This window comes from Idiotropiscis lumnitzeri, chromosome 4 (assembly GCF_059441095.1).
Source record: "Idiotropiscis lumnitzeri isolate Australia: NSW breed Sydney's pygmy pipehorse chromosome 4, RoL_Ilum_1.0, whole genome shotgun sequence".
Classification (NCBI taxonomy): Eukaryota; Metazoa; Chordata; class Actinopteri; order Syngnathiformes; family Syngnathidae; genus Idiotropiscis; species Idiotropiscis lumnitzeri.
Genome location: NC_142394.1, coordinates 31,770,727 through 31,907,564, shown reverse-complemented (window position 1 = coordinate 31,907,564; position 136,838 = coordinate 31,770,727). Strand labels below are relative to the sequence as shown.

The 136,838-nt window shown below is 47.4% G+C and overlaps 11 protein-coding genes across 32 annotated transcripts in view; 7 read left to right on the top strand and 4 right to left on the bottom strand.

Moving 5' to 3' along the window:
• Positions 1-2,888: 2,888 nt before the first annotated feature.
• On the top strand, positions 2,889-15,358 carry polr2a (RNA polymerase II subunit A). The gene is made up of 28 exons (XM_088293142.1): positions 2,889-3,206; positions 3,751-3,883; positions 3,962-4,098; positions 4,195-4,368; positions 4,477-4,758; positions 5,082-5,243; positions 5,326-5,546; positions 5,613-5,745; positions 5,833-5,957; positions 6,394-6,604; positions 6,676-6,885; positions 6,966-7,134; positions 7,212-7,306; positions 7,379-7,582; positions 7,666-7,888; positions 8,252-8,435; positions 8,497-8,668; positions 8,743-8,848; positions 8,971-9,176; positions 10,127-10,390; positions 10,731-10,938; positions 11,017-11,117; positions 11,189-11,476; positions 11,609-11,812; positions 11,872-12,058; positions 12,135-12,248; positions 12,579-12,728; positions 12,812-15,358. Exons 1-28 carry the CDS (start codon positions 3,120-3,122, stop codon positions 13,960-13,962), a joined length of 5,901 nt encoding a protein of 1,966 aa, XP_088149268.1. The 5' UTR covers positions 2,889-3,119; the 3' UTR covers positions 13,963-15,358.
• Positions 15,359-19,490: 4,132 nt separating this feature from the next.
• On the top strand, positions 19,491-26,039 carry LOC148339262 (uncharacterized). 3 transcript variants are annotated; one of them, XM_088293163.1, is made up of 10 exons: positions 19,491-19,614; positions 21,021-21,091; positions 21,178-21,338; positions 21,417-21,524; positions 21,808-21,942; positions 22,010-22,123; positions 22,471-22,599; positions 23,628-23,706; positions 23,790-23,816; positions 24,324-26,039. In XM_088293163.1, the coding sequence occupies exons 2-10, from the start codon at positions 21,064-21,066 to the stop codon at positions 24,845-24,847; spliced, it is 1,305 nt and encodes a 434-aa protein (XP_088149289.1). In that variant the 5' UTR covers positions 19,491-19,614; positions 21,021-21,063; the 3' UTR covers positions 24,848-26,039. The 3 variants fall into 3 exon arrangements, with proteins under 3 accessions (XP_088149289.1, XP_088149288.1, XP_088149287.1); XM_088293162.1 differs by lacking the exon at positions 19,491-19,614 and having other exon boundaries at positions 20,861-21,091; positions 21,420-21,524; XM_088293161.1 differs by lacking the exon at positions 19,491-19,614 and having other exon boundaries at positions 20,861-21,091.
• A 1,612-nt stretch (positions 26,040-27,651) lies between these two features.
• On the bottom strand, positions 27,652-49,595 carry focad (focadhesin). 7 transcript variants are annotated; one of them, XM_088293145.1, is made up of 45 exons: positions 48,039-48,110; positions 47,825-47,911; positions 47,688-47,746; positions 46,457-46,531; positions 46,174-46,328; positions 46,006-46,104; positions 44,109-44,210; positions 43,800-44,025; positions 43,368-43,577; positions 43,201-43,288; positions 42,892-43,085; positions 42,261-42,527; positions 40,753-40,857; positions 40,566-40,667; positions 40,358-40,485; positions 38,854-38,980; positions 38,232-38,366; positions 37,832-37,882; positions 37,666-37,749; positions 36,358-36,475; positions 36,078-36,266; positions 35,854-35,975; positions 35,691-35,783; positions 34,854-34,942; positions 34,746-34,787; positions 34,565-34,673; positions 34,384-34,500; positions 33,927-34,168; positions 33,701-33,790; positions 33,206-33,353; positions 32,492-32,611; positions 31,773-31,895; positions 31,632-31,709; positions 31,487-31,558; positions 31,037-31,139; positions 30,872-30,952; positions 30,402-30,530; positions 30,212-30,327; positions 29,878-30,126; positions 29,715-29,804; positions 29,248-29,425; positions 29,060-29,157; positions 28,307-28,558; positions 28,160-28,235; positions 27,652-28,057 (listed from the first exon to the last, which is right to left on the bottom strand). In XM_088293145.1, the coding sequence occupies exons 3-45, from the start codon at positions 47,739-47,741 to the stop codon at positions 27,984-27,986; spliced, it is 5,400 nt and encodes a 1,799-aa protein (XP_088149271.1). In that variant the 5' UTR covers positions 47,742-47,746; positions 47,825-47,911; positions 48,039-48,110; the 3' UTR covers positions 27,652-27,983. The 7 variants fall into 7 exon arrangements, 4 of the variants coding, with proteins under 4 accessions (XP_088149271.1, XP_088149270.1, XP_088149273.1 ...); XM_088293144.1 differs by lacking the exons at positions 47,825-47,911; positions 48,039-48,110 and adding an exon at positions 49,404-49,595; XR_015842814.1 differs by lacking the exons at positions 27,652-28,057; positions 28,160-28,235; positions 47,825-47,911; positions 48,039-48,110 and adding an exon at positions 49,404-49,595 and having other exon boundaries at positions 28,414-28,558; positions 29,243-29,425.
• A 381-nt stretch (positions 49,596-49,976) lies between these two features.
• Positions 49,977-61,962, top strand: mllt3 (MLLT3 super elongation complex subunit). 2 transcript variants are annotated; one of them, XM_088293159.1, is made up of 12 exons: positions 49,977-50,217; positions 50,942-51,122; positions 54,464-54,546; positions 54,620-54,763; positions 57,133-57,615; positions 59,345-59,426; positions 59,547-59,606; positions 60,223-60,361; positions 60,462-60,558; positions 61,006-61,074; positions 61,166-61,237; positions 61,425-61,962. In XM_088293159.1, the coding sequence occupies exons 1-12, from the start codon at positions 50,206-50,208 to the stop codon at positions 61,545-61,547; spliced, it is 1,545 nt and encodes a 514-aa protein (XP_088149285.1). In that variant the 5' UTR covers positions 49,977-50,205; the 3' UTR covers positions 61,548-61,962. The 2 variants fall into 2 exon arrangements, with proteins under 2 accessions (XP_088149285.1, XP_088149286.1); XM_088293160.1 differs by having other exon boundaries at positions 61,367-61,962.
• Positions 61,963-64,333: 2,371 nt separating this feature from the next.
• On the bottom strand, positions 64,334-66,123 carry LOC148339259 (histone H2A.Z). Its single transcript, XM_088293168.1, has 5 exons — positions 65,999-66,123; positions 65,616-65,693; positions 65,435-65,548; positions 64,742-64,871; positions 64,334-64,650 (listed from the first exon to the last, which is right to left on the bottom strand). Exons 1-5 carry the CDS (start codon positions 65,999-66,001, stop codon positions 64,589-64,591), a joined length of 387 nt encoding a protein of 128 aa, XP_088149294.1. The 5' UTR covers positions 66,002-66,123; the 3' UTR covers positions 64,334-64,588.
• A 2,985-nt stretch (positions 66,124-69,108) lies between these two features.
• On the top strand, positions 69,109-90,981 carry lrch4 (leucine-rich repeats and calponin homology (CH) domain containing 4). Of its 10 annotated transcripts, none has more exons than XR_015842820.1 (18): positions 69,109-69,524; positions 76,859-77,003; positions 77,592-77,724; positions 77,783-77,888; positions 77,952-78,198; positions 78,267-78,363; positions 78,471-78,576; positions 80,078-80,181; positions 80,250-80,302; positions 81,128-81,259; positions 82,139-82,180; positions 82,258-82,312; positions 82,397-82,466; positions 83,730-83,980; positions 84,049-84,186; positions 87,895-87,989; positions 88,058-88,135; positions 90,017-90,064. XR_015842820.1 is itself a non-coding variant. In XM_088293155.1 (18 exons), exons 1-18 carry the CDS (start codon positions 69,353-69,355, stop codon positions 88,618-88,620), a joined length of 2,040 nt encoding a protein of 679 aa, XP_088149281.1. In that variant the 5' UTR covers positions 69,109-69,352; the 3' UTR covers positions 88,621-89,011. The 10 variants fall into 10 exon arrangements, 6 of the variants coding, with proteins under 6 accessions (XP_088149281.1, XP_088149282.1, XP_088149279.1 ...); XM_088293155.1 differs by lacking the exons at positions 87,895-87,989; positions 90,017-90,064 and adding an exon at positions 88,435-89,011 and having other exon boundaries at positions 83,730-83,831; positions 83,907-83,980; XR_015842818.1 differs by having other exon boundaries at positions 87,895-88,135; positions 90,017-90,072.
• A 2,368-nt stretch (positions 90,982-93,349) lies between these two features.
• Positions 93,350-119,061, top strand: adam19a (ADAM metallopeptidase domain 19a). 4 transcript variants are annotated; one of them, XM_088293148.1, is made up of 23 exons: positions 93,350-93,628; positions 97,414-97,493; positions 102,973-103,049; positions 105,857-105,938; positions 106,922-106,998; positions 108,046-108,226; positions 109,173-109,238; positions 109,990-110,061; positions 110,122-110,288; positions 110,363-110,447; positions 110,552-110,694; positions 110,768-110,945; positions 111,655-111,744; positions 111,835-112,030; positions 113,125-113,233; positions 114,058-114,262; positions 114,793-114,870; positions 115,213-115,321; positions 115,845-115,986; positions 116,547-116,643; positions 116,723-116,935; positions 117,075-117,253; positions 118,197-119,061. In XM_088293148.1, exons 1-23 carry the CDS (start codon positions 93,523-93,525, stop codon positions 118,246-118,248), a joined length of 2,784 nt encoding a protein of 927 aa, XP_088149274.1. In that variant the 5' UTR covers positions 93,350-93,522; the 3' UTR covers positions 118,249-119,061. The 4 variants fall into 4 exon arrangements, with proteins under 4 accessions (XP_088149274.1, XP_088149275.1, XP_088149277.1 ...); XM_088293149.1 differs by having other exon boundaries at positions 118,146-119,061; XM_088293151.1 differs by lacking the exon at positions 93,350-93,628 and having other exon boundaries at positions 97,440-97,569.
• Positions 119,062-120,101: 1,040 nt separating this feature from the next.
• Positions 120,102-122,536, top strand: rwdd4 (RWD domain containing 4). Its single transcript, XM_088293167.1, has 8 exons — positions 120,102-120,321; positions 120,485-120,565; positions 121,228-121,337; positions 121,420-121,570; positions 121,647-121,755; positions 121,847-121,897; positions 121,995-122,026; positions 122,125-122,536. The coding sequence occupies exons 1-8, from the start codon at positions 120,298-120,300 to the stop codon at positions 122,155-122,157; spliced, it is 591 nt and encodes a 196-aa protein (XP_088149293.1). The 5' UTR covers positions 120,102-120,297; the 3' UTR covers positions 122,158-122,536.
• A 299-nt stretch (positions 122,537-122,835) lies between these two features.
• Positions 122,836-130,749, bottom strand: LOC148339255 (uncharacterized). Its single transcript, XM_088293515.1, has 5 exons — positions 130,649-130,749; positions 130,359-130,581; positions 124,822-126,312; positions 123,439-124,290; positions 122,836-123,384 (listed from the first exon to the last, which is right to left on the bottom strand). Exons 1-5 carry the CDS (start codon positions 130,747-130,749, stop codon positions 122,836-122,838), a joined length of 3,216 nt encoding a protein of 1,071 aa, XP_088149641.1.
• Positions 130,750-132,595: 1,846 nt separating this feature from the next.
• On the bottom strand, positions 132,596-134,171 carry ing2 (inhibitor of growth family, member 2). Its single transcript, XM_088293165.1, has 2 exons — positions 133,893-134,171; positions 132,596-133,428 (listed from the first exon to the last, which is right to left on the bottom strand). Exons 1-2 carry the CDS (start codon positions 134,164-134,166, stop codon positions 132,701-132,703), a joined length of 1,002 nt encoding a protein of 333 aa, XP_088149291.1. The 5' UTR covers positions 134,167-134,171; the 3' UTR covers positions 132,596-132,700.
• Positions 134,172-135,554: 1,383 nt separating this feature from the next.
• LOC148339253 (lysosome-associated membrane glycoprotein 1-like) overlaps positions 135,555-136,838 on the top strand; it is a 4,304-nt gene continuing 3,020 nt past the window's right edge. The window contains exons 1-2 of the mRNA XM_088293166.1: positions 135,555-135,794; positions 136,392-136,705. Coding sequence (XP_088149292.1) covers positions 135,752-135,794; positions 136,392-136,705 — 357 coding nt within the window. The 5' untranslated portion in view covers positions 135,555-135,751. The remainder of the gene's footprint in view (positions 135,795-136,391; positions 136,706-136,838) is intronic.

Sequence of the window (136,838 nt, the reverse complement as noted above, 5' to 3'; positions counted from 1 at the left end):
GGTAGAATCATAGTTAGGAAACTGGTGGGTTTTGTACCAAAGATGAAATAATAATGGTATGTGAAGGAAAAATGAGTAACCTTCATAGTAACACTAAGCCCATCATGAAAGCAAACCGGAAGTCAGGCTACAAACCCGTGTCGGAAATGATGACATGAAACAGTTATTGTCATGCACAAGTGCAAATGTAATTCGGGCAAACCGTGTCCGCTCGGCCTGCCCCTGCGCGACGATCTTGCACTGCTGCATCGCTGCAATGGAAAGAAAAAACATCCAATCTGAACTTTTCAAAACAATTGTTGCAAACATCCAGCTCCCAAAAGATTATGACAAACAAGTGATGCTGGGACAAGTGTCTTTATTAAAATTGAGGAACAACTGACAATTGAAGATTGCCAACGTTTATGCACACAAGAAGAGCTGAACTGTACTTTGTCTTTCTTATAACAGAATCGAGGCATTCACAAGCGCTTACAAAAATGTCAACATGGATTAAGCTCATTGAAACTCAATAAACGCAGAGTATATTTTAACGTTTCCAAAATTAGCCGTACACTATTTAAATTAGCTTTTTAAGAGAGCTGAATATGTGACTTGAAACAATGGTTTCAACCTGACATTCGCAACTGCAAACCATAACACTTCAAGTCCCCTTGCTTGCATGATTTCAAACCCAAATCTCAGACTCGAAACCCCAAACCAGGCTCGAACACTCACTGCTCTCTTCGAGACCCAAAATTGAATACTAACCTTTTCTTGACTTGTAATTTAAAAGCCTAGCCATGTCTTGAGACCTTAATTAATTCTATTTTAAATCCTTCAAGTTGAAAACGTACTTCAACCACCCACTTTGGAACGCAAAAACAATTCCGGAATAAATTCGGATTTGCGTGGAGCTGCTCGCATTGTTTAGGAAAGGTTTGAACAATGTCCAAGGAGGTCATTTTGAGTATTTACGAGCAGAAAGTAAAATAATAGAGTCAATATTTTGTCGTTACACACTTGGACATGTTGAGAATTTCAATTTTAACAGGCTAGAGGACCTACTTGCTTTCCTTTTGAGCATTTGTGTTTTTTGGGAGGCAAATGTGTTCCAATGTAAATGCTATTAAATGAGAACATTTATGCCAACCGCGCGTATTTAGCAATGCGTGGAAATTGAGAACAGGCACGCACGTCTAGGCAAGGCAGGCACATTTGCAACAATAGTCAACTAGCAAAATGGCTTCAGTCGTCGACAAGAATCCCGAACTCCTCAAAAACAGGCTCTCGCTAGTGCTTGTTCGACATATTCTTAAAACCTAAGTCAAACACGCCATTTGAATCCATGTCGTTTAAGTACACATCTTTCTAACCGGGGCATTAACGACGCCGTTATCGCCTGGGCTGCATTTTCCCTTCAGTCGGTCGTTTAAGTCCGCCATGTTGTAAACGCACCTAAACTAAGGCCCAGCTCTCGTCGAAGTCGCAAAATTGACAAACAAGAATATTATTAAATAGAAGACGTCGCCCTTTAACAACCTATGGCGACTTAAGTGAATCAAACGCGACGAGAAAAAAAAAGGAAAACCAGTCGAGGTAACAAAAGTAATGACGACAATTAAAAAAGGTGAAGCCGCGCGAAACTCAGTGACGAGGAAAGCCGAGCTCAAAACGTCACGATTAAAAACATTGCTGCGAGAAAACTAAAGTGATAAAAGAAAAGCTCAAATAGTATCGAAACATACACATACAATTTGAGGACGACGGCCAAAACGGAATTGCCTTGAGGCTAACCGTTTCTACAGCATTTCATCTAGCCATTTCAAATACAATACTTACATCTAGGCAACAATTCCAGTCATGCGATTAAAAGTTGAAGGTGAAAGCGATGAGAACAGTTACTGGCCAACAATTCGTTTCTTCACAGTTGAAAACACCTTTCAAAATGTAGGCCTGTGACCAAGTCTATTTTTTTTATTAAGTATAAAACAGATGAGTGCGGCCTTGAGTCTAATTAATAACGTGTGTAACATCTCAACCATAGCGGAGGAAGTCCATCCAAGTGACGACAATAAGCGAACATCGAAGGCTTCCCCGGATTTTCCTACTCGGCATGCCGCTTATCCAATGCGGCGTCGCGGCCTCCGCATTCAGGCGAGTCCGAGGCTTTCGATAAAGTCCCATGGATCCCAAAGTGGCGAAGATGGAAATCCCAAACGTCAACGTAGATGGAAAAAAAATGGAAACCAAATAGTCCCGTACACGTGTTTTGTTGTAACAATAAAGTGTGAGTGGACAAGAAGTGTCTGTTTAATCCCACTATTGACGGGCCTCACGCGTGAAGCTCCTTTCTTAGCGGCCAAGCTCACCCACAGCGATACCAAGCGGACAAACCACTTTTTTTCTTTTTTCTTGTTTGCTTCGAGGGAAGAAATCCACATCGGCTATCCTCGGCAAACATCGGAAACGGGGCGGGTTTTGTTGAAATTATTATAAGGAGGCCCAAATCTCGACCACGACTGGATAAAATGTCTTCCTACTTGACATTAACGAGAAAATGCACCAATCGGGTGCAGGTCATTTCCCATTTGCACATTCCAACGTTTGTCATACGCAGGCCTGCGTAATCGATTGAAAGGTGGCCAATAAGAATGTTTTTTAAGCATAGCAACGCCCGCCTTTTTTTGGGATTGGCTGGGAAACTAATCGCGCATGTTCATTGGCTTTAGGCGAGGCAGACTAATTTATTCAAAGGCTTGACTAATGTGACCAATGAACGTTCTTTTGCAGCCAGCAAAGTTCCGCCCACCGGAGTGTCAGTCCCTGTCTTGTTGACTGGTCGTCCCCGTAGCAGGCGCTCAGTCTATATAACGGCTCGCTGGGCGTTCAGTAGCTCAGAAGCGCTTAGAGCGCACCACAGTGCGTATCGGAAAAGGGGAAGGGACATGTTAGTCGTCTTTTAGCCCGGCTAAAAAGCACGTTGAGCGCCAAGTACAAAGACGACTGACAACAGAGGTTCCCTGGGATACTTTCCGGTCACCGTTGGTGGCCTGCTCGGGACCGCGGTGAATCCTTCGCGGCTGTTCCTGCTCACAAAGCGACGTGTCGAGGAAGGACGCGTCTTTTGAATAGACGGGATGCACGGACCGCCCTCCGGCGACAGCGCATGCCCCTTGCGCACGATCAAGAGAGTTCAGTTCGGCATCATCAGCCCAGATGAGCTTGTAGGTCTTGTGTCTGTCGGGGGGACGGGGTCATTTGTATTTCTGCATTGACAAATCATACACACGCCTTCCCCGATCTCGCGACTCATGTTGTACTTTGACATTTGTGGCAAAGGCTCGAGTTACAGTGAACAATGCTAGCCGTTAGCCTAGCCTAGCTCGCTGTTTCTAGGCTTAGGCTCCGGCTGACGAGCGAGAATGTTCGAGGAAGTTTCCAAACTTGAAGCACACCACTTGCAGTCATACTATTCATGTGATCTCTTGTTTTATCTTTTGCCAAGAATGAACGCAGTACCATTTTTTTGGGGCTTGTGGTCGCATTGAAATGAATGCATTAATACCAATAATGATGAATAAAAGTACATTGGAAAGAAGCCACTTATCAGTTTTTTTTTAAACCATCAAATTGATCCCAAACCAATTCATGCTCGATTACTACGTGACTAAGGTTGCACAATGAAGGATGGAGATTAAGCATTGCTTCCATGAATTCATTGTTGACTTGTGAAGATCTGGCAGTGATTCCACATGTTGTGTCTTTTAGAAACGAATGTCTGTAACAGAAGGGGGTATCAAATATCCTGAAACGACAGAAGGAGGTCGTCCGAAACTTGGTGGCCTTATGGACCCAAGGCAAGGAGTCATCGAGCGAAGTGGAAGATGTCAGACATGTGCAGGTACATTGTCATAATGGTGTCGTAACATATTTTGTGTGTACGAAACTTGGCTGACGTGGCTTTTGCGCTCCTTTCCAGGCAACATGACCGAATGCCCGGGACACTTTGGCCACATTGAACTGGCAAAGCCTGTTTTCCATGTCGGCTTTATTTCCAAGATAATGAAGGTTATGCGTTGCGTCTGCTTCTTTTGCTCCAAACTACTGGTGGATGCGGTAAGTATGCATCACCCCCCCCTTTTTTTTTTTTAATTATACTTGGGTAGGAATTTCTTTTCAATTTCAGGAACACAAAAATACTTTTACCCACAGAACAATCCAAAGATCAAAGACATCCTTGCCAAATCCAAAGGGCAACCCAGGAAGCGCTTGACGCACGTGTATGAGCTGTGCAAAGGCAAAAATATCTGCGAAGGAGGCGAGGAGATGGACAACAAATTTGGGATGGAGCAGCAGGACACAGAGGAGGACATCACTAAGGAGAAGGTATTTGACAGGTGGCAAAGTACTGACCCACTGCATATAAATGTATTAAAAAATGGTAAATGACCAAAGCGCTAATTGAAATGATAGAATCTTTGTTGCTCTTTGTAGGGACACGGTGGCTGCGGGCGCTACCAACCTCGCATCAGACGCTCTGGCCTGGAGCTGTATGCCGAGTGGAAGCATGTGAACGAGGACTCGCAGGAGAAGAAGATCCTGCTGAGCCCCGAGCGCGTGCACGAGATCTTCAAGCGCATCTCTGATGAGGAGGACATCATCTTGGGCATGGATCCCAAGTTTGCGCGACCCGAATGGATGATCGTCACGGTACTGCCCGTGCCTCCGTTGGCTGTCAGGCCTGCTGTCGTCATGCAGGGTTCCGCTCGGAACCAGGTGAGACTGCTCAAGTATATACTGCGAACCCTGGCAAAAAAAAAAGTTGAATTGCCTGGGCCATTTAAATCAGAAATATAAATTATAATGCAAGATATTGTAGCATTCTGCACAGTACTTCATGATCTCATAATGTTGAATTAAATTCTATTGCACTTGAGATTTAGGACAGATTTATCACTATCACTTATCTGAATTTTATACTGCCAAATATCAGAATCGACATCGCGTCAAAAGAGTCCATATTGGTTGCACTTTGATTGAGGTCACAGCGAAATTAGATTTCCACACCTGATATGACGTAAATGTCTTGTGTTGTGCAGGATGACCTGACGCACAAGTTGGCCGACATTGTCAAAATCAACAACCAGCTGAGGCGAAACGAGCAAAGTGGCGCAGCCGCTCACGTCATCGCAGAGGACGTCAAGTTGCTCCAGTTCCACGTCGCCACCATGGTGGACAATGAGCTGCCCGGCCTGCCCAGAGTACGTTTGCGCACCCTTCCAAAACCGTGCAATTTGGAATCTTAACCCTTTTCCCATTTTTGTCCACCACTAACCTCCTTAGGCAATGCAAAAGTCTGGTCGCCCTCTGAAATCCATCAAACAGCGTCTGAAGGGCAAGGAAGGCAGAGTCCGAGGCAACCTGATGGGCAAACGTGTCGACTTCTCAGCGCGAACCGTCATCACCCCGGATCCAAATCTCCAAATCGATCAAGTGGGTGTCCCGCGATCTATTGCTGCCAACATGACCTTCCCGGAAATTGTTACGCCCTTTAACAACGACAGGTAAGCGACCATTTTCCAGGTGGAATATTGTGGAGGAATAATGTCACTTTTTGTGCTTGTTGTTAGACTGCAAGAACTGGTGCGGCGAGGCAACAGCCAGTACCCCGGAGCCAAATACATCATCCGTGATAATGGAGACAGAATTGACCTGCGATTTCACCCCAAGCCAAGTGACCTTCATTTGCAGATTGGCTACAAAGTGAGATTCAAGTGATCTAGAATAGCTGGAGAACAATACGCTTCAACGGCATCACCGAAACTGACTTTGAAGGCCTTCTTCTCCTAGGTGGAGAGACACATGTGTGATGGCGACATCATCATCTTTAACAGACAGCCCACCTTGCATAAAATGTCCATGATGGGTCACAGGGTTCGAATTTTGCCCTGGTCCACATTTCGACTCAACCTAAGGTATCATTTAGCCACGGTCTGTTTTTTGGTTTTTTTTTTCTCTCAGGGCCGTTACAATACCGATTTATTAATGGTCAACGAGGGCGATAACCAATATTTGGAGTTAGATATTCAATTTCAGTAAAATGGAAAATATTGATGTGGGGGGGGGGGTACCAACCGCCAACTTTGTTGAAATGTCTTTAAGCATTTACATTTCTAACAAAAAGTTCAGGGTGCTATCAAGGTTTTCAGAAAAAGTGAAATGAAACCTTCGATCAGTAACTTTTGTTCAGTAAATAATTGTCCAAAAATGTCAAACCACTGAAATGTTCAACTTTCACTTATCTTTGTTTCAAATTGGACAGTGATGGCAGTGGCTGTCCTTTGCCAATCGGTGTCAAAATGGCGGAGGTGAAAGTTGCCTTAACGTCCCCTGGCCGTTGTCTCCCTTCAGTGTCACCACCCCCTACAATGCCGACTTTGACGGCGACGAGATGAACCTCCATCTTCCGCAGTCTCTCGAGACAAGAGCCGAGATTCAAGAGCTGGCCATGGTGCCGCGTATGATCGTCACGCCCCAGTCCAACAGGCCCGTCATGGGCATCGTGCAGGACACTCTTACGGCCGTGCGCAAATTCACCAAGAGGGACGTCTTCTTAGAGCGGGTGCGGCGTCGGCGTGGCAGACTTGTATTCGTTTGGGCTTTTCAGATAATCACGCTCCTCCTCAACCGCAGGGCGAAGTCATGAACCTCCTCATGTTCCTCTCCACCTGGGACGGGAAGGTGCCCCAGCCAGCCATCCTCAAGCCTCGACCGCTGTGGACCGGCAAGCAGATCTTCAGCCTGATCATCCCCGGACACATCAACGTCATCCGCACGCACAGCACCCACCCGGACGACGAAGACAGTGGTCCTTATAAACACATCTCACCCGGTGACACCAAGGTATTCAAAGTCATCGTTTGCAAGTCAAAGAGACGACAAAAACGTGCGAGCATCCTTATGTTTGAGTATTTCCCTCTCAGGTTATCGTGGAAAACGGCGAGTTGATAATGGGCATCCTGTGCAAGAAGTCTCTCGGAACGTCGGCTGGTTCCCTCGTCCACATTTCCTACCTGGAAATGGGGCACGACATCACCAGACTGTTCTACTCCAACATCCAGACTGTGGTCAACAACTGGCTGCTCATTGAAGGTAACGCTGCTGCACCTTCAAACCGGATCGGCTGGGTTGGTCTTCAACTCAAAATGTTTTTGTTTTTTTCTTCTCAGGTCATTCCATCGGTATTGGTGACTCCATTGCTGATGCCAAGACTTACCTCGACATCCAGAACACGATCAAGAAAGCCAAACAGGATGTAATAGAAGTAAGCGTGACGCCCTTTTCAGCCCTTCTTACGCATCGAGCAAATGTTTAATTGTTACGGTTCGCCCGCCAGGTCATCGAGAAGGCCCACAACAACGAGCTGGAGCCGACGCCCGGCAACACGCTGAGGCAGACCTTTGAGAACCAGGTCAATCGGATCCTCAATGACGCTCGTGATAAAACGGGCTCCTCTGCTCAGAAGTCGCTGTCTGAATACAATAACTTCAAATCCATGGTGGTGGCCGGATCCAAGGGCTCAAAGATTAACATCTCGCAGGTAGAGCGGTCCCCGCTGGCCCCGAGAGGTGAAAGGTGGAATGAACCCCGTCCCGTCAACTCGATGTGACCTTGCTCTCCCAGGTCATTGCTGTGGTCGGGCAGCAGAACGTGGAGGGTAAACGAATCCCGTTTGGCTTCAAACACCGCACACTGCCTCACTTCATCAAAGACGATTACGGCCCCGAGAGCAGAGGCTTTGTGGAGAACTCCTACCTGGCTGGCCTGACGCCCACGGAGTTCTTCTTCCACGCCATGGGAGGCCGAGAGGGTCTGATCGACACGGCCGTCAAGACGGCTGAGACTGGTAAGCCGGACCTAAATGTAGGAGTGCAACAAGATTTCTTTTAGCCATAAAGGAGGGAATGCTTAATAACTTGACTGCACACGCTCCAAAAGCATCCCAAACTTCACACGAACGAAAATAGTCCAACCTCACGGTTGGGCCACTGAGCCGCACCGGCGCCTACGGATAATAAATTGGAAATAGTTTATTGTAATAGAGATGAATGTATTTGCTTGTTTATTAGAAACACATCGGAAGAGGACTTTGAAAAAAATAACCGCTTAGAAAGTTGCAATTTTGAAGGGGAAAAAGGTGATTAAGTTTCCAAATTCGGCCCAACTGCAAAGTGCACAGAAGCTTCAAATATTTGCTGCACTCTTCCAGGTTACATCCAGCGGCGTCTGATCAAGTCCATGGAGTCGGTGATGGTCAAGTACGACGGCACGGTGCGAAACTCCATCAACCAAGTGGTGCAGCTGCGTTACGGCGAGGATGGCCTGGCGGGGGAGAACGTCGAGTTCCAAAATATGGCCACGCTCAAACCGTCAAACAAAGCCTTTGAAAAGAAGTACGACTGCCTGACTTCATTTCATGAGAGGACTCGTCAACGAAATGTCCCGTCTGTCTAGGTTCAAGTTTGACTGCACCAACGAGCGAGCGCTGAGGCGAACGCTGCAGGAGGACGTCGTAAAAGACGTGATGACCAACGCCCACGTGCAAGGCACACTGGAGAGGGAGTTTGAGAAGATGAAGGAGGACAGGGAGAACCTCCGAACGATTTTCCCCACTGGCGACAGCAAGGTGCGTCCCTTCTCGTGCCGCTGCATCTTGGACCACCTTCATCCTTTCGCCGCAATTCCCTTCCTGCCCTACAGGTGGTGCTGCCGTGCAACTTGGCGAGAATGATTTGGAACGCTCAGAAGATATTCCGTATCAACACTCGGACTCCGACCGACCTCAATCCAATTCGGGTTGTTGAAGGTTTGTTGGAAAATTGTTTTCTATTCACTAAACGTTGCTGATGACTTGTAGCAGTCGTTGCAGCGTGCCTGGACTTGGTTGAAAGTTGGAGGTTAAGATTAACTGGCAAGCGACTTGTTCAGGTGTTCGGGAGCTGAGCAAGAAGTTGGTGATCGTGAATGGCGAAGATCGGCTCAGCAGGCAGGCCCAAGAGAACGCCACGCTTCTCTTCAACATCCACCTGCGCTCCACACTCTGCTCCAAGCGCATGACTGAGGAGTTCCGTCTCACCACCGAGGCTTTCGACTGGCTGCTGGGAGAGATTGAGACCAAATTCAACCATTCGATAGTGAGTCAACATTGTGCGGGTTTTTTTTCATTATACTTTGTTCTTATTTAATTTTGAGTTTTCTTTTTTAAATTTTGTTAAATGAACATTTTTTTTGGGGGGGGGGGGGGGGGAGGGTGCTACGTTTTATTTGTTTTCTTTCTTCCCAAAATGCTTCATTTGTAGTTTAGTATTTACCGTCTTCTCTGGGTCACTCCGGAGTAAAAGTCGAACCAGCTCAAAAATGCATCATGAGGTAGAAAAAAACCCCAGACCTAAGTCGCATATTTTTTGCATGTAGTTTATTTGACAAAATACTAGAAAAAAACAGACATTCCATGTTGGAAGGCAAGTTCTAACATTTATAAAAGAATAAATAACCGGCTGAATAGGTATAGGATATGCCATCCATTATCCGCCGCTCATCCGAGGTCGCAGCTTGAGCTGGGCAGCCCAGACTTGCCCCTCCCCGGCCACGTCTTCTCGCTCTTCTGAAGGCACCCCGAGCTGTTCGCAGGTAAGCCAGCAGACATAGTCCTCGGCCTGCTGCCGCCCGGAACGCCTCACCGGGAGCCACCTCATCTGGCTCCTCGACTCAAAGTCCCTCCCGGATGGCCGAGCTTCTCGAAAGGAGAGCCCGGACACTCGTTTCGGCCGCTAGTAACCCAAATCTTGGTCTTTCGGTCACGACACGCAGCTCGTGACCAAAGGTGAGGGTAGGAACGTAAATCGAGAACTTTGCCTTTTGGCTCGGCTCCTTTTTCGCCACGACAGACCGGTGCCGACTCCGCAGGTGTCGCAATAATTGCAGTTTTTCTTATTTTGGAAATGCAAAATACATTTTCAGTTAGGACTTTTTTTTATTTTGTTAAAAAAATGATTTTAAAATTTTAGTTTACTATATTAACCTCGGCGTTGCGCAGTTTCTTTTTCCCGGGTCTCGTCATTCATCCCACGTGCCCTTCTTTCAGGCCCATCCAGGTGAAATGGTTGGTGCTCTGGCTGCTCAGTCTCTTGGAGAACCAGCCACCCAGATGACCTTGAACACCTTCCACTACGCCGGTGTGTCGGCAAAGAACGTGACACTCGGCGTACCTCGTCTGAAGGAGTTGATCAACATTTCCAAGAAGCCCAAAACGCCCTCGCTGACTGTATTCCTGCTGGGCCAGGCCGCGAGGGATGCCGAGAGAGCCAAAGATATCCTCTGTCGCCTGGAGCACACCACACTGAGAAAGGTGAACCGAATGTGTCGCTTACTTCAGTAATCTCCAACCACGGAGAGCCCTCTCTCTCTCTCTCGTCAATTGTTCCGTCTTTAATTCATATCTTTATTGCTGTTAGCGTTGAGGGAACCAAAGTGTTAATTTATTTATTCAATTTTTTCCCCAACTAATCGGCCGATTAATCGTTCATCAGAATTTTATTCTACTAAATATCGGAATCGGCGTACTCCTCAAAAATATCATTCAAGCCCCGCTATTCCCGACGTTGGCTCAACGTGAACTTGCTAGCGCCGTTATTCTCAATTCAATGTCTTCAGAACTAACCCCCCAAATAATAAACATTTTGTTTCAGGTGACTGCCAACACTGCCATCTACTACGATCCCAATCCGCAAAACACAGTGGTGGCCGAGGACCAGGAGTGGGTGAACGTCTACTACGAGATGCCGGATTTCGACGTTACGCGCATTTCCCCGTGGCTACTCCGCATCGAACTCGACCGCAAGCACATGACCGATCGCAAGTTGACCATGGAGCAGATCGCAGAAAAGATCAACGCAGGTGCGTTTGCGCATTACGCTGAGCTGTACGCTGGCGATGGCCGCGTGGTTTGAACACCGGCTGTGCACGCTCCCAAAGGTTTCGGAGACGACCTGAACTGCATCTTTAATGACGACAACGCAGAGAAGCTCGTGTTGCGGATCCGAATCATGAAGAGTGACGAGAACAAGTTCCAGGAAGTGAGAAAGAATCTCCTGAATGGCAACACTCGCGAGTCATAATGTTCACCTCGCACGACTTTCTTGGCTAGGATGAAGAAGTGGTGGACAAAATGGATGACGACGTCTTCCTGAGGTGCATCGAGTCCAACATGCTGACGGACATGACGCTCCAAGGCATCGAGCAGATCAGCAAGGTGTACATGCACCTGCCTCAGACGGACAACAAGAAGAAGATCATCATCACAGAGGACGGCGAGTTCAAGGCACTGCAGGAGTGGATCCTCGAGACGGACGGAGTCAGCCTCATGAGGGTCCTGAGCGAAAAGGACGTCGATCCCGTCAGGACCACGTCCAACGACATTGTGGAGATCTTCACGGTACGTGCGGCCCAGCGGTTTATCCAAGTCAAATGAAGAAAGCGACAGAGTGCAATGGAATGCAAGTCTAGTTCACCGTCCCCTGTAATGTTGGCATTTGTGGTTCCCATGTAACATGGCGCTCTGATGCAGGTGCTTGGAATTGAGGCCGTGCGGAAGGCTCTGGAGAGGGAGTTGTATCATGTGATCTCCTTCGACGGCTCCTACGTCAACTACCGTCACTTGGCCCTGCTGTGCGACACCATGACGTGCCGCGGTCACCTGATGGCCATCACGCGTCACGGTATCAACCGGCAGGACACGGGGCCACTCATGAAATGTTCCTTTGAGGAGACGGTGAGAGCGCTGCCTCGTCTTTCCTGCAAACTGAGCCCCATTAACACCCATCTCCGCAGGTGGATGTGTTGATGGAGGCGTCGTCCCACGGAGAAAGTGATCCGATGAAGGGCGTGTCTGAGAACATCATGCTGGGCCAGCTCGCTCCTGCTGGGACGGGCTGCTTTGACCTGCTCCTGGATGCGGAAAAGTGCAAGTACGGCATGGAAATCCCAACTAACATACCTGGCATTAGCGTCGCCGGACGTAAGTGGAGATGACTCGGAGAGGATTTCTTTTGTTTGGCATGGCAACATTTCTGATGACTCTGTTTTCTTTTTAGCCACCGGAATGTTCTTTGGCTCTGTGCCAAGTCCCATGAGTGGCCGCTCCCCTGCCATGACACCTTGGAACACCGGAGCAACGCCGGCCCATGGTGCCTGGTCGCCCAGTGTTGGTGAGTGGATGCCTCCACCAAATTTCACTTTTTTTTTTTTCCCTTTGGTTGTGATTTGCTCTTTTGTGCTCTTGCTGAAACGTTACGCCTACTTTTGATGTTAGGCAAGGCTGCAATCTTGTAACAGCTCGGCTGCCAAAGAACTATGTTGAAATCTGAGAGACTTGTATGGGAGTAGGGTTGATATAATATAATTGCAATTTTGGAGATTGCAATTTCATGCGCCTATTTTTTCTTTTTTCCTCTAAAAGTCCTCTTACCATTTTCCCCCCCCCCCCCAAATTACACTCCGCGATGACTATATTTTGTGACCTTCCATTTCTCCTCCAGGAAGCGGCATGACTCCTGGGGCAGCTGGTTTCTCCCCGAGTGCAGCGTCGGACGCCAGCGGCTTCTCGCCGGGTTATTCCCCGGCTTGGTCGCCCACTCCTGGGTCCCCTGGATCCCCCGGACCTGCCAGCCCTTACATCCCATCTCCAGGTTAGTCAAACTCTAGAATGTTGGCTCTGAAGTGAGCTGAGGAAAAGCGATTGAATAAACGGAATTATAACTTTCCTTTCCAGGTGGCGCCATGTCACCTAACTACTCGCCCACGTCACCCGCCTACGAGCCTCGCTCTCCAGGCGGCTACACCCCCCAGAGCCCAGGCTACTCACCAACGTCGCCTTCCTATTCCCCGACGTCGCCATCTTACTCCCCAACCAGCCCCAATTACAGCCCGACATCTCCCTCCTATTCTCCCACCTCGCCCAGTTACTCCCCCACGTCTCCTTCTTACTCGCCCACATCGCCTTCGTACTCCCCGACGTCCCCCTCATATTCGCCCACCTCGCCGTCTTACTCGCCGACGTCTCCCTCCTACTCTCCGACGTCGCCCAGCTACAGTCCCACATCGCCCAGCTACAGCCCGACATCGCCAAGCTACTCCCCCACCTCCCCCTCCTACTCCCCCACCTCCCCCTCCTACTCCCCCACCTCCCCATCGTACTCCCCGACCTCGCCGTCTTATTCTCCCACATCTCCCTCCTACTCGCCGACGAGCCCCAGCTACAGCCCCACGTCACCCAACTACACGCCCACTTCACCTAGCTACTCCCCCACATCCCCCTCCTACTCTCCCACGTCTCCTTCCTACTCCCCGACCTCCCCCAACTACACACCGACCAGCCCCAACTACTCCCCCACCTCCCCCTCGTACTCTCCGACCTCGCCATCTTACTCGCCCTCCAGTCCGCGTTACACCCCGCAGTCGCCCACCTATACACCCAGCTCGCCCTCATACAGCCCCAGCTCCCCTTCCTATTCGCCCACCTCACCTAAATACACCCCGACCTCCCCCTCGTACAGTCCCAGTTCGCCGGAGTACACCCCAACCTCGCCCAAATACTCCCCAACGTCACCCAAGTACTCCCCCACCTCGCCCAAGTACTCCCCAACATCCCCAACTTACTCTCCAACAACGCCTAAATACAGCCCCACTTCGCCCACCTACTCCCCCACCTCCCCAACTTACACGCCCACCAGCCCCAAATACTCCCCCACCTCACCGACGTATTCGCCGACATCGCCCAAGTACTCGCCGACGTCGCCCACATACTCGCCGACCAGTCCCAAAGGTTCCACATACAGCCCCACCTCGCCCGGATACAGCCCCACCTCGCCCACCTACAGCCCGGCCATCAGCCCAGACGACAGTGACGAGGAAAACAACTGAGGGGCTGCGGAGAAGAAGTGGTTGAGGGTGGGCGGTGCCTGCAAACCCCTCCCCTTTTTCACCATCTGACCGGTTTGCTTTCCCAAATACCGGAGTTAAAACTTTTATTTGAAAGATACAACTTTGCCTGAAAATTCTTGGGGGGGGGGGGGGGGTATCTGCCATTTTCAGTTTTATAAATGCCCTCCCATCAGGTGACGAGGAAAAGGAGAGCCGTTTTGTTTTCTTTTTTTAATCGTTGTAGTTCACTGCATTCAGCCTCTGAAATGTTGGGCATCAAGATATTCTGGAAAGGCCGACGTTTTGCCAAACAAGCATTGTAATTTGCTCCGGCAATGAATGGAGGTACGGTTCACCCTCCTACTGACAGCCCCCCCCAACCCCCCTTTTTATTTTTTTTTGTTTTGTTTTGGTTCTGGGCTTGTATGACACCAGACCGAGACTCTCTCACCGTTCATCATGCATCCTTCCCGCTTTATCCTCCACACGACAAAGACTGAATGATGTCTTAAATGGCCACCAGCACGCTCCCATCCTCTGGCATCTTGGAGAGCCTTGCATCAAAGACAAAAAAAAGAAAACACCAAACAAACAAAAAAACAGTTATTCCCTTAATGCGGGGATTTTTTTTTCTTTAATTTTGACATGATGAAGAAATGGGCGGTGCTCTGTGCATCACTAACATGGGGGCTGTTTAACATGTTAGGTTGAAATCGTTCCACACCTGGCGGGGTCGACTTAATGTTCGCCCTGTTTTTGTTCAAATCATTTTGACTCTTCCATTTATTTAAAGACAGAAGGTTTAACTACTATTCCGTGTGAATCCAATTTTTGTCTTTTTGCTTTTTTCGCCCGTTTGTTCATATGGACGAAGACACGTACACCGGAAGGAAGTCTCCAAAGTTGTGAGCCAACACGGTCGTCTTGATTAAGCTGCCGTGCGAGAAGTGGCTTCAATATGACTGTTTTTCCACATAAATGCTCTCATTCTTTTAACAAGTATGACTTCCTTACCGTTTGCGCTCTTCAGCCGCTGTTATTTTTCTTGGCTGAGTCTGGATTCTGTCTGCTGTGATAGTCCTGAAAAGAATAAATGTAAGCGCTGATTATTGTTGCTTTCCTACTCGCAAAAATTGGAGAGGATGCCTTTTCCTAATTAAGCAAGCTGTTTTTTGTTTTGTTTTTTTCACTTGGTAAACTTGTGCGTCCAAATAACTCACCTTGTCGGGGTCGCTGTCTGATGTGTTCACAGTTTGTACGAACAAGCGTCCGTGGGCAAGACAGTGCTTCATGCGGAGAAAAGAAAGAAGTAAATGTACCACGATAGAGAAATAATTTCACAATCTCATTGTATTGTTTTTTTGACATGGGGAAAAAAATAAACTTTTTACTACAACTGTGGATGTTTTTTTAGTCACAGCTGATTGATGCGGACATGTACAAAAAGGGCCATTCCATATTTGGGCTTCAAAATGTATATTTACTAAATATCTGGATGATAATAATATTTACTCATTAATTCATGCATACTAATTATCTAAAAAAATGCTATATAATTACTGTAAACTTGTATAATGATTCCGATTTACTGATGAATTAGGTTTCATTCATTTATATATACACTCGAGCTCGAAAGTTAAATGGCTGGACGTGCTGGATTTTGTTTGTAACATTAAGGCTAACCTACACGTGGACGGCTGGTTAGCACGATGGCCTCACGTGTAAGCGGTGCAGGGTTCAATTCCAGCTCCGTCTCCGGCCCGCCTGAGCAGCTGGGAATGACTACAGCATGCCTGCGACACTCTTGAGGAAAAGCGGAACACATAATAGATGGATGATTGTCACTTGGTTGCCATCATTTTTTTGTGTCCAATTGACTTCATATCACACCTTCTTGTTTTGGTGTGTTATGAAATCAGTTTACATTATACCGCAAAACAACAAGCACACATGTATTTGTACAACTTTGTTTACACAACAGCACCCTGGACGACACAATAGCCTCTCGGTGCACAGGTCGAGGGTTCGATCCCACCTCCCTGTGTGGAGTTTGCAAGTTCTCCCCGTGCCTACGTGGGTTTCTTCCGGGTACTCCGATTTCCTCCCACATTCCAAAAACATGCACAGCAGGTTGATTGAACACTGTAAATTGTCCCTAGGTGAGTGTGAGCGTCAATGCTCGTTTGTCTTTGTGTGGATGAAGACGGCTTGGATGGGGTCCAGCACGCCCACGATCCTCATGGGTCGTAGCGGTTCAGATAATGGATGGATGCATTTTCAACAGTTTTTCAAAAACATTTTTGGGTGTAAAATAGTAACAGTGAAAAGTCACACCCAATTGTAAATTCAACATTTTTTTCTTCTTGCACAGTTTGTTTCACACGTGTGACAACATTGATTGCCACAGCAAGGGAAAACGAACATGTTGCTTACCCGCCATCATTTTTTTTTTCTCTTTCAAACAACGCAGGCATGGCCAAACTACGGCCCAGGGGCCGCATGCTAGTTAAACTTTTTAAACACGTTGAATGTTTTAACCGAGTCTGCGGAACTTGAAAAAAATTTAAATGAATAACCCTTTATTTTCTAAATACTGTGGCGTGTCAAAGACATATTCTGTTGAAATGCTTTTGTTCACTTTCATTTAAAATGAAATGTTTTGTTTTTTTCTCCGATCAGGTGAGGTTACCAAAACACTCCATCCATCTGCTCCTGGTCCGGCCCCTCTGTCAAATTTTAGAACCCATTGTGGCCCGCCAATAAAAAAAGTTTGCCCACCCTTGATATAACGGGTGTCCGGAATCAAACCCTGCACGTCCGACCTGTGAGCCCATCGTGCTAAACATTAGTGTTCGGGTTAATTTATTACATGATATAAATGTGTAACATTAAACATACAATTCCATGTATGCACCTATGCCTTTAAAAAAAAAAAACTTAGCTAGTGCCTGCAACAGCTAAACCAAAGCAAAGTGAAAATGTCGTTGCATATTAACACCCGTGTTTAAGACGCCCCTTGATTTGGGATCCTTTTTGGGGGATATTCTTAATGGATTTTACGATACTAATTACTGTCCACGGTATAAAACATCACAAGCATCAAATGAGCATGAATCAAATTCTAAACAAGACTTGAAGATTTAATTGCAGAAGAGAATTTGCACACTCGTGTGGAGACCTTTGGGTCACTTTGTTGACTTTTTGGACAAAGCTTTGACAACTCCAGCCCAAGAAGAAGTTCTGAAGGCCTCCAATGTGAATGGGAGCTCTTTGGGCGAGGAAATATTCAGAAATACTCAAAGCAATGAGCATGGCAAGTTGTTGAAATGTTTTCCAGCCCAGTCAGGACTTGCGATACCGATGTCCTCGGTACCTCAAGACAGATTTTTCATTTGGCTGAAGATTTTTAGCCCTTGGAGAGCTGTGCCGCAGGTCGTCAACTGCACCCTAAAATAAGATCATTATGTGTTTTAGACTTTACACGGTTAAAGACGCTCCAAAAAGACAAATGGACAGCTATTCATGCATTTCAACTCACATCAAACTCTTTCAAGAGCTGATCAGCTCGTTCCAGAGGCACAAAATCAGCCACCGAATGACAATATCTTTGGTCATGTTGACAGACGGGTTGCTCAGAGCCTGAACAAAAAAACAGAAAGTAAGCAAACTAAAGAAAACAAATATTTTGTCTCAGACGAAGCAAACGACTGCAAGCAATGTGAGCCTGCTGTCGTGCACACCAAAAAATATATGTCATTCGACAAAAAAACAAAAAATATATATCATTCAAACATACAAACAAAACTTGTGTTTTGTTTTTCTCCTCTACCTTTCGCAGTCCACCAGTTGACCGCCTTGAGTGGTTGGGCACAATTAAATGGAGATTTAATCACCGCTGAGTTGAAATCAAAACAGTCGCTTCTCGGGACACTCGCGCCACACAAACAAATTGAAGAGGTTGGAGGGGTGTTTACTCTACTGAATATGAAATACATATATATATATACATACATATATATACACATATATATACATGTATATATATATATATATATATATATATATATACACATATATATACATGTATATATATATACATATATATATACATATACATATATATATACATATACATATATATATATATATATATATATATATATAAGGTTGGACAGTCACAAAAAAATTGGAATGCAAGGAGACATTGTTCTGAGGAAACAAAAGAAATATATTGTTCGAAGAAAGACATGAGGAGACGTCCTGATAATTTTATCAGAAAAAAGTAATAACGTGGCAAGAAAAGTGATCTTGTTCCAAAAAGTTGGAACGACACAGGAAGCAGTCATATTAACGCAAAAGAAAAATCGAGGTAAATATGGTAATGATGCGACGAGTCGGCTACTTCCAGAAAAGACGGAAATGTTGGAAGAAAAAATGGATTGAATGTGTCGGGGTTCGCCGGTAGGCGGGAAGGGGGTGGACCCAAAAGGCAAGGAAGCAGGGAATGGTGTAACGTAAAGGGAATTTATTGAGTGGCTCAAATAAGGACAAAACAACGTGGCTGGGTGCAAAATAACAAAAGAAAACTAAACGTGACTAAACTGCGGCAAACTGAAGGAAAAAACCAAAACACTGACATGACCGACACGGATCATGACAGAATGCTTCTTCTTTGTGTTGCACAAAGCCTACAAAACGCATAATGAGTTTGGAATGTTTTTCTATCCGATGTTTTAGCAAAGGCAAATTTTTAATCCATAGCGATCATATGTCAATTGCAATTCATATTGATTTGGAATTATCGTTTCTAGGGTCGGTTGCTACGTTACAAGTAAAAGTCTTCATGTTCGAAAAAGTCGGATTGTTCCAAGGAAAGGTCGTCATGTTAGCACAAAACATCATAGTGGTGTGAGGAAAGGTCGCATGGAATGTTACGAGAAAAAGTTGGAATGTTTGAAAAAGTCGCGTCATTCCCAACAGAAAAAGTGGACGCAAAATTGTCCAAAAAACATATTGCAATCTTATGCAAAAAGTTGCAAAAGGTCGGAATGTTACAAGCAAACATTTCCACTCAAAAATGCTTCATGTCGAAAAAGTGAGGAAAAAATACTCAGCTCTTTGTTGCTTGGCTTCAGGTGGAGATTCTGCCTCATGTTCAAGCAGTTTTTCAAGAACTGGAACTGAGCAAAGTGGAAAAGAAAAACAAAAAAACGCATTGACGGAAATGGTCAAAATACACAAAGTGGAAGTTTGTCATGTCACTTTTAGAAATAAAATGGCATTCTTTGATTGGTAAAATAAAAAAATACAAAATGAGAGTGAGTTTTTATTTCATATCTTTTACACACACACACACGCACGTGTGTATATTAGTATAGCCCAAGTCGAGCCACTGTAAATCTATGTTGTGCGTCACACTCAGTGATAGGCAAAACTTTATCACCGCTGCTGTAAAACATCATTCCTGACCGTGTGCGTGCGTGCGAGACGGTGGCAGGTGGCTTAAAGGTCGCCGAGGAAGTGTCGCCTTCCAATAAATACCGAGTCCAAAGTTCAGGTGACGTTCCATGAAAACGACGAGACGGGCAGTGGAAGTCAACTCCTCGTCCTCGCCAGCTGCTGCGCTTCCACTTCCACTTCGTCCGACGACAGGTTCGCCTCCTGATTTTCACCATATTCACATTTGAGCAACTCGCAGGCCTTGCTTGATTTTATTACGATTCCATTTTACGTCGAAACATTGTCTGTCATTTGAAAGAGTTTTCACCCTTTTTTAAAACTAACATCAGTTCCTGACATTGCTAAATCATTTCCATTCATGATATTTTCTAACTTTAAATTTCCATTTTGTTTGCAAAAAAAAACGAATTCAAAAAATCTCTGAGCTGAGCTGGTGAGCAACCTCGGGTGTAGTCGATCCTATTATTCAATGCAATTAATTGCAATTCTCACGAAGCAACTCGTTTACTAACCATTAAAAATTGTTTGCTATTTATTGATTCTTTCTCAAGTACTAACTGGTTCAGAGCTATTTGGGCTGATCCATGAAATCAATGCCAAGTAAGCTTTATTTTTGATCTGTTTATATATTTGATTTTTATTATTAATACGGCGTCCAGAAAAGTTGATGCCCAAATATCATTATTTAGTGATCAACTCTAGATTTGTTTGCTTTGTTGTTGAATTCTGACTTGTGTGTTATTAATTGAAGTTAACTTAAGTGATATTTTTGGGGCAAAATGTCGCAAGATTGTCAAACGCTTAAAAGACTGCCAGTCAAACTGTTTCGTACGTTAACAGCTTGAATTGAAATAGATTTTGTAAGTCAACTGCCTTACATTTTAATTCATGGTTCATTTGCCTTTATTAAGGCACAAGTGTAACTTTTAAGAAGAAAACACTTGTAGCAGATTAATTTGCTTTCTTGAGGGGAAAAAAAGAAAATCACAATTATGTTACGTTTCCAAGTTGAACAACTCAACTAGTTAGCCGACTAGCTTCGAAGTCACGTGATTATTAACTAGCTATATGGGTAAAATGAACATTTATTCTCTTTAAAGTACAAGTTGGCTATCTCACTGGCTCCATATTAGCTTGTTAGCTAATAAACCGACCAAAAGTTGTACATTTGTTCTTTCCAAAGTCCTAACTGTGGCGTTATGTTGTACGCGTAACGAAGAGCAGGCACAGTAACAAGTTTTTTATTTTTTATTTTTTATTTTTTTATTTTATTTATTTATTTTTTTTTTTGGCACAGTAACAAGTGCTAACACGGTGACCATTTAAGTTGACGTCTGCCAGCCACTCATTGCGCAAATCTGCATACGCGCGCGAACACACGCTCAGACACACGCACGCAAAGCATCATGGTTAATGTAGGCTGAACTATTCACTATTCGTGACCCTAACTCGCTGTCCAACCAGCTTCATGTGTAATTCGCTAGCTAGCTAAGCTACTAAGTGGCTCGTTAGCGAACCCAAATCGTGAAAGTTGTTTTCAAAATGTCTGTAAAGTCAAGTCAAGTAGAACTGAATGAAGGCGCTTGTGTACCAACTAGCGCTCGCCGTCCGTGTGGAGCGAGCCAGGAGACGCCAACTGAGATGAAGAGCATTTTGAAATCCGACAGAAGTAAGTTAAGATTCTTAGTTTTCGTTTTAGTTTTGAAAGGCACACTTGGCGATGCGCTGAGATGACCACTTTTTCGTCCTGTCCAGAAAAGGCGCAGAAGGCGCAAGATTACAGCTGCACGCCGAGCAGCTCCATCGGCGCCCTGCGATGGAACCTTCCCGAAGAGGACATCCAAGTCCACAATTCGGCCCCCAGCAGGACCAGCACCAGCACCAGCACCAGCGGGAAACTCACCAGACGCTCGCAGGTCAGCCAGTGGAAAAAGGCAACATTTGTTGCAAGCAAGTAGTCAGCGTCGTGATTTGGAGTTTTTTTTTTGCCGCAGCAGCAGCAGCTGCAGTCTCGCCAAAGCAGCTTGAAGGAGCTTCGCAGCCTGCAGGAGTGCGTTCACTTCATCCAGCACTGGAAGCAGCAAGTGGACCAGGTTTGCAAGGTGTGCACCAAATAGTTTTGGTGGCAATGCTGTAAAAAGTTGGACGAAAGTGTCCACACTGTAAAAAATACATGCAGCTTTTTATTCCAACAAAAGAGAGCTCATGTATAGATTGCACTTGCATTTTTTTCTTTCTTATTTCATTTTATTTTATTGCGATAGAATATATTTTCTAATCCCCCCCCCCCCACACACACACACCCTTTTTTTAAACAAAAAGTTGTTGTCCATCCCCAGCTCATATTGCAAACTGGGGCGCGATCTTTTGCTTGTGTTTTTTTAGCGCACCGGATCCGATCCAGATGCGGCATCGGCGTCCGGCAAGGCCGAGAAGTCCGACTCGCGGACCGAGCGCAGTCTGGAGGAGAGCCGCAAACTCATCTTGGAGTGGGCCAACGAACTGCGCCACGTGGACAAGGTCAGACCTGAAAGGCGACGTCTTGCAAAAAAAAACAACTCTCACAGGCTGACTTGGGCATCCTCAGCATATGGAGGAGAACATCTGTGAGACTGAAGAACCTGAGAAGGACTTGGATGCCAATGAGAATGCACAACTGAGGGTCATGGAGTGGGCGAAGGAGGTGCAGAAGGTCTCTGAGGTGAGAAAGAAAAAAAAGAAAAATACACAACTTAAAAGCGTCACATCGTTTTTAGCATAAAGCTCGTGATAAAATAATTGTTGCATATTAAAGCTAATTAGGAACTATATTGAAGTGAGTTGACTATATATATATATATATATATCATTTATTTTATGCCCTGTGACTGGCTGGCGACCAGCTGAGGGTGTCGTGCGCCATTCGCCCATAGTCGGCTGGGATAGGCTCCAGCACCCTCCCGCGACCCTGTACAGGATCAGCGGTGTGGATAATGACGTGAAATGACATAATTTATTGTATTTCTTTGTGCAAATAAATGTAGTTGAATTGTCTAATTGTGTTTTCAGATCTGCGGTGTGCAGAGCGACGAGCTGGGCAAAGTTTTGCGCCTGCTGGGCCTCAAAAAGAAGCGACTGGTCAGCCTTCTGCAACTGCTTGAGTTCATCACCTGGTCGCTCCTCAAAGAAGACAAGATGGTGAGCGCACATGCGAGGGCAAAAACGCTCACTTTGCGAAGATGCACTAAAGCAGTAAAAGGCGAGACTGGGTTCAGAGTCATCACGCAAGCTGATAAGGCGCGTCTTATATGGCGGCAAAAGTGCGTGCGAGCGAGCGAGCAATAAATGAGTCACTAAGCCACTCTGTTTATATTAGCGCAGATGCGTCGATAACCTACGACACGGTTGCCTTTTATTGCCGATCACTCACAATGCAGCTTGGGAACACCCACGGACGGGAAAACGTTTGTCATTTGATTTTTACAGCCAAGCGGGTGATGAAGCTACAAAATCGAGAAATATTAGAAAAATGTTCCTTGGATTGCGCAAGTTTGACACGCTAGAAAATCATCACTTGTGTCAGAAAGAACATATTTTTTGCCACAAATTTAGATATCAAAAGTAGTTGTGAATCTTCACACTGGAATTGCTCTCAAAAAGAAAAGTGGTGTTGAACATCCCGCACTAAAACAAGACTGTTCTTATTCTTTTGCTTTATTTCATCCATTCTCTGTACCTCATGAAGGTCGCAAGGGGGGGGGGGTAGAGTGGTCGTTTCTCAACCAAGAGGTTGCGGATTCCATCCCTGGCCATTGTGACCATGTCGAAATATCCTTGAGCGAGACACCGAACCCCCGGTTGCTCCTGATGGCACGTCATCAGGAGGTAGGTGAGGTCATCATGCGAAGCGCGGCGAATACCAAAGGTAGAAGAGCCATCAATCAAGTCCAAACGAAATCAAACGTGAATCCAATGAGCAATTTGAGGGGAAAAAGGGGCAAAAATTCATTGCGAGGAACGAAAGTGGTCAGAAAGTTGAGCGGGAAAATGGAAGTTTCGAGGCCAACAAAAGAAGGTCAAGGCCATCGCGTTCGATTTCCTCCTTTCACTTTGGTCGTTCTTTCAATGTTGCACTTTGAACTTTGTCATTATTGGTCTTACCGAGTTTCGTTGGCCCGGATTGTCGGGAACGAGGTTGACGAACGTGCTTGTATTGCATTTTTTAGGCGACGATCCCGCAGTTATGGTTGCCGGTAAAGCAGCGCACGTGGGAGGCGGGAACGTCGAGATACATCCCCAAGTCGGGTGGGTAACTTTTGGCTTCAAACGCACGACATCACGCGGACGACTCGCACGCATCAACGTGTGCCATCTTGTCTTGTTTGCAGTTTGGAGTTGGATCAGCGGCGCGCAAGGTGAGGCCAACGACGTTTGGCCAGCCAGCAAAAGTGGCCCAAACACGCACGCGCCAATATTTGTGAAAAGTTTGCGAGACCCCAGCGAGGTTATTGTCATTATTGAAAACCAAAACAAAATAACGACCACTACTACATGTTGATGAAATAACACAAAATGCTTTTGAAAATACAAAAAGAAACTTTTTTGGAGGGGGGGGGGACTTGCAAAACGAAGCGAAATACTAATTATAGCCAAAATAGTGGATATCTTTTCTCGGAGTCGAAATCTATTTGTTTTGTTATTGCTGCACAGATGGAAAGGGGGGAGGGGTCACGGCAGGAAAATCGCTCAGGATGATCCAATCATTTGCTGAAACAAGGCTTAAAAAACTGCTTTTTGTGCTTCGTTTCAAAACCACGTACGGCCACACGATGACGTCTTGGTTTGACTTTGATCGGAGCGGCGGATGGGCCCGGTGATCGGGATGTTCTGTTCTTTGACCAAGAGTTTGTCCTCCGTCACAGCTGATGTGATTCTGGACCCAAAGACCAACCACCCGTGGCTGAGCCTGTCCGAGGACCAGCGGCGAGTCCAGGAGGGCCTGTCGCAGGCCGACCTGCCGTACAGCTCACAGCGCTTCGACAGCTGGCCGTGCGTGCTGGGCTGGGAGGGCTACGGCCACGGCCGCCACTCCTGGGAGGTGGACATCGCCAACAACGGCTACTGGCGCGTGGGGCTCGCCGCCGTCAGCTCCCAACGTCACGGCCGCTTCGCCATGAGTCCCAAGACGGGCTACTGGTGCCTGTGGCGCGGGACCCACCAGTTCTACGCGTGCACCAAGCCCGAGACCGCGCTGCCCGCCGGCCTGGTGCCGCGGCGGATGGCCGTCTACTTAGACTACGAGGAGGGGCAGGTGTCCTTCTACAACGCCGAAAGCAAGACGCACATCTACACGTTCACGGCGAGTTTCAAGGGGAAGGTGTACCCGCTGTTTGCGCCGCTCGACGGTCGCACGCTCATGAGCGTCGTGCCGCCGCGCGGTGTCTGACACTGTCGGGAGAGCTTTTTCCACACGCTTGTCCTCGCTATCGCGACGGACATGACGCACCATCGCCACACAAAACCCCAAATGTAGGAAGTCAACTTGAATTTCTGCGAGCAAACGTTGGCATGTTACGAAAAAAGCCCAAAAAAGTTGTCGTCAATAACAAAGACTTATTTTGTCCCGCTAAAAAGTTGCAACGGTACAAAAATAAAGTTGTATTTTTACACCAAAAAGTAGGAAATTTACAAAAACAAAGAACTCGTCCAGATGGAAAAAAAAGTCAAGGAAAGTCTCGTTTTGGCAAGAGACACGAGGATAAGCGAAGAAGCCGTACTCCAGATAATGGATGGCTGGATGACATATTTTGTTGGGGTGAAGCGTCATCATTTTAGGGGAAGAGAGTTTGGGTTTTTTTTTCCCCAGGAAGAAAAGTTGGACATTTTCCAAGAACAAAGCCGCATCGTTTCATCATCGGAACTCAAATCAAATCATATTTTTCAGGAAAGCCACGTTATAATCGTTCAGAGATTTATTTTGCTGAGGCACAATATGACAACAAAGTCGTATTGTAAAGAAAATGTCAGTTGACTGAGAAGGAAGACGATTTTTTTTGTTGTATTTTTGCATCAAGCGGAATTAATTTTTTCGCCAGGATGAAAAGTCGTACTGTTGGAAAAAAGTTGTATTTTTTTTTCAAGGAAATGGGTAAGAATTTTGACAAAAAGGTAAAAAGTCCAAATCTTTTGACGTCACGTTTTTACACAATAGTCGAAGAATAAAACTCCTATTAAATTTTGATGTCTTTTACGAAAAGAGGTCATGAGAATTCTTCCAAATAATAACAATAACAGATGATCATTTATTAGCAATTATTTTGTTACGGCCCCCCGAGGGAACCCGGACCGCTGGTTGAAAACCGCTACTCTTAACTCATGCATGATCACCCCTTTGTGTGACGGCGGCACGCTACAATATTTTTAGATGAAAAAATTAGTTTTTGTGAGTGATGCCCTTTCAATTTATCTATGTATGCTGTCCATGAAATCATTTTTTTTCCTGTGAATGATTGTTGACATGACAAGCCTCAACATGCATGCATGCACTTTACAATGTACAGATTTGTGTGCGCTCGATCGTCATATTTGACTTTGTAGTCAAAAGAATTGTTTGAATAAAAATAAAGAATTGTGATGACTTTGAGGCACTTTTGAGATTTGCTGCTGGCTTGATTTAATTTCATTTTCGTCATAATAAATCATGACCAGGGGAGCAACTACTAACTATATATATATATATATATAATACATAATTTTTTATATGTAGCCGATAAATATTTTTTTTAGGGGGGGAGTAAAACACTTATTATTATTTCAACTTTTTATTGAACGTTTCAATTTACAGCAGGTGATTGGCTTAATGCGAAAACCCATAAATATGTACAATAACTAATAATGTCCAAAAACGAATTTAGCTAACTTCATTATTTGCTAGCCGATTGTGCCTCTTACTACACTGACACATCACAACTTACCGACGGTCTTTTAACCACTTTGAAAAGATGGTTTTCATGCCTGCATAAACGTTCTCCCTCTTTCTTTGTTGCTTCTCCATCGTTACTATTTTCAGACGTTTGAATTGTAAACACTGGCCGCTCTCGTCCTCCAGTGCGCGCGCACTCGCGTCCTCCAGTGCGCGCGCACTCGCGTCCTCCAGTGCGCGCGCACTGGACTCAGTCTTGGTCAGTGTGGTCGCGGCGCGCAGGAGGCGGGGCGCCGGTGACAGTCACGGAGCAGAGGGGCGTGTCTCTGCTAGTATTCGTGATTCGATCGAACTATTTCCGCACCCGTGAACAAACAGCTGTTTAATACATAAAATGGCCACTCCAAAATGATTTTCTTCCCATCGCTTTGGCGCCCCCGCTAGCGCCGTTTGCGCCACTGACCATGACATTTGTGGCTTGTTTTAAATTGAAAAAAATATGTTACAGATCGTTTTACTTGCACTTTGTGGGTTAATTGAACCAAACCAAAGAAAATAAAAGGTGTCAAATATGTTAGCTTTTTTTTGAAATTTTTGACTTAAATTATTTCAGAGATTAAAAATTATTTTAAACACGATGAACATTAAAACTAAAAAAAACAACCAAAACGTGTTTATTTGCACTTTTTTGGTCTAACTTTAACCCCCCCCCTACAAGTGAACACATTCAAATTTACAACAAAATAGCTAATTTGGACTTCAATATAATCACTGATCAAAACACCTCAAATAAAACATTTTAAATTGCGGGGTTTTTTTTGTCGTTATTCAATTCACAAATAATGCTGATCATCTTTTTCTTGTTTTGGCCCAATCAGGCTTTCTCATGCACACACATCACATTGAATATTCAGAAAGCCATCAGCCTGAGGGAATGCAGAACAAAAACAGCAGACTGAACTCAAAGCCAAAATTAGACAGGAAGGCCGCCATTTTGGCTCGACGCAGCCATTGCAGGACAAATTCCAGGCCTCGTACTCTACGATGCTCGGGGAAGGAAACAATCGTCGATCGTAACGGGACGCACAAAAAAGAAAAGAAAAAAGAACACATGGTCGTCGACAGCATTTAGCGTTGGCTGAGCTTTGCGTCAATGAGAATTTGTCGTGAAAAAAAGGAGAGCGAGGTCCCCAATCTCGCCATCTCGAGGATTGGTGATGGAGGTGTGTCATAAATCATGAATGAGTCAAATGTGAAAGGTAGAAAACAAAATCTGATTTTACGTGTCAGGGGTCACGATCTGCCAGGTGATGAGTCACCTGGCGCAAGAAACGAGGCCCGCGGGCAACTCGGCAACTTCTGCGCCCGCTTTTGCTCGTGGCGTCGCTCCCTCTCCTCGCGTTGGGTAAGACGTCGCTTGAGTCACAGTAGAAAGAACGGCGGGGCAAATAAAAGAAAAAATGTTTTTTTCAGGAGCTTGGCTCGCAGTGTGGCAGTCGGTCAAGGAGAGACGACATCAGCTGGAGAGGTGGGCCAAGAAGACCGAGCGGACGTGAGCACCCGCATCGCACCAAAGCCGCTTGAGCGGTCCTCCCAGAGGCGCCATCTTCATTTGGAGCGACAGACACGCGGGAGAAACGCTCCAACGGCTTGCAACACATCAGCAGCCGTACGCTCGGGTCCACACGGACTTCTTCTTGAACTCAGCGGAACCTCGCAAGGCCAACAGAGCCGCTGAAAGGATGAGAAAGACACATAAAGATGTCCTTTAGTCGTCCCACAATGGGGAAATCGCAATCGGAATCAAGTTCAAGTCCAATTGTTGCGTTTTGTCACCTCGAGCGGCGTCGACCGTTGTCGCTGACAGACTTCCTTCGGGTCCCTCCACAATGCTGAGAAGCCACTCGATGAACTGCCGCAGCGTAAACACAAACCGCGTCAAGCGCCAAAGGAAATTGTCCAGGCCGCGGTGGATTTGCTGACCTCGTGCGATTGGCCCTTCCACGGTTCTTTGAGAAGAAGCGGCGGCAAGCTGAGAGGCAGTCCCAGAAGGCATCGCGGCAGGGCGCCCTCCGTCTGCGACTCGGCGCCATACAGGGCGTGCGCGAGGGCGGCCGGCTTGGGGGCGGGGCTCCACGGGAACCAGCGCGCCCTGACGCCCAGCAGCAGCGGCACCGACGCGTCGCCCCAGGAAACGACGGCCGCGGCAAACACTTGGAACAGGAAGTCAGTGGACTGCACAGGACAAGATCGGCCATTTTATTTGGATCCAGTTATTGGTTAGAATACTCAGCAGAATGCAAGTCCGACTGCAGACGACGCAACAGATTGGCAGCTGCTCATGCGTCACACAAACACGGACGGCAAAACAAACCAGCAATCCTCCTGATTTCAACGAGTCTACGTCTCCAACAAGTGCTGTCAAAAAGATGGCATAGAGCTTCGGAGGACAATATTTTGAGGTTTGGTCAAATAAATCTTTGATTTCCATATGCTTTTGCAGTAGACTTTCAATTCGAGCTAGACGCACGAGAAGCCGGCATGTTTTTGGGAAACTCAAAGTCATCTGAAGGAATTTGGCAAAAAAAAAATTGGACACTTTTGATCTCTGTCACCATCTAGTGGTGGGGAGCCTAAAGCTCACTTTTTGTCAAATTTTGGCAGTAAACTGACATGGCGACAGCTCGTGACTTGAAAAATTGGTCGACACGTCAAATAGTGAGGCGTCCAACACACCCATTTGGTGTTCCCAGAAGTGACAACGGTGGCGCCGTAGGCGACGTTCCGGATGAGTCCCATCAACTCGAGCAGCCACTCCATTCGCTTGCCAGCGCCTGCAACACAAAATGGCATTCACGGCTCGCATTTGCTCTCGCTGCTTGGAAAAAAAAAACCCCCAAAGAATTCAATCAATTGTACTTCACATGTATTGACGCCGGCGGCCAGGCCGCACTGGAAGAACGTCTGCAGGAGGATCCAGCCCACCCGGCGGCTCGGCCAACCGCGGAGCACGCTAGCGATGACGTCGTTCAGAGCCAGCAGAGGAATCCTGCCTCGAGATGCCAGGTACGATAAGATAAAGCAAGTTTTCTCCATCTGGGTCTAAAAAGTCATTCGATTAGGTACGGCGCAGTCAACGCTTTCTTTGACTCCAAAGTCCACACGCATTTTGAACTATTTGGTTCTGCTTCCGATTATTTTGTCATTTCAAAGTCGCTCATGAGATGGCGGCACGAAAGAATCCTGCTTTTTGCACCGACACAAAGCAACAATTTAAAATGCGGGAAGATGTTTGAGGAAACATTGCCTGCCAAACAAAAACGGAAAAAGTAAAGAGCAGTTCCAGACGTTGGACAGCCAAAGCGCCTTCGCGTCTTTCAGAGCGTCGTACCTCCGTGACACCAGCGATGCGCTCGATCTCCGCATCAGACATCTCGGCCAAACATTCGGCCACTCCCACAAACAAATCCACGTCGCTATCCTAAAGAAGACGAGCGCCACTTCAATATTTGCAAAGTAGTTTTGAAAGTGACGAATGACGAGTGACTCGGGACCTTCATCTGGTTGGGCAGGAGAATGAATATCTTCTCGGTGGTGGAACACAGGACGGTCCGGCAGGCGGCGGGCGGGTCGGGCGCGGCCATGGCCTTCGCAAGGCCTCGCAGCAAGGCGAGCCGCTCCGGTCCCGAGTCCTGCCGGAAGGTCTGCGGGCCCAGAGTCTCCACGAAGAACCGGAGCTCATCCTCAGGGACGTGCTTCATCCACGACCAAAGGTTCTCATAGAGCAGGGCCCTCGTCCGGTGCTAAACGATCAACGCGAGGCCCAAAAAGCAAATTGGCCCACGTCCTTTTTTCAGCCCACGCACCAGAAGACCAATGCACACTTACGCTGAGACTGTGCACGAGAGGCGAGGACAGCCAGGAGCCCAGAAAGAGCGAAGCGCTTCGTGAATACTGAGCTTGAGCTGCAGCCAATGCCACGCACTGACACTGAACCGCCTCACCTGTCCACACAAGAACAAAAAAAACTGCCATGGAGAGGTCCGTTTCAAACGAGTGCCGTCAAGTCGGCGGTTACCGAAGCCGAGTCTCATCAGAGGGGACAGGATCGCACTCCAGTTGACGGGCGGGTACCGGGTCGCCGGTCCCACCGAGGCCAGAGGCGCCAGTGCGCTTTGGACCACACTTGCATGTGCAAACTCCGGACCTGCAAGGACACATTGCGATAATAAATTGACAATTAAAACAAAACAAATTTGATCATTTCATAATCAATCCAAGATTGGGGGGGGGAGGAGTGAAGGGCGATCGGACCGCACCGTTACTAAGAGCTTAAAAAAAAAAAAATAATCGCAATGAATTCATTCATTTGTGGGAAAAAAAACGAATATTATTCATACATCTGACATTCATTTGATAGCTGATTTTGGTGTGTTATTTTTTTTAATAAGAATTTCAAATGACTTGATATCAATTAATTATACATCGCACATCGTCTCGCGCTGAACATTCAACACATTTTATTCAATCATGTATTCCAAATCAAACCTTTCTTTCCCGCTTCCGTGAGCAAGTCCACCACGGCCCTGACCACACTTTTATCCGAGAGGTAACCGAAGTCCTGCGGCACTGCGCGGACGACAATGTGCGAAAGGGTTGGACGAGACTCTCGGCAACGTTGTCATGGCTCGCTCGCGGATGCCGAGTGCCTACCTGCGGCGTGGCTGTGACTGCTGAACTTGTGCGACAAATGCAAGTGGCCCAGCAGGCAGGCGCAGTTGGACTGCAAGCCAATCGCTCCGGAGAAGGTTACAATCTGACAAGCACCAAAGCACAAGATCAGCGCCTTCAAGGACGAGGTGGAAGGAGAACAAAAAAGGAAACAAGGCCAGTTTGAAAGGTTACAATGGAAGACGCACAATTAGGAAGGGGGGGGGGACGAAGGAAGGAAGGACCCTTGTGGAGGTGCTTTTGTTTTTGTTACATGTTAGAAGCATGTTGTTGATGCTTTGCAGATGATTTGTTCGTCTTTGTTGTAGCAGACGAATCCCAACGGAAATCTTTTTTTTAGATGCCATGAGTTTGAAAAGCTGCACAAATTCACGGCAGGTCTACTTTTGTGGAAGCGCGCAAAGTGCCTTTGCAGCATCAGTCGAACGTTACCTGCGAGATGGCCCGAATGACCTCGTTAAGCCGGCTCTGCTGATCGGACGAAAGCTCCAGTTGGCTCTTGAGCTGCAACGGCGAAACAAAAGACGCGCTGGAGCCTAAAACACCAAAAAAAATAGTCCAAGCGAAGGCGCTTCACCTCAATCAGGTAACTCTCGGATCCCACCAAAGCCACCAGACCGTTCACGGCAGCCAGGCGCTGCACGGTGGGACAACCCTGAAGACAAAAAACACAGACGGAGACACAAGTGCAAAAAAGGGAACACCGAAAATGCCGCACCTCGGCCAGCAAAATCTTGAGCCAGGCAGCCAGAAGGCGAGCTTGGAGATCGTCCGCTTTGCCGTGGCCGCACAAAGACAGGCCGTGGACCGCCAGGCCCAGAGCCATGGACAAGCCGGGAGTCTGAACAGGAGAAAAGCCAGACCGCCATCTCAAGGGGTTGCCATGGCGACACCTTCAGACGCCGGCCTCGACCGGCGGTACCGAAGGGCGGCAAAATGGGGTAGGATGGATGGAATAAGGAAGCGAGGGAGGAAGCTAAGATCATGTCATGAAGGAAGACACAAACGACGGAAGGCTGATGGAAGAAAGGATAGGAAAAATGGAAAGCAAACGAGGACGTATGAGAAGAGGGAAGGAACATTGTAGGAAGGAGAGAAGGCTACAGAAATAGACGTCGGCAAGAAAGGAAGAACGGATCGGTCGACGGACAGATGCGACATCCGAGCTTCACACACGTCAGCATCTCGCTCAGGGACACTTTGACTTGGTCGCCGGGGCTCAAAGCCACAACCTCTCGGTCGGGAAAAGACGACAGCGCTCAGGAATAATTGAAGAATGAGTCAAATGTTTCTTGCCAATCTAGGAGATATGAAAGGGAAGAAGGAAGGAGCGGAAGGAAATGAGGAAGCGTGAAAGGAAGGACGGCTGAAGCAAAGCAAGGAAGGAAAACGGGGAAGGACGTCAGACCGGAATGCAATCCAAACGTGCATCGTGACCTGCGGGTTCTCCTCGGTCAAGGTGCGCAGCCCAGCCACAACTTGGTCCGCCTCGTCGGCTCCGATGACGTTCCCGCCGAAGGCCGATGCGCCGATGCACGCCGCCGAATACGCCAAAACCTGCACGGAAGCATTTGAAGGCCACGTTCGTTCTCCGCTATAAACCATGTTGAGATGTCGGACGGCGGACCAGATTTTCTTCAAAGCTGTCCACACGTTATTTTACACGGCCTGGCCAAACTCCTCCCACACGCAAATTATTGCCTCGGTGACCACTAAGTCGGCATTCGGCCTGGCCATCTGCCACTCGCCAGTTGGCGATGTTGTCCAAACAAACTACAACAACTCATTCATGAAGCATCTCCAAGCTTCATTTTCCCATCGCTGCCGATAGGAGGCCTTCTTCAACTTCAAGACATCCTTCACCGCCGGTGTCCATCAGCAGCTTCGGGGGTTGCCGGCACCACAGGCGCCGACCGACTACCTTGCGGCCGCAGCTCCGGTTGGCTGCCGCAACAACGGCGGCACCGAACGAGGTTCGGTCGGGCTCCGTGTCCGACACCTCCAACCGGGGATGTTGGCAAAGTTCCGCTGACTTTGGCGTTAGATGAAAATTGTGCATACAACATAAATCGGACATTTTCCTGATCTGGATTTGTACTGGAGGTATGTTTCGCACTCTGTGCGCAATGATTCTGTTTTTCATTTTCCTACCTCCTGCATCACGCGCCGCTGTCCGCCGCTGTCCTGCAGGGCGCTCAGCAGTTTGTCCAGTATTTGGGCAACACGGTCGTGTTGCTGCGCCTGCCCGCCGTTGCAGAGAGCACAAAGCACCAGAGCCAGACCCAACAAGCAGCCCGTGCTGAGGAAGGCGCCAGAAGAGGGAGAAACAAGTAGAACACATCGTCCAGATGGAAGGAATCATTTGTTCTCGACAGGAACACAAAACGTCGAGTGAACTGCTGTCGTTTGGAGACATTGCTAAATGCGGACGTGTGTCATCCACATGACTTGACACAGAGTTATCATTTCCAGTCCGAACACAAGGGGTCTGAGGATTGATCCCTGAGGGACCCCGCATGTCACGGTCATTCGATCTGATTCGCAGCTTCCAATGGTCACAAAGTAACTCCTTTCTTCCAAGCAGGACCTGAACCATTTTGTAAATTAGTAGCGTCCCTTGTCAAGATCAACAGGCCGTGCACTAACTTGTATTCTGCATCGGTGTCGAAAGAGCAAGCTTCCAGAGACGAGAGAGCGTCGAAGAAAAGATCAGCGTCCTTCTGCGGAGAGACGTCACTAGAGACCAGGTGGGAAACGCGCCGTCACAAGTGTACGGTTTAGGTCATTCCGCAGGACGGGGGCGGCAAAAGGCAAAGTTTCACGAGGTGAATCCAAATCCACAATCATTTGGAACACAGAGTACACGCGCTACCTGAGACGCTGCCGATGTAAGCCAGAAAGCACCATGCCGAGAGCCAGGCCGGAGTGGAACTGAACGGCCCGGGAGTCGTCGGCGGCGGCGGGCGACCCGGGTAGGCCGCTACGGAGCGCGGTCAAGACCTGGTCCAGACTGTCTTGATGCCACAGAACCAGCACCGGCACCAGCAGGGACATGGCCAGGCTGGCGCAGGAGCGAGCGATCGCACTCGCAGTGTTCTCACCCGAATAAGAACGCTGAGGAAGAGTCAGACCACAAATGCGCAGCCGATATAAAAAGTCTGCACACCCCTGTTCAAAACAACAGGTTTTTGTGGTATAAAAAAAAAAGTGAGGCAAAAAGATAAATCCTTCCTGTTTTGAAAATATTTTAGAGAGGAGAATTCAAACTGAACAACTAAAAGAATGCGGTTGCAAAGGTGTGGCACAGCACTTCAAGCGGGTGGACGTACATGCGGGTACCATGGCAACACGTGTCCTTTGGCCTTGTAGCTGCTGCTGATGATGCTGAGCAAGGTGTCGAGCACCGTTGCCAACCAGACGCTCGTGGGCAAAAACTCCGCTCCAACCTGAAAGCAAGCAATCCACCCTTGAAGGGATTTTTGCCATGCAAACAGATGCGCGGCGTCTTACTTGAAGGCCGGCGTCGCGGTCGGCAGGCAGGTTGCGCTCATATTTGGCCAGGGCGGCAGCCAGCGCGCTCAGAGCCAGGATGGAGTTGCCCTGAACAACGGGACTCTCCCTGAATGCCACCAAGCACAAATGCACGTGAGCCTCTCACAACAAACACGGCTGCTTTCTTTCACTCACTCACTTTGTTGAACGTCTGATCGTGTCCGTCAAGTCATCTCTGGCCCTGAGAACAGCCAGAGATGATTTAGGGTTGAAATTTATCTCGCGTGAGAATCCATGCGAAGCTCACCACAGCCAGGCGCAATGTTGGTTGTACCGCACGTCTTCTTGGTCCTCTTGGTCTTTTGTGCGCTGCATTTCCAGCTCAGCACGTCGACCCTGAGCACAAAAGAGTCAATTGGATCTTCAAAGGCAACATTTTTAGACTCCGAATTGCTCGATTGTCATTGGACCGCAGGATTAGTGGCCGGGCCGATTATGGCGGCCGGTATTCGGCATGGGCCTCTTTAACTTTCGAGGCCGCTTTATTTTGGCTCTCTCTTTGCCGTGCTGGTGGCCTTGCCTGCAGAAGAAGATTGGCCTGCCCACCGCACCATCTGATTGGTTCCTTGTGCAGCCCATCACCAGTAAGCCGCCCGTTTGCTTTTCTCACTTCGAGTCACACGCAGTCCAGCGAGCGGAGAAAGGTAAAGAAAGAGACTTGGCCCAAATGGGAATAAATGTCAGCTGTGAGCCCTTTTATGTCATAAAAACATGGGTGGCAGTTCTGCTCGCCACAGTTTGAGGACTTGCCTTAAGGCTCAGGCGAATCGCACTCCATTGTCATTTTGCTTCCGGAGCGACATGGCTCCAGATTTAAGTCAAGTTGACGAGAACACAAGTGAGTGAGTGCCAGTGTAAGCCGCAAAAGCTCAAGTCAACTTTATTCATAGAGCACGTTAACGCGAGCGCTGCTCCAATGTTGTAGACGGCAGAGCACTTTTAAAACAAAGTTGTCGATTGTCTAAGATGGAGAAAAGCTTTAACATGTTGAAAATCACTCCCGTTGTTTGATAAATACGTGAGTCACGTTGGCAAGGTGCCACCGCATGGCATCAAACATTTCCGTGTAAAAAGGAGCTATCACCTCGAGGACCGCATGGAAAGTGCCATTCATGAATGTGCGCCAAGCACGAGGCAGGAGCAGCGCGCTGTGCCATTCGGACGGCTGAATGTTCACCTGCGGACGTCAGCCAAACGTGAGCAAAAAAAGCCAGATGGATGAACAAGAGGCAGACGGGCGCGAGTACTTCGTGAATGAGGGCCGTCATGGTTTGCTGGTGGCTGCGGCCGCGGCTGACGAGGAGGCGGAGCGCGGGTCGGCCCTCGCGATCCAACTGCTGCGGCAGCTCGTAGCAAAGCAACAGGGCAGCTGCAACACAGGAGAAAGAAGGACAAGTCGGATCTCCAATCTCGGAACGGGACGGATGGACGTCGTTTGCAGGTTTCGCTCGCGTCCTCGCTGAGAAGTCACCTGCGAGCCCTTGCTTGAGTCCCGGCTGCTTGTTCTTCTCGTAGGACTTCAGCACGAAGGCCGGAATCCCCGCCATCGTCTTGCCTTGGTCCGAACGGAGGCCGCCTCCACGGAGGGCGGAAAAATAAACGCCCCTCGGCATCTGGCTCATCTCCCGCTTGACCAGCGATGTCAGGAAAAGCTCCAGGGCTGCACAGTTTGGTCATTCCGCTCGACGGGCGCAACTTTGACAATGCTTGCTTTTTTAGACACACGGAAGCGACGCTGTCGTGTCACTCACCTGCTCGCGCAGACGAGGGTGTGAGAGTCAGCAACTTTACATACGATGAACCCGCGACCGAGAGGTCTTTCTCTTCCTCCTCGTCCTCATCCTCAGGTGGCCTCACAGCAGGCCTGGCCTACAAAAATTAGGAGACTTTTCGAGTTTGCCGACGTTGCGCTCTGCCCCCCATGGCCCCTCTGTCGTATGGTGTGCCACAAGGTTCTGTTTTGGGGCCCTTGCTATTTCCACTGTATTTGCTTCCCCTCGGTTCCATCCTTCAAAAACACGCGACTTCCTTCCACTGCTCTTGCGTCTGACAGTCAGATCGATGTCCCGCTGAGTAAAAAAGGCGCTTTCTCCTGAAGATTATTTTTGTCCTATCGAGAGGATTTCAAAACCGGAATGTCACTGCATTTCTTGAATTTCAACGAAAAGAAGACAGAAGTGATGGTGTTCGGTCCCAGTGGCCCTTCTACTTTCAACCCCGTTGACCTTTGCCCTCTGGCATCTTATCTGAAGCCAACAGTGATGCTTCCGATTTCAAACGAGCTTGGCAAATCGGTGCGGTTGTCCGATTCAGCTTCTTTCGTCGGAGGCGGCTGGCTAAAGTGAAGCCCGTTCTTTCGGAACGGTCATCCATGCCTTGGCTACTCCGATGAATGTCATGCGCTTGACTTTGGAGTCAGCCAGTCCTCCCTCAAGCGTCCGCAACGGCTCCAAAATTCTGCCGCTCGTCTTTTAACTGGCGCTCGGAAGACGAATCGCACCACCCCGATCTTGGCCTCTCTTCACTGGCTCCCAGTGCACTTTCGAGTTTGCCGCTTTAAGATACTTCTGTAGGTGTTGAAATTTTCTATGCACTCGCCCACTGCCTCAGGTCTGCGGACCAGACACGACTGGAGGTGCCGAGGAGGAAGGAGAGCCTCAAAGGGGATCGAGCCTTTTCTCTTGCCCGTCCTTCCCCCGTAACGACCTTCCATTAAATGTTAGCCCCGCCCCCTCTTAGTCCATTTTTAAAACCGGTTTGAAGGCGCATTTTTAATCTTTGTCTTTCGGACAACTTGACACTGTCGGCGCTTTTTGGCGTCTCCTGTGTTTGCATCATTAATTTGTATTTGAACTTTCACTGTCTTTGTTATTGAATTATTACTACTTTACGCAACCCTTGCGAGCAGAAGCGGTACAGAAAATGGATGTTTTACTCTGTGTAAGTCGCTTTTGTGACAGCTGCAACTGTTATGAATTGCGCTATACAAATAAAGTTGTGTGGTATAACTTTGGGTGTCAATTGGCAAGAAACAAATCAAAAGAACTTGACTGACTTACTGCCTCGGGGAGATGATTAATTGTGTGAACCTCTTCCGGGAATTCTGCCAAGGCCCGAAAAGCACAGCTGGCCACCTCTGGATCCTGTTGCAAAATCAAAAAAAAAAGTCAAAAAGGGGCAACGTGTCACAAGATCAGAATGTGCCGGTGCGTTTTCGACACTGACCTCGTCGACAGCATTACGCCAGAGAAAACAGACGGCTTCCTCCTTCAGTTTCTACCAAAAAAAAAATTTTTTTTTCAATATGAGAACGGCATATAGCGCCAAGGATACATTAAGCAGAAAGTAGTCCTGCTCTGGACAGTGGGGCTCAGTTTACTCACAGTTTGTCAGAATTTTTTTTTATTACAATATATTTTACGACCCCCCCCCAATGAAAATTGCAGGTTTACCTCAATTTGTTTCAAGAATTTTTAAGGTAAATAAAAAAAAAAAAAAGAAGAAAAGATTCCTGATTTATAATGGTGATTTTTCACCAGTTTTGTTTGGGATCAAGTAAATTAGCACTTGATTCTGAAATGCTTACAAAAAATGAATGAAACAAAAAAGAGGGACGACAAGGCACCTCATAGTCTTCGGATTTGACGGCGAGTTGAGGAAGCAGAGCCAGAAGCTGAGAAACGGCCTTGACCATCAATGGACGAGAGTCGCACCTCAACTCCGGTCCGAGACTTCTCCATGTCGACACGATGTCCACGACCTGCAAAAAACAAGTCAAAGTCAAAAACAGGCCACATCGGAACATCGGAAATGTGCATTCCTTCACGACACCGGATGCTAAAACGTGCGCTTTTCCAAGACTTGTTCAAAATATGGATAAGAACAATCCAATCCATGAACTGTGGCTATGACATAATGAAACGCAAAGTGCAGTGTTACCACATTCCCAGTCAGAACGTGCAAAAATGAAAACAGAGTCCGCCGCCCCTAACCAAGTGTGAATGCACAGGAACTGTGATCATTTGGGGCTGAAATTGTCCATTTGTTATGCAGGTGTGCATGCCAAGTTTCGTTTTTCCTTCCAAAAACATGTTGGAAAGGATTGCCGTGAATGTCAATGAGGAAAAGTGAGTTGACAGATTGGACCGAAATGAGCTCAAAAGTCACGTTGGGGTCGTCAAAACGATGATTTGGTTTGCAAACGTCTCGGCAGATGAAGGATGGCGAACTGGTGTTGGGTGGCCAACCTCAGCGCGGCACAGCTCGTGCAGTCCTTGCAGGGCGAGCGCCGCAAGCGTCACCTGGTCGCCTCGGCCGCATTGCTTCAAAGTCGACACGATGGCGGCCAACATGTCGCTTGCATGCTGGTAAGGCCTGCAAAGTGAAAAGAAGGCGTCGTTTCCTAATGGAATAGTTTGGGCTCACCTACACGAGTGAAACGCTCACATAAACACAATTGTCCCTTTTTTTTGTTGTTGTTTTTTTTTTTTTTGCTCACCTACTCTATTGAAACACTCTCGCGCACATTCCTGACATTTGCTTTGCTTATATAAACTACTGAAATGTTTTCACACTCACCACTAAAATACTCACAACCAAACTACTGAAAGGACATTTCTGTCCATTTAAATGCCCTACGGCGACCCTGGGGAACATGTTTTTTTGCATGGTTTTGGGACCGAAAAAGGCGAGTTTGAGCTCGTCAAAGCTGTTTGTGTCCCTCGTTCACGCAGTACTGGTTTAAAAAAAAAAAGTGTCGCCCTGTCACGCACGGAAGTGATATTTTTCGCCGCTCCTTAAATGCACCGCGCCAAGCTATCTTGCGCCGCAGCTGAACGGACTTTATTTGAACTATATGCAAGTCCGCGCACAGCAGAAGCAACAAGCGACGTGGCTGCAAATAAACGACTTCGTAAACAAGTAGCGTTCTAAACGAGGAGGCGAGCAACGCGGCGCGAAGCGCGCCAATCGCTAAAACGAATTGCTTCGATGTATGCTCGACTTTGAACAGAATTCTGACTCGAACCGCGAACAGCTATGAACAGAAATGCTATATTGCAACCGTTACGTATCGAAACCCACGTGAGTAATTTAGCAGACGCTCTCAAGCTGGAACACGGAAATGGATGACGTCATCACAACGAAGCGGTTCGACGTCAAACGTATTGTAAACATTAAAACTGTTGCTTTTTTTTTTATTTGTATAGAATTTTTGTTTAAAATCCCCCCGGCTCTTTTTGTCTTTTCTATATTATGTACGTATCAATAACTGTTTGGTTTGTTCATGTTAATAAAGTTAAAAAAACAATACAAAAACGCATAGTAAATATTTATCGTCTCATCAATATTTGCAACACAGTACTGAGTTTCGAGATCCTCACAATAGTCGTTCTCAAAATGATATTTTTTTTTTATCCATTTAGCTTTAAGGGATATTTTATTGACAATCTAACATTAATATACAAAGAACATGTACATTAGTACGAAATGTAAAAAAAAAAATGGTGGCGGGCGCGAATTGTTTTCTTCTTGGTGGGGGGGGCGTGCCAGGAAATAATTGAGAACCACTGCCCTACGGAAACACTCTCAGGCACATGCAACTAAAAACTCTTGTGAATTTGCTCTTCGTAAACGCACGCACACACACCTGAAATGTGAGCGTATTTCAGTGTGAAAGTGTTTGAGTAGCGTGTGAGCGGGCAAATCCTGAACGCCATTTGTGACGGGCGGCGCGCGTTTGAGTGACGACACCTCTCTCGACAGACGTCTCGGAGGCAGGCGGCTCGGGCCAGCGCCTGCTCCCACTGGGCCTCCCTCCCCACGAGCACTCGGTCGTCCGGCTGAGCCAGCAGACGCTGAAGCTCGGGGTAAACGCGGTCCTGGTGGGAGGGACGGCTTGGGTCACGACGGGCCAATAAACGCCGCCGGCGGAACCATTTGAAGCATGCCGTCGACGCACCTCTTTCTTCCAAAGCGCAGTCGTGAGCCGGATGGCGACCGCTTTGAGCTTGGGGTTGCTCGCCATCTTGCCGAGAGTCTGCAGGACCATGGGCACACACAGCTGCAACGCAAGCACAATTTCATTTTCGCCGCTCGACACTTTGCGTCTTTCTTATGTCAAACGATGCGCGTCTACTCGTCAGTGCCTTGTGGGTGCCGAGGCTCGGCAAGCAGTCGAGCAGCGCGTGAGTCAGGCTCGGATCTTTTTCTTTCCCCAGCTTGAACAGCAGCACCGGAAGAAGGGACGGGACCTGCGAGCCACAAATTGTCATGGCATCATTTGGAGAGCGACGTGGTGCATTCAACAGCGCAAAGCCAACAGTGAAATTCCTCTTGACACATTTTTGATCGCATTTTGCTGGCTGCATTTTCGTAGCGGCTCAACAGAGGTGGCAGGAAGTCACATCTGTGCAAGTTGCAAGTAAATCTCAAGTTGAAACCATCAAAACATGGAGCGGGAAAAAAACAAGCAAGTTCAGCCGAGTGGCCACCAAATTTCAAGCAAGTCGGAAGTCGTCCGAAAATCTTGCACAGTAAAGTGATCACATTTTTTTCATTCTCCGAAAAATTAGATTCTTTTTAAAAACATTTAAATCTTTCAAAATCAAGTCAACTTTGAAAATAAATTCTTTCCAAGAATGTCTGCTCTTTTTTTTCATCTTAACGCGAACGTGAGCGGCACGCAGTTTGTCACGGGCGCTTTTCTACGCTCGCTACTCGTCACGCTTCACACTATGACCTCATCGGCCGACAAGGTCGGGGATTGAAGCGACAACCTCTCGACGACCGCCCGGCTACCGACTGGCCCCAAAATGTGAGCTCAGCTTTTGTCACGACCAATCAAGTTAGATGTCATCGTTGCGTCGATGAGGGCTCTTGAGAAATTTGCGTGACTTTTGTTGATGGGCCGAGCTTACTTTTGCTTATTTGAGAATGCCTCGCTCAACTTGAGATTCGCGTCGCAGACTCTTGACGTCCAGGGCCTGAAGTAGTCGAGCAGGCCCAGAAAAAAAAAAAAAAAACATCACATTTTCTTCCACTGGACCTTGAAAGTCGACCTCCATTTTTCCTTACCATTTAAAGTGAGCCAATGTCTGATTTTGGCTTTCTTTGTTTCCACAAAATCTTTACTCAGGACGAGGTCACTTTTTTTTTTTGTGTGTTTGACAGAAGTGGGAAGGCCAAATTTTTCGTACTTGCAAACATGAGGCTGAGGGGAACAATCCAATTTGTCAACAAGCTTCTTCCACGATGCAGGTGGCACTGTGGGAGCAATTAGAAGAATCCTCTCGTTACCTCGTCTTATTTCACAACATTGTCTGGAGCGGGAACGACTCCCCTCGAAGTCCCAGCGGCTCAGAGGGAAGTCCGTCAGCAGCCGGAAGCCCACAGATGAATGCAACATTTTTTGGGGGTTCTTCATAAAACATGCGCATAAATGCCACATAAGTAGTCAAAGGTGAGCTACAAAGGCTGCAAGCCGACTTTGGCAACGATGCGCATTCCTTCAAAAACTGAAACAAATCAAGTGGCGCTGGAAGCGTTGCTGCCGAATGATGAATAATGTCAAATCATGTCGTTCAAGTCCAGGTCATGTTGCGTCTTCCCTACATTTTCGCCAACTAAGCAAGTCCCGAGTGCTAGAAGAACTCACCTGCTGCGGGTCGGCCGCCGCAATGGCGCGGACGGCATCCAAAGCCAAGCGGCAGACGTCATCCCGACCCGTGAGGAGGAGGTGGGTGACGATGAGCGAGAGGGAGCTCGGCAGGCGCCCGTTCCGGTGGCACGCCAGAGTCGAGGTGAGCGAGAGGAGCCAGTCGACGGCTGCCGACGGATGCCGCAGCGCTTGACGCAGCGTGGACACGGCGGCTCTCGGTTCGCCGAACCAAGGAGTGAGAAGAAGCGCGTCGGGTAGACCGCACTGACGACAACGAGAGGAGAGGCTCATCTTTAGTGCCGAAAGGTTTGACTCGAGACACGCCATTTTTTGACAACCACGCCAAGTGGGCTTTCTTGAAGTTGCTTAGCGCCACTGCCAGGTGACATTTACGGTCAAACGAAACGGCGTATCCAAACAAACCACATACATTTGCATTACAAAAGTTCGTCAGCTGAATGCAAAAACAATGAAAACTGCTGGCCCTAAATCCTTCAAAAATGAATGTTTCTTTCTCGAAAAACATTTTTGCCCGTCCTTTTTGCGGGGCCAGAACCGACGAATGACATTTGCGTTCATTTGAATGAGGAAATACGATTTGAGATACAAGTGATGCGATTCAGCGCACCTGTTGGGGTTCGGCAATGTGCCCGGTGACGCGGTGTAGCACGCGCTGAGCCAGCTTCTGGTTGAGGTCGTGCGTGCGTCGCTCCGCCAGCGGTTCGGCGAGGTCCGAACAGGACAAGAGCTGCAGCGCGGGAAGAACCAGGACGGGACTCAGCCAATGGGAAAGCTCAGGTTGCTCGGGCACCAGAGTTAGCACTTGATGGTGGACGCAAAGTTGACAAAAGCTACATATTAGATTATAAGGTGGGTGATTTTTTTTTCAGACTTTAAAAAACCCAAAACAAAACAAACAAAAAAAATCTGTTTTTACCGAGACTGAGCAGGCTACTCTGCTGTGCTGCGGGCGCCTCCAACAGGAGCAAGGCGACGCCCATTAACAGCTCATCCGAAGGCAGCTCCTACGAACAAACGTATGCATGTGACTTTTCATCTTGGCAATCGTCGCGTTGACGCACAAGACGAGCGGCGCCGGCCGACCTGTCGGCACGTCGGGATGAGCGTCGTCATCAAGCCGACGAGAGGTCGACAATCGGCGTCCAATTCGAGACAACGCTGGCAAGCGCAGAGCAACCGGAGGAGCAGACGCACTCTCTCGCTCCTCCACGCTTCTCCTCGCTTCTCGGACAGACGGGGAAGCAAAGCGCCGATCAACCAGCGCAGCTCCAGCACCGCCTCCACGCAGTCCACCTGCCACCACAAATATGCCAACGGGCCCCGCCCCCCATTGAAAAAGCAAACATCACGGAAAATCTTGTGACTCAGTTGGCAACTTGCAAGCGCAATTTTAGTCCGACGAGTCTGAAATCGTACTTTCTTAACTGCCACAAATGTGATTTTATGGCTGTTCACAACGTGAGCCAGCGAAAGCAAACATCCTTGACACGTCAGCAACACTTTGCTCTCACTTACCGGCACGTGCGGCACAAGCCGGCAAAGGCACCGGAGCAGACGGTCGGACACGGGCGAATTCTGGTCCTGCCGCTCGTGCGGAGGGGCGAGCCCGCCGTCCGCATCTGCGGGCAGCAACGTCCTCAGGAGACCCTGTCGCAGGAGGCCGCGCTCGGGCCGCCTCTCGGGTTCGCAGTAGATGTAGCAAAGAAACGGGACCAGCATGGCCACATAGGCGGGCTCATTTCTGCTTGAGCACAGACGGCGTGGCGGATGTTACTGTGTGCAAGAACGCATTTGGGACGAGATGTTCAAGGTGAAGGTGCTCGCCTGACAACCGCCTCCTGAACAAAGTCATCCATCACGGCGAGAATGGCGCTCCAGCAGTCCGGACGGTTCTCCAGGGCCGTTATGTACGGGTGGGGACGATTCCTACGCAGCGGTTTAAAAAAAAGAAAAGTGGAAATTGTGATTTTTTTTTGTACATCTCAGATTTTTCAAACAAACACAAAATCAATAAGTGAAATCACTTTTATTTTTGACGTAACGTGGCTTCATGATTGTGTACAGGTTCCTGTTGTTGATCCATGCTGATTATTTGTGTCTCTGCTCTTACAGACCGCAGGTAAAAACAAGAAATAAGAACAACCCATCCAAATGGAATCCGTTTGAAGAGCTTTAGCACCATCTTGTGGCCTCTATAGGCAATTACAAGCCATGTCAGTTGGTTGCACATTTTCGCAATTCGCAGCAGTCCCACCGTGGACTATCACAAGCCATGAAAATGATCAACATAAACGGCAGATTTTCGTCGTGATTTGCAAATATTATTGCGGGCGAACCTTTCGAGGCCGCGTGCCAAAAGCGTTTACGTTCTGATGAAGCTTCACCAGCAATGTCCATTGGCATTGAACCGAGCCGGACAAACTCCGGCCTTCGCTTTGGACATTGCGCAGGACGCCTGCGAGCGCATGCTTAACAATGGCCGCCAGTGGGTGCCCTTCCTTAGTCCAGCGGCACCGACAGTGACCCAGCGGCAGCGCCGGGCCACAGCGCCAATGGCGGCCAAGACACCAGCCGGCCCCCCTGACACACATTCATCTTCCCACCGGGGAGGCACAGAGCCGCGAGGGAGCGAGAGAGACTGAAGAGAACAAAGCAACTGGAAAGAATGTGGCTGCTGAAGAAAGTCGCGGTCAAGACAAGAGGAGAAAGCGCCTTTCTACGAACTGCTCGAGATGGAAACGCGCAATGTGGGGATCCAGATAATAGCGCAAGAGCGGCGTCAAAAAGTATTGGCCCCCTTTCCTGATTTCACAGCAAAATGTTTCAGTTCATGCCAAAACGTCAACCCAAGTCAATCGAAAACGCAGCAGCCATTCCGAGGTGGACTTGCTGGTACGTTTCGGGTTGTTGTCAAGCCGCACAAGGCAAGAACGGGCGCGCTTGAGGGCACCAACTGATATGAGCCAAATGTCATCCGTCGTTTGCGTCACAAAAGCAAGCCGTCCAGGCCCTGAAGTCACCACTGCACTGCCATCGCCATCGTTTGATCAAAAGCTGCAGCGTTTGGATGCCAGGCATTGTCACATCAATCCAAAATATTGCTCCCAAAATTTGGGGAATGATGGCGATTCGTCTGGATGAACGCGAGGGGAGCCTTTGTCTTGTTGATTCTTTAATCCCCATCAGGGGTGGTTTTGGCCTTGGAACTCTCTCGCGGATTCACTTTTTTTTTTTTTCCATTTTGCTCTTGTGTCTGAATCATGAACCTTAAATGAGGCCAAAATACACTTCAGCTGTATTTAACTTTTAAGGATTATAAATAATAAATATTATATATAATAAAGATTTTATTCAACTTTTGAGGGGGAATTCTCTCTCTTGAATTCATTACATTTTCCCCCATTTTCTTTATTTAAGCAAGCACAATGTTTAAATTGTGCATTATGTGACAGCAGCCAATAATAATAAATCTACTTTTTGGGACTAAAACCAACGTCTTGTTTTTCATTAACACCTATCGGTCATTGCGGTGCGAACTTTTGGTTAAGGTGTCAAAAGTTTCACAACCATTGCAAGAAACTAATATCATATGAAATTGCTATCGTGTCCAAAAATCGCTAACGGACGGAATAAAGAAGCGCACATTTGAGTTCGAGCGGTTTTGTAAAATCAAGAAATTCCAAAACGATTTGTAGTTTTCAGTTGGCGACACACGACTGACCTGATCTCGTAAGGACAAGTGAAGTGTGCGTCGCGGTCTCGACGCTCCACTTGCATCTGCAGCAGCTTGGCCACGACTCGAAGCAAACCTCGGACGTTCCTGAGGACGGCTGGAGTCAAAAGAGCGCAAAAAGGACGCAAACGGCGGGCAGGACCGAGAAACGGGTACCGCGCTGAAGGCAGCAGGTTGAGCACGCCGTTGAGGACGTGCCGCAGGTCGGCGTGGCCTTGATCCACCAGCAGCACGACGGCGTCGCAGCAGGCCGAGCGCACCGGAACGCAGTCGCTGCAGCACCGCTCCCACAGCATCGCCAGCGCCGAGCCCTGACGCCGTCACAAGCACTTGAGCTCAGCGCGCGCTCGTCTTTGCCGGTCAATCGATGGCACGGCGCCAAAGGAGCCGAAGCCGCCCGCCGGGCCTCGTTGGCGTGCGCTCGGAACAAGGAATTCACCTGTGCGGAGGACGCGCCGATTTGCCCATTCTCGCCTCGCTCCTGAAGAACGGCAGCAACGAGCCTTCGGACCGCCTGCAAAATGGAAAAAGTCCCAAGAAGAAGTGGCGTGTTGTGTCGTTATAGGGTGGAGGTCGCCAGCTCAAATTCGACGAAAGCGCACTTTGAAAGAATTGAACAAATGTTGTCGATGGTTGATGAGAGTCAGTCGGCAAAGCCGCACACTCGTGACGCCGACGGATTCCGATATTGAAACCAACGCGGTCACGACAAGCTGGAACGGGTCGCACAACACATGGAAAAAAGATCGCAAAGACGTGCACTTTTGGACGCTTTCATCTGAATTTGACCCGTCGGACGCAAACTTAATTGTGCATCACCATTCAATCGTTGAACGTTAGCAAAACAAAATTGAGCTTGCTGATTTTGCTACAGGGAAAAGAAAGGGACTTTTTTTTCCCCCTCATGAGCTCATCGAAATGTCATTTGTTGCAATGTAGCTTAAATAATGCGCATATTGCCACCTTCAACAAGCGCAGATTTTTTTTCCTTCTCTCTCCAAATCAGTGCAGCCCGATCACAGAGCCATCCAGCAAAGATTTGAAAGAAGGCACTTCCAGACGCCACCGGGCTTGTGCGTGCGGCGCCCGCCACGGGAGGTGGACGAAGACGAGGACAAAGACGAAGTTGAGCGGGAACTAAAAGGCGAGTGCGGGTTTGTCGGATTCTAACAACACGAGACTATCTGAAGGAGTTTCGGCGCCACGCGGACGACTTGGGAAGCTTCTTTTTGGACAGCTCGGGACACTTCATTTATTACCGATTCCTCCTCATTGCCGTTTTCGCCCAACGTCGATCAAAATATCATTTTCACGGTGAACTCACTCGGCCAACGTCTCTCAGATTGGCTAAGCGGCGATGAATTGGCTGAATTGAATCTTTACAAATCTTACGTTTGCCAGTAAACATCTCATGACTCCGAGAAGGCTCAGGTCAAAAATGCTGCGGTGACGATGACCCAGAATATTGTGCCACGAGAGGATCATGAAGGTGCATAATCGGGCCATGGGGCAAGTCAGTCAATCCCCAGACCTCAACCCAACAGAGAAGCTTCCAATTTCCAAATGGCAACCAAGAAACTTGAACGGTTTCGAGCGCCTTCTCTTTTACAATAATCAATATACAACTGTGGAAATCCGGATTCCTCACACGACGCGCATTCGCAGCTCACCTGAACTTGGATGATGGGACTCTGGAAGTCAAGTCGCACCTTCAAGGCCTCCATCGTGCCTACGGAAGCAGCAGAACTTGGTAAGGAACTCGCGGCCAGCCTGCCATTCAAAACAAATATCAAGTGACGCCTCGCACAATTCTGCAGACGCTAACGCTCGGAGGTAGACAACGTCGAGGCCTTTGAAAGACGATCCGATCCGCGGAGTCGCGTGATCTATCAGCCTGAAGCCGTGACACAAATCATGACAACATTATCATCACATGGCAACAGAACGGCGGGCCCGCGTCCTCTCGTCTCACCAGGCTTGACGTGAGCCGACTCGCAAATGGACAGTAATCGGAAGCTCACCATGATTGTTGTGTTAGCAAAAAAAAAGAAAGAAAAAAGCCGAACGCTGGATTTACAAGCTGCAGCAGGAGCAGCTGCACACACAAGCCATTAGATCGGTTTAACATGACTAGAAAGACGCGCAACAAGTCGAAACGCAGCTGCCAGCACCCACCCAAAACAAGTCAGCCCACCCCACCAAATTGTTATCTACGTGATAAGCCAGTGTGCTCGACTGTCCAACAGCAGCACGTCGGCCTTCCGGCTCTCACCGACAAGCCGCATGAGCAGGTAAGTCTGCTGCAAAAAAACAACAGGACTGCTTTCAAATTCTACTTTTTGAATTGACATTTCACAATGAACGTCTGTGACGCTCAACAAGATCTCATTCTGCGATGAGAACACACATCCTTGGTCTTCTGCATCTTCAATTTTATGGAGTAAAGCCTGGAATCGTTTGTGCATGGACGTGTACCAGCAGTTTCCACGGCATATTTTCAATGCCGTTCAACAATATGGCCCTGCAACTGCAAAGGTCGGCATTCGTGACAGATGGGAGGACAATGCTGTTGAGCCAACAGAACCTTAGCTTTAGAAAGGACTCCAACTTTGCTTTGCCCACGCCAAAAACACAACTTGGAAGGAAGTCTGAGAGGCCACCTCAGGCATATTCTTATGATTAGGATTATTATTTCGCAATGAAATTCAACCACTAGTTGATTTCAAATGTATGAAAAGCTATTTCTAAGCATTTACAGAAAACAACCTCCAATGGTGTTTTTTTTTACACAAATTATACGTTTCATGTTCCTTGAGTACGTTTGTTTCAATCTGTTTTATCGTTACAATACAAAGAGACATTCGTTATTATTACAGAAAGAGGATTGCTTGACAATCCAAAATAAAGCAGACGTCAAGACCAATGCCGAATAAAAGTGTATTGTGTGTTCAAACGCGGAACGTTTCCAGTGGACGTTCGTGTAGCTTAAAATCAAGCTGACAAGCAAAAGTTTCAACAATGGACATTTGTAAATGGGCTTCTGTCGGTTGTCAAGCAAACGAAAATGTCAAATGAAATCAAACGAGGCAGTGGTGCAAATCATCACAATACATCAAATCTGGATCTATATAGACATACGTATATTTCAAATAAAAAAAAAACTATTTTTATTTTTAACCTTATCTGGTAACACGTGCGCCATTCTGAGGCTAATCGAATCTGCTAATAGCGACACATCAGCTTGTAACGTCTTTCAAATCGGCCCGTCAAGTCATTCAATATTAAAACTATTATGCCTCTGACAATATAGTTGCGCGCTGAGTAGGGCTAGCCTCTCAGTTAACGAGAAATTAAAGTTTTAATTAAGACCATTTGATCAACTTTACCTTCTTCGCAAACTCGACAGGGCATGAAAGTACGGCAAGCATCAGGGGGCAAGATTTATAGCAATTTAAGCATAGAGTGTAAATGGTTTTAAAATAATAAAACTATTAACTGTTTGTTACAACGCCGGGCTATATACAGTGCCATATATTTGACTTGAAATTGTTTCATTTATGGCGACTTGAAAATTGCAACAAAAAAACACACACACAAAACACGAAGAGAGTGTTGCGTTTTCCCAAGAGGCATGAAGGCAACGTGACTGCTGTTTGCTTTGTGTTCTCCTATTGGTCATTCGTGTTTCGTGCGCGCTCGAATTTGGGCAGCACATGCGCTTTGTTGCTCAGTCAACAAGGTAGCGTGATTGAGCACGGGTAGAAAAAAATCAAAATAAACGTCATGTATTTTTATTATTAGGAACATTGTAAAAGATGTGGCAAGCAACGGTGTATCCAACAAAAATATGCCATTTGTTTGACCCCCTGCCTATAAAAAAAAATACAATGATAATAATGCTCAATGCAGATAAGCATTTGTTTTTGTTATATTTAGAAGGTCTGTAGCGGATGTAGTTTCGTGTGCGTGTGTGTTCGCGTGTGTTTGTGCGCGTGTTTGTGTGCGCGCGTGTACCTGTTGTGTCGACCGCGGTCGAGTCTTGGAAAGTCTTGAATGCGATTTGGAGCGCAGTGAGCGGCCACCATGTCCGCCGCCGTCACAGTCACACGCCATTTGGACTTAGCTGCAGTGCCGATACACATTTTATGCTGTCCATGAAACGGAAGTAACGCGAGCGCGGCCTCAGGAATGGCCAACTCGGTGAGTAGCCGTCCGGGAGGACTGGCCGCCTTAATGAACGCGTTGTTGGATGTGTCACAGTCGAGGCGTCGGTCCTCTAAGCTATCAAAAAAGAAAGAAATAAGGAAAAAAGAGATTGGACCAGCACGCTAGCTTTAGCTTGTACGTGCTGCTTTCTTTTCTTTTCTTTCATTTTCTTTTCTTTTCTTTCATTTTCTTTTTTAACGACGAAGTACACAAACGTTTGTGCGAAATCTCAATGCATTTACTGGTGAGTTGCATCTCGATTCCCGCATCGTCAAAATCCATATCCAAGTTTGCAAAATGTGCATCTGTGTGATGCATAGACCTCGTTTCTAACATTTCTTAGATTGCAATCTTAGTTTTCATTTTCCACTGGACTGACTTCTTTGGGATTTCAATGGAGTTTTTTTCCAGCCACTCCGTTAGGTACACCTGCTCAATCCAAATACAATTAACCATTCATCCATTATCCACGCCGCCTATCTAAAAATGAAAAATAAAAAGTTGCTCAATATGATGCTGCTCGAGCAGAATTGGACCTTTCCCTTAAGTTGACTAGGTAAGCAACATATTAGTAAGCCGTCAATATGATGGAATTGAGTGTTTCTAAAGTTAACAAAAAAAAAAAGTAACTTTCTCACCCTCAAACAAAAAAAGTTTAAACCCATGAGATGATGAATTGGTCGCGAGAGAGATGATCACTGAACATTTCCATTGCCAGGGGGCCGTCCAGGTGAAACTCGAACTTGGCCACCGTGCCCAGTTCCGAAAGAAAGCCACAGTGGAAGGCTTCACCCACGACTGGATGGTGTTCGTCCGGGGACCGGAGCACAGCAACATTCAGCACTTTGTGGAGAAGGTTGTCTTCCACTTGCACGAGAGTTTCCCGAAACCGAAAAGAGGTGAGCTGTGCCGCTTTTCATCCTTTTCGAAATTGCCCTCGCCCTCTGGACTTCTGCAGTTCCTCTAAAAAGTTGCACGACATTGCGAAAGCGAAGAAAAGGATTTAGTGTTCAGCTCCGCTGAGCTGATGCATTCAAGTCCCGAGGAGGCGAGCGAGGAGTGCCAAATGAATGACCTCAAAACAATCAATAATTTGCCTTTTGCTGACTTTGGCAACGGTGGAATGGGACTGAAAATCAGCCCATTTATGGCAATGTTTGCACCTGGCTTGACATGCCCGACGCTGCAGGATCGTGATTTAGACGCACCCGATCGTGTTTTTGCTGACTTTTATCTGGAAGCGCAATCGGGCACCAAATGGGCCAGATTATCAACATGCGTGTCTTTGTCTCGAGACGGCCCACACCGCTTGAAAAATCTGTCCGACGCATCCGATAATCCGCTTTTGGCTGACCTCAATCGGAAGGAAACAATCAGGCCCGATTGTCGTCTCGAGCCGAGCCGGCTTGGCGTTTGCCACAGAACAATCGCTCGGGCTCTGTTTTCCAACACATCTTTTTTTTAAGCTGGCCTCCAAATTGGCCCGATTTCTGTACGTGGGTTGGGCGATATCGCGCCGAGGTGAGGAAGAAAACAGACGGTGTCACTTTGAACGTCATAAAAAAATGCAGCGCGACGCAAGAGGATCTAATATGACAAAATAAATAAATGACTAGACAAATAGTAGGCTGGAACGTATTAATTTACGTGACAGCCCATGGGGCCCCTCAAGAAAAGCGAAATTCACTGCAGCCGGGGTGAGCTTCGTTCTGTTCACGATTTCCCGCATCGGAGCGCCGTCTTTGGGTAACCGAGCAACAAACGTGAGCAACGCTCTGAGTTTCGAACGGTCGCCGTGAACTCTTGTGCAGCCCAGCGCACTTTGTTGGGATCCTTTTCACATCTGAACACACTTTTTTTTTTTTTTAGGCAAAGCGTTGACAATTAAAAAAAAAAAAAAAACACACACACAAGTGCCTGTGCTTCATTATTACCGCAAACTGTTCTTGGGTGTTGCCACGACAACAGTCCATTTCGGCAATGCTTTCTCGACACGTGGAGCCGAGGAACACCCAGTGCGTTTTTTTTTTTTTTGCTCTGCGCCACTGATGGCCTCTGCTCAAAGAAGAAAGACCGAGGGGCGACTCGATTGTTGTGCCAGTCTTGAAAATGAGCGCTGATGGCGAGCGCTGGTGGCGAGATGTCCCATTCGTGGAAGAACAAGCGCGCTGTTGTCCAACTTGCCCCCAGCACGCGCACAGTGTGATGGTGTCATGATTGGTTCAAAATGGCGGCTCTCTCAAAGAGAGGCGCGCGCTTCTCGTCTTGGCATTTCTTTTTGCCATATAGCGTCCAATAAGTTATGCCCAAAAAGTTGCGGTTCGTCGTTTGGGACAATTTGTTTCGAATCAAGTCGTCATCTTGCTGGCGTTAGCAGATTCAAGTTCAGCAGATGTTCTTCTCGTGACTAAAGTTCAAAGTTCACCGGCAGCTGCTGTCATTTTGCACGTCTGCCGACGACACAAAAGTCGGTCGGTTGTCGAGGAGCCGGCCGGCCTCTTAATCCTGCCCGATGAATCTGGAGGCCGCTCGTGTTGCGTCGTCTCGCTTTTAGCTGATTAGCGCCAGTTGTTGAGAAAAGAGATTTGGAAAAGACGGCGCCTGTCCAAGCGTGCTGCGACGCAAATTGTCAAGGAAGCGCGTTGTTTAAACGAAAGAAACCAAGCATGGACTGTTCCAAATGTTGTTTCTCGTGTAGGTTGAGCTCAGCGCTTTCGAGCTCAGGAAAATTTGCTCCTAATTAAATTTGCCCGGCAACCTTTCCGACGTCAACGGATTTAAAGGTTGTCGTAGCGACGGCCGCGTCGTTCCCTGCGCGACAGAGCATCGACACTTTGGCGGCAAGAAGTCTTTAGCGGCCTGATGTCGACCTTCAGGATTGGGGAACATGTCAGCCGCGTTGAGAGACTCGAAATCAGCGCTTAGCGTTTTGGATTCGCCGACACTTTTCTGTTTTGTTGTCAGAGGTGACGTTCCACTCTTGCATGTGCACCACAGTGGACATTCTTCTTGGTCGCTTATGTCTAGCCGGGTTCGCAAGGCGCCACGTATTCCGCCACCTATGCCAAGTCATCAAATGAGCTTTGAAGGTTGCAAACGGCAGCTAACCTACAGCAAGGCACACGACGTCTCCGCTGCTCTTGCTGCTTCCCAAAAGCATTTCCGAGTGAGAGCGTGATTCGCATCTGGTCCCGTTATCGGGCCAATATTTGGCATCTTGCCGATAATCGTCCTCGGCCGTCTTTTTAACTTCTAAGGCTGGTTTATTTTGGGTGGCTGCAGCACACTTCTTTCTTTGTCTTGCTCGCTCTGCTGTGCTGTGCTGGTGGCCCTGCCTGCAGAAGCAGAATGGCCCGCCCACAGCGCCATCTGATTGGTTGCTCTGCCGAAAGATGCCTTTTTGCTTTTTCACCTCGAGTCACGCGCCCTACGGAAGAGGCAACAGGCTACAGACTTGCCCAAATTTGAATAAATGTCAGTCGACAACAAGTCACTGCTAACAGAAAACAATTTGCCATCGAAAACTTCAGAGCGATGTTTGTTGTCAGTGAACTATTAAGACGTGCGGCGGAGCCTGGGAGCTCCTGCACTTTTTGTTCCACTCTTAAAACTAACTAAAAACAAAAAGCTTCAACATGTTGTAAATCACGAAAGTTGTTTTCTAAACATGTGCTTCAAGGCATTTCAACAAAGTCGAGTTTTTATTTTATTTTTTTTTTTTTTCAACAGACGAATATCGGCCTCCATGACTACCGCTAATCGTTCTCGGCCCTGAAACAAAGCAGATGGTTCTATCGCAAGTTTTTACAACCCAACAACTGTTTTGATGACTTGACTCTTGCGTGAGTGCTGATTTGTGAACGGTCGCAGCCCGGCAAAAGATTAGCTTGTCCTGCGCCACAAAAGGACCATTGCCGGCGTGCCAGCTCTTTTTCATTTGTTGAAAATGCCCAGCCTGATTGGAAAGATTTTGACGAGCGTCCTCGGGCTGCCTTCAAGTCCGCTGGGACGCCGCGCTGACAAACATGAGCCAAGAACACCTGAGCTCAAGCGGAGGTCCTCGGGGTGTTAACACGGCGGGGGGGAGTCGCTTTTGCAGACAAGGTGGCGGTTTGAAGCTTTTTCTTTGTACTTGTTTAGCACCCGGGTGGAAATGGGACCTAATTAGCCGCGGTGACGAAATGACTTTGTTGAGCGTGTCGCCGTGGCATTAAACTCTCTCTTCGCTTTTGTTTGCAAGTTTGCAAGGACCCGCCGTACAAAGTGGAGGAGTCGGGATACGCCGGCTTCATCCTGCCCATCGAGGTTTACTTCCGCAATAAGGTAGACGAGTCGATTGACGTTGCACCCAAAATGGATCCGTGTCTCATCTGCGCCGATGGCCGATTGGCTGCAGGAAGAGCCCAAGAAAGTCCGCTTCGACTACGACCTCTTCCTGCACCTGGAGGGCCACCCGCCTGTCAATCATCTCCGCTGCGAGAAACTCACCTTCAACAATCCCACCCGAGAGTTTCGCCGCAAGCTCCTGCGAGCCGGCGGGGTGAGTGTGCCGTCGCCGTCCGTGGTTGCGCCAACATTGCCGCCATTTTTTTCCCGCTGGCTGGCGTGAGAGTCGCGTCGTCTGCTGCTTTTTCCCACCTGACCTAAGCGCCGCCTCCGTCTTCGCTTTGGCCGCACGCCTTTCTTGGCCTTCAAAGACAAACGCGCCTTCCCGCTCGGTGTGGAGCAATCTAGAGCCGACCGGCCGAATCGTGAGGAACGTGCTAACAACTTGTCTTGTCTTTTCTTTGAACAGCGCCGGGATCCACACAAACGCACCTCAGAGGAGTCAAACGTAAGATTTCAATTGTATTTGCATTTTTTTCTTTGAGACGCGGACGTTTTGTTTTTTCCGACCGTTATTGATCGGAATTTCTCCCATCCTGGCGTAAGAATATGTTGTCATTTGGATTGTTTTATACGAGCGAGATGACCCCCCAGGTGTTTTTCACACAATTATTGACCATAAATAGGACTTCAAGGTTGTTATTTATAGGTCAGGAAAACTCAAAATACAAAAATCCAACTGAGGTGAACTCATTGGATCTTTTTTTTTAAAACGCGTCCCGAATATAATTGGAATGGAAAATCTTTGTCATTTAAAATCACATTCAAATGTCGTTTTAAGCTTTGTTTTCAACACTAAAACTAAAATGAATCATTTTCAGAAAAATGACCAAAATTCACCCAACCATCCATTTTCTGAACCGCTTCTCCTCACGAGGGTCGCGGGGGGTGCTGGAGCCTCTCCCAGCCGTCTTCGGGCAGTAGGCGGAGTCACTCCCTCAACTGGTCGCCAGCCAATCGCAGGGAGACGAACAACCATCCGCAAATTTAGAGCGTCCGATCACGCGTGTTGTGGAAATGTGGGACAAAAGCCACGCAGGAGGGGCGGAGCCGGAATCGCACCCACGACCTCTGCACGGCGAGGCCATCGCTTGCTTTTTCACCTTGAGTCACACGCAATACGGGAGGCAGCGGGTAACAGATTTGGAATAAATGTCCCAACAAATTGAAAACTATTTGCCGTCATAAACTTTAAAGCGCCTGGGAGCTGCGTGCACTTTTTGTTCAACTCTTAAAACTAACTCTTCTATTTTTCTTAAAAAAAAAAGCTTGAACATGTTATAAATCCTGCGATTGGCTGGCAACCAGTTCAGGGTGTGACCCCGCCTACTGCCCGAAGATGGCTGGGAGAGGCTCCAGCGCCGCCCGCGACCCGCGTGAGGAGAAGCGGTACAGATGATGGATGTTATAAAAAACAAAATTTGTTTAATATGCTTCAAGGCATTTCAACTAAGTCAAGTTTGGGGTTTTGAGTTTTCAAAATTTTGACACCATTTTTTTTTTTTTTCAACAAATGATTATCGTCTTCAATAATCCATTTCGGCCCTGAAACAAAGCAAATGGTTCTATCACACGTGGCTTTGAGCGTGTCGCCGTGTCCTCGAGTTGGCGCGTTGAGTAGAAAAGCAAGCGCCATTCACCGGAACTAGCCTGTGTTGTCGTGCGGATGGCCTTGACAAGATGGCCGCCATTTAAGGGTGGCGCGAGCCGTGTGGTCACTTGGCGTCATCAAACAGTTATTTGATGTTGAGGCTTGGGAGGGGATCGGATCGGCTTTACCGCCTGACTTTCAAATGCGCCGGCCGCTTTATGTGGTCAAGGTCGTCGGGTCACGAGCCCCCTTCGACCAACTACAAAGCCTTTTGGAAGCGTCGGAACGCACCCCGCGGTCGTCTCGACTCTTTTTAACGGTTTGATCGCTTGGATGAAATATGAGGTGAGACAAACGAGCCCCGTCGTCAGAAACGATCCATCTGCTCCTTTGCCGTCCGCTCCGCTTTAAGAAGTGCGCACGTGTGGAAAACGAGGCCGCTGTCGCAAGAAGCGGACCTGCGCTGCCCGATATTTCGAGGGGGGCGGGGCATTCTATTCTCTGTTCCGCTTCTCCTCTCGCATGTCACGGGGGCGCTGGAGCCAACTGCTTGCCACATCTGGGAACATTTCCTTTGTGCTGGCCCATCTGAATTTACAATTAGGTTTTTTTTTTTTTTCCAGATAATATGAAACTGATTCTTATAGAAATATTGACACAGTTTTATTTCTAGTTTGCATTTCACAACAACTTGGGCTTTATCATAAAGTCATATCAACTTTGGATCTGAATGTCACAGCATAGACGCACTTAAAAAAAAGTTTGTGTTGCCCATAAATGAATATTAATTGTTGCAATGCGTTCTTGCTGGAGTCGTCATGGTAACTGAAGCCTCACGCCTCATTGGCCCAGCAGCACATAGCGCAGCCTTTCAACTTACTCAATGGAATAAAAACGGGCTCACTCAAGTCCGCTGTCATTCTTCTTGATAGGACGGCGCCAAAGGAAGCGGAAGTCCAATCGTCAGCAGCGGCAGCAGCTTCTCCAAACTTCACGAGCCCTCCAAGGTCCACAAAGACGAGCCGCCAAAAGAGAGCCAAAGTGCCTTCGGAGACTTGTGCTGGGAGTCCAGCAAAGCCCCGAAAGAACCTGTGAGAAAACCCAAAGAGAACCAGCCGCTTCCCAGCGGCAATCCCAAAATGGGCTTCAAGGGACCCAAATGTTGGTCCCATCGGAGCACGCGACGCTCCGCCCCCGATGGGGACATTCACGGAGCCAAAAAACGAAAAAGGGGGTTCGGGGAGCAGACCGCCGGCTCGGATGTGCCGCGTTCCGATAAAAAAGTTGGGAAGGACCGGCCGCGGATGCAAAGCAAGGAATTGCATCGGGGAGGCGACGACGCCGCCACGCAACGCAAGTTCCAGGAAGTGGTGACGGAGCCCGACATGCCCGACATGGACTCCACCAAGTCAGACGTGAGTAGCGCGCAACCAACGAGCTTTCTTTATTTCCTTTGGCAAATCACAAGGAGACAAAACGAGAGGAAAAATCCGTTTTCCGACCAAAGATGTCGTCCGTTTTCCACGTTGGCGTCTTGTCGCCTCCGTCACATTTTGGGGCTTTCTTTCAAATGCTCGATAGGTGTTGGGAAAAACAAACATTCAAACAGTCGTTAACTTCACTTTGACACAATAGTGAGAGAGTTTTTTTTGTTTTGCACTTGACAAACTTTCCATCTCTCCAAGAAAAGCAAACTAAAACGACTTTTTGGTGCTTTTGCGGTGCGCCCTCAAATTGGACAAAATATGCTTTTATGGTGGTCTGCTTGGCTCCGGGGATCTGCGCTGCAAAGGGGGTGGACCCCAATAAAAAGGCGTGTGTGTGTGTGTGTGTGTGTGTAGGGGGGGGCAGGAAGTAGACATTTCACAAACCTTTTGTCTCGCGCCACAATTTGATCCTTGACAAAGGCCTGACGTTTGCCGACTTTGCACACATTTGGATGGAGGACGTCCCCATAAAACGTGCGCGTGCGTGTGCGCGTGCGCGTGCGTGTGCGCGTGTTACAGCCAAATAGGGGACGGATGGCAGGATTTATGCTTTTACAGCTCGTGAGGATGCCGGCAATCGACAGCGGTGATTAGCACGAGAATAGCAACGATGGCCCTTCCTTTGCCGATTTACGGCCAGCTTTTTGTTTTCAATCCGAGATGCAATCCTCTTCTTTTTCATCTTTGTGTGTGTGGGGATGGCGGGGGCTGACAAATGCCAGGTGTCTGAGTCTTTTCAGCTTCGCAAAGCGCCGGGGCTCGTTTGATCTTTGTCTTCCCGCTGCTCACTGGGCCACAAACGGCAAACGTGGATTAGGGAGGTGCCGTTTTTTCTTACTTTTTTTATTTAAACCGGTTGCGCCGTCCTCGTGAGTTTAGTTGGCAGAAGGAACAAGCAACACCAAAAAAAAATAGTTTGCATATAGGGCTGTGACGATATTTTGATATCGATATGTATCGCGATAGTTAGGTGAGTGATATCAATAGAAAATGGTAAAAAAAAAACAACAACAACGGAGATCACGGCCCAACTCGTCACAAACTCCCTCCCATTGTGGAAATACGACTTGAGGCTTACGCATGCGCCGCTCAGCTAGCGTGACTCAAAACAAACGAAAAAAAAAAAGTGTGGCGTCAGGTGGACTTACCGGCCGACTTGACGAAACGTCCCTCAGTTCCATCGCACGGGAGCTCCGGGGGAAAGAGGCAGGCTTGCTTAATAGTTAAGCCACGAACAAGCACCCTCCCCGGACACGCACGGGACGAGAACACGAGAGCTCCGTCGCAAGGGAGCGGGCGTGCGTTGTACATTTTCAAATAAAACTCATCGGAATTCAGCCCTTTTCCCTTTTTCATTTTCAATAGTCAAAAAAAATATATACATAAAAAATCGACCGATATGACATTCATGCCTCCCGATATAGTTTTCAGCCTTATCGCCCAGCCCTATTTGCACATTTCCCCAAAGATTTGCGTTTTGTTTCTTGATGTAGCATGAACGCGGCGGCCATTTTGAAGGTGTGCTCCTTCAGGTCGCTGGATTGTTTGTAGCGTCAAGTAAAACGCTACAAACATTTGGGAGCGTGCCAAGACAGCTGCCGTCGCTTTGAGAAGGAAGTCATTGTGCGTTTTCCTCTTTTGTTGGCCGTGTCGCCAGTGGGAGGAGCCCAGTCCCACCACTTCCGGTTCCGGTTCCAGTTCCAGTTCAGGCTTTGCTCCCACACGTCCCACACGTCAAGGTAATCAAAGTCATCATCATCATCATCATCACAGCACCTTGCGTTCTGACTGCAATGTTATTTTTTTATTTGGGATATTATGCGTGTGCTCTTTTTTTCTTTCTTTATTTTTTCCTCCAGATGCAGCGGTGGATTTGATCGTCCGAAAGCGGGTGGTGATTCCCGACGCCACCCGCACAGGTAAGAGTCCACCTGCCGTCACGCTTGGCCTCCACTTGTGGCATGAAAGCGTATTTGTTCCGCTCGCTCGCAAACGGTCTCCAGATTTCTTTTCAAAGCGACGCCTGGCACGACGCTCACATGTTCCACGGCTGCTCGCGCAACTTTTTCCGACTGCCGCCTTCCCTGGACGGCACCCGATGAAGCAACTCATACCAATTTGTCTCTTTGCTTCTTTTCTTTCTTTCACACTTTACAACAAAAGGCAAATTCAACCATCACCTCCCCAATATTTCTCTCTGTTATAAAATCAAACACTTCACTCATTTAATTGCCCAATATTAGCTCATTTTCAAATGTAAAACTTTTTTTTTTTTCGTCAACTTAAGAATTTTCTTTAAGACAAAGATATTGACAGTCAACCAATTCTTTTTCCAACTCGGCAGACACCTTTTGAGGCATTTAAAAATAGTTGGTCTTTTTTTGGGGGGGGGGTAAGAAATTATTAATTTGAGCCATTGAGTTGTTTTTCATGCCATTGAAACTTTTTGAAGCTTTTCTGCGCACAACTTTTAGTTTTTCTTTCTCTTTTGAAAATGCTCCCCGCGCGTGCGTGCGTGCGTGCGTGCGCATCTAGTACTCGGCCCGCTGCAGTCAGTGATGCAGGATCTACACTCGGACGATCACGAGGAGCATTCGGAGGACGAGGACGACCTCGACTTGGATTCGGACGGCGAGCGGCCGGCGCTTGCGCACATCTCGCACCACCAACGCAGGTCGGCTCACCCAAGAACTTTTGCGCCGCTCGTCCCAAACGGATGAAAATGAATTTTAGCGCAAGTCACTTACTGCAGCGTCCTGTGACTTTGCACAAAGGGTCAGTTTGAGTGACGGCAGCGAGAGTGACAGCTCCGCCCCCTCGCCGCCGTCACGCCACGATGTGCCCGGCTCACTTAAGACTCCAAATAACCAGGTGAGATCTTTTCCTCTATCCCGGACAGCCCCTGAAAGTGGTTACGAGGGTCAGGTGAGGATAGAGCCACCAACGAAAATTCTTAGCACGCAACACAACACAGCGTCGTCGATCAGCCAACCAAACGACCATCAACGTTGATGTCGTAAAAAGCAATTGAATGATATGATTGCAACACTGTAGAACAAAATAGCCTCCGGCATATATGCTCTATCCATCCTCAGCGGCGAGCGACTTACTGCGGCTGACTGAGCTTGCTGTGACTCTATTGCCCCCTGGTGGCCGAGGAACAGCAGCTATTTTTTTGCTCGTGGCTTTCCAGGAAGAGGCAATCACCGACCGGCCACGATCTGCTGTCCTTCCAAATTTGAAAGACTTCAGGCGTTCGGCTGTTTGTGCTTGACTTGATGTTTGAGTCATTTGTTGCAATGTTGCTGCTTTGCTCAGATACTTGACTTGAAGAGCACCAGCAAGCGGAGCAAGCAGGACAAAAAGCAAAATGTCGATTGTGACAAGGTACAATTTGTGGTTGCGATGGTCATTGTGTCGCGTGGCGTGGCGTGGCTCGAGTTATTTGATTCCGCGTCTGTCGTTGTCCACTTTGCAGGCGTACCTCGACGAGCTGGTGAAACTGCACCAACGACTGATGACCTTAAGGGAAGGTCACATCCTGCAACAGGTAAGCAAACGCTTGCCATCACATCTATTTGGCCGCCTTTTGCCTTTGCGTGGGCCCCATTTTGGAAAAGGGACATGTTCTAAGCGTGTCCAATTAAAACTAATACTTTGTCCTTTTGTCTGGAACCAGAATCGGGAGTGGCGTCTTTTGCTCAGTGTGGGTTGCCCGCCGGTTTTGTTTTTTGCAGATCGTCAACGTCATTGAAGAGACGGGCCACTTCCACATCACGAACACGACTTTTGACTTTGATCTGTGCTCCTTGGACAGAAGTACAGTAAGGAAACTCCAGAGTTACCTGCAAACGTCCTGAAGTTGGGAGCAGCTCGCAGCTTCATTTCTCCACGTAATGTTTTTCTTTGGGACAATATTGGATGCAATGCAGAAAGCGCTACGAGAGGGTCGTCGTCAGCCAATCAGATCACCCTCAAAGCCGCGGGGGGCGTTTTGCTTGCGATGAATGTGGACGTGCTGATGTTTGCCATGTTTGGAAACGCGTGATCAACATTGCCGTCTTATTTATTGACTTTGCCCGTGTGTGTGTGCGTGCGCGTGCGTGTTGCAAATAGCAAAACAAAGAAAAGGACTTTCTTGAAGCACTCGGCAGCAATTGTTTGTGACGGTGCAACCCGCCCACAAAATACGGTCCCCGCACGTGTTTACAGTTTGATTTGTCACAATGTGTGTTGAAATAAATATTTGCAAGTGGGCGGCGCTCACAGACGCTGCGAGGTGCGGCTGTGTTTCGGATGACCGAATTGTTTGAGGCCCACCCAAAGCGGAATGCTCCTTACGTTTCGGGACTCGTGTATAATTTCTGCCAAGTTTCTTTTTGGGACCAAATCCATCCATGATGTGGAACAACTTCACAGGTAAGTCTCAGTCCAACAAAGTACGTATTCGATCCCTTTTCGCGGCAAACATGAACCTGGCAACTGAAACATACTGCTCCGCGCGTGCGTGTGTGCGTGTGCGTGACTCCAAATTGGGAATTACGCCCAAGGGATTGGTAAATAAACAAGACTCTTAGGTTGGTTGCATGGAGTGAGCAGGAGGCGTGGTTCCTATAGACACAAATGGTTATATTTAAAATACTCGGTCAAGAGATGTCAATCAAAGAAAAGAACCGGGTAGACGATGCCGGGCTGGAGCTCACTGGTGGACTGGAGAGGGACGAATCCCGGGGGAACAAGCACCCACTAAAAGAACACGCCGCACACAAATCGAGGGAAAAACACTCCCGAAAAAAACGCCCCGTTCTGACAACGGGAACGCCCCCTCTCACCAAGGGCCACGTCCGGTGTCGCCTGTTCTTTATAGCGTCAGATTTAGGCAACACTTAGGTAAGCGTCATGGCAAATACCGCCAACATTAGCCCACCCCGGCAAGGTGGCCGACTGGTTAGCACGATGGCCTCACAGTGAGAGACAACATCGGGCGTAGGTTCAATCCCGGCTCCGGCCGTCCTGTGTGACGTTTGCATGTTCTCCCGTGCCTGCGTGGGTTTCCTCCGGGTACTCCGGTTTCCTCCCACATTCCAAAAACATTGAACACTGTAAATTGCCCCTCGGTATGAGTGTGAGTGCGGATGGTTGTTCGTCGACGTGTGCCCTGCGATTGGTTGGCAATCAGTTCAGGGTGTGACCCCGCCTACTTCCCGAAGATAGGCTCCGGCGAGCCTAGTGAGGAGAAGCAGTACAGAAAATGGATGGATGGACTAGGCCACCCCAGGTATCCAACCAAGGTACTGTGAATGCAATCTGATGTGGCATTTCAAAATAAAATGCCATAGAAATCTCAACTTTTGACCTTTACACCCGATTTCGAAAATTATTAAAAATTAAGTTTTCGTTATCCCAGAATAAGACTTCTGCTGGGGCACACTCGGCCACCCCAGGTACTTTCATTAAAATCTGATGTGGCATTTCAAAATAAAAGGCCAAAAATATATCAAAATTTGACCGTTACACATGATTTTGAAAAATCGTTAAAAATTAAGTGTGTGTGTGAAAAACTGGACACGTCCACTACTGCAATACTTGTGTGGTTCATACGTGGGGTGGCTGATGACGTCACGCCACGGCACCTCCAATCGGACGAACTGCATTACGCGCCAATAAATTTGAGTCATTTCTATATTTTTTTTGCTTATTCACCTCGAACTTTGTTTGCACGTCGCCACGAGAATTCAAATTAAAAAAAAAATTCCAGTTGGGACTTTATCAATAGTTCTGTTGCTTTTATTACACATGCCTTTTCGATCGATCTGTTATGATGATCAACTCGTCATCCAACACTTTCTGTGTAAATTATTAAATATATCGCATTCATTCTAATGCTAATTTTGCATGATCCGTTGAACTTGTATTTGTATTTTTTATTGCAGACGTATGGCGCCAATGCAAACTATGCTGAGAAGTCAACCTCGAACAACTTTTCACCGGGCTGAACAGAGCTTCTATTATAAAGTGTTCTAAAAGACAAACAATTCTATTCTAAAATGTTCTCCGACTGAACTAGCGCCACCTAGTGGAGGACACCCACCCACGCTGCGACTGGCCCAAACGCTTATTTGAACTTCTGCCATTTTTGTTTCTCGTACCATTTAAGTGCAAACAATGGCACTCGAATGACGTCTATAAAAAAATCTCATTTCAGCAATTTTTAAACAACTTTATTGATACAGCACATTTCACGACAGCTGCATGTGCCTCTAACCCATCAACGTTGAATTAGAAATCCCTTTGTCATTGTACTCAAGTGTGCAACGAGATTAGAGAACCATAACTTGGTAAGATTCTACGCACTGGAATGTTCTGTTGCAATTTCATCAAAAATACAACCTTACAGCTTAGTTTGCGTTGATTGTCAAACTTTCAAATTTAACTTGCACTTTTTTTATTGTTATGGTCAAGTTGCTCAATTGGTGTGGAAATTTTTTTTTCCTGGCCCCACATTAATTTTTGACTACCAACCACTGTGCCAAATTGCGCAATCCAAAGATTTGACGTTTTTAAAATATAAAAATTAAAAAAAAAAAAAAGAAACTGGTAACAAATGAGCTCCTGTAGCATTTTAGGAAGCAAAGACAGATGCACATGCCCCTTAAGAGCTTTATTAAAACACCACTTCAACAAGCGAATGCCAAACAAAACAAAATGGGGACTGCAGCACCAGGACGAAAAAAGCTTCTTTGAAGCCACTTAAAAAATAAAAATAAAAACACTCCCAGGCAAGTAGATGTAAGATGGAACCCAACAGACTCGTTAGGGTGTTCTACACTAAAGACGATGGAAAAACGGCGCAATACAGATGTCGTCCTGAGATCTGCGCAACTTGCACTCACGCAGCCCGTTATACGGTCTTCTGTTGGCCCTTCTTTCCAATCAGAGATTTGTGGATGTGCGGGATCACACCTGTCAAGGGGAAAAAAAAAAGGGAAAAGGGAAAAGTTGAGCTCGTGCTCAAACACAGCCGCAGGATTAAGCGGCACCACTGCAGTCTCACCCCCGCCGGCGATGGTGGCCTTTATGAGGGAATCCAGCTCTTCGTCTCCTCGGATGGCCAACTGCAAGTGGCGGGGGGTGATGCGCTTCACTTTCAGATCTTTTGAAGCGTTCCCGGCCAGCTCGAGAACCTAAATGGAAGATTCTCAGAATTTGAATCCAAACTTATATATGACGGTCAGCTCAAGCAGCAACAATTTCAAGGCACCACATCTTGGCGTGGGTTTGGGTGATGTAATGGGGGAAAAAAAGTCACGAGCACCAACCTTCCATTTATACAATGCAACCTTCCCTTCCCTCCTAGCTTCATCTACATTTGCTGTGGCAAACAATCACCACACCAATTCTGTGTCCTTCCCACCTTGTTTTCTTCCCTCCTTTTGGCATCTTATTTCCATTCAGTTTCTTAGAGCCTTTTCTTCCTCATTACCTCTCGAGTGTACTCTTAAACTCATTCCATCCCATCAAGACAACTTGTTACCTACCTTCCAGCCTTACTGCCGTCCATAGCATCCAACTCTCTCTGCCACCAGTCCTCATTTGCTACTTCCTACTGCAGTTCCCCCCCCCCCCCCCAAATCCTATCCTTGCAACTCTCCTTCCATGCTACGGCACGATCTTTAATGACACAAGTTGCATTCCGTACTAGTTTTACCCCCCCCCCCCAACCCGCATTTCAAAACATCTGCAGTACCTCGGCGGTGAGGTATTCAAGGATGGCCGCACTGTACACGGCTGCAGTGGCTCCCACCCTGCCATGGCTGGTGGTCCGGGACTTGAGGTGTCTGTGAATACGTCCCACCGGGAACTGGCGGGGGAGAAAATGAGTTTGGAGCTCGACGTAAGCGTGTCGGAATAATGAACCGGGAGCCAACCTGCAATCCGGCTCGCTGAGAGCGCGAAATCGCCTTCGTCTTGGTCTTTCCGGAGTCTTTGCCCGCCTTGCCACCAGCCTGGAGATAAAAATAAAATGAAATAAAAATCAAAACTAAATACATACACACATTGATGAGTTGAAGTTACGCGGAAGAATCAAGTGGACACGGTTAAGTTTTAACGCCATATTTGTATCGCTCAATCGTAGAATTGAAGCTAAGCATGCTAAACTACGAAAAATTAAGCTAAGCTAAGCGGAACGACAATTGCTAAATACAAATCCATTAGCGCAATATAGTATAGAAACCGACGACGAGTTGGTGAAGCGTTAAAAAAGTAAATTAAGGCGTCCCGGTGGCTCAGTCAGCGACGACGAACTTACCATGTTTAAGCTTTCGATTAGTTTGGGGCCGTTGTATCCCAACCGCTAAATAAAACGAAAGCTAGACTCAGAACATTGACGGGCGGTTTGAACTACAATCCCCGCCTACAATTGCCACTGCTTTTATAGCCAAGTTGCATCCGGGGTCGCCGCAAGGACAAGGCTCAGCCAATCACGTTGTCCAATGAGAGACGTTCAGCCAATCAGTGGGAGAAGATTGAATTTTGCGGGAAAAGAGACTCGTTTCCGTCCCCAGTTCTTATGGGGAATGTAGTTGTTGCTGATCAACCGTTGGCTTTTTGTTTGTTGTGAACGAACATCTGGACCCCATCGGCACTCATTTCTAAAAACAGCAACAAATATTTAGTTTATCTTAATGGAAAAGAAAATTCACAATTCTAGTTTTTCAATAAAATTATTCATATTCACTCCGTAACTGACTGCTCAGAAGTCTGGCGAACTTTATTTATTTATTTTTTCACCACTAGGAAATATTATATGTTGTTATTCATTTGCATTAATTTAGACACTGTTGCGTTATTTAGCAAAATTATTTTGTTATTTTGAATACAATGACATTATACTAGTATTTTTAAATATATATTCCAATGAACAATTAATAGCATTTATGAACAACAATTAATAGCATTTAAAAGTAATTTGATTGTCATTTTCTTTCTAGAATTGACTATTTTTTACGTTTACCTTTTTTTCATGACCTGGCCGAATGGGGCTGCATCTGAAATGTAAAAAAAAAAAAAAAAAAAACAGCCACACGGTGGTAGTAAAAGCTGTGCAGTGACCCTTTTAAAAATGGAATTCCATCAATTTTACCGGAAATAATCTCTCAATTAGTAATTGAAAATCGCTTTATTCAAAACAAATCTTCTGTGATTTGCTTTATTTCTCCTGACACCAAACCGAGTGTTGATTGTTGGTTTTTAATTGTATTTCCACCGAGCATGCACTTGCAACCACTTGTCTAAAAGTAATAAAACTGATTTTTCTCTATGTAAAAATTAAAAATGTGTACTTTTAATGCCAGTGTGTGCACAGCAGTTGTTGGGGCTGCGCAGCATAAATCACGTGCCAGTCATTCTTGTCGCAGTCACTTTCTCCTTTGACTCGTGCGAAAATCTCCCCTGTTTCCTCCGGAGCTCACTCAAAACCGCTCGATCGTTTTCCTAAACCACTGGCTGAGTAGATGCGAGCAGATTGAGTGAATTTTCCTCAAGGTTAGGTCAATTCTTTTGAGCCAGCAAATTGGGTCGAAGATGGACGTTTCCTCTTTGATATTGTCGGGAGTCAAATATTTTTTATTTTTAGCCTCATCTATATTAATAACCCGGTAACCAACTCATTGGTTTGAGTAGTTTTGACCTCTTTTAAGGATCCAAATGTTGACCCAACGCTCAACCCAACGCGCTGGGCCTAAAATAATCAAATAAGCCAGCACTGGCTCACTCCCTTTTGGACGCATAGGCACAGAAGATGGTTGGTTGTTTGCCTCAGTCTGGACTGCGATTGACTGGCAACCTAGCGTTCAAAGAAATAACGGCTTGTCATAGTTCAAGATGCCCCTTTGACGCAGTCCCTTCTGGAGGATGCAAAGGAAGTGACATTGAGAGCCCAGCGGAAGAACGGGCAGACAAAGAGCGTGAGAAAGTCTGAGCCTTTCTGGGCCTCCAGGCCGACCCAATCGAAGACATCAAGCATAGTGAGAAAATACTTCACTCATCCACTGCATTTCCTTGCATCCTAGACGAACATGACTTCTGAAGTATATTTTCTGTTTCATTCACATATTGTGTTCTTGAGCATGAGATGATAAAACACATAAACATTTATCACCAAGAGAGTCGGGTAGCATTATTATCCCAGATTGCATGGCGATGTAGTGCACAGCATGAAATGATCCATGACTGAAAGGATTTTACATATGTAGAGGCCCTGCCCAATTTACATTCGACACATTAGTCCCACTTGCAGCAGGGGGGGGGGGTCCCGCAGCACTTTGACAGATGGCCCAATGGGGATGCAGGATGGGAGGAAGGGAGGAAACGAGGGCGAAAGATGATGAGGACAATGCAAATAGATGTGGCGTGTGTGTGTGCGTGTGCGTGTTTTAGCGTATCATCTGGAACTGAAAGAGAAAAGAGAGCAAACGTTAAAGGACACAATAAAGCTGTCCTGCTGACAATGGATTTGCATGTTTGGACATCCATCCATCCATTTTCTAACGCGTTTTCCTCATTAGTGTTGCAGGTGAGTTGAAGCCCATCCCTGCGGATTTTGGCCGAGTCAGGAAAGTGAAACTGGTCGTCAGCCAATTGCGTGTACAAAAAACAATTCACATTTGTTTCATGTGTTCTTTTATTAGCTGTCAGGCAGTTCAGCGTATAATTTGCCAGTTGTCCAAAGCCAGCTGTTGATAGACTTGCGACCCATAAACAAAGCGGGGGTGTGCGCGTGTGTGTGTGTATATATATATAGCCCATAGGCAATCAATGAAAAAAGATTAGAAATTGTAAAACACGTATTCTATACAACTTTAAGAGTTTATTAATTTTTGGACATTTTCATTTAATGTTATTTATTCTGCGAAATCCTTGCACGTTTGCTTAGCTTTTTTGTGTGAAACAAAGTCTATTTTTTTAGTTTGAAAACGCGTTTTAATTTACAATTCAAAAGAACTATTTATAAAAAGCGGTCTAGATGCGTATGTTTTTCGTGAAGTTACTCAGTTCTCCTTTTGTTTGAAGACTGACGAATGAGTTCTGCATTTAATAATAGTGTTTCGGACTTCCCGGCCACCGTAGCAAGCAGAGGGAGGCCGCCCCATCAAGTACGCGTGCTTTTTAGAGTTTTGGGCTACAACTGTCAAAGTAAAACTTACACAACGACAAGTGTTTGAAGCACATGATATTTCGCGTGACAAAACACAAAGATGTAAGATATTGACCTTTAGTGAGCTTTGACGTGGGGCCCAATGCGCATTGCTGGATGTCATTGTCCTTTGAGTTTACGAGTTGTGAGCTTTTATTGTGTCAAAAAAAAAAACGCCGGCGGCCGGGGTGATTGTGGCGACACTTTCACAATCGAGCCACTTCCTGTTACTTGACAGTTTGAGCTCACTCTTCAGGCAGTGAGCTGACGCGATTGTGCGTCGCCCACGACGAGCCCGCAACATTTTTTTAAGCCATTTGCGCCACCATGGCTACCCGGTCGTAGTTTTTTTGTTTTGTTTTTTGAGAGGCTCGGGGGTAAAGGAGACTGCGTGGGGTTGCGAGCGTGACGCGGACGCCGGAAACAAAGTGCGGCGAGGGGAGGACTCAACGACGCGAGTGTTGTTGGATGGAGGCTGGAGACGGAGCTCAGCTGCCGGCCACCGTCGCGGCCAGTCGGAGTGTGGAGAAAGCCCTCGAGGACGCTGCCGCCAGCGGGGCTCTCAACTTGGCCAACCGGAAGCTCAAAGAGTTCCCCCGCAGCGCCCAGAACTACGACTTATCCGACGTTACACACGCAGGTGAGTTCGAGTTTCAAGTTCGCCTTTCGCCTTTTGTTTAGTCGGCTCGGCTCGGCTCGTGTCGGGTCGCAGTTCCACCCCGAATCGAGCAGACGCTTCTCAACTATTGTTTCTTTTCAAAATGCACTCCGTCAAACCCATAACTATGATTTCATTTAAAGAAGTTGGCTACATAGCATATTGTACAGGAAATCACAGTTATATCACCAATTTATATTTTATTGTGTGTGTGTGTGTGTGTGTGTGAGCGTGTGTGCGCGTGGGTGTTTGGGGGGGGGGGGCTCTGTGGGCCGAGGGCGCGTTTTGGCCTCGCCAAGAATTAATTTGAACTCCCTTTGGTAAGCGTTAAAAGCTTTATTCACGCCTGCTGCTTCATTTTTTGACATATTGATGAAAAAGGGGCGGAGCAAGGGGGCCCCTTGGCCCCTTGGCCCCTTGGCCCCTTAGTGAGTGGTCGCGTCATCCTGGCCAACTCGCTGAAAAGGCTCAGCCTCTGCTCCTGTAGAAAAAGTACTTCTGCTACGCCAAGTCCATTGCACGCCACACGATCAGGAAACAGGATTTGCAGAAAAGTTGGCTTTGTTATGTACAGAAAACGCAAGCACAAAACACAACGGATGTGTTTACTTAGAATTTGAGGTAATGTGGTGATGGCTGGATGTTGTCAAGGTCACTGTCACCATTAAGTGGCAAGGTCATTTATGTCTGCAACACATGACACACAAATCATAGGACTACAACTAAGGATTGCTGTAACTATCGATGAATGTGTCAGTTATTTTTTTTAATTAATTGAATTAAAAATCTCTGCAAGTCCACCCCTCTAACAAAAACAAATTTCAAATTGGCAGCGCTGGCAATACACAGATTCTGGATGACTGATTTTTCTGCAGAACCACAGAAATTAGACCAACGTGGCGATCGTTGTTTCTAATGTGAAAGCAGATGTTCCATAAAAAGTCTTTTGATTGACCAAATTTTCATGTTGGCAATGTAAAAAATCTGAGAGGATTTATTTTTTTGGGCTGAAATTCAGAAGATTTGTACAATTTTCTGTTCCCTAATGTCCCAACGATTAATCAGTCAAAATAGTTGAGTGTGATAGTTGTGTATTAATGCATTCATTGTTGCACCTTTTAGTTTGTAACTTCAAATAATAAATTGCAGCCGCTTGTCATCAAGCTACCGCCGCATTAATAAATTCATCGTGATACCAAACAAAGCTTCAAAACCGTCCCCCCCCACCATCTTCCAAAGAAAGAAAAATGAATTGACGTTATTACAGATGACGTCACTCGTATTTGTTTCATTGACGAAAGCGTCGGCGCACGGCTGGATTAAGGCGGGCCGACTACCTTTCGGTCGGCGTGCACGCAAAGAGGATTACGCCGGCCGTCCAGGTTGACTGAAATCAATCTTCGGCTCTGTCGTGACCTCAAGCGGAACCCGTCCGTCTGTCTTCGGCTAATTCTGACCATGTGCCCCGAACGAGCCGGGATTGCGACCGGCAGGCTGAATCTTATTTTTTGAGCTTTCTTGGTTTGGATCAACTCGGTCTTAGTGCTCTTGTGGTGTTGAGACGCAAGGGCTGGGCCATATGGCCGAAAACTATGTCGGGACGCAAATATGTCATATCGGTCGATATCGATATATATCCAATTCTTATTTTATTATTTCTTTCTTTATTTTTTTTGGTTTCTTTTTGGAGTCAGGCTAGCTGAGCGGCGCATGCGTAAGCCTCGGGTTGTATTTCCTCAATGGGAGGGAGTTTGTGACGAGTTGGGCCGTGATCGGTCCAATCTGCTCCATTGTTTTTTTTTTTTTTGATCGATAATTTTTCAATACCAACCATTTTCCATTGATATCAATCACCCAACTATCTGGATACATATCAATATCAAATTATCGTCACAGCCTTATGAAACGCTGCTCAGAAAGTTTTCCGCTTGAATGAATTTGCATCCAATTTCTCTATTGGATTGATGGAATAATTGTTTCTTAAAATATCAGTTAGTGACGTCGTGCGTGTTGAAGATGGAAAGCGCTGTTGACATGTCGATTTCGCGAGCCCGCTTGCTTTTTTTCCTCCGTGCCGCGGACGTGGGCTCGCCGTTCACTTCTGCTTTGTCTTTTCTTGTCTCTTTGTTGTAGACGCTCGCCAAACCTGGCGTCACCGTCGCTTAAAGGGACACTTGAGCCGGCTGAACGTTGGCACTTAATCGAATAGCTTTGTTTGTCAAAAAGATACGAAAATTCAGCCATCTAAATGATTCTGTCGTGATTTAAGGGCTATTGTTTGGGATCGGAGCTCGGCTTTTTCTTTTTTTCGGTTTCAACGTCGACGTCGCCGCAGGGAGGCAAGCGAAGTCATATTGTTCCAATTGTCTAAAACGGCGAGCGATTGCCACCGAAATGCAAATCTTCTCCACTTCAACCTGCGAAAGTAGAAAAGCCTTCTGCACGATAGTTTGGAGTATTTGACAGCAAAAGTCAAAAAGCTCAAAAATAGCGTGCTGATCGATTCTTCACTTACACAGGCTGAAGCGGACAAGCGCAAGAATGCGCCCGCGAAGCCCGGTGGCGAGCTTTCGGAAATGGAGCTACACTAAAATGGTGGTGTTAAGTCCCTGGGGGCACCCAAGGCATGGCTGTGTGCCCCACACCGCCAACCGGGGTGTCCCCCCCCCCCACGGCGAACAGCAGCCTCGCTGGTATTAAAAGTAACAGCACTGCTCAAGGCAGCAATTAGCTCTCGCTTGATAAACAGACGACGACGACAGCCCAACAAAATGAGCTTCTTATCATCCAGACATGCGCGCACCAAAGTTCCAGCGAGGAGGCCGAGTGTGGCCGTAATGGACGCATTGGTTTCGGATGAGTGGTGTTGACGTCGCGCCTGAATGGCCTGGGTGGGGAAAAAAGCAAGTCCAAAAAAAAAAAGTCAAGCTTGTAACGTTTGCTACGTACTTGGGAGACGCCACAAGTTATGAGTAAGCCATCTTCTTTGTTTTTGTTCTTCTTCTCCAGTGTCCGTGTAGGAACATGACGTGTCACAACACAACACTTAGTTCCGCTTTCTCCAACAAAGCTAACGCTTTTCGATGCGAATCGATTCCATAACGACTTACCAACAATGAAGCTTCCGAAAAGCCTTTTGCAAGGCGTTGCGTTTGCGTCTCTCGGTGACTTGATCCCGAAAACGGACAAGAGTCAGAAAGTGAAGGAAAGCTGCTCCTTTCCTCCTCCTCCTCTTTCAAGTCAGCCACGGAAAGGCGATTCATGGTTTTGTGGCGTTTTTCCAGACGTCCACGTCCATTTTGGCGCCGGTATGTTGACGTGTTTACAGTGACTTTGAATGGACTTGATCGGTGCCTCCCACCAAGACGTGGGAGGCGGGTAGGGGCGTGGCCAAATCTCTTCTTTTTCGGCTGGCTTTTCGAAACAAATTGATCAAATAGAGAATGCACGCTAACATAATTTCTCTGGGGAAAAAAATGCATAAATGGAACTTGTTATTGAAAATGGGCCATCCCTTTTAGCATGCGTGTCTGCTCTGAGTTTTTGAGGGTTTGTCGGTGATCCCGGCAGCGCCCGGCAGCGCCAGTCACACAAAAGTCAGTCTCGGTCCATGATTCAGCTGGTGAATGGCACTTTGGAAGTATTTTAAATCTCTGCGGCAGCTGGTTGGAAGGTGGGTGTGGATGGGCTCCCGAGTCGCCCCCCCCCCCCCTCCCCAGGCCCGTGGGAGGTAACTAGAGCAAAGGCCTCCAAGAACTCACTTGACTGGCGCAGGGGCCAGTTCATGGCGTTACTTTTTGCTGTTTACTTTTGTTTGCTGGCTGCAGCGCGATGAAACTTGATGACGAGGTGTAAATAGGTGATGCGCGTGTCTGACGAATCGCAAACGACACCTGAACCTCGTTGATGTTGTTCCAGTTCGGCTTCCGTTTGGACGGCCAAAGCTGGAGTTGAGGTTGCGCGTTGGCGAGTCACATGACCCCGCCGGCTGCAGCCATGCACACATGCATACTTTGCTTCTCTGCGGCGGATCGTCGCTGTGTTTTCACAGCTCGGCTGTTGCCACGGTGATGCGGACGTGTCGCTACCGCTGCCGTCTGTTTATGCGTCTCTCACTTTTCGGTGCTTGCTGCACAACATTCGGATTCCGACTAAACTTCGTAAAGCCGCTCGCGTAGAAAAGTCGACAGTATTGTACTTTATTAGAGTTCTTAATCTGCTATCAAATTAATTGACAATTATTTTTTTATCATCGACGAGTAATCATTTTTTTCATTTCAAATTGTACAAATGCTCAAAATTTCAGCTTCTCAACCTCGATGACATTTCTCTTGTCCTCCATGATTATACAATACAATACAATTTAATTTATATCTTTGTGTTGAATCAAAATCAAACACTTGCTTTTTCCTTTTTATTTTTCTAACATGCACAGACCAAACCAGTGACTGATTCAATTCATTTCTGATTTTGGAAACTAATGTTGTGTTTTTGCATCAAAGAATGGAAATTATTTTTTATTTTTTTTTTTAAATCCAATTCATCAGTTTATTCGGATGAATCGGCGATTAAAATAATTGTTGGTTGAGGCTGGACTTTCCACACATGATCAACCAGATATATATATATATATATATATAATAGCGGTGTCAGAAAAACGCATTATTAATGGGATTAATCCAACCCCCTTTTAACGCCGTCAATTTTTTTAATGAGCAATTAAGACTCATCTTGGCCTAATAAACAATGTGGTCCTATGACGAAGAGCTGATGCTGAAAAAACTCCAACACCTTACAAGATCTTGCGAGACCGGAAAAAAACATCAAGCTCGCGAAATTTAGGACACGCCTGCATGGGCTTGCTGCGATGTACATTGCGATATTGAAACTAGAAACATTTTCACCAGATGACTCAAATAGTTCTGTTTGGGAAGACTTTGCTTTGTTTAATCTACAGCTCTGGGATGGCCACTTGATAGAAATACGTGCGCCACGGCATTTTATACCTTTTGTCGAGCGTTGTGGATCATTTTTTTTAAACCTCTTTTGCGACGCCGTTGATTGACTAATTACATCAAGACGGTCTGTGTCAGGGCTGGGCGATAGGACCGCAAATCAATATAATAAATAAAAGTACACAAATAAATTTGTATAAACATTCCAAATAGTTTGCTTTACATGACTTGAACAATGTCACAAAGAACAGGAGAAAAAGGTCCTGCTCTCGCAAAACCTCTTTCTGCAAACAGATTGAGCCGAGGTGCTGTCATGCCATGTGCAAAGGCCTCGATTTGTGTCAAGGTCTCTTGTAAACAATATCAATAATGCCAAATTAAATGAAAAAAATGTCAATGCAAGCCAAATAAACGCGTGTGCATCATCGGGAAAACGCGCCGTCTCGAGTACTCTGGTGCGCAGTCGCCACTTGTCGTCTACGTCACGCACAGTCGGGCTCAAACGGGGATCCGTGTTGCGACTCGACCACAAGTCGGATGTGGATGCAAAATGCTCGACATGTCTCCGCTCCCGTCCCGATGTGGTCCATATTGGGGAGTACATTTTGCCACAAATATTTTTTGTACCACTTGTCGGCTACTTTAAATCCCGTGCGCTCCATTGTAACTAGAGGAGCTAAATATTTAGCTATGTGCTAGCAGCTAGGCTATCGCGTCCACCTCCGAGACGTTCTCTCGGATGGTGTCGCCTCCGTTATGGGCTGTTGTCACTTGTCCAACCTTGCTACTGGTGGGTGGTGAAAAAGAAAAGGTTGGACGCGCTGTTTTGAGTGTAGTTCATGTTCTTTTGAGCAAACATCGTCTTTATGGAACCCAAAACAGATGTCCAATTTCTTTTCGGGACAAGCGCGACCGGAACAACTTCAACTAACGTTACTTTGTCTTCAGCCATGTCAGCCGCTTCTTGATTTGAATTGCCAGCTACGACCGCGTCGTCTGTTTTCTTTCTTGTTCAGATGGGTGGAGTCACGTGACGACGCGCTGAAGCCATCTTAAAGGGGCAGACAAAAGACCTTTCTTGACAAAAGACCTTTCTTTTCTTTCTTTTTTTTTAAACACCAAATTTACCGACATGGGCAAAATGATGTGAGTCATTGTAATAAATTTCAGTTTATCGCCCAGCCCTAGTCTGTGTAGTCTCTACAATATATTATAGAGCGTAGTGCTGCTTTTATGAAACAAACCAAAAGTTTCAGTGTTTAAAAAAAAAAAAAGATGTGACTATTGCCCATGCGCACATCGCAATCGCGTTGTTAAAACCGCATATCGTGCAGGCCTTATAAATATCATATTTTCCCCAAATCAATACTATTGGTCAGTCCGCTGTGTCGGTTTTTAAGGGCTATTGACCAATTTAAAATGTTGGAAATGATGTGCTAATAAAACGTTCGGCAAGTGGAAGTGGCAAAGTGACGATAGTTGATGAAAAATGAACAAAATACTACAACTAAAATTGAACACAGCTTTCCTTCAATGAATTCAAATGAAAAGGATAATGTTTTAATTCGAAAAACAAAAACAAACAAACCCCCCCCAAAAAACCGACTAACTCACCAATATGACATTTTACGTTTATAAAATCAAACTAAATCTAACTCTAATCAGAGCAAAAATGTCTTTCCTTTTCGTCTTTGTCGATTTCAATTTCAAACTTGAGCTTTTGGGCTTGATTTGAAATGTTTCACACAAAAGTCAGAAACTTGAACAGTTTGTGAATTGTTGTTAACGCCATCTTGTGACCTTTTTCTTTTGAATCTCTCAATACTCCATGCAGACAAAAAACTAATGCTAAATCTAATCGGAACTCAACTAAAACAAAGCATTTTCCAAACTTATAAAAAAACAACACACCTGCTCTATGAAACCAAACTGAATTCAAATTTTAAAAAAAAATGAAATAAAAACAAACTGATGAGAAATCCAAACGAGTCGAACTCTGGGAAGTGGTACGCAGGCTCCCTCTGGTGGTATGCAAAAGAATCCATCCATTAGCCAAAGTGTTTCTTCTCACCTTGAAGCGATGATGCAGAATGTTTTTCGTTTAAACCTGTTTTTTTTTTTTTAAGTTCAGTTCAAGTCATAGAAGTGTTTTTTTTTTTTTTAATTTTTAATTTTGCTTGAATCCAGTCCGATGCGATCCATTTGAACTGAATCATCAAAGGATTTTTTTCTTTCGAGCAAAAGTACCAAATTCAGTTGAATGAAATGACTAAAACGAGCGTCGCGCACTCTGAACCGGTTGCCAGCCAATGACAGGATAACAAAGAAAGAGACCCAAAAAATAATTGTGCTTCTTTTCAGATCTGTCGAAAAATCGTCTTTGTGAGCTGCCGGAGGAGCTCGGTCATTTTATCTCGCTGGAGACGCTCAGTCTTTACCACAATGGCATGCGTTCACTCTCCCCCTGCCTGGGCAACCTCCAGGCGCTTACCTACCTCAATCTCAGGTACGCACGCACGTTGCCAACAGAGCGCTCCCAAGCAGTTGACGCTTTTATTCACGTGCAAGTCTACGAGGCCTGAACGACGAATCGCGTTGAAATCAAGAAAGCTTCTGCTTCATTTCACTTGATGTTGGTTCAAGAAAACACAGAAAATCACAATCCAAATCTTGCACTGGATAAAAACTAGAAATAAAAAAAACTCAAACTAACGAGACTTATTGAATTGTAAAAAGCAAGACTCCAACAAATTTGGATAGTGAATGCTTACTTGTCTGATGCAGTGGAAGTGATAAAGTCGCCCAAAAAGATTTCTTTGTGTTCGCATTCGTCTAAAACGATCTGAAATTTTGAGAAGTTGTCGTAGGAAAGTCTCCGTGAGTAAGTCAACAACTCGGTTTGAAGCAGATGAATAAATTGTCTTTCATATTCGCGAGATGAACCTCTCAAATAAAATGATGCCGAAGAAATGGCTTCTTTTTCATTGTAAAACGGATTTATTGCTTGTTATTGTTTATTAGAAACTACATGGGAAGTAAATCTCGAAGAAGAAAAAAAAGCCAATTGTGTTCTTTTTGTGTTTTGCGCCCACAGCCGTAATCTGCTGTCCAGTTTGTCGGCGTGCGTCTTTGAGCTTCCCCTCCTGCGAGTGCTCATCGTCAGCAACAACAAGTTGTCTTCGCTGCCCGCCTCCGTGTTTGCCCTCGCGCACCTCCGACAGCTGGTAGCATAAATCGGACCGCGCCGTCTCGTGCGCGCCTGACTTTGTGCTCTTGTGTCGTCAGGACGTGAGCTGCAACGAGCTGCGGCGCTTGCCGGCGGAGCTCGGCCGGCTCGAGTGTTTGCGCGACTTGAAACTGAGGAGGAACCGGCTCACGTCTTTGCCCGAAGGTACGCGGCGCAAATGCAGCGTTTGCCGCCGTCCACTTTGACAAGTCGGCCATCCCGTCGCAGAAATCTCGGAGCTCCCTCTCGTCCGCCTCGACGCGTCCTGCAACCGCATCACTCGGGTGCCGCTGTGCTACCGCCGCTTGCGGCACCTCCAGAGCATCTCGCTGGACAACAACCCGCTGCAGATGCCGCCCGCGCAGGTCTGCTCCAAGGGCAAGTACCACATCTTCAAGTTCCTCGACACGGAGGCCTGCAAGAGGAGCCACGAGGAGCCGCAGCGCCACCCGAGGCCCACCGGCTTCAACGGCTGGTCAGTGACTCGGCCCGTTTTGACTTTTTCTCTCCGCGCCCCGCCGATAACGCGCCGTCGCCTTCCAGTTTGTCGGACCGGGAGCTGTCCGCCAGCCAATCCGGGGGGCTGGACTCGGGTTTCAACAGTGTCGATAGCGGCAGCAAAAGGTGGTCCGGCAATGAGGTACGTCCACGTCAGAGCCGCCGGGCCTCAACAACGGCCGCCCGCCTGCTACTCTCTCGTAACGAGCTTCAACTTCATTTGGCGTGCGCGCGCGCGCCTGCGTCCAGTCGGCAGATGACTTCTCGGAACGTTCTCTCCGCATTTCTGAGCTCGGCAGAGAGCAGAGAAACCCGGAGGAGGAAGACCGACGATCTCCTCGAGAAGCCGACAAAGGTTTGCATTAAGTGCATTCAATACGAAGCACATCTTGCGTTTAGAAAACAAAGCTATGCTGATCATTTTCTTTTGTCATTTTAAAAGGAAGTTGTTGTTTTTTTTTTTTCATTTTGGTATTGCTGTACATCTGTAATGCATTTCTTTTACTTTCCTGCACAATAATTAGTGACCTTACAAATAAAAAGAATAAACTAAAAGTATACGAGAACAAAGAATAAATGCTCAGCTAAAACTAAATAAACCAAAAAAACCTGCTAGAAAAATGAAAAAAGCAACTTACCTTTTTTTTACGGCTAAAAGACGCGCACCGGTCGAGGGTGCGATTTCTGCATTCAATATTCACTACGAGGCGCATGACCAATGAGAGATGTTATGGCGACGCATCCGGTCGACAACGTCAGGGGAGGGATGTCACTGGTCTCCACACTCCTTAGAGTCACGGTTTCAAATCAAAACCAAAAATATCTCTGAACGGCATACGAGCAAACAAAGAAATAAGAAGAACACGAAAAATGCATCTCGCATGCCATTCATATCCCCAAAAGAAATCACTTTAGAGTGCGCCTTATAAGATAAGATAAGATGTCCTTTATTGAGGTGTTACAGCAGCAAAGATTTAGATCACACAGAGTCGGCGGCGTAATGTAGTCGTTAATGTCTAACATTAGCAGCAGACGTTCATAAAAAGCATGCAAATATACACAGTATAAACGTATCAAAGTGTAAGGAAACACTCCTAATGCCGGTCCATTATACAGAGGGGGAAACGCTGTCATGATAAAAACGACTGAATGATTGAAAATACTGCAATGATGGAAAAGTACTGAAATGATAGAAAAGTACTGCATGGTTGCGAAAATGCGGTAATGAAAACAAAATGAATATGAATAATCCAAAATACACGCAGACACCTCGCACGATAAGAGCAAAAAAAAGTAAAAATAAAATAAGAATAAATTTGTGGTCTTACTGCTTTTTTTTTTGGGGGGGGGGGCGGTCTGCAACCTTTGGAAAAGAAATCACGTCTTTCATTTTGCGTTACTTCCACAATTTTTTTTTCTCAAATGCAAACATTAAAACAAAACACGTTTGTGGGCTCACCAGCGCCAATATAAGAAAGTTTTCTCACGAAGCCAGCTTGAATCTGATTAAAAGCAACCCTTACTCGCGCCCCTGACATCTTTACAATATTGATTAGCATAAAATCTTTTTCTTGGAATCATGAATTTTTCATCCTGGTTTACTTTTACTCATTTCGATATTTTTTCTTAACTATAATAATTTTGTCGGTAAATACGAAGAAAAAAATTGGCCAAGAAATATACAAAGCTAACCATTAGCTCGTCCAAGTGGCGCCGGTGCCGCGTTTTCCGAGTCCGTTTGCGTCTGGCGAGCGCGCAACGTGACCTTCCCACTTGGCTGTGTCACGTGTCATGCGCTCAGATTGTCAGTGTGTGTGTGTGCAAAAATTGAAGTCTGCGTTCTGCTACCTCGCTAGTCAACGACCAAGCGCGGAGGCCCGACTTGATTGACGGCAGCGTGACGGAGGAAGAAGAGGAAGAGGACGTGAAGACGCAGCCCCCCACGGGCCTCACCGCGCCGGTAGGAGGCAAAAGACGGCCATTGCGCAACTTCCTCTTTCTAGTCTTGATTGCGTCACTGGTTTGCAGGAGCCCAAGGAGAGAACGTCCTCGTCCGATAACAAGGCCTCGACAATACGGCGGTAAGTTGTCGCCATCTTTGACATGCCGACGACGTGCTTACGACCGTTTCCGTGGCGACGTGTGCGCGTGCGCTCCAAAGTCGACACAATATTTGAAGAGCCGGCGACCGTTCCTTCGTCTTTCACATGGATCACAATGAGGCGGCGACGTTTCGGTGTCGTTTTGGGAACGGGGATTCTTTTGGCCCCAAAATGAAATCGGTCACGCAAAACAGCCCCTAAATGACAACATTTTTCTTAGTTTGAATGAAGCATCGACGCCACACCCAACAATGAACTTGAGCGACGTAAATCAGTCGACCCATCAATTTGGGGGGGGGGGGGGGTTACATCATAGCGAGATATCCGACGGCTTCAATTTGCTTCGTTTGGATCGGTGACATTTTCGGTTTGATTCCGAGCTCGTGGAAAAGATCATCTGCGGCTCTGTTTTAAAAAGTGCCAAACTTTTTGTTTCGCCACATTTTTTTCCGATTCTTTTTTTCTTTTAACGTGTCTTTTCAAACGCATGAATACATTACCACGCGAGACGAAAACGCCCAAAGACTAAAAGACAACGTGTTGTATGACAGTCACACTTGTTACCACACGTTAAGAAGTTAGTTGCTTCTGTTTTTAAATAAATTGATTGGAATTTATTCTGTCAAATATCACAGTTGGCATCAAGCTAAAAAAAAAAAACAACAACAAAAAATCCACATCGGTCGAGCGCTAATAAGCAGCTGGCAAAAAAGTTTGCCATGTCGGCTGAAAATGCTTTTGGGACGCTCGTGTTGAACTTTGGCTGTTCTGCTGCAATGGCATTTCCCGACGTCTCGGGTGCAGATCTGGTCTTCACGTGGACGTCGGCGTGACGTCGCCGTCGTCGCCCTCCAGCCCGAACGCGGAAGAGCGCCGGCGGCCGGGCACGCTGCTCATCTGGCAGGAGCGAGAGCGACAGCAGCAGCAGCAGGCCAGGTAAACGCGAGGTGACGCTCGTTTGGCCTTCGCTGTCATTGCGCATTTTCACAAATCACAAATCAGAAAGCCCTTTCTTGTCATTGCACTCGGTGTGCAACGAGATTAGAGAGATCCCCTCTCCGGTGCGATACAACGATCATTTCATCGGATCTGTAAATGAGATTAATTGAAGATTAAATAATCAAATAGTCACCATGTCATGGCCCGAGAAACGCGATGTGGGGGCGCTTTGAGTTTATGATGACTGGTCAAGTACCCTGACATTTTCCAGGCAATTTCAAAATTGAAATTTCCCCATTGTGGGACTAATAAAGGACATCTTTATCTTTAATTTCCCGTCTGATGTGCCTTTTAAACCCTAAAATAAAAATGACATTGATGAACATGGCAACAGGTGAACGCTTTAGCAATTGCGACACTTTGGAAAATTGCATTGAAGATGTCATATGGTGACAAATGTAAATAGAAAAAGAATTTGCAAATCAGGTTCAAACTCGATTTAATTGGAGACGACATATTTTATTGTTTTTATTGTCATCTCGTCCCAAAGGCACTTTTTAGCATCGTCATTGCGTCGCTAAGTTTTCTTCAGTATTTCAGGCCAACCCACGTTGACCCGGTCCGTCCCTCGTCGGTGTCGCCGACATCTTTTTCACGTCACACGAGCGGCCAAATAAAGAAAACGGTGTGCTGATCGATGAAATGATAGAATTTTTATTTTTTTTTCATTTTGTATTTCGTGGTACCGCCAAGTCCATTCTCGTCCCCGTTTGACTCGGACCGACTGGGGGGGGGGGGGCCTGAAATACAGACGACAACTCGCAGACGAACTAAAGCACGGCTAGTTGGTAACTGTCCGCATCTCTATTTTTGCAGCTTGCTGAAGTCACTCAGCAAAACAGGAAGTAGTAGCTCCGAGTGAGTTCAGTTTGGGACACTTTAATGCTGAGGCTACAACTCGCAATGCTCATCAATCGTCCTCTGCTTCCCTCTAGTGGCCCATCTCCACAAAGCAGCCCCTCCCACTGCGGCCTCCGACCCCGACGCGCAGTGAGTTGGACCCCCCCCCCCCCCCCCCCCCCTCACACTTGTGCACACCGGAAACATGCAGACATGCTCACTGTTGTCTTTCAGAGCACGGAACACGCCGCCGCTCCGTGTTCTTCGACGGCGCGGCATCTTCAACGCTCAAGGAGCAGAACAGGTAATTTGATCAAGTCTGCAGAGGAAAATGTTTCATTTTTGCGTCGGCCAAAACATTTAGCAATATGAAATCATGGGATCATGATGGTCTGTTTATTGTATGCAACTTTTGTTGTCAGGAAATTGATATTAGCTTGAATTTTCTATTTTATCCATTAGTTTGGAAAACCGTCCCCTAAAAAGAAGCGAAATGGTCACGCCCCCTCCCTCCACGTCAATGGGGCAACGATCAATTTGTCCATTCAAAGTCATTCTCAGTACGTCCAAAAAAACGGCGCCGAAATGGCCGCGGACGTCTCGACTTGGGCCCACTTCAACCTGAGAAAACGCCGCAAAACGATTCATCGTCTTTCCGTGGCTGACTTGAAAGACTCTCGTCTGTTTTCGGGATCAAGTCACCAAGAGACGCAAACACCGCGCGTTGCGAAAGGCTTTTCGGGAGCTTAATTGTTTGTAGATCGTTATGGATTCGATTCATTTCCAGAAGCGTTAGCTTGGCTTCTTTTTATTTGATTTATTTATTTTTTTCACCAAAGCCGCTCCTGGCAGCGCGACGCCTCTCATCCAAATTTGACGCGTTCCAAAGCGGCCACCCTCGGCTATGGATTCGCCCTCCTTGCTGAAACTTTCTGTGTTCTGAATTCCTCAAAGTCTGTTGATCTTTCTGTGCGTTGCGGTCGTTCGCACGCGTGCCGGATGCTTTCAAAGTGCAACGGCGGTGACGCTCGCTATCAGACATTGACGCTCACGAAGCGGTTAAGAGCGCATGTCGCTCCGTGACGGTGTCGGTCGATGGCGTGTTTGTCTGAAATCGACGCTGACCGCTTCCTGAATTGGCTGCAAGCGGCGGCGGACGCCAACCTACTCGACTGCTTGAGAGGCAACGGGCGTTCGTGGCACAAAGTTGCAGGCTTGGATGGGAAGGAGCTCATTTTGTCGTCTGTTTTGCGTCCAAAATCTACGTGCTGCCCCGAGCGGCGCTCTTTATTTCAACCCCATCCAAGAACGTACAAAAGTCGTCAATCTCGTCACCAAAAAAAAACAAACTCAAATAGCTTAAGAGTCTTTTAGGGGTGGCATTTTAGTACTGATGTCATTCGGACATGCAGGCCGATTCTAGAAGCGGCAATGTTGACGTCAGTGAAGCGTCCCTTTAAAGACGCTTCATATTCATATTTGAAATGGCAATCTTGTGCAACGGAAATTGAAAGGAGCAAATTGTTGAGCTGTTGCATGTCGCAAACGTACAAACGCGCTCTTGCAGAGGGACTGTCCTCCCCGAAGACGTCTCCGCCCGCAGCGCCAACCCAGAAACCAAACAGCTTCTTGTTCCGCGCGGCGTCCTGCGGCAACGTCCGACCGGCAGGTAAGCGCCAAACAAAGCCAGGCCGAGCGCTAATCTCGCAAGGCTCGTCTTTGGCACCGTCTGCGCCATCCACAGGTTTCCCGCTGGGCGAGAGGAGCAGGAGCGAGTCGCGCACGACCGAGCGAGCGGATGACGCGCAGCTGCGAGCGGTCGGTCGCATAATTTGCCGCCTTTTGGAAATGGCGTGCCGTGCGCTCACCTTGTTGTTGTCTGGCAGACGCTGGAAGCACGTCTGAAGATGACCCTTGGCGAGGACCTGGGGGAGGCGCTGGCTGACGGCACCGTCCTCTGCCAGCTGGTCAACAGCGTCCGAGCGCGCTCCGTGGCCATCATCCACGTTCCGTCCCCGGCTGTGGTGCGTTCACGTTCACGCTGAGCTTTGGAGTTGCGCAATGGTAGAAGTGTGGAGGAGTTTAGATTTTTTTTTTTTTCTTTTAATTTAATTTTTGAGTGGATCTGTAAGTTGTTGTTGTTGTTTTTTTGTTTTTTTTTTAAAAGAAAATCAGAATTAGAAATCCCTTTGTCATTGTACTCAGTGTGCAACGAGATTAGAGAGCTCCCCTCTCCAGTGCAATACAACAACAATTTAATTATATATATATATAATAGATTAATTAAAGATTAAATAGAAACTAAATACAAAATTGGATAAATAAAAACACATTATGTCGCTGTTCGGCAAGTCGACGGGAGTTGTGTGTGAGAGTTCAGCATGGAGATGGTTCTCGGAACGAAACTGTTTTTCAGTCTGTTAGTCTTTATTTTGATGCGCCTGCCAGAGGGCATCAGGTCGAGTTTGGGTGGGTATCGTCTTTGACGATGTTGAGAGCCCTTCTGAGGCACCGGGCGGTGTAGATGTCCAATAGTGAGGGGAGAGGGCGGCCAATAATCCTTTGCGCTGTTTTGACCGTCCTCTGGAGCCTCACTCTGTCCGCCTCAGTGCAGCCGCCGTACCGGGTGGAGACGCGGTACGTCAGCAGGCTCTCGATGGACGAGTGGTAGAAGGCCAGCAGCGGCTTCCTGTCCAGGTTGAATTTCCTGAGGACTCTCAGGAAGTGCAGACGCTGGTGGACCTTCTTTACCACTGCTGTGGTGTTGCGAGTCCAAGAAAGGTCATCGGAGATCTGTACTCCCAGGAACTTGAACGTGTGGACCCTCTCCACACGCACGCCTTCGATGCAGAGGGGGGGCGGCAGCGTCTTGTTCCTCCTGAAGTCGATGACAATCTCCTTGGTTTTTGCAATGTTGAGTTGCAGTCTGTTGTCCTCGCACCAAGCCGTCAGTCTCCGGACCTCCTCTCTGTAGGCCGTCTCGTCACCTTCCGAGATCAGACCGACCGCTGTCGTGTTGTCGGCAAACTTGACGACGGTGTTGTTGCCGTGGGCCGGGCTGCAGTCGTAGGTGTAGAGGGCGTACAGGAGAGGGCTCGGCACGCATCCTTGAGCGGAACCGGTGCTCAGCGTGCGGGTGGAGGACGTGTAGGGGCCGAGCAACACGGTCTGGGGTCTGTTGGTCAGAAAGTCCTTAATGAGGGCGGGGAGGCCGAGAATGTCCAGTTTGGTGATGAGGATGTCTGGGATGATCATATCGAATGCCGAGCTGAAGTCCACAAAGAGCATCGAGGCATCGCTCTGCTATTGTTCCCGGCGGCCCAACTCAACATTTGGAGCAGTGTCGATGGCATCCAAGGTGGATCTGTTAGCTCGCTATGCAAACCGGTAGGGGTCCAGTGTGGGAGGAAGGCAGTCTCTGGGGTGCTGGAGAACCAGTTTCTCAAATCACTTCCTGATGACTGGTGTGAGAGCAACAGGACGGTTGTTGGGGCCAGAATGAATATATTATTTGACACCACTGTTGCAATATGGAGGGTGCCCTCTGTTGACTCGGGATGGTGGTGTGACCTGTGAACCTTTCAGTTTCATGATTATTGCACCTGTGGGACTTGGAAGACAGCGGAACAGTATTTGACCAGATCACAACTAAAACAAACTATTATACTCATTAATTCCTTTGTAGTTTGGAATGGAGGACGAGGACGAATAATTTTGAGTCAAGCGCACGTGACAAACAAATGCACGTTAATCTTGTTTACAGTAAATTGACAACTTGGATCGCCACTCGTTCAATTGTGACTGCGTCTTTAACCCCGCACGAGGGGCTTATTTTGAGACAACGGAAGGCCACTACAACGGTCGTCATCTAGGTGGATTGTGGGTGACTTTTTGGGGACAGGAATAATGGTGGAGGTTTTCAAGCAGGAGGGAATTACTGCTTGAGCCAAAACATGTGATAGCTGGTGGGCACATGCTCTGAGGACTTTGCCTGGTATTCCGTCGGCTCCGGTGGCTTTCCCGGTCCGTCACTTCATTTGAACGAGGGCTGCACGATATTGGAAAAAACTGACATTGCGATTTTTGGGGAGGCTTCGATGTACATTGCGATATTGAAACTAGAACATTTTCACCAGGTGACTCAAGCAGCTCTGTTTGCTCTGAGATGGCCACTTGATAGAAATACGCGCGCCACGGCATTTTATACCTTTTGTCGAGTGTTGTGGATCATTTTTTTTAAACCTCTTTCGTGACGGCCTTGATTTACTTTCACGTTCCCTTTCGCCCAGTAAAAAGTTATTGCATTTGTGATTTGTCGATGCTGTTTGGACTTCTTATCATAAGTTGCTATAATAAAGGCATCTGTTATTGTTTTTTGAGTGCATCAAAGGGCGCCGCACCAGTTGAGGGTGCTATTTCTGTATTTAATACTTCGGCTAGGCGCGCCGCACTGAGGCGCATGTTAGCATGCTAGCTCGCGCAGGCTGATGGCTGTTTGTAGCAGCACTTCAACTCAGACCGATCAGAGATGTCATGGCAACACATCTAATTAACTCCATCAGGGGAGGGATGTCACTGGTCACCACACTCCTTAGAGTCACGATTTCAAATCAAAACCAAAAATATCTCTGAACAGCATACGAGCAAACAAAGAAATAAAATTCAAAGAAAACATGCATCTCTCATGCCGTTCCTATCATCAAAAGAAATAGAAACAACACATAAACAGTACTGAGGCATTCTGGGATCTTATCAGGGTAGAAAGATTTTTTTTTTTTCAGTCTGTTGTCTAAACTTGTGATGTTTCTTGCTTGCAATAACATGAATGATAAGACCGACTAAGACATTGTGGACAGCTGCCCTTTTGTCCAGCTTTCTCTTGCACCATCAAAAAAAAGCGTATTCACCTAATGTATTTGTCACACTCGAGTTGGGGCATAGATGTCTCAGACTTTGGCCAGCAGGGTGTGCTATCGTGCACTCTGCAAGGGACGGGCTCAACGGCTGAGAGAGTTGTTGAGTCTATAGAATAGCCTCGTTTGTTTTGGGGGAAATTAGAGACTTTAAAGTGCGCCTTATGGTCGCCAAAATACGGTAGCTGCTTTTACATCGGGTCCCACTAATGAGTCTGAACTGGTCATACGGGGGCTCGTAATAGCGATTCAAATGGTTTGACAGGTTTGTTGTATGACCTCGTGTTGCAGCGACGTTTTGTGTGTTGTATATTCCTTTTTATGGCCAAAATAATTCCATATTTTGGATGTTGACTTTCTTTTGGGGACTCAAATCTACTGCCGTCGTTGTCACTTCTGTCGCCTGTTTTCACTGCGCACAGAGTGGAGGGGGTGGGGGAGCGGCCAGGGAAGGGTCTATCGAGACGGGCTTCGCCGAGCATCCAGTAGCTATAAGAAAAAAAAAAACATTGGACGTCCTACGATGTGACAATCGCGATGTTCAAACAGCACATCTAATTTTAACTGCGCTTCCGTTGGTACATTTCATCCATCCGTCATCAGTGTGTCCTCCCTCATCAAGCAGTGGGACCTTAACACACACAATTCAGGCTTTATCTGTTCAACTGATGTCTCCCTGCAACTGTTTTAACTCCCAAAAAGTCTAACCAGTCCATACTTGAATCAGTCGGTGTGTGATGATGACACTGAAGGACGAACACACACTTCCGTCAGTGCCTAGCCCGTCTTTTTTTCTTTTTATTTATTTTTTGTATCCAGTCAGTCGTCAAGAAAACGTCCGTCTTTCGGTGACGGGCTGACGGAAGGTCCACCTGTGCAGCTACAGGCCACCGATGTTTTCTTTGCTGTGTTTGGTGAGTTGACCTTCCGTTTTTGGTCGGCATATCTTTAGTAAATGAGGCCCATGTGTTTTGTCCTTCAGCCCAGACTGAGCTCAGCCAAGTGTCGACTCAACGTGGAAAATTTCATCGCCGCCTGCCGCAAGCTGGGCGTCCCCGAGGTAGAGTAAAAATTTCAATGTCATGTCACGTCATGCATGAAGGTGACCAAGCCTGACATTGCTCAAAAGTGGAGATGTCATTATGCATAGCGGCCACAAGATGGCGCAAAATGTATCTGATACGATAGAAGGCTTATTTTGCCCGAAACTATGAACCGCTTTCTAAGTCTATCGTGTTGTGTGTTGCTCATCACAGTTGGACGGACGACTCGAGGCGCCTGAAAGCGCTCAAGTCGTCGGTCCAAACTCAGCTTTTGTCTTCTAACACTTTCCTCTGCTTATTTTTGTGTCCTGTCCAGACGGACATTTGTGTGTGCTCTGATGTGCTTCTGTCTAAGTGGTCGCGCGTGCTGACCTGCGTCGAGGCCTTGCTGGCCCTGGAGGACGGACCCCTGCAGTCCCCGCTGCTGGCCGCAGATTTCCTCCTCTTCTACTGCGTCGCCATGTCGATGCTCTACGTCCTCTACTGCTACCTGCTCGCCTAAGACCAAACACGAAGCACTGAAATGCCGTCGCTTAGCCTTGTATCACGTAAAGAAAACCTTTCAGGTCCTGCATTTGCTCCGGAGAATGTCCGTTTTTTTTTTTACAGTATGTAATACAGGGTGACAACATAATGTTCACTGTTTTTTGTTTGTTTTTGGTTTTTTTTTTGCACTGCTTGGGTCCTCAAAAAAATGAAGTGAGCATTCTGAAGTGGTCATGTGAGCTGAATAGCAACTGCGAATGTTTATGATCGGTTTTACCATTTCCAACATGTACAAATGAGACCCGAGTGCCTTATAACTGACAAGACTTTGACTTGTGTTCAAACTAGGAAGGTACAAGCCACACTTTGGGGATATATACATATACATATACATATACATATACATATGTATATGTATATGTATATGTATACACGTGTGTGTGCGTGTCGTCAACCGGCTAACTTTGTATAAATGTAAAGTTGCTAAATTAAATATTTTTTTATTTATTTTATTTTGTTGCAAGGTTTCCACTCAGAAACTGGTGAAAGCTCCAACATGATCATTTTTTCTATCATATCTCAAATTATTCAGGTTTAGAATAACCAAAAATGAAAGCATGCCCCTCCCACCTCTTTAGTTTTTTTGGGCATTTGTAAATTGTGCATCCCTCCCGTGAGTCGAACTGACACACTCTGCGACTGCATATTTGAAACGCTTCTTCGTGGAAAAGTTCGAATGGATGACACGAGGGAGAAAAAAAAAAAAAGATCAAACTGAGTCGGACTATCGTCATGTGTGCCCCGTTCAATGTCTCCGATTGTCTGCTCAGACCGATTTTGCGATCTTTTGCCGATTTGGATCCCAAAAGCGATCAAAGCGAGCCGGCGGATCACTGCGTGAGCTTGACTTCTTTTTGTCAAACGAATGACAACGGTCCTTTGCGGATTTCTCCTTGTCCTGCTTTCTCCGTTTGTTCCGTTGGCTCAGCTGCTGTTTTGGATTGCCAGTCTTTCTATGAGCCTCCTGTTTGCATTTTGTGCGAATTCAAAATGTCGACTGGGCCCATCGCTCCGGTTTCCCAAATGAACTCCAAAATATGTGCAAAGAAGAGGAATTGATTGCCACGTCCTTTTTTAATATCTATACACTTTTGAAAGTCCTTTTTCCACGTTGATATCAATGTATTTGCTACATCTGTTCTCCCCTCCTGTTGTAAAGAATTTGATTAAAAATGGCCTTTGACATGCTTCTTTTTGTTGCGTGCTATCTTAAAATGCAAACTCGCTCAATATTCCCTTGATGGGAGCTGGACCCGCCAGTGTGAGTATTAAGATGAATCGGAAGCTTGTCGGTCCAATTGTTTGTTTGCTTGCAAAATGTAACGCCTTCTTTTTTCGTCCTTCCGGCTCAGGATGAATTGTGCTCACCGCAGCTCACCGCCGAGGACGATGGCCTGAGCCGCTTGGTCCGCACCGTCCGCGTTCTGGAGGGACTGGCGGCCTTGAAGTGACCCCAAAACGAGCGCAACGTTGATGGTGGACTTGTGCTATTTATTCACAAAGAGATTTTGGCTCATTCCTGAAGTGGATGACATTTTCTGTCCACCCTCAATAAAAATCCAATTGGATTTCAAATATTAACAGATAAATCCGCTTGATTGTGATGTCTTCTCGTTGCTATATCAAACATCAACCTCAGAATATGCTGGCTGACAAATCATTTGATGTCGCCCGTGAAGGCCAATGATGTACATCAACTCCATTTTGCCAAAATGGTTTCTTTGCTTATCTGAGGTCAGGTGGCGGTCGCACTTTGAAAGCATCCACACTCGCCTCTCCCCAGCCACGCTGTCCAGCTCCTCTTAACCTGAGGCATTCCCTCGCCATCCCGGAGATTTGGTCTCCAGCGTGTCCTGGATCGCTCTCGGGGCCTCCTGGTCTCCTCCGAGATGTCGGATGAACGAGCTTCCTCCCTCTCTCGCGAAGGGGAGCCCGGACACTAGTGATGGGTCCAACGACACCGAGGCGTCGATGCGCGCGCCGAGCTTCCAGGGCAAACCCCGTGTCGGTGCGCGTATTGCTTTGAGAAAGTCACGTGACCACTACCAGAATCCTGTCGACACGGCGGTCGCGCGCCAAACTGTGTTCATAAGGAAGCGCATCTGTCAACAGGATGGACGCTCAAAACAAGCTTCGAGTTATTTAACTTTGCGTTAAATATCCACAAGATGGAAGACGTCACTGTTGATGCGCACTCAGAGGTGCAGCGCTTATATGTCAGCAGGACACGTTGCACGTACGGAAGACTCGCTCTTATACTGGAAGTCCATGGAGGCAACGTTCCCTCACCTATTTATATTTGCCACACCGGCCTCTTCAGTGCCTTGTGAGAGGATCTTCTCAAAGGCGGGGGAAATTGCCTAAAAAAAAAGAAACAGACAAAACGCTGGAGAAACTAATTTTTTGGAATAAAAATCTTTAATTACAATGAGTCCATTGTCATTCACAACACTTTTATTGTTCTCTTAATTTATCAACTGCGTCTCGAATATCAAAGATTTCTTTTATGAAATTGCGTGTATGTAAAAATAATGTGAAAGCCAATGCCTAATCAGAATCAGAAATCGCTTTGTTATTGTACTCAAGTGTGCAACGAGATTAGAGAGCTCCCCTCTCCAGTGCAAAACAACAATAATTCAGTTAAATATATAAATTAGATAAGAGAATAATTAGTGCGATGGAAAGTAATACGAAATAGGATATATAAAAAGACATCACGTCGCTAATCAATGGAATTGGATAAAATTAGTTTGACAGATCAGTGTCAGATGACCCTGTCAAATGTTTCCTGCAAGTCCACCAGGTGTCAGTATTCAGCAACACAGTGTCAACACAGTGTCAATACATTGTGTCACTGTGTCGAAACGATACAGGATGCCTCATCTACCCATCACTACCGGACACCCTGCGGGGGAAAGTCTTTTCGCCCGCTGGTATCGGGATCTTTTTCTTCGGTCACCGCCTGCAGCTCGTGACCGCCTTTAGCCGGCGCCCATGTCGGTACCCAGCTGGCCCTTTTGGCCCCTCCCACAGGTGGTGAGCACACGGGAAGTCCTGAAATATTCCAATCGTAAATGGGCTTCGGTCTTAATAACCTTTACATATTGCAAGCTTCTTCTTTTTTTTTTTGTTACCAACCACACAATTGTTGAAGAAACATTTCCTGGATTTTGACTTCAACAAATCAAGTTGCTGTTTATATGTAACTAGGTCACCAAATATATTTACGTTCACAGTCTTAACGGATCCAATGGCGACAAAATATTTGTAGGCGTCACGACAAAAAAGTGACTTGGAAGAACTGACGTCAAGCTAATTGTTATGACATGACCCAGGTCAGTGTTATTGTATTTTTGAATTTGTTTTTGACGAGCGGCTCAAATAATGGTGGTGGTTAGCTCGTGTGCATATTCAGCAAATTAGGCGATAAAGGACAAAAGACGGAGCAAGAAAAACAAGCGTGGATTGTTGTGCGCGCTTGGGCAGGTTAAGTGTTCTTTTTATGTGGTCCCTTATAAAGGTTTGCGCTTGGAGGCTTTTCAATCAGGTTAATGATCCGTCTGGTCAGTCGTTCCTTGCCCTTGAGTCAGACCAAAAAAAAGGACAAACGTGAGTCGACAAAATTGATTATATAGGCAACGGGATCATGGAATTATACTTGAATCAATGTATCAATACATACCTCTTACTATATTGAGTCAATCAGGTTCAATCCGTGAATTAAATAACAATAATACTTCTGAATAATAAATGAAAGCATAGTTTGAGACCAAGAGGTTGTCTGTTTTCTCGAGTACCTTGAACGCCTCACCTGATTGGCATGTTTTTGTGTGAAAAGGGTGTTTTTGCAGGTGTAATGTTTGTATTTATTTTTTCTAAAGTCTTTAATCGAAGTCTAAAACCTTTAATGAGCCATTAGAAATGAATAAATACATATTCTATTGACTGTATTGACATTCCCAGAACTTTTGAAATTGTTTTACGTCAAATAGTTTTCAGTTGTCCCAGGACCTTGAAAGTTGGCCAGATCCAGACAGGTATTGAGATATTTGTACTGCGAATGGAAACGATCACTCAAATTCACATTGAATAAATTAGCCATTTACGAAAATGGATTAGAATTCATATGGCGATACCTTCTGATCATAAAAGTCGTACAGATTCAAACACGAGGCTCATTTAAAACGTCTTAAACGATACATTTTGGTGGACGAGTCTAGGCGCTTATGAAGATTTTTATTTACTTTGAAAAAAACCCAGCAACAATTTATTTCACAATCCCAATAGATTTTGTTTTAACATTGAAGTAGTTCTAGGTGAGAAGGTCATTTAGTTTAGCATGCTGCATATTTTCAAAACGTCCCGCTCCAACAATCTAAATATTCAACAGGATGAAGTGCGATCGTGTATACATGCGCGTAAATGTCGGATTGAAAATGTAACCCATTGCATGTTTTATTCATTCCTCCTCTTCTTTTCATTGCTGGTTAATGCAAATGGGGGGAAAAAACAATCTTTGAGCGCAGAGGGAGTTGGCGAATGCATTTGACCTCGTCTCATCAAACTAAATGCTAAATGATGTGAGCGAGAAATTTGGGCTTCAACATAAAAGCTTACCTCGTGGCCTAGAAGCAGAGTAAGTTTTGTTTTGAAGGTCCAAGCCGGATGTTGCTGTTACCTCAGACTAACTTGACCACATTCTGAGGGCGAGAGAACCCGGGAGGTGGCGAGGCGGGCTCACTGGATTAGACGACGAAGAAGAAGGAGAGACGAAGGAGGAGAAGGAGGAGAAGAAGGAGAAAGAAGGAGAAAGAAGGAGGACGGGGCGGCCGTGGCGGCACGACGCAGCCTCACCGGGATGTACAGTAAACACAGGCAGAAAAATGGCCCCTTGTCGCCGGCGACGTGCGCCTCTTGGCTGGTGTTTGTCGCTTTGTTGTCGCTGATCATCGCCTGCCGAGCGGGTGAGTCAAAATTGAAGTGGACCGGTTGCGTATGGATGATGACGTGAACAAAACACGCAACTCCCTGCACAGAGAAAGTTTGTAAAACGTTAAGCCAAGTTTGTTCGCCGTTGGCGCTTGTGCAAGTCGCAGATTGGCTGCTGCTGCTGCTTCCCGTTGTCTTTTTCTTTTTTGTTGCTCTCTTTGTCCTTAAAAGGAAGAGTTTTTGGTTGCCTGTGGGCTCCTCGGTTATGACGGTGCCGACGAACGGCGCTTGCAGCAGGGGCGCTTCTAGCATCACAAGTTGAAGGGTGTTTTCACAGGTTGTGGGGGCCAGATAACAAAACTGCTGAAATTGTATTTTTTTTATTCAGTTTTTTTTTTTTTAAATCAGCAAGACCAATCACCGGAAAGAACTCGAATAAAGGAACGAAAATGGACATTTAAAGACTACTGAAAGTGGGCAAAAGTGACAACTTGTTTCCGATTCCAAACAATGGAATGAATGGCTTGTGACTGCAAAGCGCAAAGAAGCATTTTGAGTCGATATAAGCATAGCAATTGATGACAAAACCTTTTTTTTTCCACGTTTCCTTCCACAGAAATACACATTAGCGTGTAAAACAAAGATAATGACATTAAAGCGTTTGTCTCCGTCAAAAATGAAAAGTTTGCTTTGCAGATTTTTCACTCTGTAGTAAAGTTGATCAAATACTGAAGGAAAAAAAAGTCAACATTCCAATCTTCTGCCTGCAATTCAAATGTCTGTTGTTGAAAGCGTTAAAGGACCCAAATAGATTTTTAAGTTCATCAGCTGATGAATTGGTTATTGCAATTAATTTCTACCGTTCACAGGGATCTGCCTAAAAAAACATTTTAAATTGACACTTTACGGCCCGGTGGAAGAACACGTACGTCATGCGGCGTGAAAAGACACGCTCACTTCCGAGCATCCATTTTTTTTGTAGTCAGTTATGGTCTAAAATTGTGTTTTTATGACCAAAATGGGTTGGAATTGTGCCTTTTCTTTCTCATTTCTGACTTAGTAACGCTGATTAATGTATTGCACGTGTTGTTTCCAAAAATAATCGCAAGGAGATTATTCTTCAAAATGGTTCAGGAAATGTTTTTGAAGATTTGTAGTTGCGCTGCCAACGCAGAAGCGGAAGTCGGTTGGAAAAAGACGACTGCCTGCGCTTTGAATGTGCTGACAATGCGCCGAGTGTGATGCACGGCCGCTCATGTGAAGTTGCGCAAGAGTGGAACGCTCGCTGCCTTGTTGCCGTCAAATCGGGGCGAGCTCATCAATGAAGTCACGGCCGCCGAGTCATTCTTGCGTCTTCTTCTTCTTGTCCTCGAGGTCGCTTGCGTGGGCTCCGGCGCGTTCGGGTGTAAAAGATGCGGGGGGAGATCTCGGCATTCTCAATGCTTCCTCTTCGTCGACACGCCTCACGCGGCGCTCAAAAAGAATCGCAACGCCCACAGCTGTTTAAAAAGTGACTTGTATGCAAATTGTTGCCTGTGCCACCGCAAGTCAGAGTGATTTCCTCGTCTTTTCAGGAGGCCCTGGCGCCATCCTCGGTCGTCATGGTAACAAAAGACGGACCACCATATGAAGTCGTCGTGAGCCGTTCTCCCAATAAGGGCTCGTTCGGTCGATGCAGCGCAACTTTATTCACGACATATGGCATTTCACGACGACTGTCGCTGGAGCAAAGCACTTTCCGTGCAGGAAAAGAGAAAAAAGCGACGACGGCGGCGGTGAAAGCACTCAATGCAAACCCAAATGAATGATCCCGACGCCAGAAACGACACATTTCAAATTGCCTGCCTTTATCTTCTGCAAAGAGCAACGACTGATGAGTTGTTTTGTTCTCAATTTTTTTGCTGTTTTTTAGAACAAAATGAATTCCCGCTGTGGTTTTTCTTTCTCAGGGAGGAATTACGTCATTGGCAATGTTCAACTTCGTCCAACTGCCTTCACAAAATATGAGCTGACCAGTAAATATAAAAATATTCTGTTTTGCACAAAAAAAAGAAAAAAAACAGCAAGAGAATAAACAAACCAAAAAAAAAATAGCAACAATGTGTGCACTAAGCGAAGTCACGACCAGTTACTGGTGAATGAGCATTGATGGAGGATTAATAAGAGAAAAAAAAAAATGTGCTTCTTCCGTAATTATTTGTGTGGCCTCAGACGGCTCCAAATCTTTTGCAGCGTTCATGATGCAAAAGTGAAGAGCGGCGCGTGAATGCGACTTTTCCAAATAGACATGATTTGATTTGCGGGGCCGGGGGGACATTTTGGTCCCCTGTAAAATAACAATTTCCTATTGGGCGTTTTGGGACGTTTTGGATCTAGGTGGGCCCCAGTGCTCGGTCCTGGGCCCCCAATTATTCAAAATCTACCACCTTCCCCTTTTTTTTTTCTGACTCTTGTGAATTTTTTTTTTCATTGCTTCACGGGTGACACCCAGCTGTCACCCAATCTTGAAATGCCACATCAATCATACACACACGTTTATGATATAGATAAAAAAAAGATGTTATGTGTTCCTGAAGCGTTGCTTTGACCTTGGAGAACTCCAGCAAGCATTTGTGGCGTGAATGACTTCCGAGTGCCAGAGTGACCCGAGAGTCCCTGAGGGGTTCCGCCGAGGAAATGGTGGAGTGATTTTCTTTTTTCCATTCTGCCGCAGATTGTAGATGATCATCTCACGAGTGTTGTTTTCTTTTTTTTCACTCCGTAAATCACGAGCCAGCACGCAAACCATCGTCGGCGAGCTCGCCGACACTTCAGGGCGCCGAATGAGGTCTTCGGCCATCGAAGCGATTTTAAAGATGTCCTGACAGACGATCGATATTTTTCTCATTTATTAATTGTCTTTTTTTTTTTTGTTTGTTTGTTTTTTGGGGAGGTTGACCCCTCATTTTCTGTTTCTTAACGCAAAAACATCCAATGTTTTAAATAGTCCATTTGGCGCCTTCAAAAGAATTCTTTGAACCCAAATTGTCAAGCTGACTTTTCCGTGTTGCGCTTGGTGGCGGGTGGGGGTGTTGGGGGGTGTGTGTGTGTGTGTGTGTGTGTGTTTAGCAGGAGGGGGAGCGTTTGTGAATGTAGGACAGTTGATCAAAGTACAAATTTAAATTTTTGTGCCGCCAGCTGCACTTTGTGTGCGTCCAATTGTGTTGATTGGATTTCTTTTTCTTTTTTCAAATGTTTGCCCGAAAGCGCACAAAACGAGTCTTTTGTGACTTTTCTTCATTCTTTCATAGCGGTCAATCTCTTTGTCTTTGGTCGTCGTCGTGTTTTGAGATCTCGTTCCCGCAATTGAAATTGGATGCAAATGAAAGCCGGCTGAGTCTCGCTCGCTCCCCCCTTTTTTTTTTTTTTTTTGTTTATTTTTTTTGTTTGTTTTTTCCGTGGCCCGCAAGCCGCCGCCATGTTTGGCCTCCTCGCCGGTGCTGCTCACATTTTATGGGTTGTGCGAATAATCTTGACTTTTGCCGGAGGGGGTGGAAGACATCTGCCTCACCTTGAAGAAAACGAGTCGATTGGCAATTTCTTCATTTTTTTATGATTTTTTTGCGCTGAAAATGGATTCTTGGATTGCGCTGGTTGCTTTCCCGCTTGGTCGCAGTGCTGGCGTGACTCCAATTACTGTGCGCCAATTTGTTTTTGACCCCTTTGAGTCGAGGCTCGTGATTCATCATTTGCGGCGATGGGCGCACGTCCGGAAGTTTGCAAATAATTGAGCGCGTTGCTCCCTCTTAATTCTTTCTCATGTTTTCTTTCCTTTCCGAAGGCTTCCCGAGCGGACGGACCGTGACGGCGAGGTGGCTTTCTCAAGGTCGAGACAAGAGGGAGGCGCCCGGCTCGGCTCAGGTCGGTGACTTCACGCTGGCGGCGCTTTCGAATGTCTTCAAACGATGAATCGCAAAGTGTGCTTTGTGTGCCACGAGTGAGTCGAATCGTGCGATTCATTTGCAGAATCATTTTTTTCCGACTGAAACTGCGACGTCACTTGCAGCTTTTTTTCCGTTTGCTTTTCAGCTGCAAAGTTCACGACTTGCAGCGTTGTCGTCTGCCGAATGTGGTCTGCGTTCTCGGTTGTCTTTGGAACGAGTCAGAGTTCTCGCTGCAGAAGTCTGGAGGGCCCTCTTGTGGCCGTCTGTGAAATAGCATTTTTCATTTTGTTCATGTCTAAGTTGCAGGACCAGTCAGCGTCCGGAAAATATCTAAAACAAGTGGAAGGGAAAAAAACATCCATCCATGCATTATCCGCCGCTCGGGTCGCGGAGGCAGCAGCTTCATCAGGGTAGCCCAGACTTCCCTCTCCCCTGCCACATCTTCCAGCTCTTCCGTAGGGATCCCTTGGCGTCCCCAGGCCAGCCGGGAGACATAGTCTCTCCAGCGTGTCCTGGGTCGTCCTCGGGGCCTCCTGCCGGTGGGACGTGCGCGGGACACCTCACCAGGGAGGCGTCCGGCAGGCATCCTAATCAGATGCCCGAGCCACCTCATCTGGCTCCTCTCAACGCGGAGGAGCGCTGAGTCCCTCCCGGATGGCTGAGCTTCTCACCCTACCTCTAAGGGAGAGCCCAGACACCCTGCGGAGGAAACTCATTTCGGCCGCTTGTATCCGATCGACCGGTAAATCGAGAGCTCCGCCTTTTGGCTCAGCTCCCTCTTCGCCACGACAGACCGATACGGCGAGCGCATCGCAGCAGACGCTGCACCGATCCGCCTGTCCGTCTCTCGCTCCATCCTCCCCTCAGTCGTGAACAAGACCCCAAGATACTTAAACTCCTCCATTTGGGGCAGGATCTCCTCCCCGACCTGGACAGAGCACTCCACTCTTTTCCGACTGAGAACCACGGTCTCAGATTTGGAGGCGTTGATCTTCATCCCAACCGCTTCACACTCGACTGCGAACCGCTCCAGTGAGAGTTGGTGATCACGGCTTGAAGAAGCCAACAGTACCGCATCATCTGCAAAAAGCAGAGATGCGATATTGAGGCCCCCGAACCGGATACCCTCATTGCCTCGACTGCGCCTAGAAATTCTGTACGTAAAAGTTGGGAACAGAATCGGTGACAAAGGGCATCCTTGGCGGAGTCCGACCCCCACTGGAAACGAATCCGACTTACTGGCCTCTGACATCGGTTGTACAGGGACCGTACTGCCCGTATCAGGGGGCTCGGTACCCCGTACTCCCGAAGCACGCGCCACAGAACTCCTCGAGGGACACGGTCGAACGCCTTCTCCAAGTCCACAAAACACATGTAGACTGGTTGGGTGAACCCCCATGTACCCTCGAGGACCCCGTAGAGAGTGTAGAGCTGGTCCACTGTTCCGCAGCCAGGACAAAAACCACACTGCTCCTCCTGGCTCTGAGATTCAACCTCCCGATGGACCCTCCTCTCCAGTACCCCTGAGTCAACCTTACCAGGGAGGCTGAGGAGTGTAATTCCTCTGTAATTGGAACACACCCTCCGGTCCCCCTTCTTAAAGAGGGGGACCACCACCCCGGTCTGCCAATCCGGAGGCACTGTCCCCAATGTTCACGCAATGTTGTAGAGGCGTGTCAACTGTGACAGCCCCACAACATCCAGAGCCTTTAAGAACTCTGGGCGGATCTCATCCATCACCACGGAGTCCACCAGGCCCTGCTTCCTCAATGGAAGGCTTCAAAGTATTCTCCCCATCGACTCGCAACGTTCCCGAGTCAAGGTCAGCAGCACCCCATCCCCACTATAAACAGAGTTAATGGTGCACTGCCCCTCCTCCCAAGACGCCGGAATGTGGGCCAGAATTTCCTCGAAGCCGTCTGGAAGTCGTTTTTCATGGCCTCACCAAACTCCTCCCACGCCCGAGTTTTTGCTTCGGCAACCACCAAAGCCGTATTCCGCTTGCAATTTTCTTCATCTCCGTCCAGCAAAAAAAACCAAAAAAAAAACGGGATTGTTTGCAGTCCATCGCATGACTTGTTGCCACTGAAGGACACGAGACAATCGCGATGTCTCGACCCGCTCGGTCCGTTTGCGGCGGCTTGGTCGGGCTCGTCCAACGCGGTCCTGGCTAAACTCTGACCTCGTCTCGTCTCATTTGTCGACATTCGCGACTAGGACAATTTGTCTGTTTTGGAGCCGCGCTCGCCGCCAGCATGATGCTACGCATGCTAACGAGCTAACGACAAGATGGCAACACAATGGCAGAAGCTGTACAAAGTCGACGTGCGAGTGAGTCACATCGTGCCTCAAGTCTGAACCTTCGAGTCCCAAATGACTGCGGCAACAATCCGCCTCCCAAAGCAGTCTCCGTATAGTTCTTCCACTCCCCAAACTGTTTGCTCACGAATACGCCAAAAGGAGACTGTGTTTATTTATTTATTTGACCCAACTTTTGGATTAAATGAACCACCCAAAAGTTGACCCAATTTTCATTTGACCCAAATGTTTTTGGAGTCATCTTTTTCTTCTGACGCTTTTTGACTATGAACAGAAAAGCTGGCTTACTCCTCGGCACCTCTACTAGCATCTGGTCTGCAGTCCTGAGGCACCGGGCAGGTGCGTACGGGTCGAGGATCTCCGAGAGGTATTGCGGGGTGAGACCATTTCAAGATTTGAAAACAAATTGAATGTTCCAAAAACCTCTAAAACGTACTCGGAGCCAGTGAAGGGATGCCAGAGTCTGAGTTATGTGCTTCCTCTTATGAGTGCTAGTCAAGAGACAAGTAGCAGCATTTTGGAGCAACTGGAGACACTTGATGGAGGACCGGCTGACTCCAAAACAAAGTGCACAACAGTAATTCAGCTGAGGTGCAACAAAGGCATGAATTACTGTTGAGAAAGTAGATACTCTACCTTTTCCACCTGCCTAAGATGAAAAAAAGCTGGATTTATCAACGGCACCAATTTAGCGGCCCAATTTAGCATCACTGTCCAGTATAAGACCCAAGATTGAGACGGTTGGCTTTAGATAAGACTCCAGCGGGCTCAGTTGAGCAGGGTGGGAAATATGAGGGCCACTGGGACCAAACACCATCATTCATTAAAATTCAAGAAATTCAGCGCCATCCAGGTCTTGAGTTGACCCACAAAAGACAAAAGTGGCTTCGGTTTTTGTGCACAGCGGGACGGCATGGAACCCGAAGGGAGCCGATGCAATGAGAACAGCCGAGGCCCCACAATTGAACCTTGTGGAACACCGTCTGACACTGGGGCACTTTAATTAGCTAAGAATACTTGGAGCCTGCTTATGTTGCTGCTTGAAAGAAATATATTTCTCACGGCAGATCAAAATTAGTTTTGCTACTTGGATGTCCGGAGTATTGATTTTGCATTTGGTCTTCACTTTGTTTGGCTTCAGTGCATCCAATTGAAGATTTCTGAGCATGTCTGGTCCAATTCCCGAATGGCTGCGAAGGGCTTGCGTGTTGAGAATCTGGCATGGAGAAAATCGTTTTGGTGTGTTACGGAGAAAAGCTCCCGCACGTCGGTCGAGACTGAAACCCATTCGGAGAATCGCTTTTCGGTCCCGACATTTGGAAAATGCGCTCCGAGAATCGAGATTGACGTTTTCAAAAAGACTTTGAGGTGATTTTGGCTCAGCTATCATGAACACACGTTGATGTTTGCAAGAACAACTCGATGGTTGTTATCGTCTTGTCGTCGCTTGCGGTCTTTCCGGAAGTGTGTCAAATCGCAACGTGCGGACAGAAGCAAAAGACATTTTCCGGTTGATCTCGACTGACACTAAAGAGTGACGGCCTCTTTGCTCTCTCGCTCTGTCCGCATCTGGATTTTGTACGTCGACCGCTCGGCAAAGTCGGCGGGAAGCCGCCGTGCCACGTGGGCACGCTTGCCAAGTGCTTTGCTTTCACACTTCCAGTTCCACTTTTGCGTTCCAACTTTTTGTCTTTCTTGTCGGGAGCACCGCTGGGCACGTCGTCGATTGATTCCCGATTAGTCGCGCGTGTCAATTGTTGATTTATTGCATGCGTTGATGCCATCGAGTGATCGTGTTGGCTGGTTTTCTTTTGTTGCGATGCATGCTCGTGTGTTGTGCACACACTCCACTTTTATGGTGATTGGTGATGTCACAGGTGGGGGGGAGTGGTCTTCGCTTATTAGTAGTTGCACTCACCTGTGGGTCGTTGTTGTTTGGTTTTGGATCGTGTGGTGGGGTGAGCAAGGGGAAGAAACCTTTTGCTGACCGTACAATTCTGCGTAAACTAACATCGACGTGACCTGAACCGGAGCATCAAACAACCGCGGAACATCGGCCAACTCTTGTTGCGGAGAAAGAGAGAGAGACAGCAGAGCAGCCAAAGAGAGCGACAATGACAGACAAGTGCGTGCCTGTCATTTGCTTCCGCGATGGACGGTCAAGCCAGTTGGGATGCGCGTCAAAAATGTTTTCCACTCCCCTTGTCTTAGCCTGCCGTGGCGTCATTTAAGTTGGACGCCACAACAACTTGTTTCAAATCGAGAAATTCGAAAAGAGGACTTTGAAACCCTGAAAGTCGGTCGGCATTTGTCGCTAACAGTCAGGAGTGTAACCAAACACGATTCCAATCCGAAAATATCAGATTGACAAACTGAAGGGAATCCCGAAGCTGAGCCTTCCGAGCATTCCTCAATCGTCTTTTTTTCCCTCCGTGCTCTCGGATCGCATTGAAAGCGTCCGGTGATGTCATCGTGAAGCACGTCAACAATTGGTTGCTTTTCATCCATCGTGCGAAATGAGCCAGAGGTGAAAAAGTTCACCGCTGTCCGTTTTGGGAGAAGGAATGACGGTGATCCTCTTTTTCCGTTTTCCATTTTCTGCCGCCGGTTTCGTCTCGTCTCGGGAGGCTGGCTGGGTGGGCGGGGCTTGTGAGGAGCAGCAGAAAGGGGGCGTGGCATGCTACCTTGACCTAAATGCGGCTCTCGTTAAGCCGGGTTGCACATGAAGCCGGGAGGAGGGCATGCATGCATTTTTCTTCCTCCTTCTCCGTCTTTGTCTTTTGGAGGCCGGCAACGAAATCTTCGGCGCCGTCGTTGGAAATCCTCGCATCTCGTTTCTCATCAACTCAACTTTGGAATGGCAACGCGAGCTGCGCGCCAGCCAGGCGACGCCATTTTGGGCCTGGCACGTCACATGTGGGCCGGCGGGAAACAACTTTGGCCTAACCTGGCTCACTGCACCGGAAACGCACCAAAAGAAAACGCCATGCAAAATGAAGCGAACTTGCAAGTTGCCGCTAACGAAAATCTCATTGAAGATATTTGGCAAAAAAGGTTTTTTCTACTTGTCGTGTCACCTAAAAGGCGCCATTTTTTTGCGATGACATTATCATCCGACTCTTGTTTTTATCCGTCAGGACGAACGCCCGCCGCGAGGCCAAATCGAGCTCGCCTCCGCCGACGTCCGACTGGTCCTGCAAGTGGAACACAACCGGTGAGTCGAGCGTGCCGCCGCGTTTGCGTGGCCGCGATGGCCGCTTGCTGACGTCGCGCTTCGGTTTGACTTGCTTCGTTTCTTGGCATTTGGAGCAAAAAAAAAAAAAAAGTGAATTTTTGGTCACTTTCACTTTGTTGTGTTCACGGAAACATTGAATGCATTGGTTTTTTTTTCCCTTCAATTTAAAAGTTGCCAGGTCATCTTTTTGTCACACTGGCAAATATCGACAATTCTATCGGCGGCGTCTTGCTTCTCGTCAACATTCCATTCACAAAGTTTGCGATTGCAAAACTAAAATGATTGGGTTGTGTCTTTGTCGATTGTACCAAACAAACGTCGTCATGAGATGGAACGCACAAACATTCTTCTCCAGTTTGCGTCTTTGTTTCAACCATGAGACACATTTGCTAACTTTAGCAATTTGTTTTCTTGACCGAAATGTAAAATTTTGAAGAAACACAAAACTTTACGATCTAACACAAAGATAATAACATAAAATAAAAAAAAATCTGAAAATGTTTTTTTCTCTCTTGTAAAGTTAAATGCTAAATGATAAAATACTGTTTAAAAAAATGAAAATGCACATTTGTGGACAAAAAAGTGATTTTATTCAGCATTTATATTTTTTAATACATCCTGGCCAAGCCGTGCAAAGCGTGCTTGCTGTTTATTGCCAAGTGCGGTTGGAGTCGCACAAAGAAAGAAAGAAAAAAAAAAAAAAAGCCAAACGGACGTTAGCGTTAGCTGGAAGCCCTTTTCTACATTTTGTGCATTTGATTTTAGCGCCGTGTGCAGATTTGGCGCAGGTTGCTAAGCTACTGAGAAAGTGCGACTTGGACTTTTTCTGGTTGCTTCATCATCAAATGAGGAGGAGGAAGACGTGAGCGCACGTGGCCGGCAATATTCGAATGCTAATGTTTAGCATGCTAACATTTGCTCCACTTGTTGGTCGAGCGCATCGTTGTTGACTGACCGCAAAGCTCGGAGTGGTTGCCATGGTAACCCACCACGGCAGCACGTCGACAACGAATGGGACCTTTGAACTGCAGTTCCCAAAAAAGAAAATAAAAGCAACATTTATGCCACTTTGCTAACGACGCCAGCATCCACGTCGCACGCGGTCGGCCGCACATTTTTTGAATTTCCGCGAGACAACCAAAGCGTGCTGTCGGTCGGCTTTGTTGAATTCCTCTCGGACTTTTCCAAAGAAGCGACGCGACGCGTGTCATCAAATGTTTGATCGCAAGTCTGGCCTTGAACGTCAGAGCGAGCTGTTGTCCAAACAAAATAAAATAAAATAAAAAGACAAAGAAGGTGACGCGGTGTCCAAACAAAAACCCAAACAAATGCTGTCTTGTGAACTTCCAAATGTTTTGAGGCTGTCTTGTCCTCGCGACTCTCAACAAAACATCTTCACTGAATACTTTTTCTTTCTTTCTTTTTTTTTTTTGCTCCTGTCAAAAAAGTTCCTTTTTGCCCACCAATTGAAATGCGTCGCCGACTTAATCGTCCCATGTTGACACTTAACGGGAGCCGTCGGGGATTTGAAATCCTGAGACGACGACAAAAACTTTCTGCCGTGTATTTTGGCAGCCCACTTTTCTTTCCTTGAATTCTTTTTCAAAGCCGACAAAATGATCGATTTCAACTCGGCTCGGTTCTCATTTGGGCCGGGATGACGTGACGATTGGCAGCTCCGAGTCAACGCTGGTGTCAAAAAAAAAAAAAAAAAAATCGTGCTGAGCTTTCTGATTCTGAAGCAGCGGCAAATTTGAATGACATAAAACGGCCCAAAAATGTTTTGAAGGCCGAATCCAGCGCACGAGATTGCCCCCAAGGACCAGCTGTGACAGGACATTGTGATTTCCAAGCACATCAAAAGTGGAATGCTGATATGCACCTCTTTGCTTATTAATTGTGACAAATCATGAATGTCGTTCCTCCGAGATAATCAAAAGTTGGGCCGATACTAACAATTATTTAATCATTGACGAATTAGTCGATGATGAAAACGGCAAAGATTGGCAACCCGTTGGCGCTCATGAAACGGGACGACCGTTGCAGAAATTTGACAAGCTCCATTTTCCAAATATTCGTGGTTGCGACCTTCCGAAAGGCGACGTGCCAAAATGGTAGCTACCCAAATGGCCGTCAAAGCGGGAGGAAGGAAGCGCAACGTTTCACCGTCGTCGCCGTTCCATCGGCGCTCATTTTTCCTTCTGACCAGCTCGGCAAAAAATGTTCGACGGATTCATTGGGGATTTTTTCTTTTGTTTTGACATTTCTCTGCGCAAATATGCTGGCACAGTGCGAATGGCGCCGACGTTGACGAGGCCTTCATTCGAGCTTCACGACGCAACGGCGAGTGACGTTTGTCGAGCGTGCGGGCGGCTCACGGGAAGCGGCCGCAGCTCACCCCGCCCTCGTGCGTTCGCTTCCTGTCAAGTTCGATGGCGCTGGCGGCGAGCGGGTGGGCGTGGCCGCTCGCGATCACGTGACCTTGCGGTCCCGCTGGGCCTGCTTGCCATCTTTTCGGGCGCCTTAAACGCCTCCGCCGATCCCGACTTGATGCCGGTGACGGACGCTCGTTTTCCCCTCACGACCGGCGGCAACGGCAAAAAGCAGAAATAAAAAATTCCCCAAAAGACAAGCCTACCTTCAAATGGGAGCCACTTGCTCAATGACATTTTCAGCCCGGCTTGGCCGCCGCCGATCGGAGCGGGCGCGTTTCCGTCGTCGGCCGACATGTGACTCGGCGGGCGCCGCGTCCTTTTTGCCTAAAGGACACCCGTTTTGTCTTTTAGCCAACTTTTAGGTCCAGACTTCACCGAGACATTCTACTCAGACGCTGGAGTGCCGCTGACCGTGACCAAAAGGAATCACACGGTAAGTCAAGTCCGAGGAAATTGCGCAACGCGTGCTCGCTCCTCAATCCGACCAAAAGACCAGACTGCGTTGCGGCGTGGCCTCGACCTGTCCCACAATGACGCCGGCGTAAACGAGTCGGACTGGTGAGGTTTGTCCTTTCGGGCCGAAGGTCAGAGGTCAAACGTCTTGCTTCACAATTTGATTTCGTATTGCGCTCGTTTTGCCGAAGAACGCTTTGATCCCTAGTCCAAAAACAAATATCAGAGGTTATACTTCAAAAAAAACAAAAAAAAAGTTGAGGAAGCGAAGCAGATTTTTTCCATTTTTTTTTTGATTTTGTGATTTGCAAATTTCAATTTGCTGACTTTGACAGACGTTCAAAACGGCTTGCGGCTTTGTGCGCACGTGAGCGGCCGGCTTCCGCATTCCACTCGCACCCGCAAAATCGCCAACCCTCGCTGACAATTAATTTGTATGTTCGCCCTAACCGAGCTGGAATGAAAGCGCTTATTTCACGCTCGGATGAGGTGACAATTTCAATCCAAGCCGCTGGCGGTCGTCGGCGTCTCCTTTTAACATGAGCCGCCGCTAATACGGCCCTTTTGAATTTTGCCAACGACGGCGATTCTTTGACGCTTCCACATCAGAACTTGAAGTGGAAAATGTTTTCTTATTTTGAGGCGACGCGGACGGAACAAGTCGACTGAAAAATTGGGACAAAAAATGTATGCCACCAAATGGTTCTTTTTTTGGGTGTTTTGATTGTTGAAAATGAAGTGATTTGCTCTTCTAGTAGGAAAAATTGCGCTACCAAAAAAAAAATCATGGATATGGTTTTGCATGATTTGAGTTTGGAGGATAATGACACCTCGTCCCAAAAAACGGAAGCGTCTGGTCGCTCGTTGGAATTGGACTGGCAAATGCGTGCGCCCGATTGGCGCTCAATGATGATGTCACAAAACAAAAAGAACGAACGGGGACGTTTGTTTGTTTGCGTTCAGGATCACTGCTTCTATCACGGCAACGTGAGAGGACGTCCCGATTCGTGGGTGGCCGTCAGCACGTGCTCGGGTGTCAGGTGAGGACCGCCGGCGTAACATTCTCGCCCGCTCGCTCACGTCGCCTCTCTTTCGAACAAAGAAAATGACGGAGATCGGCATGAACCCTGACGGACGTTGGTCCCGAAAGATCACTCTTTTGATCCTCCCAAAGCCAGTTTGCCAAATGCTTCCTGACCGCACATTTCAACATTCGAAAATCAGCTCGCCGTCCGACCGTCCGTGAAAACAAAGTTAGTCGGGCCCGCAAATCAAAACTGACTGTCCAAAATGGCCTCCCGACGAACCAACGCGCCTTAGACAGCCGCGGGATTTCCTCATTGTGACATCATCGCGGCGCCCACCTGCTACTGGGGCGTACCGTTACAAAAAAGGGGGAGGAGCCACAGACGTAGAGAACAGCGGGGAAGTCGCCTGCCACCAAAGTAAAGGAGCCAGCTCATGATTGTTCTCGGGATTGTGCTATTGCCCCCCCCTTCTTGTAATGGTATGCCCGAGGAGCAGACTCGAACGCACGCTGCTCTCTCGCGTCCTTTCGTACACAAACAACCATCTTGAAATGAAGCGCTGCCGTTAGCGTCTGTCCGTCGCGCATGGATTTCTTTTTCTTGTTTCGGGCCGGAACGGGGTCGGAAGTTCAGAGTTCAAATTTCCCCATTGTGGGACTAATAAAGGACATCTTATCTTATCTTATCTTATTGAGGCCGGAAGGCTCCTCAGATTCCGGCTGGCGGGCGACCGACCGGAAAAAAAGGGTCAAGTCAAAATCTGCACCGAATTGATTTAGATTCTTTAAATCAGTCCACTTATGAATGTTTTTTTTTCCCCCGTTTGAATGTCTGAAATCTTTTTGGGTCGGGCTGCCGTAAACCAAACTTGGTTGCGAAAGTGTCGCCTTTCCCCGGCAACGTTCAAACGCACGTCAAAAACGAGGCCGACGTTTTATGGCTGGAATATTTTGACGAGTTTGGAAAGTGACGTGAAATATTGATGGCATGCGAATGTTTGAACGCGAGCGGGCGCCCAACGTGGCGATGATGCGTGAAGCAAACGCGCTTGATGTGCAGGGGCGTCGTGTCTCTCAATGTCAACGACACTTTCTACGTGGAGCCGCTGCTCGGCGCCGGCGCCGCCCGCCGCCATTCCTTGCTGCCCGCAGAACAGCCGCCATTGAGAGAGGGAACCTGCGGCCACGGCCGTCACGCGGCCCACCGCGTCGCCGACTTGCTCGCGTCGCATCATTTAAGGGTGAGTCCGCGTCACTTTATTCATCCATTGTTATTTTATTTTCCATAATTGTCCGCATCTTCCACTTTTTTCATCCATGTCGCTCGCTCCACGCGGCTTCTGCGCGGTATTGGCCGCCATTGTTTGTCTTTGTGTATTTTCTGGTTATCGAGCTTCGGCAGACCTTGCCGATGATCTGTTAAAAAAAAACGGCGGCCCTCGAGCACACGATTGAGGACCCCTGATTTGAGATGTCAACCATCTACCAGCTCAAAGTTTTCGTCGGCAGGTTTCGCCGATTCTAAAATAAATGCAAATTGAAGGCCTGGACGTGGCAAAGTCGTGAACGTCGTCGCGACGTTGGGAGGCGTTTTCGTCCGATTCGAGGCGTCCAATCGGGTCGGGCTGTCGTGTGAAATGAGCACCGTGATTGGCTGTCAGCGAGCGAGTCCGCGCACTGGACACGAAGCGCAAGTTGCTGGCCAGAAAAGCGCCCAGACCGAGTCGTCAAACGACACCGCGCTGACCGGCGCCGCCAGTGGCGTGGAGGGGAACTACATCTGACGCATGCGCAGAAGCTCCGGAGTCGTCGGCGTCTCCGTGGGCTTTTGCGGTGCGTGTTCTGGTCCTAAAGCGCGCTGACGTGCCGACACCGCGGTTTGGCTTCGATGGCCGTCGCCGGATTGGCCTTTCAGACCATGATTCCACAAGAGGGCGCCAGAGTAAGACCTTGCGAATATGGTCGCCGAGACGCGAACGCTAAATGTCAACTTATTGTGCCTCGCTGGGCGACTCACTTTTAGATGCCGCCATGGCAACTGTGCTGGCATTTTGGCCATTCTAAAGACAAAAAAAAAATTGTCCGCGTTGTCGAGAAGGAATGTTGTTTGGACGCCTCACTTTTTGCTTTGGATTTTCGTTTGTTGTGGTGTGATGTCCTTTTGCAAATTGTTTGCCGTCGTTGCAGACGAAAAGAAACGCGTGGGGCACCGCCAAGTACTTGGAGCTCTACATCGTGGCCGACAACTCGCTGGTAAGCGACGTTCACCTGCGCCATTTACTCGACTCACAAAATGTTCGGCATCCTCGGCTGACGGATTCGACTGTTTTGGGTTTTTCTTTCCTCCATATTGCATTTTTAAAGGCCATCCTTTTTTCATGTTTTGACCCCCAAAAAATAATTCGCTTGAAGCCAAAATGAAAATAAAAGAAGCACGAGAATAGCGACTGAACGACCATCATTTTTTATTTTTTTTCAATCTCAATGGCTTGCGTCCTTTTGACGTCATCCACAAATTCCTGCAGTCCTTTTGGGCAAAAACCCCAAAGGGATATTCTGCATATTCTGCGGCCCAAGCCAAAGAACGTCTTCCGCAAGTCAAAGTAGCACGAGAATGACCTTGTTTTTGTCCCAAAAAAAAAGCAAAAACCAACACACGATTGTGGTCCAAAGATGAATACGTTTGAATTTGCTGAATTCCGAGAGCGATTTCAGTCTTTGTGCCGTTTTTCTTCATTTCGGTCCTTTGAACGAGTTTTTTGCCGGCCTGTCGATCGATTGTTGGCCGTGGTCTCAAAAGCGGACGTGCCTTGGGGGGAAAAAAACCCAAACCATTGGAATGGAAAAGTGGCGGCCGGCGCAAACGACAAACTCCTGAACTTGAAAATGAAACGTGCGCACTCGATGACGACGAGCGGAAATAAAAGCAAAAAAAAAAGGGCTTCTGGATTGCGCAAACGTGACTTTGGGATGTTGACGCTCGGCTCTCTTTCCTTCTCGTCAGTTCAAACGACACAATCGAGACTACGAGAAAATCAAGACGAGGATCATGGAAATTGCCAATTACGTGGACAAGGTCAGCTGCGCTTTGGCGGCGGAATTTGCCACGTGCCGGTCGGCAACTCTCGTCTTTCAGTTCTACAGGCCTCTGAACATCCGCGTGCCTCTGATTGGTCTGGAGGTGTGGACCGGGCGGGACCAGTGCATCGTCAGCGAGGAGCCCAATGCCACCCTTTGGTCCTTCCTGCAGTGGCGACAGAAGCTCAAGTGGCGCAAGAAGCACGACAACGCGCAGCTGCTCACGTGAGTCCTCCGCCCTTTTTTTTTTTGCGCCGCAAGTCTGGGAATGGACCTTTCTGCGCACGCTTCTCCCACAGCGGCGTGATCTTCAAAGGGACAACCATCGGGATGGCGCCGCTGGAGGGAATGTGCAGTCCGGAGAGCTCCGGCGGCATCAACGTGGTACGTGGCCATGAAAGCCCACGCCGGCGACTCGCAAAAATTCCAAAATTGGAACAAGCGTCCAAACGGAAAAGCCGTTTGTCCCCGCTGTGATTTTGGTGCAGGACCACTCGGAGCTGGCCGTCGGCGCGGCGGCCACCATGGCCCACGAGATCGGCCACAACTTGGGGATGAGTCACGACCGCGACGGCTGCTGCGTGGAGGCCACGGCCGAGCGGGGGGGTTGCGTCATGGCCTCGGCCACCGGGTGAGGCCCCGCCCCGCCCCGCCCGCCCGCTCGCTCGCTCGCCGCCATTGAGCGCCCGTCGCTTTGCTGGCAGGCACCCCTTCCCGAAGGTGTTCAGCCGCTGCAGCGAGCGCGACCTCGACGGCTACTTCCGGAAGGGAGGCGGCATGTGTCTCTACGACATGCCCGACATGAAAGATCTGGTGGGCGGCAAACGCTGCGGCAACGGCTTCGTGGAGGACGGCGAGGAGTGCGACTGCGGCCAAGCCCACGTGAGCGCGCTGCTTTTGTCATACTCGCCTGGCGCGTGAATTTCGTGACGCTCGGGTGAGATTTGACAAAGGCGCCCCGAAACATCAAAAGACCGACAACAAAAAGTTTCCTACTGGCTTGGAATTGCCGATGCAAATGTTTTGTTCGGCGGACTGGCGAACGCGGCCTCGTCAATTCAGCAAACTTCGTTTGGGGCGGCAAATTCCTTCCAACGATGAAAAGGAGACCAGACGCTGGTCCAATTGCCATTCTTAAGTGGAGGTAAAACGTTTTTTTTTTCTGCCGTCAATTTGTCGTTTTGAAGCTAGGTCGCGTCGCCAATTTGATTGTTTTTTTTTTCCTTTGTCTAATGGCTGTCGGAGCGCACGTTGCCGTTCTCGGCGCTTCGTTCCGTCACGCCAGCCCCCCCCCTCCCCATGTGTCAATCAACTCTCACATTTGTCGGGAGAAGCGGCGCAGCAGCTGCACAGAGGTCGCCATGGCAACAGGCGACGCCGCGCGCGTGTCGAGTCACGCGACCGCAGCAGCCGTTTTGTTTTTCTCTTTGTCACGTTTTCGCCGGTCCGTCGTCTTCTCGCGGCACATTCGTCTGCCGTTGAATTTGCTTTTGCGACGCCGACGTTTGCGTTTGTTGTCGAGCGAAGGCCGGCAAAGCGAGCTTCCGCTTGCTCGACTCAAAGTGAACATCTGATCTTTGTCCGCTTGCAGGAATGCGCCAATGACTGTTGCCATGCCAACAATTGCACGCTGAAGGAAGGCGCTCAGTGCGCTCACGGAGTGTGTTGCCAAGGTTGTAAGGTAACGTCTGCTGGGCTCACTTTCTTCCCGTTCTGATATTGCAAAGATGAGCAAAGTGTCACAATGTGGAGTTCTGGTCCAATTTGACAGTTGACGCAAGCGGGCAGCATGTGCCGAGGCCCGGCCGGGGCGTGCGACCTGCCCGAGTACTGCACGGGCGCGTCGCCGTACTGCCCGGCCAACGTCTACCTGCTGGACGGCTCCTCCTGCCAGTCGGGCCGGGCCTACTGCTACACCGGCATGTGCCTGACCCACCAGCAGCAGTGCGTGCAGCTGTGGGGCGCCGGTAAGAAACGCCACCGGCGCCTTCATTTTGCATTTGGCCCAGGAAACGAGTCGACGCCGGCGCGCTTTTTTCCCACTTTTGTCTCCACATTGAAAATGAGTTTGCTCTTTCAGAAACGAGTGCGAGCTTATTTGAGTTTGCCAAAACAAAGTCAATTGAATTGAAAACAAACAAAGTAAAACTCAAAGTAACAAGAACCGTCCCGCCGCTTCTCGTAACTCGCAATCGGTGCACGGTTCAAACTGAAAAGTCTATTTTCACAACGTTTGACGAGAATATTTCTCTTGAATTTGTACCCCGCGGCATTTCCGATGGTCTTTTTGAAATCTTGCGCAACAAAGACTCATTTTGAGAAAACTGAAACGAACCAAGTTTCAAGAACAAAACTCAAAATGAAGTCAAAATTCAAATTCCCAAATGAAATTCTGCCCGAATGCAAATTTCGCCTTGTGAAACTCTTCAAGGACATCTTTGTCTGAAAACAACCCCCCCCAAAAAAGTAGTGCTTTGGCACCATCGCGTGGCACGGACAAGCAATGAAATGGCGAATAGAAGGAGATGCCGAGCGCTTCGATAATTCCCCGATGGGCCGACGTGTTGCTTTTTGCTTTGGATGTTCTGAAAGAGCCCGAAAGAGGCCTCAGGGCAGCGAGCGCAAACGACAAAACGAGGCCTTGTTTTGCGAAGCCACCGGTTGGGCAAAATCTTGGGACGACGCGTCCACTCGACCCGCCGTTCCCTTTTTGGACTCGGCGCCGGGTGAGCAATTTGGCCCAAATTGAGCTTAGTTTTAACGCAGTACGTTGAGGAGTGCTCCAAAAGCACGTCCGGAGAGAAATCGGTGTCAAGGACGTATCGAACATTGACGTCACACTTGTCTTTTTCCTCACTTTCGCCTGTCAAGTGATGGAGAGTCTTTCCGTTGCGTTTTTCCTTTTCTTTTTTTGTTTTCGGCCATTTTAAAGGCAAGGTCAAATGATTTGAAAGCATTTCGGCCGCCGCTGTGTTTCCGAACGAAACGGCGAGCCGTTTGCGTCCCGGTTTTGGATCGGCGTCCGAACGTCAACCGTGGAACGCGCTGGCGTGTTTTGCAGGCGCCCGCCCGGCCCACGACGCCTGCTTCCAAGACGTCAACGCGGCAGGGGACGAGTTCGGCAACTGCGGCAAAGACCAACGCGGCAACTACGTCAAGTGCGCCAAAAGGTGAGCGCCATCCGCCGCCACGTCCGAGCTTTGGCCGACAGCAAAAGGGAAGTAGACGTTAATGCCATCGCTTACGACGTTGACATGGGCCGGCCCGACCCATCTCGGGGATGAAAAATGAGGCCAATTTCCGCGTCGGCTTCTTTGAGGGTTTTTGCCTCCCAAAAGCGCAACGCTGGAGATGATTTGTGTTTGCCTCCCCCAACATCTACTTTTCTTTTCTTCGTTCTTTTTTTTTTTATTTTCGGGAGGGTATGCGTTTACACTCCTGCTAATTAATGCTTCCAAATTTCGTGACGTTAACGAACGTCGGGATTAAGCAAGTTGATTGCTGCGCTGCCCACATCGAAGATGCGGACTCGTGCAAATGTCACGTCCAATTGGACGAATCTTTGCATTAGTCACGGCAACAACTCGGCTTCATCTTCCTGTAATTGTCAGCAAGTCCCCCCCCCCCTCTCAGATGGCGAGTGTGAGTTTGTCTGTTTTAATTTGCATATGAATGAGGCAGATTCAAAGAATTTAGATGACTTTTTTTTTTTTTAAGTGTCATTGGAAAGTGGAAAAATGTGGATCGTGTTTATTGGCATTTTTCCCAAATTTTGTGCGCAGCTCAATAAAATGAGGAAATTGTTGCCATTTTATCAACGTTTACCGGTACTTGGCGCGCGTTGTTGCCGACAGTTAGCGACGACGTCCCACCAGCGTCGGCCACGAGCGCCCGTTGGCTCTTTGCGTACTGTCGAGTCACCTAACGATTGCAAAAGGTTGCATTGCGACACGCAAGGCGACGTAACGGAACGGAACGGAAACCTTGTGTCCAGTGACGCCAAATGCGGCAAGATCCAGTGCCACAGCGCCGCCAAGAAGCCCAAAGGCACCAACGCCGTGTCCATCGACAACACCATCAAGATGGGCGGCACGGAGGTCAAGTGCCGCGGCACCTACGTCTACAGCACACAAGACGGCCAAGGCGACCTACCCGACCCCGGCTTGGTCATGACCGGCACCAAATGTGGCGAGGGCAAGGTCAGCTCGCGTCCCCCCCCCAAAAAAAGGAATAAAATAAGCACCAAAACTGGCCATTTTTTTTGGGGGGGGGGGATTGTTTGCTTGTTAGAATGTTAATGTTGTTAGAAAGTGGACTATTTTGCATGACACGAAAATCACAAACAAACAAAAGCCAAAATAGAAACTGAAGGCTGCAAACGTGCAACTAAAAATCAAACAAGGATTCAGAGAGCAAAATCATATTCTTCCTTTTTTTTTTTTAACCTTCTTAATTGCTGCTGTGAAATTCAAAGTCAAACAGCAAACAAAAATGTTCTTTCTGATCTGACTTTTTATTTGCTTTGGCTGTTGGAACAATTTCTATACGTTGTGAGAAAGGAAAGGGAACAAAAACGCTCAGATGAGTCGAATTATTGTTTGTTGAGCCAATCTTTGCGTGTGTGTTGGAGCGCCTTCTCTGGCGTGTGCGTGCGCCTGCAAGACATGCTCGTGCGCGCCTGATCTTTTCCATGGCGCGTGATTCCAACAGGCTTGCGTTCTCTTCACAGGTGTGCCGGGAGCGCCGATGTCAAAACGCATCCTTTAACGAGCTGGAGGCTTGCATCTGGCGCTGCCACGGCAACGGGGTGAGGACACAAAAGCTGCTCCGACGGTCACGCCGCGTGCACCTGTCGCAATAAGACAATACGAAAAAAAACAAAACAACGTCTGTGAGGATTTATCGGCGCAGCCGAAGCGGGCCTGAGCCAGATAAGGAGGCAGGCATGCAAGATTCATGAGTCCGTCAAGCTCTCGGCGGCTCGGGTGGCGTTTTGCTGATAATGGCACCAGCAAGTGGAAATGCGCATGCGGGCCAACATATTCCAATCTTGATCCATTATCATGTCACCCCAAATTGCACTCAGCAAAGACGCGCGTGCCACGAAGGTCACATGCGCTGACCTTCCTGTCCGCTGCGCCCCCTGCAGGTGTGCAACAGCAACGGCAACTGCCACTGCCATCGAGGCTGGGCGCCACCTTTCTGCGACAAGCCGGGACTCGGCGGCAGCATGGACAGTGGGCCGGTGCAGTACGAAAGTCAGCACACACACACGCACACACACACACACACACACACCGCCACACACACACACACACACACACACACCCCAACGGGGGCCGATTAGGGACGTTGGCTTTCATGTTCCTATTGGACCTGAGCACAAAGGTTGTTATCGTTAACGAAAATGAACAAATTAATGTACAAAAAAAAAAGTGGTTTTTTTGTTCACAAAAAATGAAAAGGAAAATGCTTTGAAACAAATGAAAATGAAACCAAATGACATCATGCGTTTATAAAACTAACACTCATTTTTATTGGATAATATAATGACTTTTTAAAAAAAAAATTGTATTAAAACAAAAAGACAACTTATCACTCAAGCAAATAAAACTAAAACTAAAAAATAAAAGCTACCAAGCGTGCTCTCCAAGTCATTTAAACGGACTGAATTTCGAAAGCAATATTCCAAAACAAAACAGAGTGCAAATCTTTTCTTTTGTCTTTTCCATTTTGGAAATCCAAAAGGTTCCGATCCCGTTTGTGACGTTATGCGTGCAGGTCAGGCGGGCTTGGTGACGGGCCTTTTGTTCGCCTTCCTGGTGCTGCTGCCCGGCGTGCTGCTGCTCTTCTACTGCTACCGGATCAAGACGTCCTTCTTGCACCGATGGCTCGAGCGCAGACGCAAGAACAAGAGCAAAAAGTAGCGTACTCGTTCACGCAGTCATCATGAATTGCCGATTGTCTCGCTTCAGACTCGATCCGGAAGCGATGCTTTGAAATACGCCCGCATGTGCGCCGACTCGCTCGCGATGGTCTGCGTGTGCGTGTGCGCCATGTAGGCGTCAACGAGCTCAACTTGTGGTTTGTTTGCGTGATCTGCAGACGGGTGGCACGCCGGCCTCATCACAGTGCAGAGGTCGTGGCTTCGATTCCGGCTACGACCTTCCTGTGCTGAGTTTGCATGTTCTCCCCGTGCCTGCGTGGCTTTTCTCGGGGTACTCCGGTAAAAAAAAAAAAAAGATAGATGGCAGGTTGATTGAACACTCCAAATTGCCCCAAGGTATGAGTGTGAGTGCAGATGGTTGTTTGTCTTTGTGTGCCCTGCGATTGGTTGGCGACCAGTTCGGGGTGTGACCCCGCCCACTGCCCAATGACAGCTGGGATAGGCTCCAGCGCGTCCCCGCGTGAGGAGAAGCTCCGTTCATGAATAGCTGGATCCGCCGAGGTCGTAATGCTCGGACTGCGCCCTCTTGTGGTCAGGACCGAGACGGACAAAGCGAAGAAGAACAGCCACCCGAACCCCGCCTTTCACCTGAAAGTTGTCGGACCGATCGGCAAAGCCAGCAGCCACAAGGGCGTGAGTTTCCACGTAGAACATATTTGATTGAAAACAAAAAAAAAAAGGCATGTACATGTTTTGTTTTTCGCCCCTCTAGCTCTCTGCCGCCCGCAACGAAGTTCTTCCTCTCCGACCGGATCTGGCGGCGGGTGGCGCCCAGCCGGTCAACATCGTGCGACCCCTGCGTCCCGCCCCCTTCACTCGTGACGTCAAGGGGCCCCGCCCTCCACCCTCGAAGGCCCCCCGGCAGCGACTGAGCCCGCCCAGGAAGCCGCTGCCCCTCAACCCGAACCCGGCGCCATCGCCACTGGTGAGGCCGCCTGAAGTTCCAAAATCAACCCGAGGCGGCCGGTTAACTGGCATGTGACCGCCTGAACCGATGCTGGTCACATGTGGTCACGTGACTCGAGCTCACTCGCTAGCAACGGTTGTTGGTGTTGTTGTTGTAGGCCAGACCGTCACCTTTGCCCCCCCAGAGGCCCCTCCCCCTCAGTCCCGCCAGAGGAGGCTCCCCAGTGAGGGTGCTCACCCCGAACGTGTCGCCCAGCTTTCTGGTCATGATGCCCACCGCGGGAAGACTCCAACCTGCGGACGGCGTGCCCGCCGTCTCCCCTCACAGAGCGCTCAGGTGACTTTGCCGATTTTCACTGAAGATTCTGGCGAGACCGTTTGGGCTGTTTGGTGTTGATGAAAATGAGACCAAAAGTTCACATGCGCAACAACCGGCTTTAAAAAAAAAAAAAAAAAAAGCAATTGGCTCGGGAACTTCCTACATTAGGCATTAGCGCCATCTAGAGGCAGTCGCAGCACCTTTTGCTGCTCAGTCATTTTCAGCTCATTTGATCAATAAGTGTAAAAAGAGAAAGACATGCAACACTTTCCGACACTTTCATCTCCGAATATATATTTCATATTTATTTACAATACGTTGCTCCAAACTCTTTTGTTGCACTTTTTGTCTTTGGTGGCCCAGCTCTAAATTTTCCACGGCATCACATTCGACGCGGCACTTTTACAGATTCGATGATTAAAGGGGACGTCGATCGCATCGTTTTCATTCCGAGAATTTGTTCTTAGCGAGCCCTCCAGTCCAAACTCGTCATTCTGATGACGAGAGCGTTTGTGGAAGATGAGTTCGGAAGTGAAAGCCCCGCCCCCTCGTTTTTGTCCATCTCAGCGGGCGGCCATTTTGTCAATGACATCACAGTTCCTCAGGTGACGACCAAAGAGGGCTCACCTGTTTTCTCAAGCCGAGTCGAGATCGGTCGTGATGCGATGTCATTTTCAGTCGACAGAAAGTGACAAAATGGCCGCCCCCTTAAATGGCGAAAAACGTTCGGGCTCGTGGGCTTGCATCGAACACATTTTTGGAAACAAATTTGGGGCTTAACTTCCAATCTGGTCTTCCTAAAGTTGAAAACGATTTGACCCAAAATGCCACAAGACGACAAACTCAGCCAAAGGTTTTTGTGACCTTTGAACATGTTGATGCAAAGATATTGTCTCTGCGCCATTTTTAGGACGGACTGATTTCAGCAATTGACTTTCCTGTCCTGTGTCGTGTCCCCCAGAATGGTCGCCGGTGCCCAACGGAACGGGGCGGCGGCGCCGCCTCCATCGTGAAGACGGCCATCCGCGTCTCCCTCAAAGCTTTTTTTTTTTTTTTTTTTTTTGCGAGTGGCGCGAGCGCGGTGCCGAGGGAGGACGCCGACGTTTGAACAAAAGTGGCGACGGGTCGGCGCGCTGGAAAGGTCGCCATTTTGCACGAAGGCCTCGCGGACGCATTTCTGCCCAAATCGCTTCTTTTATGGTCGTTTTTAAACATACTTTGTGTACGAAACTTGTCGTCGTGTTTACAATTTGTGTTCTGTGCCCAAGACGTCTGTCCTCACTTCGGGGAGGTCGGTGTCCACAAATGCTTGCAAATCGCAACCACAGGTCCGCGCGTTCGCACTTTGATGGGAAGCCGTTTGAGCATCGATTGAGGACAAAGCGCACACTCGTTGGCGGACCTCAAGATGGACGTCACGGACATCGACTGGGCGCTCAAACGGATCAGGAACGTCCAAAGGCAGCCGCAAGCTGACCATTTTGCTATTTGATGATCGCTGAAAAGGTCGCTGAGGCAAGGAAATGCCAAATCTTGTTTTGGGACTTTGGGACCGTCGTTACGTGCGCCGGCTCAGACGCTGACTGGAATTGGTTTGCAGTTCCATCTGGTCGGGTCGCTCTTTGGAAAACGTCCACGCAACTCTGGAGAAACAAAAGAAGATTGGCCTCAGCTGCTTCTTTTGAGCACTGTTTACATATTGACCGAGTACCTGATGGAATTGCAGCCGCCTGCCTTCTGCGTCCGTCCGCGCACTCGCTTTGATGTGAATGTCTTTTGCTTTGTGTCACCACTTTTGGAAATTGCATCAAATATTTTTTACCAAATGCTCTTCACTCTCCGTGTGCTCATTTGAAAAACTTTGAACTCGTTTTCATCTGATTGGCCATTCCAGGTGGGGGTGGGCCGATTATGTAGAGCAGCAGTACCCAACCGACGGGCCACGGTCCGCAGCGGTCCAAATAGGCTGGTTATTTATTATTTGAAGCGGACAAATGGTTGATTTTGAAAAGTGACCGGCTTCTCTCCGTTACATCGTCAAGATAGCAAAAAGACCGAAGACCAGTTGGTGGTCCGCAAAAGTTGGAGACTGCAGTGGAAAAAGGTTGCGGCGGTCTGCTGATGCCTTGACCATATTTGGCCAATCTGTCCAAGTTTGCTTCTGAATGGTGTCATAAATTGGAGTGTGTGCGTGCGCGCGCGCGCGTCATGGCTGACGCTATGGATTTCTCTAATGTTTGCACATTGCTTAATGACAGTTCTTGCGATCGCATATGATTGTTAGGACAAAATAGTTTTTTAAAACTACAACTGTAGCACATTAAAGCATATATTATGAAATTAGCAACATTTTGGCCCCCTTAACTGTCTCCCACTTTTTAACATGATTTCCAAAGTATTGACATTTAATTTTACTCAAACGTGTTTCCGTTCCATCTGTCCATGAACTCGATCAGTTTGCAGTTTCATTAACTGGACGAAAATTTGTAACGCTCAGTAAAAAAATGAAATTAAAAAAAAATCGTTTTTAACAAAAAATAATTTTATTTATTTTAAGAAGTAAATTAAAAGGGATAGTTTAGTCATCTATACTTTAATGGTTGCGTTCGCATTCATTCATTAATTTATAATTACAGTCCACTCCTGTGGACGCGGCTGGCCCGTTAATAGTGCAAATCTCATTGAATTGAAATCTAAATTTCCATCCGACAAAAACGTGTGGATGGGGCGTGGTGGAAATACGCTAACATGCAATTCCGCGGATGCCGAATCGCGAGTACGCTGGGGTCGATTGCCGGGGAAAACGTGGACTGACCTGTGATTGTCCCACTGTCCACTAGGTGGCGGTTATTGCATCTGGGCACTTTTTGCCTACAGCCGAGGAAGAAAATGATCGCTCCAATTCGCATGCGCGATAATGTCACCTTAGTCCTGTCCTGGAACTATTAGCGCTCAAGTTGTCGTAAACTCGCTTTTTCTTTTTTATTGACAAGCATGACTTCCTTTTCGTGATTGTTTGGCTTCGCGGGAAGAGGACGCCGCGGCCGAAGGAGAGCGAAGCCATGACAGCGAATGAGGATCAAGAGGTAAGGCAAGAACGGACTGCTAGGTGGCTAGCTGTTGTTAGCCGCCAAATGCTAACTAGCTAACGCAAGCCTGTTCAAATTTGCAAGTCAGATTAGTTTTTTTCAATTGTGTCAAGTCAGGTAATGTTGTGCTTGTTTATTTATTTTTTTGGGGTTTTTTTAGATGGAGTTGGAGGCTCTTCGCTCAATCTACGAGGGTGACGAATGTTTTAAAGAGCTTAGTCCCGTTTCTTTTCAATTAAGGGTGAGTACGGCTTGATATTGTTTTGGCTTGCGGTTGAATTTAAAGAGCGCGGGTGAATTAGACGTCTTGTTTCTGTTTTAAGAAACATCAACAGAAAGGCGACTAATGTGTGTTAAAACATTAAGGCGGAATGACTGAAAAATGTCTCCCCCCTCCATTGCAATGGCACTTGCGGTTTAGTGTGCTATTTAATTTGAAGGTCCTCTTCACGTCTTTTTTTAAGACTAATACAAATCTTTATATATGTAAACAATAGTATACATAAATGTTTCGCTCGGATAGGTTCAATATTTCAATGGGAAAAGTGTGGTTGACCCTTTTAAAAGCGGCAAAATGTGTTTTTCTTTTAAACACATTAAATCATAGCATAAGCGTCCAAAAAGTTGCCCCACTTCATTTTTAAAATGGGAGGGATGAGGGGCTATTTCTCTCTGCGAAGTTAATCCAACACTTAAGCACAAAGTATTGTATAACAGTCGAATGTTCTGCCTGTAATTAATAATTGTATTATCTTAAGGAACAATGAAGTGTTGTTTTGTTTCGTTTTTTTAATTGAAAATCAATCTATTAATCAGTTGTCTGAATTTTAGTCTAACATCATTGGGCCCGGCCTTAAAAATTCCATATTGGTCGGTTCCTTATTATAACCATTATGTAGACAGATAGGAGACCTGGACGACTCAAAAGCATTCATCTTGGACATCACATGGCCGGAGACGTACCCTGAGACTGGTCCTCAAATCTCCCTGGATGGCTTTTTTAACAACCGAATGTAAGTCGTCTGACACGCTGCACGTGTCAAAATTGTAGGGCAAAAAAAAAAGCAATCCAGAACATTTTATCGCCAACACCAGCACTTCCGAAACCAAGCATCTTATCCTGTCCAAGCTGGAGGAACAAGTGGAGGCCAATCTGGGCGACGCCATGATGTACACCCTGTTTGAATGGGCCAAGGAGAACCAAGAAGCCCTGATGGAGAACCACAGACCCGTGGTCACTGCCGTGGTTGGTTTCAAGTTGGCTATTGAGAGTCGGAAAGTGTATGCCTGGGCACTGACTGTTTCCTTCCCATCGCTGTCAGACTTTGTCGTCCACCGGTGTGGCGATACCAAACGTCGCAGCAGCCAAAAAGAAGGAGCGGAAGGAGCAGCTCACCAAAGCGCAGAAAAGGAGGATCATCAATCGGACAGGTGGGGCGGCAGACGACTGATCGAGAGCAACCATCAAAAAAAAAAAAAAAACTCAATTTTGATTATGTGAGCTGATTGATCCTGTTTTCAGATAACAAAGGGGAACTGCCAAGAGGTTGGAACTGGATTGACGTCATCAAAGTACGTACACTTCTAGTGGTCATCCAAATGATTTGAATCTCTGCAATAAATTTTTGGTCGGTTGATATATATATATTTTTTTTTTTCCTCCCTCTTGGACCCCTCCCCCATTCCAACGAACATCCAGCATGTAAGTGGCAAAAAAAAAAAAAAGACCAGAATGCATTCCACTGAGCCGCGTCACTTTGGTTCCGTCATTGTGGTTCTTGTTCTACTGTTGTGTTGCAGCTAAGTAAAACGGGAGGTAAAGAGGACGATTAGGCGCCAGATCTGCCGCATCGCCGCCGTTTAGGATTTGAGCGGGACGTCTTTGCGCTCAGTGTGGCCGCCACCCTCGACCAGTGGAATTCGGGGCCACCAAAAGGAGGCAAAACCTTTCAGTGCCAATGTGTTCCGTGTCTCAAAAAGGTTACTTAGCCTCCGCTATGAAGGTAGCAACACTCACTGCCTGGTACCTTGAAGCATTCACCTTCCAAATGAACATTTTGTATTGAGATGAGGAGACTCGCCGGCAGAGAATTCTGTCACATTTGACTTATTTCCTCATTTCAGGTTCACCTGAATTTTTATTTTATTTTTTTTTTTTAATTCTATTCAAATAAAACCCAATTTGGAGGGACGTGTTCCCGAGGAGACTTTATATTGAATGCGTTTTCTTTAAATTGGTCTCAATGAGATATTTGAGGCATCGCTTCCGACCCGTTGGGCAAGAACGAGACCATTTGTCGTAAATGATGCCGTGCTTTGGGCTGTGACAACATAATGAATGCAACTATGGAATAAGCAAAGATAAGACAACTATGGCAACATGAAATTCCATTTTTATTGGAATTAATACATGTATCTTTCCACTAGTATAGTCAGCGGACTTGTCAGTTATCATCCATGTTGGCGTTAAAATCCTCCACTAAAACTGAGAGGATCTTTTCTTGAGGTCTCCTACTGCTTTGACAGTTTATCTGCAGAGCTTGCTAAACCTTTTTCAGGGACGTAATCATTGACTACGTCCAAGAGCCCCCTTTTCAGGGACTTTTCTAACCTTTTGGAAAATTCCTTTTTAAACATGTTCTCAAAGAAACTATGCATGTCGTGGGCATTCTCCATTGACTGGATGGATTTGGTCCTTGTGCACTCGTCGTCGTCGTCGTCACTTGGCGGCAGCTCGACTGATATGATGGATGAGGCAACAGAAGTCTCCCTTGCGCCTTCGTCCAAGACATTTGCATGTAAAGGTCTCTCGCCTTTTCTGTCGCCTTTCCCTTTGACTCTCTTGCTCTTCCTCCGACCGTAGTGAGTCTTCCACATTGACTTGACCTTTTTGAAAATGGGCCTAATAATAGCTGGTTTTGCTCCAATGCAGTCCATGATGGCACTGGGGCAGTCCTCCAGAAGTGGCTGTATCTTCCTCGGACGCCTTATCTTCCACCTTTTCCAAAGGGATGTCCTGCTTTGAAGTTCGACTGGTGTTGTCTTTTCAAGGTCTGTCATCTCTTCGGAGGAAAGTTCTTGCTCTGACAGCTTGAGATCAATCCCGATGACTGCTTCTGATAAAGACTTCCTGGATACCCTGTCCTTGGATAATTTGAGCTCAACTTGTCCCACCTCTTTTGACGAGGACCTCCTTGATATCCGGTCTTCTGACAATTTCGAGATATCGACTGATGCTCTCGATGAAGACCTCCTGGATATCCTGTCCTCTGACAATTTAGAAATGGCATCAATTGCTGCTCTCGATGAAGACCTCCTTGATATCCGGTCTTCTGATAATTTACGAACATCAACCGCCGCTTTGGATGAGGACCTTCTTGACACCCTGTCTTGTGACCCTTTAGGAACAACCCCTACTTCTGCTGGCGATAAAGACTTCTCAGACAGCCTGTCTTCTGACCATTCAGGTTTAAACTCTCCTAGCCAAGGGTCCAAATCTGCTTTGCCTGAAGGCGTCTCGGACGCCATGTCGTCTGACAACCTCGTGTCAATGTCGACTGGCGTATCATTTGAAGACAGCTCTGTTACTCTGCCTACTGACATTTTAGCATCGACATCTTCTGGTTTTTCTACTGACGGCCTCTTAACATCAAACAACTCACGAGCAGCATCAACTACTACTTCCAAAAGAGTCTTTCTTACTTCCACTTCTTCAGGTAATTGAGCGTCAGCGTCTACTACTGCTTCAACAGAGGGCCTCTTGACATCAAACAATCGAAGAGCAGCATCTTGTACTTTTTCCAATAGAGGCTTCCTGACTTCCTGGTCCTCAAGCAATTGAGGGTCGACGTCTGCTGCTGCTGCTGCTGCTGCTGAAGGCAGCAGTGCTTCCTTGTCTCCAGGCGACTTGAGATCATCCTCTCGTACTGTTTCAGATGATCTCTTCACGACCTTGTCTTCTGGCCACTCAAGGTCAGCATCTACGACAAATTCCATCAAATGCTTTCTTGCTGCTCTATCTTCTGGTCCCGGAAAATCCCCGTCTACTTCAAATGAAGAGATTTGTGCTACTTTGACATCTTGCCCATTCAGATCAGCACCTGTTACCAGTTCGAACGAAGGCGTTTGTTCTACCCTATCTTCTGGCCTTTCAAGATATGTATCTTCTAATTCTAATGAAGGCTTCTTTGCTACCGGCTCATCTTGCCACTTTGGATCAGCATCTACTAATTCAAATGAAGGCATCTTTGCTAGCAGGTCTTCTTGCCACTTAGGATCAGTATCTTCTGTTGCTAATGAAAACACATTTTCTAGCCTCTCTTCAGGCCACTTAAGATCAGCATCTAGCGCTTCTTCGGATGGTCTCGTTGCCACCCGGTCTCCTGGTAACGTAAGATCTGCTTCTAGTGCTTCTGATGAAGGCCTTTTTGTCAACCTGTCTTCTTCCCACTGAATGTCACCATCGACAACTTCCTCTAGTGAATGTGTCTTTGCTACCTGGTCTTCTGGCCACTCAAGATCATTATCTACTGCTTCTGACGAAGGCCTCTTGACAACACTGTGCTCTGGCCAGTTCTGATCAGCATCTAATGCTTCGGGCCAAGACGTCTTTTGTTCGTAGTCTTCTGGCATAATTAGGTCATCCTCTACCTTTTTTGGTGAATGCGTCATTGCTACCGTGTCTTCCAGCAACTCGCGATCAGAATCTACTACTTCTGATGAAACCCTCTTGGCTATACCGTCTTCTGGAAACTCGAGATCGGCATCGACCGCTTCTGATGAAACCCTCTTTGCTACTCTGTCTTCCGGAAACTCCAGATCAGAATTCACCGCTTCAGATGAAGACCTCTTTGCTATCCCATCTTCTGTGAGGTCAAGATCAGGATCGGCTTCTCCGTCTGATGAAGTCCTCTTTTCTTCCAACGCAGCTGGTGATCTGTTGCCATCAGAAGCATGGACTACGGAGGTTCTACCCTCCAGTGAATCTAGCCGATCCCCTGATAAGATTTCAGCCGTGTGATGATCGAGGTTACTTGCTGTACTTGTGCTCTCGAGCGATTCTGTTGAAATCCTGAAAGGATCGTCATCGAGAGGCATTTCACAAGCGTTATCGAATTTGCCGGGAACACATGTGGCCTGATTGTCAGTGTCTAGATCCCTCACGGGTGACCCGGTAGCTTCTTCCGACAAGCCAGTAGAGTGGCATGTCTCCACAGTTTCCACTTGATCCACGATGTCTGGATGTCTGTCTGGCGAAGCAGCTGATGAGAAAAAAGCGGCCAGATTTGGTGTCCAGGTTTCGTCTGACGTGGGCGAAACGCTGGCCGTTGATTCGATCTCTGAGACGGCGGAGCATTCATCTTCTGTCTCCTTGTCCGAACGCTGAGTGCCCATATTTTGCTGTAAAGACTTCATTTTTTCAACAATAGTTTTGCCGGCTGAGTCGATGGTGGCGACAACAGGGTTCAAAACTTGGCCAATCAATTCTTTGGCCTTGTCAATGAAGCAAGTGGGTGAGGCGGAGGTTGACGAATTGGGAGAAAGTGAGCTATCAAATGTTTGAGAAAAGTCATCCTGGTGAGTAGGTTGCTCATCTGAGTAGGCGCTCAAGTCCTCCTCAAAGATACCGGTATCGTCTTCTTCCTCGATATCCAAAACATCTGGGTCTCGAATCTTCTTCACGCTGCCCGCTCTCGCAAATATTTTGAGAGCCGAAGTGGCACCGGCACGCCTCCCCTCTTCCTTTTCGGCGATTATGAGCCGCTCGGAGAAAAAGTCCTTGAGGTGTTGCTTGATCTTCTGCTGGGTGACCACGCCGTATGACGACTCGTCGATGAAGGAGTCGGACATGGCGCGCTCCTCCTTGTCCCAGAGGGAGATCAGCTGCCTCAAGTTGGCGACATCGAGGGTGCTTTTCTCAACAATGCTTTTGATGATAGTGTTGATCTTGGCATCTTTGTCTTTGTCCTTCAAACTACAAGTCATACTCTAGAGTAGAAAAAAGCAAAATCTGATTAGCAAGCCTAAGAGTATGATTTTTTTTTTTTTTTTTTTTTTTTTTTTTTTTTTTGGGGGGGGGGGGGGGGGGGGGTGAGAGATGTGGGTAAATGAGCAGCTAACATTCTGAACTCATGGAAACAATGACCTCACTGAGACCCGTCCTAATATTCCTTAGCGCTCAAGAGATCATCCACAGCGCTACAAATTATTAGGCAACTGATGATTCTCTCTGCTTTCTATACATTTATAGGTTGTACAGAACTAAAAATAGTTGCTTGTTGTACAAAGCAAAAGTATCGGAACGGGTCAACACATGGGCATGGGACCTTTTATTTTGCAATTCTTGCAACCATTTTTTTCAGATTTTCTGCTTCGATTTCTTTTAGAATGTCTGAATAGCCTCCCAGAGATGCTGTTTGGATGTCTGCTGCCCCCCCAACCTCATCGATCTTTTGCTTAAGGGATGCTTCAAAGGTTCTCAGCAGGAGATGGGGCCCACACCAGTTTGATGCAGAGGAATTTCGGGCCGCATCAAACGCTGCATTGGCATGCATCATGACAAAGTTTGGTTCTTCATTTTCTCAATCAGAAACGCCACTGACTTTGCAGTCTTTATTTTCAAAGGGCCGACCAGCTCTCTGGTCAGCGCCAATGTGGTTTGAGGGTGGGAGTCAGTTTGCATCAAAAAGCAGCTTCAGGTGGCTATTGTGATATCTTGGACAGAAGTTGTCCCGAGGTTTGATGGATGCGACCATTGCAAAGCTGCTATTGAATAATAGAAGGACACGTGTCAAAATGGAATTGTTTTGGAATTTCAGATAACAGATTAGGAAAATTGATGGTTTGGATATTTTAATATTAGGACCGACATGTAGGAATTGCTTTGCTTCCGTCACGATTTGGCCCGGACATTTTTCATCTGGCGTCTCTCTAATGTGGACATTCCATTATAATTGATCAATGATTCAATTTGATTACAGACGGAGGTCAATGATTTGTAACCGTTTTCATTCATAACGTCATGATGTGAACCGTCAGCTGATGGTTTGCGTTTATGCACTCTGCCAACTGTTTGTCGTTGGCAAGTTGCGGTCAAGAATGTGATGACTGCAGATGTGGTGAATGGCGCTAAGATCGGAAACGATTTTGGGCCAACGTCAACCAAAAATCTGTTGATGTTATTAACGGATGAGTCCTATTAGAATAAGTGTTCAGGATATTCCAGATCCTTCAATCTTATTTTTGTTCTCATCTCGCCTTTTCTCATCATAGTTGCTTGCTAGCTGCGATTATATCTCTTAACTTGTTTTTATAATTGCTTATCTCGTATTCCTTGACATTTCCTGTTTTGATGTGGGTACTTTAGATATGGGCAGTGACTGTTGTAAAGCGAGATCAATATTTCAATCATAAGCCTCGTCCACATCCACTTGACTGGAGTTGCGTTGCATTGGCCAGCTCAGTTCGTCACCGTCATCGACGTTGAACATTAGCTGGCCACTCGCAGTTTGATCGGACGCGTCTTCAATGAAAATTGTTGTACATTATGGTTGCGCCGCGAGATGATTGCTCTGCCGTCGGGCGAAGGGACATGCTGGACATTGCGTCCATGAAGTCATCTCGAGTTTTCAGTCGGGTTGCATTTAGCAAATCTCGCAGTTGAATCTAATTTCTCCATTTGTTCACTAACTAGTTGTTTGATCGGACTAGTAAACAGGCTACCATCATTTTCATTTAGAATTTGTGCAGTCCGGCATTCGGAACTGCGCATTTAGTGGAATTGTGACGACGCGGAGCAAGACCAACCCAACTTTTCGATTCTCTCCTCATATACAGTGAACCCCCGGTTATCGCGGTTAATGGGGACCGAGACCACCCGCGAAAACTGAAAATCCGCGAAGTAGCGTCGCACCTTAAAAAAAAACAACAAAAAAAACACTGTATATATATACTTCGCACCTATATAAATATATATAGGTGCAAAGTAGCGGCACACCTTCAAAAATGCTTAAAAAAAAATATATATATACATATATATATATATGGGTAGAGAGAGAGAGAGTGAAATTCATGTTATAACAAAAAAAATACCAATTATTAAAACTTGTGTTTTTATTCCCCAGCCATTATTTTTGTATTTATTCAATTACTTCTTTTTGTATTTATTTAATTACTTCGACTTTTACCTGCTGGTACCCCGTCCGGTGTGCCCTGTGAATGTTATGATCCTCCAGCAGAGCTGGAGGATTGAACAGGACTCTCCAAACGTAGACACGGGAAAAAAGGTGGTGATACAAAGATAGTGTAGCGACTTTGTAAATGGTTCAAGGGTTCTGTGTTTTCCTCTTTTCTGTGGAGGCTGTGAAGGCAGCAGGGGAGTGAACGTTATGTTGTTGTCGTTGTGTTGCTCTCTCTCTCTGATCGGCGTGGTTGCGGCCAACAGCAGCCGTTTTTGGCTTAATAATAAAAGCGTTCGCTGATGGACAAATTGGCCTGATTTATTATACAACGTTACAATATTTATTATAATCACAATATAGTCAGTGTAATCAGCGCGTCTTGCAGCAGCTGACGGCATGGCGCGAGACTATCGCTGGAGGAACGCCCACACAGCTGAAAAAACAAAAACACACGCGGCATGACAGGCACGGATCATGACAGTGAAATGAAAGGTGGCATTCTTCATTTATTTATTTATTTATTTATTCATTCATAACTGACAGCCTCGCGCTCCGCCCGTGCCCGGGGAAGGTGCTCCTCTTCGGCTTACTGTGACGCGAGCATGCCCTCCTCCTCGGCAGCTCCCATTCGGTTAAACTTAGGGGCCGTTTGGCACCGCCCGTGCCCGGGGAAGGTGCTCATCTACGGTTTAACTGCCACGCACGCCGGCCGGAGCTCTGATACGGTCCGAACCGCGCGAAACGTCGCCACCAATTGTGTCCGGGGGAACCTGCTCTTCTTCGTCCACTCTCCTCTTCGGCGCACGCCGGCCGTCTAACCGCTTCAGCGCCCCCTTGTGCCGCTCGGCGAAACTACAATGCCCCCGAATATTTTTTAGACCCGCGAAGCACTGAACCCGCGAAAGGTGAACCGCGGAGTAGCGGGGTTTCACTGTATTGTAGATCGTAATCTTCTGGAAAAGAATCGATACCTTTATCAGGATTAAATCTGTCATTGCAATGATACAATGTATTCTTTGATGGAATTGAACTCAAAATGTATTGAGGGGCGGCTCGCACTCCTGTCAGGAGTTGACATGTTGTCTCCATGCCTGCGTGGCTTTTCTTTGGGTGCTCCGGCTTCTCCCGCATTCCCAAGACATGCTTGCTATGCTGATGGGCAACTCTAAAAATTGTCCCCAGGTGTGATTGTGAGCATGAATGTTTGTTTGTCTTTGTGTGCCCTGCGATTGGCTGGCAACCAGTTCGGGATGTGCTCCGCCCAACTGCCCAAAGACGGTGGGAGGAGGCTCCAGTGTCAGTCGCCGTGGTTCGTCAAAGTAAAGCGTGTGAGTGCGCGCGAACCGAGACGAATGAGCGCAGACGTGTTTGTGTTTTGTTGTGCCCTTGTGTGGATGGGTGGTGGGCGTGGCCAAACCAAAGATAGGTTGCACTTCATTGCAAAGTTTTGAAAGACAGATGACATGTACAAGGGGAAGGAATGTCAGAAATTAGGAACACGTCTGACGCTAACCATTCCGTCCCGTCAACGAAAATGTCACGTTTTCGACATCAAATAACCTCGTTTAGCGCGTTATCGTCATGAAAAAAAAAGGGGCGTTAAGGAAATATTTTCGTCATCGATGAAAACAACACCGATTCCAACGTCTCATGGAAATGTGCATCACGTCCTCTTGCGTTTGATTAACTCGCATCGCCACCAACCGACCTCCGTGCACGTTGTAGCGCAACGTAGCAACACACAGAAGGCTTGCGACGCAGTTCAGACTGGATTGTTAAAAAAAGAAATCTGCATTTTGCCGGGGCCGAGTAGTGGCGACACTGTCGTGACACGTTGCCAGCCGTATTCATTACCTGGCCAGGCCGACGACCTTTCACATCATCGCCAAACATCCCCCGTTGGGCAAAAAAGTCCTTAATGCCGTGTTGGATCTTCTCCAGGGTGAGGAGGTCGTTTCCCGGCCCCAGCGTGGCACCCTCGCTGCTCATCTCTCGGCTCGGTGTGTGCTCGTCTTCTTGTCGGCTTTCCGGGAGCTTAGCGACCACGATCGCAAGCGCCGTCTTTAACCTCTCAGAGCTGGGCCAACAAAGAGCGCTGGGACGACGTGATCTCATCAGTCTTTGTCATGAAGCGCCGACATCACGCTTTGTCGTCAAGGCGAGCGTTGTCATCAAGGCACATCGCCCCGAGTAGGACGAGAGCTTCCGATCCGTCAGTCCGCACGCTCTCAAGCCTCAAACTCATTGAAAAATTGCTTGTCCTCAATGTCTCCCGGCAACAGAGCGGGCCTCCTGGATCCAGGCATCCATCGCCCTCATCTCGCTAATCGTATGTCAGTTTGCACAAGTCGAGGGAATTTCTAGGATCACCTGGGACCACGTCGGGCTTTCCAGTTTGTGTCATGGAAATGTTGCTGAATTTGAAGGAAAGTCAAATTCCCTGAAAATTCAACTTTGAACATATGAAAAGGGGCAAATACGTTTGTAAGAAAGTACAATGAGAATATTCTCAAATAATAATGAAGGGACGGATATCGACGCTCAACGTAGGCATTTCCAAGCTCCAAAAACAAAGGAGCACCTGCCGGAAAGTAAAGGCAAAGCAAGGTCGGGAGGAAAAACTGGCTTTTGGAGACGAGATGGCGACGCGCAAACTAACCTGCGACTGATTCACCTGCCCGAAAGCTCGGAGACAATGCGGTCGTGCGTGCGCCTTCGTGAACAATTGGCCGCCTCGAGCTTCAGCCTGCTTTGATGGGTGCGGGTGTGTCAAAGTTAGCCAAGTTCCAATCAAGACAAGCATGAATGTTGTGTGCGCAAACAATTACGTTTGCTTGAACTGCATTCATCTCATTTTTTTCAAAGATTAGAAAGAATTTGTGCCTTAGTGTTTAAATGTTCCTACGGTGTTGACTCGCTCCAAAGTCAATGCTAATTTTCTATTAGCACGTCAGTGAGATTTGGCATGCCAATTTGTCCTGAATCTCATCGCAAAAAAAAGCCCTTTAATCACTGCAGAATCTTTTAGGGCATCTGAATTTTAGTACAGATTTTTTTTTTCTTCTATATGCAAGTATTCAAGTTCCAAAGTTCAGCTGGGTCAAGTGTCCCTTAAATATGTCAGAAAACTGCAATCGCTCGCTCCCCAAATGGATGTGGACATCTCCAAATCATCTAAAAATATTGGCCCAATATTTTGTATTGATGGTCGACGTGTTTCTCTCATTTAGTGACAAGTTTTCTTATGCGTGCCTCAGTGAAGACAAAAACGCCCTAAAATCCCAAATACTTGGGCGATCATTCTAATCTTTCCACAGCTTGCTCTGTGCATAGGTCGACATCTCAGCATCCATTTTAGTGACATTGCCGATTTTGTGACGTTTAGCTCCATGACGCATTTAGACTTTGGTGCTGTGTCACTGTACAGCAAGGATGGACGGCCATACCGCATGACCTGAATTCGGCAAGAAAGAGACATTTTAGCCGTTCGAAAAAAGCTTCCATGGAGCCACAAACTCTTTGACATCTAAACTGAAGAGACGTTTAATTTCCTTTTTGTTTTAATTCAGCAGACATCCATCGTGCGACATGTCAGCCCATCCGCCATACTGGATGTGGAGGTTGTATTAGTCATAAAATCGTAATATAATAATCATAAAATTGAGTTGGAATGACAGTGCGAACAAACGCAATGGTTCAGTGGTAATGAACCACGCTTGATACTTCTCCGGGGAGCAAATGAACGAGGAATCCTCACCATTAGTGTCACTTTGCCACATCCAATATGGCTGCGCCGTTGACATACTCAAGACGCCGGTCTCAATGCTTCCTGAACGTTGTCTATAGTCATGCTTACTTGCGCTCGTCGCAAAAGGCGCCATTTAAGCAGTAGCGCTCCACGAATGTACGGAACGAGTCAAGTGTTGTCTGACGGACATTATTATTATTTATGAATAATAATTACAGCCCCCCCCCCCCCAATTGACATTTCATGTGCCGTTATGAGTACATGGACAGCTCAAGTGAATGTAGTTAATATGCATAGGAAGGACCTCGTCCACAATGAAAAGATGCGGCTGCTCCTCAACCGAGATGCTTTAGTTGTCTTTATTTTTAGACGTCAAAAATAAAGAAACCTCACTCAGGCAAAGAGTTTGATGAAGATGTCGGCGCATGTGTCCTCCGCTGGTGCGTCACTACCTGGACCGGCGCTCTTTTCTGTTCTTGTCCAGACTTTTGTCCATGGTCTTTTCACTGTCCCCTCGGCATTTGGGGCAGTACCACTTGCCCTTCGGTTTGTAGGTCAGCCCAACGCAGGAGAAGTGGAACCACTCAATCGGGCACTGGTCGTTGTCGCAGCCGATCATTTCGCCGTAAGACACCTGCTCGCACAAACAGTAGGTGGGCTCGTTGGGGTCGATGGCGAAATCCACCGGCGAAGCGTCACGCTCCTGCTTGGATTTGCGTTTCTTCTTCTTGGCCGACTTGGATTTCTTCTCTCTAGGAAGCGGGTCGGGCGGCTCCTCGGCAGCGTCGTCCGCCACAGAACCGTTGGCCGACGGGTGGCTCGAGTCTCGGCTCTCGCTGTTGCGCTGACGTCGCGGCCGGCGGGCCGAGGCGCGTTCGGCGACGGCCGGAGCAGCGGCGGTGGTGACGATGGGGGGTTCCAGGACGTTCGGGCGCCGCTCCGTTGCCGCCCGCTCTGGATCGCAAGGCTCCTGGAGGCAAAGGGAATGCGAGTCCATCTGGCGGGAACGGTTCTCCACCAGTTCGGTCATCTGGGTCACCACGTGGATCTTCTCGTCGCCCAGCTCCTGGCTAACGATAAGCGCCCGTTGCAGCTGGACTTGCAGCCGCTTTCTCTGAGTGCCATCTTGCTCTGCTTTGTACTTTTCAAAGACTTCATCCACCTCCTTCAGAACTTCTGCAAAGAGACGACCACCACTCAGGTAAAAATAGCATCGCCTGTTTGTTTTTTTTAAGTTTGTTTTTGTTTTTTAAACAAACCGCCTTGCCCCCCCCTCACAAAAAAAAGGGGCGATCACGTGACGGGGGCGGGGCATGGAGCAGCGAGTCTTAAACGGCTACTACGTACTCACGAGCTTCAGTCCACGGAGCTTCGTCACCGTGGTGCGAACGTCCCGATTTAACCGTCGCATTGTCAGAGCTTCTCCAGTAAATTGACGCCAGACGTCGGAGTGTAACGAAAGTAGCGAGTGCAGTTAGCGAAAAATGAACGCACGCGTGTAGTTGTTAGCGGGAACGCATGTCAACAACTGGCTGCATTTTCCAATTGAGTTTGGTGCGAGGGAGCCATTCTCCATTGACGAAAATTGCAAAACGAAGCAGCAAGCCGCTTGCATGCACGGCGCCATCGGCATTCGTTACCTTGATACTTGGCGTCGATCTCCCGGAGCACTGAAACATTTCTTTGTATGTCTAATGGCAGGGACTCCACGCATTCCATATAATCCTCCACGTAGTTGGCCAGTTGTTGCGACTTGTCAGAATTCGGGTAGTGGTGGCCTAACATGGTCGCGACGATGCATCGAGACGGCCTGTAAATTGTGCGAGTCGATGCAAATGCCGGACGACTTTGCGAGCTCGTGAGGGCAGCTCCAGGCAGCAGTTGACATAAAACAAAACTGCCACCTGCACGCATGCGTGAGTATTTTCCTTTTATGGCGTGGACGCCCCCCCGCCCCCATGTCGTAATCGAAGGCGGTGCCGGTGGCGATGCAGCGACGCGATTGCGCCAGATGACTCCTCACCAACATAATGTTTTCCCGGGATCTCGAGGCATAAAGATTTTTTTTAATTGTTGTGTGACGTGGAAAAAGATATTGTAACACGATTCATCAGTTCGGAATTTATTGAAGGAGGTGCTTAGTTTAAATTGGTTTACGTTAAAGCCTGAGGTCTCCACTAGAGGTCGCTATGATGTGGGGTCTTTTTAAATAAGCGACTTGCAGATCTCCTCTGCGCATGCGTGAGAATCCAGGTCAAAATAGAGAGCCTGTATGCCCCCCCCTACTGCACTTTTAGCCTTTAGTGACAAAACAACAAATGCCCTTTGTGCATTTTCTGAACCATGTTTTTGCCACACACAAAAGTTTTTAAAGAACATTTAACATAACGTAGTATTGTTATTTGTGTTGTAATTCGTTGTGTTGTCTCCGATTTTCTTTCACATTATCTTATCTATTATTGCATAGCATCATTGTATGTGGCAAATGTTGCCCAGTTGGCATCCATTGCAGCCTGGTCATCCTGGAAGGGGGATTCCCCCATCTGTGGTCCCTTCTCAAGGTTTCTCACTTTTCCCCTAATGAGTTTTTTTGAGTTTTTCCTTGCCCTCCTGGGGGTTAAGATCGGAGATGTCGATTGTGGTTATGTAAAGCCATTTGAGACTGTCTGTGATTAAGGGCTATACAAATAAAATTGACTTGAATGCATCACGCGACTCACTGACAGGAAATGAGAGAGAAAGAGAGAGATGGGGGGGAAGAGAGAGAGATCCTTCGTGCAGATGACGGAGCGAGTTGTCATCGATTACGGCCAACAGCCGTTTTGTAAGAATAAAAACGAGATTTTAATGGAGGTCTGACGTGTTTCTTTTAAAGACGCTACAATATTAATAAAACCAACAAATTCATTTTTAGTTTGTATATTTGAGACAGAGCGTCATCTCGAAAACAAACAAATGGCTTTTATCTTAAATAGACTACTTAACGTGTCGTTATATGACATCTATGATGTCAATATATTATGTTTTTAATATGTCCTTTATGCATTAGCAGCTACGATTATTATTGTCTTGTGTTGTTTACATCGGTACAATTTCCGCTTTTGTTAACGGCAATTATGACCTCTTCTCTAGTTGAACGCGGCAAGTTTCGTTTCTCAACTTTTACCGTCATTTAGCTTATAAACGATTCGCACCGACCTTTTATGCGAGAGGCTTTCAAAATAAAATGCAAGTGGCGGAAGTTTGACGTTAAACGACTTGAGCTCGAGTAGTTCACGGGTATTACTGCTTTTATTCATCAAACATCAGGGCGGTTCACGCGCGGCTAGGATTTGTATCGAGCATTTAATAAAAATATATCCAAGTTCGTTTTAGTTTTGGTGTAGTCTGTGGTTCCGGTCACAGTGCGCGTTCTTTTACGTGCGCTTTACTATCGTAGGACCGAGGCGTCATTCCGTCCGTCGTAGTCTTCTGGAGGCACCAAACTGCACCTGACACCATGAGAAGTCAATTTATAATAATTTCTTGCTGTGTTATTGCAGGTAATCTTTCTCTTGAACATTTTTAAAGCACTCTTGTTATTGCTCGAAAGCATATATTTTAGTTGCGGTGTGCGCCGGGTTCGTTTTGGTTTCAACTACATTTCATGACGTAAGTACAAAAAGTGTTTTGACGGCTTTTTAAATGGCCACTACAAAAGTTTGGATTCATGTTACTTATTTTTTAGTTGTATTTTCACTAAAGAGCGTTCGAATGTGTCATTAATACGTGGCGGACTTTGGAACTCGGTCGAACGCGACGTTATCTGGCCACTTCGACCCCGTAGTCACTTGGCTCGCACTTTGTTTTTTTCATCGGACCTCTGTTTTCATGTTTTTGTTGCCTGTAGATATACACAATAAACCTAAGAATTTCCTATTGATACGTTTTTCGTCACAAGTATTTACTGTCATGAGGACGTTTCAATGCAACGATAGACGTAAGGATACGTCACCACGTGATTCAAAGCGCTTTTTTGCCGCCGTTTGTGCGATCAGACATAAAAGTGAAATATTTAATGACTGTAATTAGGACTCCTCGGTCGTAACTGAGATCCCCCCGCCCCAAATCTGCTTCTTCTTCTGTGTTTTCTATTGAAGCACTGGCACAAGATGGAAAACCTCCCGCGACAGTGACTCCGGCTGAAAAATTCTTTCCAAAAAGTGAGCCTGACCCAACCGGCAAACGGACCACACCGGCCGCCAACGCCACGACCGCCGCTGCCCCCCCGCCAGCCAACGCGACCACCACCCCTGCACCCATCACCAATGCCACTGTTGCGCCGCCCACAGCGACGCCAGCCAAACCTACTCCGCCCGCTGACTTGAGCGCAGGAGACTACCGACTGAAGAAGGGCAAAACCGTTTGCCTGATGGCCCGTGTGGCCCTGCAGCTTCGACTCGTGACACCAAAGGTACTTTTTTTTTCTTCAGTCCTGTAAAAATACTCTGACATACAATGTTGTACTTGGGATGCAACCGATTAATGCTAAATGTATTCATTTCAGTGGGCAAACAAAATCTGCTTTGGTTGCAACGAACTTGATT

Bases quoted from the DNA above. Each gene is read 5' to 3' on its own strand.
- polr2a (XM_088293142.1), top strand. From the start codon at position 3,120: ATGCACGGACCGCCCTCCGGCGACAGCGCATGCCCCTTGCGCACGATC. The intron at 7,889-8,251 runs GTAAGCCGGACC...GCACTCTTCCAG, and splicing joins CGTCAAGACGGCTGAGACTG to GTTACATCCAGCGGCGTCTG. The intron at 11,813-11,871 runs GTGAGAGCGCTG...CCATCTCCGCAG, and splicing joins AATGTTCCTTTGAGGAGACG to GTGGATGTGTTGATGGAGGC.
- focad (XM_088293144.1), bottom strand. From the start codon at position 49,428: ATGCCCTGTCGAGTTTGCGAAGAAG. The intron at 43,578-43,799 runs GTAAGTGAGAGC...TTGTGGTGGCAG, and splicing joins GGCTTGTGCCGCACGTGCCG to GTGGACTGCGTGGAGGCGGT. The intron at 33,791-33,926 runs GTAGCGCGTGTA...CCTGGTCTCTAG, and splicing joins TTACATCGGCAGCGTCTCAG to TGACGTCTCTCCGCAGAAGG.
- lrch4 (XM_088293152.1), top strand. From the start codon at position 69,353: ATGGAGGCTGGAGACGGAGCTCAGCTGCCGGCCACCGTCGCGGCCAGT. The intron at 77,004-77,591 runs GTACGCACGCAC...TTGCGCCCACAG, and splicing joins CTTACCTACCTCAATCTCAG to CCGTAATCTGCTGTCCAGTT. The intron at 80,182-80,249 runs GTAGGAGGCAAA...ACTGGTTTGCAG, and splicing joins CCACGGGCCTCACCGCGCCG to GAGCCCAAGGAGAGAACGTC.
- rwdd4 (XM_088293167.1), top strand. From the start codon at position 120,298: ATGACAGCGAATGAGGATCAAGAG. The intron at 121,571-121,646 runs GTTGGTTTCAAG...CATCGCTGTCAG, and splicing joins GACCCGTGGTCACTGCCGTG to ACTTTGTCGTCCACCGGTGT. The intron at 122,027-122,124 runs GTAAGTGGCAAA...GTTGTGTTGCAG, and splicing joins TTCCAACGAACATCCAGCAT to CTAAGTAAAACGGGAGGTAA.
- LOC148339259 (XM_088293168.1), bottom strand. The intron at 65,549-65,615 runs GTTGGCTCCCGG...CTCCCCCGCCAG, and splicing joins CTCAGCGAGCCGGATTGCAG to TTCCCGGTGGGACGTATTCA. The intron at 64,651-64,741 runs GTGAGACTGCAG...TCCCCTTGACAG, and splicing joins GGCCACCATCGCCGGCGGGG to GTGTGATCCCGCACATCCAC.
- adam19a (XM_088293148.1), top strand. From the start codon at position 93,523: ATGTACAGTAAACACAGGCAGAAAAATGGCCCCTTGTCGCCGGCGACG. The intron at 116,644-116,722 runs GTGAGTTTCCAC...TCGCCCCTCTAG, and splicing joins AAGCCAGCAGCCACAAGGGC to CTCTCTGCCGCCCGCAACGA. The intron at 117,254-118,196 runs GTGACTTTGCCG...CGTGTCCCCCAG, and splicing joins TCCCCTCACAGAGCGCTCAG to AATGGTCGCCGGTGCCCAAC.
- mllt3 (XM_088293159.1), top strand. The intron at 54,764-57,132 runs GTGAGTGTGCCG...TCTTCTTGATAG, and splicing joins AGCTCCTGCGAGCCGGCGGG to GACGGCGCCAAAGGAAGCGG. The intron at 60,362-60,461 runs GTCGGCTCACCC...CTTTGCACAAAG, and splicing joins ATCTCGCACCACCAACGCAG to GGTCAGTTTGAGTGACGGCA.
- LOC148339255 (XM_088293515.1), bottom strand. From the start codon at position 130,749: ATGAGTTTGAGGCTTGAGAGCGTGCGGACTGACGGATCGGAAGCTCTC. The intron at 130,582-130,648 runs GTGATGTCGGCG...TTGTTGGCCCAG, and splicing joins GCTCGCCTTGACGACAAAGC to CTCTGAGAGGTTAAAGACGG. The intron at 123,385-123,438 runs GCAGTCATCGGG...TCCTCCGAAGAG, and splicing joins CCAGGAAGTCTTTATCAGAA to ATGACAGACCTTGAAAAGAC.
- LOC148339262 (XM_088293161.1), top strand. From the start codon at position 20,965: ATGTCTGTAAAGTCAAGTCAAGTAGAACTGAATGAAGGCGCTTGTGTA. The intron at 21,092-21,177 runs GTAAGTTAAGAT...CGTCCTGTCCAG, and splicing joins CATTTTGAAATCCGACAGAA to AAAAGGCGCAGAAGGCGCAA. The intron at 22,124-22,470 runs GTGAGAAAGAAA...TTGTGTTTTCAG, and splicing joins AGGTGCAGAAGGTCTCTGAG to ATCTGCGGTGTGCAGAGCGA.
- ing2 (XM_088293165.1), bottom strand. From the start codon at position 134,166: ATGCGTGCAGGTGGCAGTTTTGTTTTATGTCAACTGCTGCCTGGAGCT. The intron at 133,429-133,892 runs GTAACGAATGCC...GTCTCTTTGCAG, and splicing joins GATCGACGCCAAGTATCAAG to AAGTTCTGAAGGAGGTGGAT.